Source organism: Pseudorca crassidens, chromosome 18, assembly GCF_039906515.1.
Source record: "Pseudorca crassidens isolate mPseCra1 chromosome 18, mPseCra1.hap1, whole genome shotgun sequence".
Lineage (NCBI taxonomy): Eukaryota > Metazoa > Chordata > Mammalia > Artiodactyla > Delphinidae > Pseudorca > Pseudorca crassidens.
Window position 1 is genome coordinate 72,884,002 of NC_090313.1, and position 144,179 is coordinate 73,028,180.

Below are 144,179 nucleotides of genomic sequence, written 5' to 3' on the forward strand. Positions count from 1 at the left end.
CCCAGTTGTTTAGTGACTATGTCCTGTTTCCCATAAAAAGATAAGACCAACGTTTACTAGTTTGAAAAGCCTATGAAAATTATCCCCGGAGCTTTCTGACTACTTCACCCTTCTGCCCACAGAAATGCTCCACAACACCCTCCTCTTTGCAAATGATGAGAATATCGTGCTCTCCTTCCAGCAGACATAAGAACAAGGGGATTTCCATAGCCACAAGGTGAATGGAAGGGAAACGAACTTTTGGCAACGTGGCCCATTCACCTCCGTACACTGGCTCACATATTGCAGCACACAACAATTCAATAAAACCTCCATGCCCACATTTCTTCTTTAACGTGTTCCCTTCCAATAATTGAGCACAAAGATTTATTTCAGGGAACTTGGTCCTCTCCGTTCCCCTCCTTGCAGAAATCACCTTCATGGAAAAAGTCAACTTCAGTTCCTGGAAGAGTCAACAGCATCCTCAGAATTAATGTCCAGGCCACACTGCAGCGTGGCAATGGGTTGTGAGAGAAGAGACTCCCCCCCAGGGTCACTGGAGCAGCCCCAGGCAGCGGACCGGGGAGAGAGCTTGCCACTGAGCCCCCGTCCAGTCTTCACGACAATGATTGGGAGGGAGAGTTGCAACATCTTGAGAACTCAGCGTCCAGCGGGAAGCCTTTGCCCAGGAAAGTGATGTCCTCCCTGTTACCAGGAGGCGGGACCCAGACTGGGTCTCGGTCACGAGCTGCACCCTTCTGGACATGCAGAAGCCACCGACTGTCCCCAGGGAGGAGGAGCCCAGCACAAGAGGTAAGCTCTCCTCTGAAACAGGGTGCTGGAGAACAGGAATGGCCGGCCAGACAACCGGGGGGGGCGGGGGGGGGGCGGGTGGGGGCCTGAAAAAGGGGGTGGCGTGGCCCTGAGGCTTCCTGCCAGCATCCAGGGGGTCGCGAAGAACTGTGTGTCTAGGCAGCTGGGTCATCTTTAGGAGAACTCAACTCACCTGCACATCCGATGGGGAAGGAGAGAGCAGCTACCTGGGCCACTGAGGGTGGCCACACACTTTCTGTGGGTTCCTGAGAAGATGAGCTTATGGACTGGTTTCACTTTCAAAGAAACTTCCTTGGGACACATTTTGACAAATGAGGATCAGTGACTTTATAAAACGTCAAAGGAAATCTTTAGGTTTCTTGATGGCGCTCAAGCCGAGGGAAGAGCAAGTGGTGGCAGTTCACGCCCCAGGCACCTCTGGCCCAGAGGTTACGGCAATGGTCTCCCAGTAAGCCAGCCCAGGGCCCTATCACAGAGCCAAGAGCAGTTCATTTCTACCAAAAACTGGGAAACCAGATCCAGGCTGTGGTTGTCAAACAGCAGCAAATTTAAAGTATGTGAAGCAGAAACACAGGGCAGGAGAAGATGTAATGATGAAAAAACAAAAAAGAAAACTCATCACCCACACGCCTGGCTAGGCAGCGAGACACGTACAGACATATGCATGTGGTTATTTTGCATCAAATTACAAACCTTACCCCTAAGAGGCAAGAACGACGTTAGAGCCAGAACGATCATGGGAGTTTGTAATACTACAAAAAACTTTCAAGAAATAAAAATTGTTTATATTGAGGTATTTATTTTCCTCTTAGTAGGATGGCATGGCGTGCCATGGCCATGACCTCTTATTGCCAAATGTCCAAAATCAGAGTATTGGTGGAAATTAAGCCAAAGATCTTTTTCAATGACCCAGCATTAGAATGAGAGACAAAGAAAGGGCAGGAAGGTCTGAGGCTGAGGTTTTGGGCGTCTACAGCAAGCAAGCTCTGGCGGGCAGGGCTGAGCCTGGAGCCTGCACTGCCCTGTGGGCTGTGTCTCCGCTTCCTTCCTACTTCTCTGCTCACTCACTCTCCGCCCCTTCTCTTCCACTTCCACTTTCTTTCCTCCCACTCACTCTCCACTCCACCAGCTATATTCGTCTTTCCTGCCACACCCGTTCTTAGAATAACCTTCCATTTCCGGCACCCAAATCCCTCTTCTTTCCACCCTTCAGAACTCTTGGAGAGCTCATGGCAAATGTTCCAGCTTGGACAGCTGGTTTCAAACTCCAAAGCATCCCATATTTGTGCACTGACAGAGGTGGGCGATGCACAGGTATGAACGAGACGGGGACCTCCTGGCCTTGGAGAATGTCCAATCCAGAGAAGGAAGCAGACAGAGGTCCACATAACTGAGATCCAGGCTGAGCCGGCTCAGGTACTAGAAAGGTACTATAAAAATACTAGAAAGGTAGAGTTAAAAATACCAGTGAGCAGGAACAATGGGAAGCCAAGATGAACTCCGCAGACAGGAAGAGTGTCCCCGGAGGAGGTGGAAACAGAGCAGAAGGCAGGGGCCTGCATCTCTTATCTCCGAGGTCTCTCTGTGAGGATGCTAAATATTAGATTGGTCAAACGTTTTGTACGGGTTTTTCCATAAGATCTTACTGAAATAGAAAAGATGCGCGTATCTTCAAAGAGTGCTGACGGAGACTTTCAGCACCTGCGTTCACAGCTGCGGGGGTCCCCAGCTCTGCACACAACCCCAGCTCACAGCCAGCTTTACATCCTCCGGGACCCCAGCTACAGTTCTGAAGGGTGTTGCCAGCAGGGGGGCAGAGATCTCAAAGATCTCCCTTTCCTGACCTGGAATCAAGACTCAAACCTCACCCAGGAGCCTCCTGTGCTTTACGGCTGCCCCACGCCTGTCCGTGTAGGGCTTCCAAGCAGCCTGTCTGCCAGTACTGCCTCACCACAGAAGGGGAGGTGAGCAAGGGAAGAGAGCGAGAGAGCAGATGATTCCTTCCAGGCCCTGCCCTTGTGCAAACCACTTCCCCTCTCCGGGCCTCAGTTTCCTCGTCTGTAGAATGAGAAAGGTGGTCCTTGCCAATGCCCACCCGACAGGCTGATTTCTGTTTCCTGCTCGCTCTCCTTCAGTACATCCTTCTCTTCCAGTAAGACGGGCTCTTTCCCAGCTTCTGGAGCCACTTCTCGCCCCCGCTTGTCCCCCCCCCTTCCCTCCCCGGGGGCCCTGCTCATGCACTTTTCAATGTTTCCCCTCCTTTGCTCATTCCGTCTCAAAACGCTGGCTTTTCTCCCCCTGCCTGGGTTTTACTGGGGAAGCAGCCAGACAGGACGGTCCACGCGGCTCCTACTTTGGGGCCGACCCTTCTGAGGTTTCCCTCCTCCCTCCCGTGGCCTCCAGTGGCCACTCACACACGCAGGAGACAGGAAGTGAGCCTTCAAAGTGTCTGCTCAGCACTGGCAGGAGAGCCCTCAGATTTCTCAGTGGCGGCAAGAAAGAGCCGTTAACCCCGGCCTGACGTGCAAAAGGGAATTTAGAATCTCTGAAAGGCCAGCGGACCCAGGTTGAGGCAATTGCCTCCTTTTTTAAAATAAAATCATGGTTGAGACTTCAGGGAAGAGTTAGGCACGCTTGTTGAGAGACAGAAGCCAGGTGGCACCTAGAACAGGGTCTGACACTCAGTGGATGAGGAATGAGAGATGCATGCGTCTGTTGCGAAGGACGGTTCCTCCTTTTAGAGCCGTTGTCAGAGAAATGGGCTTTTTTAGGAGACACTCCATCTGGAAAGACAGCAAAACAATGCTCTGCATATAAAGCACATTTCCCTTTGGATCTTTTTGCTGGAAGCTTCCTTCCTGCCTTCTTTCTCCTGGAGTGGCTCCTAAAAGGACGCTGACTGAACAGACCTGTCGTAAGGGCTTGTAAAGGAGAGGAAGCAGCCTAAGGTGGCCATTTCCCCCCTTCACTGCCCACGACCTCATCTTCCTCCGCCTCCCTGGGAACGAGCCTGAGAAGCCGCTGCCAGTGCCCCACCCCCAAAGTCATACCCCACCACACAAGGGTGGATTCTAAATGCATGCGATCGATTTATCTATTCTTACCACCTGTGTTAGTCGCGCTCTCTCCCTGCATGCAACTCCTTCGGCATTTGTGTCCTGTGGCCCTCACCCAGCACTTAATAAACACTTTTATTACTTTAATCCTTTTAACGTGCATGCCCAGTCTCCCAACCAAACTGCAAGTTGCTCAAGTACAGGGACCGCATCTCATTCACCTCTGTCATCCTGGTACCTATCAGTAAGTCTAATTCATAGTCAGCGCATTCTTTATTTTCTATTTTGGTTTATTACACAAATAAAACATGCTCACGGGAGGACTGCACGTTTACTGGCAGAGTAAATCACCACACAACACAATGCACAGCCTCCAAAGCAATGAAGGAAACGCAAATATTTCAAAAGGGAAGATATTCTCATACGTGTATTATATTAAGACTAATCAAGAAAGGTGATAAAATGCTCTGTGGGAATGATTACAGGAAAAGAGTGTGCTTAGACAGCACTGGAGGGGTGCTGTCATCCGGTTCAGGACTTTGGGTCACCACCCGGTGACATCTAACAGGAAGTATAAAGATTCTCGTGGCCTTTAATCTGGGGTGTGAAAGTTGAACCTGGCATGGGGGCGTCCTGACGCGGCTCCTCTGTTCTATATTCTGGAATGACTGTCATTCCAGCCCTTCTCCTGCTGCCCTCTCTGTAACCTCCCTCTCTCCTGCCACCTCCCTGTGCCATGTGTTTCCTTCTGCTCCTGTGTCTGGCCTCAACTGCATTGCCAAGAGCCAGTCCTCATTCTGCTCCAAAGGAGACTCTTCCCTGAGCTAGACTTTGACCGTCTGTCCTCTCAGCATCCTCTCCAATGTCAGATAAGTCCTGATCTCATTTACATTCCTCCTACCAGGGTCTTTTTTTTTTTTAATTTCTGGCCGCGAGGCATGCAGGATCTTAGTTCCCTGACCAGTGATCGAACCCGCACCCACTGCAGTGGAAGCGCAGAGTCTTAACCACTGGACCACCAGGGAAGTCCCGTACCAGGTTTTTCATCGAGCCCTCCAGGGTGAAAGCAGCCACGCTCTGTGAGTCATCACCCATGTCCAAGGCAAGGCGGCCGTCCTTTCCTCCTGGAAGTGACGTTTGCCCCAAAACCCAAGAGCAGAGAGTCAGGGGCTGCCCAGGGAGGCCCCACAGGCCGAGGTCAGCATCCGGGCTGTGGACTACACCCCCTGCACAGTGGGATGGTTCCAGGGAAAGCAGCCAGGGACAGCCCGAAGGGTGTGGCTTTGGGAAGCAAGACTTGGGCTCAGTTTTTTCAATCAAAACTAATGTTTGGGGTTTCCCTGGTGGCGCAGTGGTTGGGAGTCTGCCTGCCGATGCAGGGGACGCAGGTTCGTGCCCCGGTCCGGGAAGATCCCCCATGCCGCGGAGCGGCTGGGCCCGTGAGCCATGGCCGCTGAGCCTGTGTGCCCGGAGCCTGTGCTCTGCGACGGGAGAGGCCACAGCAGTGAGAGGCCCGCGTACCGCAAAAAAAAACAAAACTAATGTTTGCAGTTTATCTTTCTGATAATGAAATTGTACATGTTTATTATAGTAAAATTGGAAAATAGATGTAATCAATAAATAAACAAACGGACAAACACCTATCATCACCCCTTGATTACCTCTATTATCACCTCAGCACGGAGCCTTCCAGGATTTCTTCTATGTATATAAATGTCGGGCGTGCGTGTCATACAATTCTACTAATCTGTACGTTTAAAAATGGTTAAGGGCTTCCCTGGTGGAAGAGTGGTTAAGAATCTGCCCGCCAGTGCAGGGGACCTGGGATGGAGCCCTGGGCTGGGAAGGTCCCACATGCCGTGGAGCAACTAAGCCCGTGCGCCACAACTACTGAGCCTGTACTCTAGAGCCCGCGAGCCACAACTACTGAGCCTGCGAGCCACAACTACTGAAGCCCGCGCACCTAGAGCCTGTGCTCCACAACAGGAGAAGCCACCGCAATGAGAAGCCCGCGCACCACAACGAAGAGTAGCCCCTGCTCACCGCAACTAGAGAAAGCCCCCACACAGCCACAAAGACCCAACACAGCCAAAAATAAATAAATAAATAAATTTATTATTATTTTTTTTTTAAAAAAAGGTTAAGATGGTGAAGTTTATGGTATGTGGGTTTTGGGGGTTCTTTTTGGTTTGTGTGTGTGTGTGTGTGTGTGTGTGTGTGTGTTTTAACCACAACTTAACAAATAAGAAAGAGATGCACAGCGTTTTCCCCAATAGGCGCAGTGGAAGGCAGCTGCTGTGAGCCTGAAAGGGTCCCTGCCCAGAGGACTGCCTGAAGTCGAGAAACCCAAGCAGACAGAGGCAGGAGCTATCCTGCTTCCAGAAACAGGACCGACTGGAGTTGTAGGAGGTCATCTGGAGAGGGACCACCCACTCGAAGGGACAGACACACAAACTCCCCAGCAGAGGGGTCACTTCCGAGCCGTATCAGGGGGACAGGGCCTGGCCATTTCTGCCCCATGTGCTGCTCCTCTAATGCGCCATCTCTGGTCCAGGGCTCCCCACTGGGCTGGCCAGTGCTCTGTCAGATCTCCATCATAGTCTGAGGTTCCCCGTCCACTCCTGCAACCTCCATCATCTTTTATAGCCATCGCCCCACGATAAACCTCTTGTACTCATAACTCAATGTCTGTTCCCCAGAGGATCCAAACTGTAGCGGTAATGGAGAATTTCAGAACTAGTTTCCCTAAATCAAGTAAATGCGGCAGGTTGAGCCAGCATCTCTCTTTAGAATGTGTGAGCACATTTGACCCTTTTCCCTCAGCTTTGAAACACCAACACTTAACATCCTGTTCCACATATTTATTTATCCTATTACATATTGTATAAGTCAACTTTCACTAGACAATACTGTGGTAACCTAAAATCTCTGTAGCTTACAGCAACAAAGGTTTATTTCTAACTCACTTTGTATGTTACTGGTCTCCTCTAGATGTCTTCTCATCACAGAATCCAGGCTGAAATAACAGCCTCTATCCTGGACATGCCTTCCTAATAGCAAAGGGAAGAGAACAAAAACGCTGGTAGAAACATGCTGGTAGAAACATTCAAGTTTCTCCCACTCACATTTTATAGGCCAAAGCAAGTCACGTGGCCAAACCCTACAATGAGGCAGGGAAGCATACTCCTCCTACAGTCCCAAAGCAACAGGCAAAAATATCTAACACTCCTATAGGGGAGCAAATATTTGGAAATATACAGAAATGCCAGGGCTAAGGTTTCTGAGAGTTTCTTGTCCTTTCCCACATTGTGCCAAGATGACTGCTGTAGCTCCAGGCATCACAGCCCTATTCCACACAGGAAGGAGAAGGAAGGGGCAAAGATAAACAGAAAGACCAGCTAGCTGAGTCTGTCTCTTCTAAGAATTTTCTTGGCAGTCTCTCCCATGACTTCCATTGACATGGGATGTATTATTAAGCTGCCACTCTCAACAATACAGGGGTTCTGTTAGTAAGGAAGCACAATAATATGAATATTAGGTGGTCAACTAGTAGTTTCTGCCACTCCCACATAAGAGAGATTATCTATACATTTTTGGAAGATGCAAGATCAATAAAGCAAGTTGACCGACAAAGCCTGAAGAGAAAACACAGTCTAGAATTTTCTGTAGTTGTTGCAGAGATGCTGGCAGCTGATCTATCTAACAGAACCCTGGCATGTTTCTGGGCTTGGAGTCAGCAGCTGGGTTAGAGGGCAGAAGCAGGACGTGGGCTGGAAGAGAGAGATTATGTGAATGCCTCATATGGACAACTAGCTTTTAGACACCGTCTTCCCCACCGCTGCCCAGAGAGCCAGCATTTACTGGCAGACAGAACAGAACAAAACCCAAAGATACTGAACAAAATATTCAAGGAGAGCTCACCCCAAAATTCAGCCTCTTTGGGCCCTTATTTGGAGGTCCCTGCAGCCCGACATTCCTCTTTTTGCCCACCTCACCCAGAGCTCTGAGTCTGAAATCCTAATTGGTGGAGACACTTTGCCTGAAAATAGACAACGGCCGAGGAAGCTCACATCAGGCACTCACTTTTCCTTTCATATGCAGGCAGACCACTGGGGCTCTCCAGGCAAATGAGGGGCTCCACTTCAGGGCCAGGCACAGCTGCAGCTGGTGATACCATACTGAGAGCCAGGCATTAAGTGAAAAGTCCTGCAGGCAGACCCATGAGACCTCCCAGCCTGCCTGTACCCATGCAACAATAACAGGTTGCTATAAAAATGGAACATTCAGAGAACCACAAAAGAGTGCTTATAAATTTTAAAAGTCTGCCTACCACAAATATGAATATTAATACTGGGAAGGGGGTGGTGGACTGGGACATTGCAAAGGAAATCTTCATATTGAAATGTTAAAAGTTAATGTCAAAGCCTTCTAACTAGGTCAGTACAGGTGACAACACATATATAGTCTTGAGTTATCAGCGTAACCAGAAGCAGAGGTGAATAAAGAAACATTTTCTAAAAAAAAAAGAAAGAAAGGGAGGGAGGGAGAAAGGGAGAAAGAACCTTGTCTCTGAGTTGTGAATCCATGGCGGGGAAGGAAAGGTGGGAGACCATGACTTTCCACTATAACCTGCCCTGTATTATTTGCTCTGTCATCACACACATGCGCTACTGTAACAAAAATAAATGGATGTGACCACCAAGAGGGGTGGGATAGGGAGGGTGGGAGGGAGATGCAAGAGGGAGGGGATATGGGGATATATGTATATGTATAGCTGATTCACTTCGTTATACAGCAGAAACCAACACAACGTTGCAAAGCAATTATATTCCAATAAAGATGTTAAAAAAAATAAATGGAAAAAATCAAATAGGAGAATTGTGTCTCGAGTAATGAGGTTTGGTAATTCAGTCACAACGTAGGCATCAAACACCTGCTTATTAAGACTCAGCAGCGTTTGTCAGTTACTAGGAGACAGGAGCTACCTGGTCAGAAAGTGTCCAGAAGATGCTATAAGACGGGACCACTTCAAGTAATTGTAACAATAAGAGCAAATACTTATTGATGCTTACTGGATGCCAGGACTCTGCTGAGAGTTTTACTTGCCTATTTCTTTTAATTCTCATAACAATTCTAAGGTCTAGGTGTTTTTTTTTATCATCATCCCCATTTTACAGATGAGAAAACTAAGGCAGAGAAGTAAAGAAACATGCCCTGGTGCCCAGGGTAGTAAGTGGTGATAGAATTTGAATAGCCTGCTAGCAAGGGCACAACCTTAACCACTGCTCTGTTGCCTGTAAGCTAGTGCCCCAAATACTGTCTGAAAAAATACTGGGCCATTACAATACTGGCAGACGAGCCCTACATTCTATCATTACAGTTAAATTCACATAATGGGCACTGACTTTTTTTTTTTGCCTCATTGCTTTCGCATGGCTGTTATAAGAAATGTATGTTAAAAGGCCTTGGAGACTGTAAACCATTCACTGCAAAATGAAAGATGTTAAAATGCTATTTTCTTTAGCTCACTGTCAGGGTTGGGACTCTTCGTTGGACCCCTTGTAAGTCCCACATAAAGCCCCAGCCCACCGAGCACACCGGTCCTCCCCACTCACGCTGTTGTATCTCCCACTCAGTCTCCTTCTCGTCCCCAGAACTCCTCTTCATTCCTCCCTCCTCCCCACCCAACGTAAGCTCTCAACCCTCAGCATTTTCTGCCATGTTCCTCGTATGTATCACTTAAACCATCACCTCAATTTTATCATTGAACTCGAGAGGCCCCAACCAAGAGAGGCAAATGTCTTGGAACCTGCGCTTCCCGCAAATGGGAGAGACTTGTAGCAGATTATGTTTCCCAAAGAATGTAAACCCGGGCTAGAGCAACAGGCCCCAGTGAGACCATCCAGCATCAGGCCAGTTTCACCCACTCGCCTGAGGAACTCTCTTCCATTACCAGAGAGCAATGCCCAGTACAAATCATGGCCCTTCCTGGACTCTTGGCAACGGTCGAAACCCTGATGCATCCCCACTCCCCAAAGGTAGCTATTAAGTGGTTTAGTGTGTCTCTTTCAAGATCTTCTTGTACAAATACACGTATATGTACGTGTATATATATTATACTACACCTAGAGACTTCCCCTAATAGCACTGAATGTATGGATTAATTTTAAGAAAATTTACATCTTGTAGTATTTTAAATCTTCCCATTTACATACAAACTCATACAAACTCTCAACTTGTACGATCAAGTCAAACATGAAACTCCCAAGAAAGAAAGACAGAATTAGAATAAGGCATTATATCTGCAACAACCGTGTCTTTGATGGTTTTGATAAGGAATTCTCGCCTGCCGTTTAAAATATTGTTATGAAATATTTCAGACACAAAAATCAGTTACGATAATAACAAGCTACAGAACGGGAGAAAATATTTGCAAGTCATATATCTGATAAAGGGTTAACGTCCAGAATTTTTAAGGAACTCGTACAACTCAACCACAACAACAACAAAAGTAACACATTTAAAAAGGGGGCAAAGGACTTGAAGAGACAGTTCTCCCAAGAAGATATACAAATGGCCAAAACGCATCTGAAAAGATGCTCAACATCATTAATTATCAGAGAAATGCAAATAAAAATCACAGTGAGGTATCACCTCACACTCATTAGGATGGTCACTATCAAAAGAACAAAAGATAACAAGCGTTTGCCGAGATGTAAAGAAATTGGAACCCCTGCACATTGTTGGTGGGAATGGAAAACGGCCATTATAGAAAGCAGTAAGGAGCTTCCACAAAAAATTAAAAATAAAATTACTGTACACCCAGCAATCCCACTCCTGGGTATATATCCAAAAGAATTCAAAGCAGGATCTCAAAGAGATATTTACACACGCATTGCAAATTATTCATTGCAGCGTTATTCACAACGACCAAGAGGTGGAAGTAACCCAAATACCCACTGACAGATGAATGGATAGAGAAAATGTGGTCTAGACAGATATATAGTCACATGTACATACATATATACATATTATATACATATAATGCAGCCTTAAAAAAGAAGGAAATTCTGACATATGCTACAACATGGATGAATCTTGAGGACATTATGCTAAGTGAAAGAAGACAGTCACAGAAGGACAAATACTGTTATGATTCCACTCATATGAAGAGTCGGAAGCAAATTCATATAAACAGAAAGCAGAGTGGTGGTTGCCAGGGGCTGGGAGGACGGGGAATAAAGAGTTGTTGTTTGATGTCTATAGAGTTTCTGTTTTGCAAGATGAAAAAGTTCTGGAGCTCTTCACACAACAATGAGAATATACTTAACACTACTGAACTGTATACTTAGAAATGGTTCAGATGGTAAATTTTTTATGTGGTTTTTTCCCACAGTAAAAAAAAAAAAAAAAAAAAAAATCTGTGTACCCACCCTGGAACACTATCAAATCCTAAGATTTCACTATACCTCCTTCAGTTTTTTTCCAGGAACAAAAGGTGGCAGACAATGGGAGAGCCTTCTGTCTCCATGACCCTACTCTCCTGTTTCCCTCTTCAGAGGTATCTGCCTCCCTGAATTTGGTTTTTATCATTCCTATGCATGTTTCACATTATGACCGCATGTACATGTATCCATAAATAATACATAGCATTGCTTTGTCTATTGACTACTTTTATAGAAATGGTAACGTACTGTACCTATCCTTTGTGCAACATCACATTAGAAAATTTATACACACTGGTAAGTAAAGACCCAATTCATTATTAGAACCGCTATATAGTATTGCAATGTTTAAATATACCATGTTTATTTATCCACCATCCTTTTGATGAAGTTGAGTCATTTCAAATGCTTCACTATTATGACAACTCAACAACAACAAAAAACAAACAACCCAATTGAAAAATGGACACAGGGTCTTCTGAATAGACATTTTTCCAAAGCAGGCATATAGATGGCCAACAGGCACATGAAAAGATGTCCAACAACGCTAATTATCAGGGAAATGTAAATCAAAACCACAGTGAGGTATCACCTCACACCTGTTAGAATGACTGTTATCAAAAAGACAAGGAATAACAAATGCTGGAGAGGGTGTGGAGAAAAGGGAATCCTCGTGCACTGTTGGTGGGAATGTAAATTGGTGCAGCCACTGTGGAAAACACTATGGAGATTTCTCAAAAAATTAAAAATAGAACTACCATGTGATCCAGATATTCCACTTCTGAGTATTTATTCAAAGAACATGAAAACACTGATTTGAAAAGATACATGCACCCCTATGTTCATTACTGCATTATTCACAATAGTCAAGTTATAGAAACAACCTAAGTGTCCACTGATGGACGAATGGATAAAGACGATTTGAGATATATATATATATACGTGTGTACACACATACACATACACACACATATACAATACAGTGGAATACTACTCGGCCAAAAAAAAGAAATACTGCCATTTGTGATAATACAGATGGACCTTGACGGCACAATACTAAGTGAAATAAGTCAGATGGAGAAGATAAATACCTTATAAACTCTCATATGTGGATTCCACTCATATGTAGAATCTAAAAGAAAATGAACAAATGAAATAAAATAAAAATAAACCCCATAGATTTGGGGTTACCGGGGGGAAAGGAGTTATGGGGTGGGAAAATGGTTGAAGGGGACCGAGTGCATGGTGGTGGATGGTAACTAGACTTGTCTTGTTATCACTCTGAAGTGTATATAGATGTTGAACTGTAATGCTGTACACCTAGGACTTATAAAAATATTTAAATAAAAAATAAAGAAAATATTTCACTACTGTGAACAATACTGGATCGAACCATCTCGTACATATCCTTGTCTATGTATATCTCAAGGCGAAACCCGTGCATTGGAGGGAATGAGTCTCTCCAATGTCACCAGGATACTGACAAATCGTTCTCCAGGGCATGTGTCCTGATTTCCATCCACAGCAGATGAAAGTGAGGGCCAAATGCTCCAAACAGCACCAACTGAGTTTGTCAGGCTTCCTCAATTCTGCCAATCTGCTGGGTGTGAAATAACATCTCATTATGATTCTATGTTTCCCAGATTATTAGACGAGTGTAGTGTCTTCTCATGAGTGTATTGACAATATGGATTTCCTCTCCATTAATGTTTTGCCTTTTTTTCTGTTTTGTTGTTTGTCTTCCGCTAATTGGTAGGCATTCTTTATAAATTCTGCATGCTAAGGCTTTGCTGGTTACGTGCATTACAAATTCCTCACTCAGTCTATGGTTTTGTCTTTTAAATTTATTTTTTGCTTATTCGTTTAACAAAAGTTTTACTACATTTTAAATATAATCAAATACATCAACCCTTTATTTCACGTTTACACTTATTATGGTGTGTTTATGAAATCATTTCTTACCCCGGGGACATTGTTCTGTCTTCTTTGGGGAACAGAGTAATGATTCAGTAAATATGTGCTGAATAAATGAATTATTTCTAGTTTGTTGGTCTCCAGAAAATTGCACAAATTCAATTTTTATTTTGTATAAGCCCCATGCTCATATAAGCAATTTTTTATTGCAAAATTGGACTTAAATATAAAAGGGGGTGCTATCATTTATCCTAATTAGGCCAAGGTGAAGCATGCCTTTGGTGACACACCAGCGAGAATAACTATTATTCTTCACAAAAGATTCAGTTGAGAAACAGGCTTTTTAAATATAGCAATATTTAGATTAGAAAGCAGAAAGTAAGCCTTGTTAGTGAGGGCTACAGCAGTAGAACAGAGCACCTAGAACAGCCTACAGCATCAAAAATTCTATTGAGCATCTGTTATGTAAGGAGAGTTGTAGAACTTCTTTCTTCAAAAACTCAATCATGGGGCTTCCCTGGTGGCACAGTGGTTAAGAATCCGCCTGCCAATGCAGGGGACACGGGTTCAAGCCCTGGCCCAGGAAGATCCCACGTGCCGCGGAGCAACTAAGCCTGTGCACCACAACTACTGAGCCTGTGCTCTAGAGCCCGCGAGCCACAGCTACTGAGCCTGCATGCTGCAACTCCTGAAGCCCGTGCGCCTAGAGCCCTTGCTCCGCAACGAGAAAAGCCACCGCAATGAGAAGCCCGCGCATCGCAACGAAGAGTAGCCCCCGCTCGCCGCAACTAGAGAGAGCCCGCGCGCAGCAACGAAGACCCAACGCAGCCAAAAATAAAAAATATAAATAAATAAATTTAAAAAAAATTTTAAAAAGTCACCTAAAATCTCAGATACCAGTTCTTTTTTTAAAAAAATTATTTATTTAATTAATTTATTTTTGGCTGTGTTGGGTCCCCGCTGCTGTGCGCGGGCTCTCTCAAGTTGAGGTGAGCGGGGGCTACTCTTCATTGTGGCGTGCGGGCCTCTCATTGCAGTGGCCTCTCGTTGCGGAGCACAGGATCCAGGCACGTGGGCTTCAGCAGTTGTGGCTCATGGGCCCAGCAGCTGTGGCTCGCGGACTCTAGAGCGCAGGCTCAGTAGTTGTGGCACATGGGCTTAGTTTCTCCGCAGCATATGGGATCTTCCCGAACCAGGGCTTGAACCCGTGTCCCCTGCACTGGCAGGCGGACTCTTAACCACTGTGCCACCAGGGAAGCCCAGATACCAGTTCTTAAATGAAAGCACATTTATTACTGAAGAGTAGCACATCATAAAATTCCCCTTAGGAGTGGTCTCCATGTCCCTCAGACACCTTTTCTCAGGCGGGTAAAAGAGTTGGAGAAGGGAAAGCAGCATGACGGGTACACCATGCTTGACAGGGACCCACGTGTGCAGGCACGGGACTGCCCTGAGTTACCACCTCACAAACTGGCACTCCTCTGCCCCCAGACAGAGAAGATCGGCGGAGCCTAACCACCTACCACCCTCTACCTGCAATTTAGGGAAACTGCTTCTGCTGCCTTTCATTGCTGGCCCCTTACAAGGACAGCATGCTGCAGATGCTTGAGAAACTAGTGGAAAGGGGGAAGGAAGAAAATTATAATCACCACTCAGAGGTAACCATACGCATTACTCATGTGTAGACACACACACAATTTGTGCTCATATGCAATGTGAGAGGCTGTGTGGGTCAAGGTTACAAGCGTAGCTGCTGGAGCCTGACTCTAGGTGTGGAGCCCGGCCGCACACTCACAGGCTCTGCAACCTGAACAGATGCTCTGTCTCTGCTCCCATTCCCCCACCCGCCAAATTAGAATAAGAGTAATATGGATGGTATCTGCCCCACAGGCTTGTTATGGGCTTAAATGAGACGTTATGTATAAAGTGTGTAATAACATGGGATACACGGAAAGAAGATGCAGCTATGAGCTATCATGATGGCACAGTTCTCCATCTGACCTTTTAACTTAACATTTCATCATAACCCTGTTGTCAAATATTCTTTGAAAATACTATTTTTAGAATTATAGTGTTCTGCAGCCTACCTTTTTTTACTTAACACTTTATCCTGACTATATGTTTTAAACTATTATTCTTGATGTCTATATTTTAATACTCTATTTTCTAAATATACCACAATTTATCATTTTCCCCTGTTGCTGGATATTTAAGTTGTTTCCTATTTATCACTATTATAAATAATACTGTGATGATATACTTAAAACTTGGGCCACATCCCTGGTCCCTCTCTTAGGAGAGATTTCTAACATCGAATTTCTAGAATGAACATCATTTAATGTTCGTGTTACCAAACTGCTATCCAGAAATAATAGGCCAGGTTTACCCTCATCAGTCCTGTGTGACAATGACCTGTAACTATGCCACTGATAGAATTTTAGTAGTATCTCTTTTTCTTCTTTGCTATTTGAGAAGAGGAAGCTTTTTACTTCATTTCATTTTGATTTCGATAACTCGTGAGGTTAAACTTTTATGATTATATTGGTCGTGGGTATTTCTTCTTTTGGGAATCTTCTGTTCATGTCCCCATTTTTGTTTGTCTGATTTTTTTTAGTTGAGTTGTAAAGAGGTACTTTTCCATATTAATTGATAGATGCACTTTATATATTAGGAATTTAATTTTTCCACCACACTTTATTTTTTCCCAGTTTCCTTTACGGTTTATGTTTTACTCTACTCAACTATTCAGCATGGAGTTCCTGAGTGCCTTCTATGTGCTGAGCACTGTGGTAGGTGCTGGGGATTCAGCAGGGAACAAAGCTGACTAAAATCTCTGTCCCTGGAGGGCCTACATTTTAGCGCGAGCTTCTAGTTGAGGGTGTCATTTCAGTGGACACAATCATCTGGTTCCTGGAATGACCTATAATTGAGAAGGACCTACAATTACTTAAACATAATTGGTCCATTAATGCCATGTTCCTTTCAGAAAAGCACTGTACCCCATGAATACGGAGCAAGAGAGACCCCAGAGCTCAGCCTAACAGAGAAAATTTGATAATATTTTCAAACAAGTATGACTAAAAAGACACCCTTAGACTTTCAGCTGGGACTCAAGCACACTCAGTGTTTATTTCTTTTTCTCCCTTCCACACAGGTGCCTCTTAAAATTTTACAGCCTGACTTTCCCAGTGGCGCAGTGATTAAGAATCCGCCTGCCAATGCAGGGGACAGAGGTTCAAGCCCTGGTCCGGGAAGATCCCACATGCCACGGAGCAACTGAGCCCGCGTGCCACAACTACTGAAGCCCGCCTGCTTAGAGCCCGTGCTCCGCAACCAGAGAAACCACCACAATGAGAAGCCCACGCACTGCAAAGAAGAGTAGCCCCCACTCGCTGTAACTAGAGAAAGCCCGTGAGCAGTAACGAAGACCCAATGCAGCCAAAAATAAATAAATAAGTTTATAAAAAAAATTTGTTTTTGCAACCACTTGTATACCTCACCATCTGGGGCTCGAGAAATGGGGGTGTCCAGGTGGGGTTGATGAGAAGAGGAAAGTTTGGGGTCTTAGCTCAGGCTACTATACCAAAGTACCATAAACTGGATGACTCATAGATAACAGAAATTTATTTCTCACAGTTCTGGAGGCTGGAAGTCCTACATCAGGGTGCCAGCTGGGTCAGGCTTCGGCGAGAGCCTCTTCCGTGTTGCAGACTGCTGACCTCGTGTTCTGTCCTAATGTGGAGGAAAAAGATGGAGCTAGCTCTCCAGCCTCTTCTTAAAAGGGCACTAATCCCATGCCCAAATACCTCCCAAAGGCCCCATCTCCAAACACCATCACATTGGCGAACAGATTTCAACATGTGAATTTTGAGGGGATACGAACATTCAGTCCATAACAGGTCCCATAAGTAGAGAAGACTGCGCCAGGAATGACTTTATGGAATGACGGATGCAACAGCCAATTTCACAAGAGATTCCTTTCCCTCAGTGGGGAAAGGAATGGGACCTGCAATAGGAGCAAAACTACCTCTTCAGCAAACTGTGTGCACATGTGACTCAAGGACCAGATGAGTGGCCACCCTCCAAAGCTTCAGCACTTGGAAACAACTCCAGGGAAGGGGACAGAGGGAATCCTGAATTGACAGAGATTGCGTTTGGGGCAGCAGCAGAACAGGAAATCAAAACAGAAGTTGAATGGAGTGATAGAAAGATAAGGTTCTATTTCTTATACATCTGAAAGATATCACTGTGTTTTTAAGAGGAATCACAAGAAGAAAGAGAAAGAGGGAGAGAGAGAGGTCATCATTTAAACACTTAAATTAGAATTTCCCACAATCCTGGGAATTCCCTGGCAGTCTAGCGGTTAGGACTCTGCCCTTCCACTGCAGGGGGGATGGGTTCGATCCCTGATGGGGGAACTAAGATCCTGTAGTCCACATGGCCAAAAAAAAAAAAAAAGAATTTCCCACAGTCCTTAAGAAGAAACTGAAAATGCAATTGAAAAATTCCATTAAATTAGTATAAATTTAAGCTAACTTTTTTTTTTTTTTTTTTTTTTGCGGTACGCGGGCGTCTCACTGCTGTGGCCTCTCCCGTTGCGGAGCACAGGCTCCGGACGCGCAGGCTCAGTGGCCATGGCTCACGGGCCCAGCCGCTTCGCGGCATGTGGGATCTTCCCGCACCGGGGGGGACACCCTTGCCTCGGCAGGCGTACTCTCAACCACTGCGCCACCAGGGAAGCCCTAAGCTAACTTTTAAAGGTGCAGTTTGGAAAACCTTATCTGTTCCAGGAATTCCAAGGTGGAATTCCTCCAAGGAATTCCAAGGAGGTCATCAATTCCTTCTTCACCTGTTCGCCACTCATAAGCACCACGTGCATAAATAACTCCACAAAACCAGATTAAACATAACTGACTCCAAAAGTTGCCCAGCACAGACGGGCAAGAACCTCCTGACAACAGGATCTCTAGATAGTCCTACTCAGAAGATTCCTCCTTCATCCCCTCTCCTTGAACGGCACAGGCTCAACTCTGCAGCTCCACTTAGCTCTTTCCCTTCCCCCCTTTATCAGAAGCTGGCCTCCATCACTCAGCTTTCTCCTCAGTGAAGCAGAGCTGGCTCTTGCTAGGAGGAAGCAAGTAGAAGGGTCGGAGAACCCAGATCCAAAAGAAATTGAAAAAAATATGTTCAACAGCAGTAATCACTAGGGAAATGCAAACCATAGGGAAATGTTAACCATAATGAGGTTAACACTTCACACGCATCAGGATGGCTATTACAGACAAGAAGGAAGGAAGGAAGGAAGGAAGGAAGGAAGGAAGGAAGGAAGGAAGGAAGGAAGGAAGGGAGGGAGGGAGGGAGGGGGGAGGGAGGGAGGGAGGGGGAAGGAGGGAGGGAGGGGGAAGGAAAGAAAGAAGAGAGAAAGAGAAGGGAGGGAGGGAGGGCAGAAGTAAAGAAGGAAGAAGGGAAGAGGGAAAGAAAATAGCAAGTGTTGGCAGGATGTGGAGAAATAGAAACCTTTGCGCACTGTTGGTGGGAATGTGAAACGGTGCAGCTGCTGTGGAAAGTGGTATGAAAAATTAAAAACAGAATTACCATATGATTCATCAGTTGTATTTCTGGAAATGTACCCAAAAGAACTGAGAGTAAGGTCTCAAAGAGATATTTACACATCCATATTCACTGCAGCATTATTCACAATAACCAAAATGTGGAAGCCACCCAAGTGTCCATCAACTGATAAAGGGGTAAAGAAAATGTGGTGCATACACACAATGGAATATGATTCAGCCTTAAAAAGGGATGCAATTCTGACACATGCAACAATGTGGACGAACTTTGAAGACATGCTAAGTGAAACAAGATAGGACAACTACTGTACAATTCCACTACATGAGGTCCCGAGAGTCATCAAGCTCATAGAGAAAGAAAGTAGAACGGTGGTTGCCAGGTCGGGGCGATGGGGTGGATGTGGAAAGGAGGAAGTAATGTTTAACGGATGCAGAGTTTCAGGTTGGGAGGATGAAAACGTTTTGGAGATGGATGGTGGTGATGGCTGCAGAGCAGTGTGGATGTACTTAATGCCCCTGAACCGTGCGCTTAAAAAAAAAAAAAAAAAAAAAAAAGGTTAAAATGATGAGAAAAGAACCAGGAGGAAGGGGACAGGAAGGGGTGCGGGAAGGAGAAGAAGGTGGAGGAGGGTCCCTCACAGGTAAATTGAACGGAAACAGGGAACACACAGGACTGGATTTAGCACGTGGAGAGCTGGGGTGAATTTCCTATTCTGTGGGCGGAGAAGACAAGGGGAGCGATCCCAAAGGAGCTCAAGAGATCTGGCTTCGCAAAAGTAAACTGAAAGCCAGGAAGTTCTAAGGGTGTGGCACTAATGCTAAGGCCCCCACTCCCCACCTTTGGGGAGACGGGTCATTCCAGATCTCAAAGGCCTCAGTGCAGAAGTCAGGGAACGCGGAGGGGGGGACCCTGCAGAGGCCATTTCAAACTTAAAGGCATATCTTAACTGCCATAGGGCTCTTCTGATGTTCCAAACCAGGCATTCTCAACGCTGGCCCTATCCTCGCCAAGGGGGCAAAAATTGTCTCTCTGAGGTGAAAAAATCTTATTCTTTCTATGCACCTAGCACAGAAGTGCACAGGGCAAATTCACACATACGCGGTGTGTCTATGGTACCAAAATTTTATGGTGGTTGGTGATTAGGGGGGAAATATCCAAAGGAGAGGGAGAGGGGCAATAACACAACCACGCAAAGGCTGAGACCACTGCCCTAAAGCTGGGGGGGCTCCGGGATGTGGCTCCATCCTCCAGGCCCGCACAGCCCTCTGGGCTTCTCGCACAGCTCGAGCGCGTGTGGTCCGGCAGGAGAGCACGCGCGACCTCACCCCTTCCAGCTTCCGCGGCCAGGCACCCAGTCGGCCGGGTCGTCGTCACGCTCACTGTCACTGCGCGCGGCCGCCCGGGACAACCGTTCCAGCGCGCACAAGGAAGGGGAGGGTCCCCTACGGGCCCCCGGAGCCGGGGGCGGGGCCGGCTCTCACGTCGGGGGCGGGGCCCGCGCGACGCGCACCGGCGCCGAGGAGCCCCGCGGCTCCGCCCGAGCTTCCGCCCGCAGCCCGGCTCCTCCCGCCGCCTCCTCGGCGTGCTCCTCCGAGGTGCCAGCGCAGCTACGCCCAGGTCGGCGAGAGAGCCGCCGCGGCCGCGGAAATCTGTACACACCGCAGCGCAGTCCCAGCAGCCGGGTCTCTGTGGCGCAATCGGTTAGCGCGTTCGGCTGTTAACCGAAAGGTTGGTGGTTCGAGCCCACCCAGGGACGAGGAAGCTTGTTTTCCTGTACGGGGATTCATTTTAAAACTACAACTCCGAGATTTTTAATCAAATAGGAGTACGACACTGATACGTTTCTAGGATAGAGGAAGACAACGTCCTCCTAATAGTATTCGGTGCCCAACGCAGTGAATCCACGAGCGACACTGCTGCAGAACTGGGAGCCGGTGGATTGCTATAGAGTCCTACCGAATATCCGGGGGAAGTGTGCATATATGCTTCAGGAGACCTGCCCAACATTGTGCATCAACAGCAGACATTGTAATGGCAAAAACAAACAAACAAACAAAAAACACTGAATTGCCCATTGACAGGTGAATGAATAAATACCATTGGTTTCTCTCAGAAAATCTGATACCACCAAAAAGCAAATGTAGTTATTCAATTTTGCCATATCTGCGGCCAAAAGCATTTGAGAAGCAAATGCAGGTGCAAACATGCAAGAGGAGACATCTCAGAGTCAAAAGTATGTGGAGGCACCGTTATACCAAGAAACTATTTGCTGAATTAAGCTGTGTTACAGCTTTGGGATCAAGGACTTGAATCTACACAAAGCCTTAACGTTTTCTTTAGATTGCTGGCAGATTTTTTTCTGAAATTAAACTCAAGCAGAAATTGTTTGTATGGGTTCCTGTTCAAACGTCTCAAGTGACGTATTTTCAACTCGTCTCACAGAAGACACAAATATTTTTCAAGCAGATGATTTGCATATGACTTTCTTTTTTTCTGATTTTATTGAGAAATAATTGACATGTATATCGCTGTATACATACGAGTTTCTATAAAGATAGAGAACCACATGATAATGTGATAGCATGAAGATGTAATTCATTTCTGCCAAGATTGAGGTCATGTGGTAGGTGCTTTTTCTCTGGATTGTTCTTACCAGGGATAGAATTTTGAGACCTAGAAGAAGGAATAGTTGACTGTCTCACTAGGGTGTCTCCTAGGGAATGGCTTGGCAAATGCTGGCTGACAATTATTTATCAAATTATGGTTGATAATAAAATATCCTCTACTGTCTCGTTAGGACCCCTCAGGAAGGAGACACAATATTGCACTTATGGTGGAATTCCAGGCAGAATGACAGGTAGCTACCCCCAAAAAATGTTCTTAGGTAGGGGCCTTTCTGATGCTTCTCAAAATTCCAAACTTGCCACCTACACTTAAGGGTAGCTTACAGTGACACAGAGAACTATATTCAATATCCTATGATAAACCATGATGGAAAAGAATATTTTAAAAAAAGTATAAAAAGAAGAATGTATAACTGAATCACTTTGCTGTACAGCAGTAATTAAGACAATATTGTAAATCAACTATACTTCAATTTAAAAAAAGGATAGCTTACAGTGGAAGTAAGAAACGGGGAGGGGGTGGCAGTGGAATTATGTCATAAGATCATTTATACACTGTTGAAATTGAGTCTCACATTTCAAGATGAAGAAGGCGTAATATTTGCTATTACTGAAGTGATGGGGACTTAGCATGTCCTTCCACCTTGAAGCTGAGTATATTTACACTAGGTTATAAGCTCCTTGAGGGAAGAGACCATTTTCTGTTATTAATGATCAATTTAGGGTCCAAAGGATTTCCTTCAGGACACAGTTCAAATTCTTGAACTTAGCGCACAAGGGCTTTCATGATCCGCAGCTGTGTCTCCTGCCGTTTCCGCATGAGACCTTTTAGAGGTTATAAGCACTTACCAGGAGTTCCTTGAATGGCCCAGGCTGACTTACACCCCCTTCCCGGCCAGACACCTGTCCCTACACCCCGATGTGCCCCTCCCCCCCATTCTGCTTACCTGGGTAACATCTGCTGAGGAGTTACCCCCTCAGGAAGCCTCCCCTGACACTGCCTCCATCTGATTTAGAGGTCCATCCTCCACGCATGCATCACAGTACCCTGAAACCAGGGAGTTACTTGTCTCCTGCACAGGAATATGACCTCTTCAGAGTAGAAACCATGTCTCCGTTCATCTAGCACAGGCCTGTCCCATGGCACACGCTCAGGACCAGAGCAATCCCTGCCTTCTCGGGGTATGTGGTTAACAGAGACCGACAGTCAGATAAAAATGCATATGATGAAGGGTCAGCATGAGAAACACAGAAAAATGTTCCCAGGCCTTGAAAGAGGAAGTCAGCTTAGATGGGCTGGATGGTGTCTTCATGAGGATCTGAAATGACCCTGAAAGATCTGGACAGGCCAGAGGCAGAGGAGGGGTATCTAAGGCTGGGGAAATTTCAGGACAAGATGAGGGCATGATGGGGGTGATGGACAAAGTGAACTTAAATAGGGAGCAGTGAAAACGAACTTAGCTTGTGGAAGGGCCCTGAAGACCAAGAGAAGAGGCTGTCTGAGAACAGTATGGAGGTTCCTTAGAAAACTAAACACAGGGCTTCCCCGGTGGTGCAGTGGTTGAGAATCTGCCTGCCAATGCAGGGGACACGGGTTCGAGCCCTGGCCTGGGAGGATCCCACATGCCGCGTAGCAGCTGGGGCCGTGAGCCACAACTACTGAGCCTGCCCATCTGGAACCTGTGCTCTGCAACAAGAGAGGCCGCAATAGTGAGAAGCCTGTGCACCGCGCTGAAGAGTGGCCCCCGCTTGCCGCAACTAGAGAAAGCCCTCGCACAGAAACAAAGACCCGACACGGCCATAAATAAATTAATTAGTTAATTAAAAAAAAAAGAGTTATCGTTTCAAAAAAAACTGAAAACAGAACTACCATATGACCCTGCAATCCCACTCCTGGGCGTGTACCCAGAAAAAAACATAGTCCAAAAGGATACATGCACCCCAATGTTCATTGCAGCATGGTTTGCAATAGCCAAGACATGGAAGCAACCTAAGTGTCCATCGACAGAGGAATGAGTAAGGAAGATGTGGCCCATATATACAGTGGAATATTAGTCATAAAGAAGAATGAAATAATGCCATTTGCAGTAACATGGATGGACCTAGAGATTGTCATACTGAGTGAAGTAAGAGGAAGAGAAATATCGTATAATATAGCTTATTTGCAGAATCTAAAAGAAATGATACAAATGAATGTATTTACAAAACAGAAATGAACTCACAGACTTCGAGAATGAACTTATGGTTACCGGGGGGGAAGGTGGAGGGAAGGGATAGTTACGGAGTTTGGGATTGACATGTACACACTGCTGTATTTAAAAAGGATAACCAACAAGGACCTACGGTATAGCACAGGGAGCTCTGCTCGATGTTATGTGGCAGCCTGGATGGGAGGGGAGTCTGGGGGAGAATGGATACATGTATGTGTATAGCTGAGTCGCTTTGCTGTGCACCTGAAACTATCACAACATTGTTAATCGGCTATACTCCAGTATAAAATAAAAAGTTAAAAAAAAAGAGAGAGAGAGAAGAGGCTGCACTTTACCCTGTAGAGTAAGAGAGTCACTATTAAAGGTTTCTGTTTCAGGACAGAATGAAATCTATTTTAGGTGGTTGGGTTGGCAACAACGTCAATAAGAAATAAGAGATCAGAGGACAGTTTAGACGCAATTATATTTCAAAGGAGAGGCAGTGACACTCTGGGCTAAGGTAGGTAGAGGAAAGAAGGCATGGATTGATTCAAGGGAAGCCTGGTCAAGATTTAGGGACTGAAACAGGAGGGAAGTTTGAGGGTGAAGCCCACATTTAGAGCCTGGGAGACCCAGAAAATGGTGACACTATTGCTTGATGTGGGACTTTGGAGGGGTCTTAAAGAAACCTTGAAATCAGAAAACTTATACATTGTCCATACTCTTAGCTTTCCTAACTTGTGGCCTGTTCTCCACCGTGGAGTTTATCTAGAACCTAGTCTCAGAAACAATCTTCATTTTAAGTTAAACTTCATTTATTTAAGATAAACTTCCCAAGAGACTACTTAGGGGTCCACAGAGCCCTATGAAAATCTGAATGGGAAGCTAAGGACCCTCTCCCCAGAATGTACACATTCACAGAGAAAATCTTATTGACAATGTCTAAGAGTCACAGAGGCTCTGGAACAGAGTTCTTGGCCCCCAGATTTTGAAGGCCAGGCTTTGTATTTTATTTATTGGATTTGTATTCTAATTACTGATAAAGGTCATAAAGCATGTCAAATCCAAAGTGTTTAGGTATGGAAAAATTACTAAACTGAAGATTTTAAGGTAACACAAAGAACTAGAAGAGTCTAATAGTATTGACAAGTCACAAAGAGAAGCCAGTAGCCAGTTTCTTTTCTTTCTTTCTTTTTTTTCTGATCAATTAATTACATATGTAAAATTAGTAATAAAGGACTTGAGACAAAAAAAAACTGCCTTGAGGTTTTAACATTTAATGCTTTATTGTTACAGTCTGGAGCGACTGGAGGTACTGGCTGTGAAGGGCCTTAATATAGTGATCCTTCCAGGGTCCCTTCTATAGGGATTTACACCATCACCAGATACCAATTTGTATTTCTTTCCTTGGGAGTTACTTTAATGACATCCAGCAAACTATCATATTTTAGTCACCCCCTCATAGGAATTGAGCCTTTTTTTTTTCTTTTTAGTAAAAACAAACCAAAAATTATTGTCTGTCAAAGATGACTCAAACTAGTTATTCCTAAACAAGTAAATCAAATACACACTTTAAAATAAGGAGATCTTCAACCACCTTAGTAATAAACTGCAAAGTTGATCATAGATTATTATATGCATGTGTGGGCATAATGATAGTTTATTTATATGTAATTATCCAATATATTCACTGGTATAAGAACATAGGCTGGCTTGATAATTGGAATTCTAGTGAGGTGGATGGACCTAGAGTCTGTCATACAGAGTGAAGTAAGTCAGAAAGAGAAAAACAAATACCGTATGCTAACACATATATATGGCATCTAAGAAAACAAAAAAAAGGTCATGAAGAACCTAGGGGTTAGACGGGAATAAAGACACAGACCTACTAGAGAATGGACTTGAGGATATGGGGAGGGGGAAGGGTAAGCTGGGACAAAGTGAGAAGGTGGCATGGACATATATACACTACCAAGCGTAAGATAGATAGCTAGTGGGAAGCAGCCGCGTAGCACAGGGAGATCAGCTCGGTGCTTTGTGACCACCTAGAGGGGTGGGATAGGGAGGGTGGGTGGGAGGGAGACGCAAGACGGAAGAGATATGGGAACATATGTATATGTATAACTGATTCACTTTGTTATAAAGCAGAAACTAACACACTATTGTAAAGCAATTATACTCCAATAAAGATGTTAAAAAAAAAAAGGAATTCACTATAATACTACTACAGAGGTGAAAATCTGCAATGGATAAGAACCAAATATAGAACTGAAGTTTTAAATATAGAATTTCCCTATTAGTTACCAAGCACAGCGATGCTTTACAGTAACCACAAGGTCCATATCACTGGGACTCCAGTTTACAACTCAAACATCTCGACATGCTGCTGAACAGGCCCCGTTTACGTTGCCTTGGGGCTGGGGGAGTTTTAAGTATCAGGTGAGTTGTAGACACACTTGAACTTCTCAGCATACTTAGATCATCTCTGCCTCCAAAGGCGGTGGGAAGGTTATAATAACGAGAAAGCTGGCAAGAAGGGTGCTTGATCAAGCTATTAAGTGCCTGCAATAACTAAACAGAAAATGAATTTTCATTTTGAGATTTGAAGTATTTCATAGGAGCTCCTTTTCTCCTGATGACCTCTCGCTTCTGTGATTACATTTAATCTCCTGATTAAACTTCTCCGGTACCAGATTTATTGTCGCTTTGGCACTTTGCTGTCTTGCAGAAGTTAATAAGCGCCTTTTGTGGGTCTGCTTCACTCAGAAGCATCCTGTAGTGCCTGTCAGCCGCCTTTGCCTCTTCTGTGGCTTCCTGAGGGAGCACGGGTGCGGAGAAAGGGGTGAGGATCTCCTGGAGGTGAAAAGCAAAGGAGGGCCAGAAAGACAGTCACAGATAAGCTCACTGAACAGGCCTGTTTCAGAGCCACCAACTGTATGGGGCTCTTTACCTGCGGCAGGAGCGCCCACAGGAGGAGATGCCTCTGGAAACGGCTCAGAAGAAGTCATTAGTTTAAGGTCACTCCTTTGGGATGCTCCCTCTAACCTGCCAGCTCGATTCCACCCTTCCTCCCCTGCCATTACACATATGGACACGGATCACCGTCTTTGGCCCCAGATTCTGAGTTTGGAAGAACTAGTCCATTTTGTGTTGTTTGCATTTGCGGTACCCAGGAAAACACTAAGATAACTAAACTTACTGCAGTAATCATTTCACAATATATGTAACTCAAACCATTATGCTGTACACCTTAAATTTCTACAGTGCTGTAGGTCAATTATATCTCAGTAAAACTGGAAGAAACAAAACTCTAATAAACTGTATCTTCTGCTTTTCATATACTTTTTCTGACTTTCAGAGTGGATTACTGCAATAATGTTAACTGGAAGAAAAATTGGCTAAAATTCGATAGACTTTCCTCCTAGCCTTTTTTCCTTCCTAGGAAATTGATATTTACACTGTTTAATTGCCTTCTATAATTGATCACTAAGTTTCTTCCCACATAACTTCAATACACTATAGGAACTCAATATTTGTTAACATAATATGAAAGATATAATATGAATGGTGTATTTTGAATGGTTAAAGAACAGTGAGGTGATTCAATAAATGGTATTCGAACAAATATACTGTTGGGGGAAAAGAAACCTCATGGTACCACATCAAGATACACTGCAAAAGAATGAAAGATTCATGGAAGGAAGGAAGGGAGGGAGGGAGGAAGCAAAGGAAGGAAGGAAGGAAGAAAGGGAGGGAGGAAAGAAAAGAAAGTGGGAGAGAGAGAGGGATGGAGGGAGGGAGGAAAGAAAAGAAAGAAAAAGGAAGGAAGGAAGGAAGAAAGAAAGGAGACAGAGAGAGAGAGAGGGAGTGAGGGAGGGAAAGGAAGGAAGGAAGAAAAGGAAGAAAAGAAACCTAGTTCCATTAGAAGAAATATGTCAATATTTATATATTTGGGGGGTAGAAGTAATCTTGACAAAACTTAATACCAAAGGGAAAAGACTATAAAATAATGTAAAACTTTTGTCAAACCATTAAAAATGATAATCAACTAGAAATCAAAACTGCCACGTGCCGGGGAAAAGTTTAATACCTTAAACGTAAAGAGCAGGTATAAAGCATTAAGACCCCAATTCAGTCACCGCAGGACCGAAGCTCCCACAGAGCTCCTTGTTCAGGCACCTTGCTCCCTGTGGCCCCCTTCAAAAAACTCCCTTCTTTTCTTACCTTTCAAACTGCCCAAGAGGCCAATCCCAAGAGGAAGGCTGTAATTGGAACTCAGGATCCTCCCAAACTCCTCTCCCCAAGAGATCCCATCACAATCTGCACTCTTGTTTAGCTCTGTCAGCCTATGAACTCCGATCCTCCCAGGACTTTAAATTCTAGATCTAATCTCTCCCAATCTCTCACTCCATCCAACACCTTAGCCATCCCCCCCAGCGTCTTCTGGAGTGCATCGTCTGTCACTGACAGGACTCTCCTGTCCCCAACTTCTGTAAACAGTCTCTCCCTTCCTTTGTGCTGGGTGAAACCTGAATAGCCCTGTCAAGTGGTGGCTGTTTTATCTTCCTGGTTCCCTGCTGTTATTTCAGCCACGGTTCCCCCATCTTCCTTATAACCCTCCAGTGCCTTTAAAGCACAAACCATTGGACTGAACCCCCTGTGCTGTTCCTTTTGCTGTCATCCGCCCTTTTCATGGTCTCCTGCCTTTCCCTGAGGGTTTTAGCTCCTGGCTTACTGTATATTTCTTTCCGCCAGGACTCCTGCTGCCACTTAGATGTCTTTGCCGCCCACAGAGACTATCCACACACCATCCTGGCTTCTTGGCTCCTGTATCTCCTCACTTTTCATGGACTTCTCACCCAACCTTGGCCTTGCACTTCCCTTGTCATTCTTCAGACCCTGTCATCACCAACAACTGTACTGTGTCTGAAAGCTCAGTTTCAAGCACACCACTGTCTAGCCAGCTTACTTCCTCCATGAGTCCCATTCTAGCATTCTTTGAACCCACCTCCAATCCATTGAGATCTGCTACCACTTTTTAGTTTTTATTTTTTAAATTTAATTTTGATTTTATATTGCAGTATAGTTGATTTACAATGTTGTGTTTCAGGTATAGAGCAAAGTGGTTCAGTTACACATATACATATATCCATTCTTTTCCAGATTCTTTTCCCATATAGTGCCACCACTTTTTGTTTTTGTTTTTGTTTTTGTTTTGCGGTACGCGGGCCTCTCACTGTTGTGGTCTCTCCCGTTGCGGAGCACAGGCTCCGGACGCGCAGGCTCAGCGGCCATGGCTCACGGGCCCAGCCGCTCCGTGGCATGTGGGATCCTCCCGGACCGAGGCATGAACCCGTGTCCCCTGCATCGGCCGGCGGACTCCCAACCACTGCGCCACCAGGGAAGCCCGAGTGCCACCACTTTTTAAATGACCATCACCTGTCCCATGTCCCTCCCTCCCTCCTTATCCACCACTATCATCATGTTCCTTTCCTAAAACCTGACCTTTTCTCTTCTCTGTCCACTTTGTCTGACAATACCTCCAACTTTAGCTGACTCCAACTGCCCACCTACTCTCTGTCCCGCACCTGAGCAGCACACGTGATTGCAGAGAAATAAACAACCATCTTAGCTGGTCTCAGTAGAGTTTATGACCTTAAACCTCTGGAGGGCTCTCAGCACTGCCTAGCAAGCCCACCGCATGTCCCTATTCAATTAGCTCTGGAGACTCGAGCCTCTCTTCCTTGATCTTCAACCCCTCCTCCTCTCACGCCCTCAGCTGACTTTACTATATCCCCCGAGAAAAGAATCACGGGACCTTTCTTATCCTCTAATCATCAAATCTCCTAACGACTGTACCTATATACTTTTGTTTTTCCTAGTATTAAAATGGATAAACTCTTAGCTCTTAAGGTCACACCCTCCTCCTATTTTGGATCTCATCCCAGAGAAATGTGCTCCTGCAACTGTCCCTTTTCTCATGTACAACATCCGTTGTCTCCCTCCCTGGAACACTCAGCCTCATATAGAAACATATTATGACATCTCCCATCTTAAAAACATTAACAAAAACCTTGACCTCACATTCCGCCACCAGGTGTCAAGTGAATGTTTCAAAAGAATGTAGACACACTTGAACCTCTCAGCATAGTTTAGATCATCTCAAAAGAATGTACCTGTATCTGCCCTTTCTCACCATCCCTTTTCGCTTGAACCCATTCACACTTATTCTCACAGCTCCACTGAACTGTCCTGGCTAAGTTACCAAGGATGTACGTCCCTGTTACCAAAGCCAATGTCAAGTCTCAGTCCTATGTCTCTACTTCCCAGCAGCACCTGACAAACCAGCAGCAGATCTGATAGATCTTCCCCTGATTTTCAGGACACCACTCATCTGGTTTTCCTCCTAACTGCCCCTTTTGCTCCCCGGAGCTGTTTTAACTCCTTAAACGGCCCCATCCTATATCATGGCATTACATAGGATCCATGCATTTATAATTCTTAAAAGAGTGTCTCCAGCGGCGCCCTCTCCTGAGGCCCAACACTGCAGATGCACTTTCCTATTAAATTCTCTCTACTTGGAAGTCTAATAGAGATCTTATGCCTAACGCATCCAAAACTGGATAGGTTCTTTCCTTTAAATGTTCTCCCTCCCAAGTCTGTCCCATCTCAGTAAATAGCGCAACCCATTTGTTCAGGCAACAAAATCTGAGGTTTCTCTTTGCCTCCTCTTTCTAGCCCACCTTCAACCATCAACACGACCTGTTGGCTCTGCCTTGGAAAGGCAAGTGACCCAGCTGTTTACCACCTCCACAGCGGGTCACCCTGTCTTAACTGAGACTGTTACAGACTAGCACTTCTATTTCTGACCAACTGCATTCTCCACACTTCAGTGATCCTTTAAAAACTAGACCGTGGGCTTCCCTGATGGCGCAGTGGTTGAGAGTCCGCCTGCCGATGCAGGGGACACGGGTTCGTGCCCCGGTCCGGGAGGATCCCACATGCCGCGGAGCGGCTGGGCCCGTGAGCCGTGGCCGCTGGGCCTGCGCGTCCCGAACCTGTGCTCCGCAACGGGAGAGGCCACGACGGTGAGAGGCCCGCGTACCGCAAAAAAAAAAAAAAAAAAAACTAGACCGTGTTATTCCCTTGCCTGAAACCTTCCAGTGGCTTCCCGTTTTTCTCAAGCACAGACAAGGTCTTTACTATGCTCCACAAAGCCATACGTGATCTGGCTTCTGCCAACCTCTCTGATCTCGTTATAATTCTCCTTCCCTTGCCTCACTCTACTCAAGCGCACTGGCCTCTTCCCTGTTCTCGATCCTGCCAAGCACCCTCGCTCCTCAGGACTTCTGCTCTTCCTGGAATGCCCTTCGTCCAGTCACGTGGCTAAGTCCCTAACTTCACTGAAGTACCTGCTCAAATGTCATGTCACTCCAAGCAACCTTCCAAGTCCACTCAGTCTAAATTAGTCCTCCCATCACTCACCCACTTTTCTCCATAGCATTTAGTGCCACCTGACATTAGTCAATTGTCATTATTTGAGGAGTCTATATTTGTGAATTTGCCTACTTGTCAAAATTTATTTGTAACCCTAAAAATCAATACTTGCAGTGCTCTTGTGGTCATTTATGGACATGCACACAGCAATGACAAATCTGAAGCCCTTGCAGTACATTTGGTCCACGCCAAACGTCAAGGCTCTTGACATTGGTACAGATCATTTGGCGTGGACCAAAGATGCTCATGGACATTTTGGATTGGACCAAATTTCCAGGACCACTGGCGTGGACCAAATGTCTTATGGACGTTTTTTGTCCTTTTCGTCGGTTACTTCACTTGTTTAAAATGGCCCCAAAGTGCTGTCTAGTATTCCAAAGTGCAAGGAAGGTGTGACATGCCTCATGGAAAAAAACATGTGTGGGATGAGCTCCATTCAGGCAGGAGTTACAGCGCTGGTGACCTTGTGTTCAATATTAATAAATCAACAATATATACTACATAAGGTATCTTTAAACAGAAACACACAAAAAACAACATTTGTTGATCAGGTGACAAAAATGTTGTGACCAGAGGCTCACAGGAACCTAACTGTATTCCCCCAGGAGCAGTGGCCCAGTATTTGCTAATTCAGTGTTTGTGGTGACTTGATACAACAGAAGTACCGCACATAACAGGAGTCAACCGTATGTATCCCCTATTACCACCCAGCATTATATATTTACCTCCTTGTTTAGAAGGCAAATTACTAAAAGGCAAGAATTTCCTTTTATTTATTTATTTATTTTTATTGCCTTATATCTGAGGTTTACAACAGTGCTTGGCACTCAGCAGAAATCTAGAAATGGTTGAATGAATAATAACAAGTAAAGGATGGATGAGCAATTCCTCAAAGGAACTCAACTGGCCAATAAAGTTACACAAAATATTCAACCTCACTAATAATCATGGAAATGTAACCAAAACCAGTCAAGGTTTTTTCCCCCTTCAACGCTACTACCTGGTGTTGGTGAGGGTTCGGCAAAGCCATGCAAACAAAAAAGTACATATTCTTTGACCCAGAAATTCCACTCCCAGAAAATAAAACTTGGATCTGTGAAAATTTTTATCAATAAGGATAATTAACAATAACAAAACAATACAAATCACCTCAAAATATAAATTGGTGAAACAATGGTAATACACAAATGTAACATTATATAGCTATCCAAAAGTTGTCAAAAACTAAGATGGAAAGATGCTCATTAAACATTAACACACATCATTAACAAACAGGTACAGAATCTCATATTTATTTCTTAAAGTCTAAATGCATAAAAATAATGTTTGCAGTAGTTATTACCACTAAGTGTTAAGATGAATGCTCTGAAATTTTCTTGGTGTTTTCCTGTATTTTCCCAGTTTTTCCTTACAATAAACATGACTTTTTACTTCTGCAATCAGAAAAAAAGGGAGGGGTAGGTTTGGGAGTAATTTTGACAAATCATTTTTGCAGTACTGAGTCCCTAACAAAGTATTCTCCCCCAAGACTGCCACCTTCAAACCTTAGTTAACTCTGCTACTAACTCAAATCACTACAGCAGTGGTACTGTTTGGGCACCCAAACTTTAAATGAAGCTAGAGGTAAAACAGATATTAAGTTCAAGCACTGTAGTAACCGCTCTATACTCAATCCCAGCTCTACAACTTACTAGTTCTGTGCTGTTTCCTTATCTGTTAAAAGTGATAAGAGTACCTTGCTCATAGGAATGTTGAGGTTTAAATGAATTAATGTTTCATTCATAGTAGAATCCAACATAGGCAAGCCTTACATGCACTGGCTATTTCTCCCAAAATATAACTGCTAGATGGTGTCCCACTTTGGTTACAGAAATAAATGTCTTGGGGGAGAAAGATGATACTTATAATGTAAACTCTTAGCACATCAACACAAAAATAGGTTACTTTTTCCTGTTACAGATCAGTTTTTTGATCACCTAACATTATATGAAGTTCTAGTAGCAAGTTTCCTGCCATCTTTTGTAAAGAGAGAAAGAGGAGACAAGTTGTATGAGGGGAGCTTATATTCTACACCACTCTGCTGGTAGAAGAGACAGGCTGAGACTCTTACGTAAGACCACAGAACCACTAGCAAAACAGTCATGTGTTCATGTACCATATACAATGACTTAAGTTTGTATCAACTGGTGTTTTGCCTGAACCAACATAACTAAAATTTAAAATGTAGAAATTTAATGTACCCAACTGTACAGACTGCCAGAAACTACAAACTACTACTTTTCATTTTTAACATTTTGAAATCCTCATTCTCCTACAAACACAAAATGAAGCCAACAAGGAGAACAAATTCTTCATCATTTAAACTTGTGAAACAGATCGTATGCTTTGTGGGCATAACCAAAGGTAAAACCTTCAGTAGCTTACATTTTGTTCATGACAAGGCCAGTGTGTAAACACTATCTAAAAACATAGTAAATTTTCCCAAGAGTAATAATAAATATTAAACTAAAAACAGTTACCAAGCATTCAACAATTCTCAAACAGATAGTCATCAAAATGAGGGAAGTCTAACGTGTCACTTGCTAAAGAATTTAACGCTGAAGTAGAAAAAAATTCATCAAAAATATCAGTCTTCATGGAATTTTCCGAGTTCAATGTTGTAACATAGGCATTATTTGTGAGTGAGTCTGGCTGAACTTTGCATTGATTTTTCTTAGTGGGGCTGCAGTAATTATGGTCCTGTCTCAGATGAATGTTTTGGGGAATACTGTTTAATTCATTAGGTACTGGTGCTGGGATATGATTATCTCCCATTTCTAAGTACCTAAAGTCAGCCTCCTCATTTTCTGAGAGCTCTGTTGAAACAACCGTTGTAGGGGACAGTAATTCTGCTAAAATTTCTTCATGAGTTTGACTACTGTATGAGGAAACGCCAGCAACTGCAGGGCATCCAGATTTACCATCGGCAATATCAATTTGATGTTGTAGTTCTTTTAGCAAGTCTTCAATTGATTCACAGTCATTTGGAGATCCACAATGGGACATAGGTTCTAAATTTTCACTTGGAAGTGTTCCATTTTGGGGGGAAGACATAAGAGCAGCTAATTTCTTCTTTTTTGCCTTAAGTTTTTTAAGAAGTTTTAGACGAAGTTTATGAATCTGACCCTCAACTGAGTCTCCACGGTTTGCTGAAGAAACACCATTTTCATTTCCATGAGAATTGTGGTTGAGGTGAGCTCCACATGAGGCATTTTCACATTTCTTCAAAACTTCCAAATCACCATTACCATCAGCAGGGAGAGTAGAAGCTGTGCTAACTGGTGATGGATGGCTTGGTGCAGGGTTGCTAACTGGAGGAGGCTTACCTGCACAGCTGTGAGCTTCCCTGGATGCCCAGTTACCCTTTTGTTTTGTACCTTTAGTTTTAAAGCCACCAAAATTACTTGCCCCCTTAACTGAAGGCTGCAAATCAGTCACAGTGTTTCTACTATGAGCTGAAACATAAAACGGCATAAAAGAAACACCCTTGCTTAATAAGCCTTTAACCCAACTTCCCACAAATGGTTTTTTCTGATTTTCCTTCAGAAATGGATTCTGTGACAGCTTAGCTGTTACGGTTTGAGAAGACGCTGCAGTTTCTTTTTCCTTCAAATCAGACACCTGAGATGTAACATGTTGTTCTGGTTGTAATTTCTCAGGTTTTGGTAAAAGAGATTGTTTCGATGGAGCATCCTTCTCTAGGGCAACTGGACCCTCAGTTTCTACTGAGTTTACTCTCTGTGTAAGGTCAGTAGCACGAATATCATTCACAGGCTGAGTAACGACAGTATCTTCTGTATTCAGCTGTACTGATGGCACATTTGTATTTACAAGCTGAGATGAAAAGCTTAAATCCACAAACTGGTCTTGGGTAAGCTTGTCCTTGCCTGGAGCCGATACTAAAGAAGCCATTAGTGACGCCTGCGATTGCAAAGTATGTGTTTTGACAACCCCTGCGTTCTCTGCCACAGGTTTATTTTCTAATAAAAAACCTTCAGAGTTAACCTGTATTTCTTCACATGTCAAAGGTGAAATATTCTTGTCGACCAAACCTTTCAGACCTGAAAATAAATGATGTTCAAAAGTTACGGCTTCATCCTGTGAAAGAGTATTAGGAGCAACTGACACTTTTGTGGGGTGAGTTCCTGAGGACATTTCAGCTGAGGCAGCATCACCTACAGAACACAGTGCTGGCGAGACTTGATTCTCATCTCCGAAAGCGTGCTGATCATAAGTCTTTTTAAGTGGGCAGCAGGCAGGTGCTTTATCTGTCATTTGGGATGTTTTTCTTTCCCAGATAACAATATGTACCTCTGAAGCAGGAACTTGAAATTTCTCGTGCCTTTCAGAACATGGGCCTTTTAAGTCATCACATTCCAGCCAACTTCCTGGGGGATGGGGAAGGAAAGTGAAAGATGTTAGACATTCAAAAAAACCACCATCCTGGGTTAACTTTCTTCTGGCCTTTTTAACCACTGTATCACTGGATATCCACCAAAGGAGAATGCTTGAAAACATGGCCTTATCCTTATGTCACCATTTTTCTCTGCCATGTTAAAAGTCCTTACTCGGATAACAAAAGTTATACACTAACATCCAGAAATGTGAAAAACTCAGGTAGTGTTTACTCTTTTCTAAAATGCCCACAAAAATCAAGACAGAAGTATCTTTAACTTCTGGAACTTAGAATACAGTACAGTATCACCTAATATATCTAACAATATTAGAAAATAGATTAAGTTTTTCATAATATAATGAATTTTCAAGATAAATGAAGCTTGTTAACTCAAATGCCAACACTTAATTCAATTCTTATTTCATTTCTTTTTGGGGTTAGAAAAAGAAGCTTTAGGTCTTTAGGTGTCTGCTCTTATTTTATTTCTGAGCTCCTGTTTTCTCATTTGTCAAGTAGGAATGAGATGACGGTGAAGGGAAAGAGGTTAATGTCCCTCTACACACCAAAAAAACCCCAAACAAAGCCATCTGTTAAGTTTATGTGCATACACCCTTATAAACTATCTGAACCCACCACTTTTTATCCTATACCCATTAAACTTTGAGAATATTTTCTTTGCCTAGGTCAGTGGTTCTCCACCACACATACACATTAGAATCATCTGACTAATATTTGGGCTGAATTCTCAGAGACTGATTCACTGGTCTAGGAGAGAGCCAGGATGTTTTTTATAAGCTAACCATACAATTTTTATATGCTGTCAAAGTTGGAAACCATCTAACCTCTTCTACCTGAAGCAGACTTTTCATTCTCTAGAATGCAATAAAAAAGTAAAATAAATTTTTTCTAAGTTTTTTTATGTTATTGAGAACCACTTCCCCCTGCCAATTCTGAAGAAGGGTAAAACTTTAAGGTAATAACTATATTTCTAACATGAGTTTCAATTTGCAAAGTGCAAATTGATGACACGTTATTGTGTCATCTAACCAAACCATCCCCAGGAAGAATATATCAAATATGAAAAATTTCCTAACAATTGTAAATGGAAAAATAGAACAAAATCAAAGTGACCCCTTCTCAATGAACTGATATAACACTTTAAGGAGACTGAGTTATCTTGTCTAAGACAAAGTGAACATCGTGAGGGGAAACAAACTCAATAATAAACCACATTAAATATACAGAAGGGAAAAAGCAAAATTCATGAGCTGTACTAGTTAACCTTGTATTGAAAAGTTTAATTATTTAAATAAAGGTTTTACCTTGACTGTAGCTGTTAGCAAACTATGGATTTCAGATATTCTATTTCACAGTGAGAGAAGGTTACATAGTCTGCAATGTCTAATAGTCTTAGAAATAGATGTTTACTTTTATTTATATTACTAACAATTGCAAACTCAGCAAAACTTATTTTATTTTTGTTCTCAACTAAAAAACCTCCAGAACAACGTACTTTCTTTTTAAAAGAAATACAAGGTTATAGATCTGAAAACTCAAAATTGCCACCATTTTTTATACTGAACATATATTCCTCATGTAATAAAAAATGAAAGCAAAGGCATTAAGTGAAAAATAGCAAACTGTAAACCAACAGTAGTATATCACCTCAATCTCTGTCTAAAAAAAAAATACGCATATGCATGTGTATACCCATAAATATGCTAATATAAACAAGCAAAGTTAAAAGTTAGGAGTGATTCTAAAGCAGAGTGACAGAATAGAGGAGGGGGCAGAACTGTAACAGGCAAGGACAGGAAGAGAGAAAAAAGAACCAAGGCAAAGCTTGTCTTAAAAGAACAAACTACAGTTTAGTGTCCATGCCTATTATCATGAAAGGAAAACGTTTAAACACTTACCATCAGCATCTAAAATCCATGTTATAAAATGATTATTTGCTTGGTACTGAATTACAGAAGTTATTTGATAAAGACAGCCTTCAGAATGAAATGAATAGTGCTGCAAGTCATTATGCGGTAAGCCTTCCACAAAGTGCAACATGAATATGAGAGATACTCTGTGGGAGAGAAAGGTAAGAGAAGTCAAACAAATGTAATACCATGTGTCTGGTTATACAAAAGATGGTCTAAAGCGAGTAAGTCACACATAACATTTTCAAGGCCAACTGCACTGATTTTTCTTGAGAACCTCCAGATGTGTGCCTTAATTAGAAATGGAGAACTCACTCTAAGAAGAATGTAACAGTAAACCCTTCTCAGAATGGTATCACTGACAGTTGGAAGGCATCATGCAATAAGGCTCTAACACAGACCATTAAACAAAAATTGCTCTGTGAGCCGTGATGCTGCTTTGGCTTAAAGAAGATCTCTCGGAAGCTACTTCACAGAATCAAAAGAAAAAAATCCAGACCTTTGAGAATTCTCTTCGGCATCAAGTGCCCAAATTAATTGCCTTTGTTAGATGGGACAGGTGATATGTGAAACAAAATAACAAACGTAAGATATTCAAACAAACATTTTAAAAACCGCAACATGCTAATACTTTGGCCTATTTCTCTCAGTTTTCTCAGGAAGTAGAGAGACCCATCAAACTAAAATTTCTACTTACAAAAAGTTTATTTGTGAGGAAGTAGAGAAGAAAATACAACATGATGGTTGATTTACTATAAACTTCAAGACATCCATAATTTCAAAGATACATTTTATTATTACAGTAACATAACAAACCAGAAAATAGAACCCAAAATAGGCCTCAAATAATTAAATTTAACAAAGCTCTCAGGATTTACAAAAAATGTTGAATACCTCTTCCCAATATTTAAACAGCTGTCAAAACTTACTTAGCTTACCAAAATTTATTCAGCTGAAATAAACTTGAATCAATGTCCAAAATGCAGATTATTCAAACTGATGAGAGATAATTTGTAAATTATCCCTTGTCAATCTTTCTGTTAGAGAATGATCAAATCTTTAAAACTTAAGTACCGATAAATAAAAAGTCCTGCAAAACCATCCATAACACTAAACTCTCATTGTTTTTTGCCACACATTGGTCTGAGATGCCACTGATTATATAAAATGTACCATTATGAAAGAAGACTGCCAATTAAACTATACCATGCCATCGACTTTTAGATGTATTCCCATTTCAAACATGTTAAGAGGTGCAACTGTGTCTGTGCATCAGTGATCCACAGAAAAACCAGAGACTTACTCTCACAGCTGGATACGCAGGCTTTGGGTCTCTTCAAGTACTAATATTTAGTTCTTTTGGCCTCAGATGTTACCTTTTCGATATATTTGCTGAGGCTAGTTACTAAAACATTCTCTTGTTGATCCCTAGACTACCCAATCTTACTAGTTTATGTGAGTTTACACGTGGAAAATGTTAAATAAGCAGCATTTATTTCTTAATGGCATAATTTTAAAACAGTACAACTTAGAAACGTTGGCTTCTTGGAGTCAACAAAATAAAGCAGATGCCTCCTCCTTTTCTAGTTTATTCTCCTTTCTACGTCTCCTAAACCCTAGAAGTCACGGTATTTTCCTACCCATAATTCCAGCTTGTCTCATTTCCAGCCTCTCAGGTGAGGGTTGAAGTTTACCTCTAGCTTGGCAATAACAGATTTTGTTCTCACACTTCTTCCTACCCACAGTACCTTGAGTGTCAAAGACAGTGCTCAGAGCTGAAGAGAGCAAGTCAGGTTCTGACTCAACCATAAAAAACTGGATGGGACAGGTTAACAGAACTGGAACCAAGAGTCACAAGAGATTTCAAGCTACGATCCATTTGTACTCACCTCCCTAACATGAGATTCACCTCCTCCTGTTATAAGGATCTACCCTCAGGAAGAGAAGAAAAAATAGGAAAGAGAGAAAGCAAGCACAAGAGAACTGTGCTAACTGCCCTGCTATACAAGTCAGCAGGGCACACTGAGTCAGCTCCACAAAAAGTAGCCAGTCTTGTGCTAACGGTCTGGAGTACAAGTTTTTGATTTTCAGCCCAACTAATGTAATATAATCATTCATATTTTAGAAAAAGCATATTTAACAATGTGCACATATGTACTTCTGAACTGTAATAATGTAGGCTTTAGGCAGAAAAAAATCTGCAAATGTAATTTTTAAACCTCATTACATTTTAGCTCTATTATACCACTGTTTGAATTTGCAATATGACAAAAAATGAAAAATATGAGTAAAATTAGGTGTAATTCAAAGAATTAGAATTCGTTCATGTTAATTGTAAAAAAGAAAATACATCTTTAGAAAAAATTCAACTGTTCGGGAATTCCCTGGCTGTCCACTGGTTAAGACTCCATGCTTCCACTGCAGGGGGTGTGGGTTCAATCCCTAGTTGGGGAACAAGGATCTCACATGCTGCGTGGCCAAAAAAAAAAACCTCAACTGTTCAACAAAGGTTTACAAACTGTGTTTTCTGAAGGTGGTTCAAGGATCTCACAAATAATGAAACATTTCCTGCCAAACAATGAAGACTTAAATTAAGAAACATAATTTTAACTATTTTTTATATCAGTATTCCATCCAAAATTTGTAGGGGAGAGTGTACTTTATCTGTTTTAAAAAAGTCTGAAAATCATTGTATTAGACAGTTTAACAAAGCTCTCTCTATAAGCACAGAGCAGAAATGTCTTATTTCAGTTCTCCCTACTCCCCTATCCTTTAGAAATAGTTATTTAAAAAACTGATCATTGTTAAAACTTTAAGTAAGCTTTTCAAATGACAATCCAGGATAGTGTATGACCAGATTCCTAAAGGAGATCGTGGCAGTAATGAGAGGTTCATTTCAAGAGTCTGTGAAGTAAAATTAAATCACATTCTAAGTCTATGTCACCATGCTCTGGATATAATTCCTAAATAATTTACTCAAATTTACTTAAAGAAAAGTAGCAGATTTGGACCCACCAGATTTATCAATGGACTCTTTTTCCAATGGGAACATATAGAGATGGGGATTACCTGAGACAAGGTGCTCAGGGAACACTATTAATTTTTAGAATGCTATAAGATTGAGTTATGCACGATATCATGATGGACCTAATTACTTTTAAGTTATCCCTAAAAGCTATATTAAATTTGCTTCTAAATTCCATTAGATACCAACAATCAAGTTACACAAATTTCAAAGTAAAAAAATTACCAGGGACTTTATAAAGACATTGTCATTTAAAATTTAAGTGAAATTTTACATACTAGTTCAATTTACTTTTGAATACAGTAAATGTCCAAACTATAAATTCTGCTTACAAATTGGCCCATTCACTAGAACTCTAAACACATTTCCCATTGAAACACTGGCTGGATACATTTCCACATCAGAGTATGAATCTTTAATGTAAGTAAAGCAACATATTTGTATAATTAAAAATTATATGTTGCAATACAACAAATTAATAGATCAAACAAAAAATAGTAGTGAGTTTATCTTCAATGTTAGGGCTTGAGAAAAAGCACTATAAACTGTTATAATTATACACCAAGAAGCCTCAAGTGATCCAGTGATCCAGGGCAGGATGACAGACTTCCAATCCGGCTGCCCTTCTACCTCATCACTAAGGAAAGCACTTCAAAAAAAAAGGATTCCCTGGGAATTCCCTGGCGGTCCAGTGGTTAGGACTCTGTGCTTTCACTGCCGAGGGTGCGGATTCAATCCCTAGCTGGGGAACTAAGATCTCACAAGCCATGCAGCACAGTCAAAAAAATAAAAGGTGGGGGGGGGGGGGATTCCCTGAAGACTTAAATCTCAAAGCTTGGACCCCAGACAGCCTATGGACTTTTGGTTAAAGATATCTCCACTGTCTCCCCAATCAAATGCCATCAAATGATAGTAAAGGACAAAAAAAGGTAATAAACCAAAAGGACAAAAAAGGGAAAGGAGACATGAGCAAACGAGAAGACAATAAATACTTAGAAGACAAAAAGCAAACAGAAAAATGGTAACTTAGCAGAATGAATGAAGTGATGAATGTAGTGACTGCTACAGAGTGGGGATACTGATGAGAAGAGCTTATATGCCCCAAAGAACCCCTAAAGACTCAATATTGATAGGCAACAGATGTTGAAGAAGGTAGGGGTAAGGCCCTGGGCTGAATACTGAGATAGTGACCACAAGTGTGTATAAAGAAGACTCCGGGGACTTCCCTGGTGGCATAGTGGTTAAGAATACGCCTGCCAATGCAGGGGAACCGGGTTCGAGCCCTCGTCCGGGAAGATCCCACATGCCGCGGAGCAACTAAGCCCATGCGCCACAACTACTGAGCCTGCACTCTAAAGCCCAAGAGCCACAACTACTGAAGCCCACGCGCCACAACTACTGAAGCCCGCCCGCCTAGAGCCCGTGCTCCGCAACAAGAGAAGCCACCGCAACGAGAAGCCCATGCACCGCAAAGGAGAGTAGCCCCTGCTTGCCGCAACTAGAGAAAGCCCACGCACAGCAACAAAGACCCAACGCAGCCAAATATAAATAAATAAAATAAATAAATTTATTTAAAAAGAAAAGAAGACTCCCATGCAGCAGACCCAGGGAGGAACCAGTATAGATTAGAACCCTGGAGCAGAAGGATAAAAGGTAGCCAGAAGAGAGGTTTCCAGAAAAAAAGGGGGAGGAGAACTTAAAAAACTGTGAAGTATTTGAGTGTTTAGAAAATTTGTTAACGGGCATTTTAAGAATTTGGAAAAAAAAATCACAATGTATATATAACAAAGCAAGTGAAAACACAGGCAATTAATAATTCCAGGAAAACTAAAGAGTTATAAAAGAAATGAAACATAACCACGTATCCTGCTTGGCTGGAGAGGGAATATATGCATATTCATAATAAACAATAAGTACTGAAGCACTGATTTAACCAAAAATGTAATCATATTGGAAGGACAGGGAGAGGTTAAATAGAGACGGGGCCCAGGTGTTGGTGTAAGAGCCCTTAGTCCTCAACTACTATAAAAGAAGACTATATAAAGGTGGAATGAGTACACTGTTTTGAAATCTCAAAGTAAATACTACCTTAAAGGTTTAAAAAGCAGATGCCTGGGTCTTCCCTGTGGCGCAGTGGTTAAGAATCCGCCTGCCAATGCAGGGGACATGGGTTCGAGCCCTGGTCCGGGAAGATCCCACATGCCGTGGAGCAACTAAGCCTGTGTGCCACAACTACTGAGCCTGCACTCTAGAGTCCGCAAGCCACAACTACTGAGCCTACGAGCCACAACTACTGAAGCCCAGGTGCCTAGAGCCCGTGCTCTGCAACAAGAGAAGCCAACGTAATGAGGAGCCCACGCGCTGCCACAAAGAGTAGCCCCCGCTCGCAACAACTAGAGAAAACCCGTGTGCAGCAGCAAAGACCCAATGCAGCTAAAAAATTAAACAAATGAATAAATAAAATTAAAAAAAAAAAAAAAGCAGATGCCTGGAGATGGGGTAGGAGTGGCACTGCTCTTTTTTCCTTTTAAGTCTTGGCACTATTAGATTAACTGAGAATTTATTACTTGGATGATAATAAACCTTTAGGAAAGATTCTGAGAGGTTTCTTGGCACATCCAAGGGCATCAGAAAAAGGTTAAGAAAAGGTTAATGTCACTGGTTCTTTATTACATCAAATTAAACCTCAAAACATTTTCTTTATGTAGAGATAAGGGCAACTGAAAGCAAAGGTTAAAGAGAAGGTATGTGTGTGAGTGTATTAACAAAAGAGAGACAAACTGCCTGAAATGGAATTTACCTGTGAGTTTTTAAAGATATGGGGCTTCTGATAACATTGGAAAAGATAATTCTGATCAGTCCTCCCACTGAGGAAAACATAGAAGAGCTGGCAAAATATAAAAATGATCCATCTGCTCGAGGGCAGCAGAGAGCTTACAACAGGACGAGGAATTAGCAGGCCGAGGACTGAAGAAGAGGGAAATTCAGACAGATGAGCCTATGGCTCATCTTTGAATCATCTTAGTTCTTGAAATTAGATTAAGGACATTCCAGAATTCTAATGACTCCAGGCACTTGGCAGAGGTGAGAAAAATGGAAGTTTAATATCCTTAAAGAGAGAAAAAAGGCAAAAGAAGGTAAGACAGTAGGACAGTGGGGTCAGACAATCACCCTAAGTCAGCTCTGCAGTGGTATGTCGCCTGAACAGCTTGCTTATTGGCCAGAGTTCCTGATAGAGAGAAGCATTTTGGCAATTCACAAACATACATTAACTCAAACTTCTGAAAGTAGGTTGTAGTCATCACTTTCAATTCTACACATTAAAAAAAAAAAAAGTAAATCCACCTTCATTTTGTTCTAAAAATAGTAGTGCAATTTAAACTCACTTTTCTAATACCATTTTTCTTATCTGTGACTTATTGTTGCAATTGTTACATGGACCAAAATGGGCAGCATTAACTGGGTGCCACTCAGGGATGACGTTTGTAAAGGTGACCAGATTCTTCATACACCTATAAAAAAAGAAGACAAAACTTTGATTAAGTTAAATTCATTTATGTTAACTCAATCAACATTTAAAATAAAAAGGTACTTTCCTTTATTTGTTTATTCATACTTTCCTATTCCCTCAAATCAATATATCAATGTTCCTCCCGAACCCTGCTCTAGTAAAGCTCTTGTAAGGACTCTCCACGTTAATTACCTATAGTTTTTCAGCTATGAGATGAAGAAAGCGTTAAGGCAGAGTTTCTCGAGAGCAATACCACTGCTATTTTGCACTGGGTTGTTCTTTGCTGTGCGGAACACTACTGTGCATTGCTGGATACGTGGCCCATCCCTGGCCTCTACCCACTAGATGCCACTAACAGCCTCCAGCTGTAGCAACTAGTTATCTCCAGACATTGCCAAATGTCCCATGGGACAAAAATAGCCCCCCCCCCCAGAAAAATATTTTTCTCAAAAAATAGTTGAGAACCACTGTTCTAAGGCTTTCAAATTTATTAAGAGATCATCTCTTACTCAAAAAATTCACCATCTGGCTCTCCATTATTGACAACCTAGAACAAAAAGGGGCACTTACAAATATATACAATCAGGAATAGAGACAACTTAATTATCTTGATCCTTAAAATGTAAGAATATCAGCTGCGAAAGAATACTGTTTTCACAGTTTACACAAGTTCTAAATTTGCACTTTAGCCTGAATACTTAATAGCAATAGGCATCTAAAAAGATGATCTTTACAGATGCACACTGTACCTCAACTAGATCCGCTTCAGTAATATCTTTAAAAGAGCAATTATTTATTATCTAGGAGACACCACCTTCTTCTCTAAACAGTAACAAATACTGGTAAGTCATAAGTGAGATAAGCACAGGCCGTTAAAAATAGATCAGGGAAGCTAACATTTTAAAAGCAAAGCCACATAGAGGTATCAACAAATACACTGACTATATTTCTGCTAAATTCTTAGTTCTCAAAGATAAACGTGAAGTAAAGGTTCCTATTTTTTAGTTAATAAGAGGGAGTTTGTCTCAGCAAGTAAGTGTTAATGCTCCACAGGACACTTAACATTTCTGAGCACTTACTATGTACAAGTCACCGTGCTAAGCACTCACGTACCAAACAAATCCAAGTGGCAGGTACTATTCTTATCCCCATTTTACAGATGAGGAAAGTGAAATACATCAGATGATAAATGACAGACTTGAGACAGGAATTCAGGGAGTCCGACTCCAAAGACCATGTTTTTAACTGCCTCCAGAACATATCTTCTAAATTAAGTAAGAGCTGTTCAACTGGCACTAAAAGCAGCAGCACAAAAATGAATGAGTTTGCTGGGTATTCTTCCACCAGATTAAGTGAAAATACTTTTAGTAAAATGCCACTTCATTTTAGCTTTTCCTCTGTAACTCCTTTTACTTTTAAAACAAAGAACTTAAAAAAAAAAAAAAAAAAGGCAAACCCGAAGCGGTTGGTGGCTTCCGTGCCTTGAGCTGTCAGAGTTTTTTCTGTACAGCTCCAAAATGCACTTACCCACCTTGTATGCAAAGCCAACAGATCAAAATAACGGCTAAGCCACCGGCCCCCTATTATGTTCATGTTATTTCCCTAACTAACTGGTCTGAATTTGGCCAGAATAAAGATTACTTCTGTTGAGTTCATGGCACACAGGATATGCTCAATGAAAAGCTGTCAAACAACTGAGGTGGGGATTTTGGAAAAGCTATAATGAAGCTGATTTGAATCATCAGACTTGTATACTTTATTTATGTTATTTAAAATCCAGGTGGTGATTAGGCAGTACACCACAGTGAGCAGGAAAGTCTTAGAGAACAGAAAACCTGAGACTGAATTTTGCCACTTACTAGCGTGTCACCTTGGGCATCAATTTAACCCCTTTAAAGCTTCAGTTTTCACATTGTCAAATGAGGAGAAAGTCAGGTAATTTATAGAAATTAATGACAGAAGACCTAGAAGCAGGTATCTGTTCTCATACTCACTTACACAAAATTATTTAAGTCTTAGGTATGAGTGAAATGCTAACTCTTACTCTGTTCTAGTACTTTCAAGCTAACTGGTGAAAATACAAATGTTTCCTGGTTCTGTAGCTTGGATTCCCTAGAGTGTTCTCTCAGTCCCAACTCTCCTCAACTGATCCCTAAATACCTAAAAATAATCTTGATTAAGATAATGGATATCTAAAGCAATACTTTCCTCTTATAGTTTTATTTAATAACTTTGAGAGACTCCAAATTTTCCAGTTTACTAATAGTTGACTTTCAGAAAAGAGGAAAGGCCAGCCAGCCAGAGACTTTCTCATATGTGGACAAAGTGAGGGTATCATGCCTGATGAACTTTCTCTCCGACTCCTCTTCTAAAACCTAATTTCTCTCCTTATTTATGTGGCAGGTGTATGGAGGCAAGATAAATTTGCAGCTTCTTTCTTCTCCATGCTTCCTCCCAAGTACCAATCTCAGGGTCATGTACAACAGCCATGATCCCTCTAATCCTCACCTAGAGGCATCAGGCAAGTAGAAAGTACGGCTGAGACAGCTCACGTGTGGAAGGATTCTGGTGATGGCTGGTCTTTCATGGGACTAAGGAAAGGAATGGGAAAGCATAAGTTACCTCTGAGGACTGCTATCAGACTCTGGGAGCCTAAAATCAAGTTGCCATGATGTTAAAAACAAGCAGACAAAAGCCCTAGTCCCTAATATTGGCGTAAACAAAACACACATAGTTTTTCAAAGAATTCTAAGAGGTATTCTTACTCAGTGGGGAATCCAGAGGGGAGGGGAGTCCAGGGGAACACGCTACGTTCCCATTTGTCCCCACTTCCCACTAAAGAACTTCTTAAGAAAATGCCTTCTAGTAATCTATCAAACCATTTTTTTTTTTGTACTCTTCTAGTATGAAGAAGCAAGCAAATTGCAATTTCTGAGGCTCAAAATTTTCCTTTAAACCTTAATGGTGGAGAAACTTCAATATATGGTGGGAAATTTTATCAAGGGTAGAGAGAGCAGTGCTACAAGTGGAAGCAAGTTTTCTTCCAATTTTATTACTTGGAGCCATTTTCAATAGAATGAATCCATTTTAAAAACTAGAAAAACCAACCTGTTTTGATATTTGTGTCCACATTGTGAACATTCAAAATTCCAAGAAAAAGAATATGTGAAGAGCTTCTCAACGTGGGGTTCTGTTTTTAAGAGCAGGGGAAGTGCAAACACAGGACTTTCCATATCACCTTGAAGAAGAAAAAAAAAAATTATTGCTCATAATTAACTGAAAAAAGATAAACCAAAATTACAAATTGTTGTCTTTTCTCACTACATTCACAGTGTGAATATATGTGAATATGTATGTATGACAGAGTAAGTTATTCACAGTTGGGCAAGGGAAGTTTTCAAAGCATTTTCTAAAAATGTCCATCATAAAGATTTAATTAACACTCAGTATCTTTCATTTGTCTTGGTGGACACTTATGAAAACTTCTTAAGACAAAAGATAGAAAAGGCTCATACTGTCTCCTCAGATCTTTTTAGGTTTTCTCAGGGAAAACATATCCTCAGAACTATAACAGCCCTAGAGTATTATAAAAACAAAGCAAAAACATGTACAGGTTTGTTTGGTACAGATACTAGAAGTAATATGACTGGTGAAACACTGTACGATAGTAATTTCAGAGCTGGACAAAACCATTAAAAAGCCATCTCCATTCTGACTCTCCTGTTCTACATGTGGTGAGGGTATGACAAACCAGGCTTAGAGGACCAGATTCAAATCTCCAGACACCTTACCTACTACTCTTCTTAATCTTTTAACAATTAAAATTAAACTTCAACAACTTTAAGGCTAAAGAAGATCTGAATTTTGTTGTCATTAAAACAAAAACCCAACTGTGGATTCTGTTTTCCAATTTAGAGACCAGCAAGCAAGTTAGTAGGAGGATTTATATTCTCCTCTTACATCCATCCTCCAATTGGTTTCTCTCCTTCCTATCCTCCGGGGAGCTTAGATGCTGCCTTACTGATTTGGCCTGAGAAAGAACCTGAGTTCTTCTATCCTCTCCCTCCCCTGGGACAGTCTCACTTCCGTGGTTCAGTTCTCCCCCTGGGCTGGAACTACAGTTGCCTGGAACACAGCCAGGAGGAGTCACCTTGGCATGACCAAAAGGCAGAACAGTGGGTTTTATTGCCTAAGCACACGCTATAAATATCGGTGGTCACAAAGGCTATTTTAATAGTCACCTTTGTGGTGCAGTCCTACAGCTATTTTTGTACAAAAAACATAAAATATTTTTTATAAACAGAAATAAATACAAATCAATCTCCTAAAAATGAACAGATGCAACATCATATGCATAAACAGTGCAGAGTACAGCATGAGTTTGTAATCAGTTATCAGCCTTTAAATGCTTACTCTATTGTAACTAAATATTAAGTGAAAAAGTAATTTGTATTTCATGAGGACATAGAATCTTTAGGTCTAAAAATACATGAAGTTTTCAATGAATCAAAGTATCATGAAAGAGCTCAAAACACAGTTAAATAAGTTACATGATTACAGATCATTTTAGATAATTTACATAGCTCCTAAATTGATCTTAATTATTTTTCCTTTGATTATAAGTTTTATGGGTATAAAGCATCCTATTAGAGAACATATAATGCCAATACCTAATTCTAATTTTTAGAACCTCCAGCCTAAATTAGTTAAGTGGTTTATTGATTGATTGATTGATTGATTGATGGCTGCGTTGGGTCTCCGTTGCTGCACTCGGGCTTTCTCTAGGTGCGGTGAGCGGGGGCTACTCATCATTGCGGTGCGTGGGCCTCTCATTGTGGTGGCTTCTCTTGTTGCGAAGCACAGGCTCTAGGCTTGAGGGCTTCAGTAGTTGTTGCACGCGGGCTCAGTAGTTGTGGCCCGCGGGCTCTAGAGCACAGGCTCAGCGGTTGTGGCGCACGGCCTTAGTTGCTCCGCGGCATGTGGGATCTTCCCGGACCAGGGCTCGAACCCATGTTCCCTGCATTGGCAGGCGGCTTCTTAACCACTGCGCCACCAGGGAAGCCCTAGTTAAGTGGTTTCTTTGCCTCTAGTACCTAATCCCCAACTCCTACCCAACTACAGATCTTCCTCATCTTATGATAGGGTTAGGTCCCAATAAACCTTTATACTGTAAGCTGAAAATATCATTAAGTCGAAAATGCATTTAATACACCTAACCTACTGAATATCACAGCTTAACCCAGCCTAACTTCAACGTGCTCAGAAAACTTAACATTAGAATACAGTTGCGCAAAATCATTGCATACAAAGCCTATTTTAAAATAAAGTATTGAATATCTCATATAATTTATTGAATACTATAATGAAAGTGAAAAACAGAACGGTGGTCTGGGTCCAGCATGGTTGTAAGTGTATCAGTTGTTTATCCCATGATTGCATGGCTGGCTGGGAGCTACAGCCACTGCCCAGCATCACGAGTGAGTATCACACCACTTACCACTAGCCCAGGAAAAGATCAAAATTCAAAGTGCAGTTTCTACTGAATGCATTGATCTCTTTAACACCATTGTAAACTCAAAAACTCAAAAGTCAGACCATTGAAAGATGGGGACCTAGTACCTAGTTTGCATATTGCCCTAAAGTACCCTCGTTTATTACCAGGATGCAAACCTTTCAGTGACTCCTTGCTGTCTAGCTATTCAAGTTTCCTCTTCTGATAATTTCTCATTAATGTTTTCTGGCCATTTTTCTATCAGTTTTTGTCTCTTTTTTTTTTTAACTGATGTACAGGAGTTCTTTGTAAGATATCCTGGGTATTATTTCTTTGTTCTATCTTTGCCCAGAGGTTTTAAACTTTAATGTAATCACAGTCACCAATCTCTTCTTTTATGTATCTTATTTAGGAAATTCTTCCCCACTGAGCGGTAAAATATTCACCTGTATTTTCTTCCAGAGTTTTACAACTCTGCTTTTCATGTTCAGGCTTTTAGATATGCTGAAGTTTCTTTCTAATTACGGTGTGAAGTAGGGATCTAATTTTCCCCCTGTATCAGGAAACTACTGTCCCAAGCACCGTTTCCTGGATGGCCTTTTCTTTCCCCACCTACCTGCATCAGTACCTCCATCATGGTTATGAAGTAACCAAACAGGGAGAGTTTTGATCTGGACTTTCTATTCTGTTCTAGTGGTCTGTCTATCCTTACACTGGTACACTACACTCAAAGGCTAAATTACTCTTTACACTTACATAAATAAGTAGAAACCATAACAATGACAGCTTTTTCCTTTTTTAAAAAAAGAAAGAAATATACACATTAGAGGGAAAGAAAACACCTAATTGAAGATAGTAGTTACCTTTGTGGGGAGGTAAGGAAGAATTGGGGAAGAGTACAAAAAGGGCTTCAGTTGTATTTGTAATGTTATATTTCTTAAACTGTGGGGAGGGAGAGCAGAGAGGACAGTTTACAATGCGTTTTTTAAAAACAATAATCAAAATGAGGAAGTGGCTGGCTGATCTTAAAAATTTAACAAACATTCCGGGTCAATACAGATTCTACTTCTCTTTCTTTAGTACTTTAAAATACACGTTAATATTCAGAATGAGGACACATACATCGTAAGACTCTAAAGTGCTCCCTGCAACAAAGATTTCATTAGTAAGATCTTAGCCTCTAATGTAGCACCTCTCACTGCTGACTGAGTAGTACAAACACAAATGAGAGGATTCTACTGTATTGGAAGAGCTGTATGCTTGCCCAATTGCTATGAGTGCACAAAATTTACAAATCCCAGACCCAAGGTAGCAATAGAGCAAGACGCCACCTTGTAAATACAATTAGCAGGGATAAGAAGAGTGATGATTCAGACTGGGGAAGAAACCACTCTTTAATTCAATTGGGAACTGGAGTAGGGAACCTGAATAAAACATCTCAGGTCACTCTAGGAGGGAAATGATACCTGCAAAATGCAACACGGGAGCCCCTCAGTCTACACTCTGGCAATCTTATGAAAAAGGCTCCTTTGAAATGAGTATCCACCCAACAGATCAGTGATTGGGGGTAAGGAAAGGGGCTGACCATAAAGGAGCCAGGGGAACATTTTCATGGTGATAGAACTGTTCTATATTTTGATTGTGGAAATGGTAACACAACTGTATACATTTGAAAAGGATTTTACTATATGTAAATCATACTTTGATAAAAAGAATATTCGTCCCATCTGAGATCCCACCTGATGATGAATTAGAATAGCCCTTTAGTCCTAGAGGAGGCAATGCCAAAGATCTGGCATATGGAAAATCAGTTTATAAGAACAGAGTAAACTTAAATATGTAGGAGTTCATGAAAAACAAAATAGTAAAACTAGGGGACAGAACTGTGGGACAAAGAAATAAGGGGACACAACCATGCAAAAAAGACACTGCTTCCAGATACACTATCTGGGTCTGATGAAATAAAGGCCACTTGTTGAGAGAAAAACTTGAAGGCATTGATATTGTACATAATTTAACAGGAGTATTATACTAATAGGAGTATCATATATTCAGCTACTACAACACAATATTAATCGAAGAGTTAATACAAGGATAAAGAGAGGGACTTCCCTGGTGGCGCACTGGTTGGGAATACGCCTACCAATGCAGGGTTTGAGCCCTCGTCCAGGAAGATCCCACATGCCACGGAGCAACTAAGCCTGTGCGCCACAACTACTGAGCTCGCAAGCCACAACTACTGAAGCCCGCGCGCCTAGAGCCCGTGCTCTGCAACAAGAGAAGCCCCCGCAATGAGAAGCCCACGCACCACAACTACTGAGCCCACGTGCCACAACTACTGAAGCCCGCGCACCTAGAGCCCATGCTCTGCAACAAGTGAAGCCACTCAATGAGAAGCCCGCGCAAGGCAATGAAGAGTAGCCCCCACTCGCTGCAACTAGAGAAAGCCCATGTGCAGCAACAAAGACCCAACACAGTCAAAAATAAAATAAATAAATAAAATTTTTAAAAAATAGACTTAAAAAAAAAAAGGATAAAGAGAAATATGGTAATTCCCTGGCGGTCCAGTGGTTAGGACTCAGCTCTTTCATTGCTGGGGCCCTGGGTTCTCTCCCTGGTCAGGGAACTAAGATCCCACGAGCCGTGTGGCAGGGAAAAAAAAAAAAAAAAAAAAGATAAAGAGAAATAAAACATAAAGAGAAATAAAACAAAAGGCACCCCCTCAAAAAAAAAAAATCACTACCAGCTCCTTTTTGCAATACAAAAAAAAATTTATAAAGACCTGGAGACTCTAGCGCCCCTGTTCCACTCTGCTCCCAGAGGCCAAAAGACAATTCATAGAGGACAAAGCAGGTCTCATTCTTATGCCCTTTTTAAAAGTAAGAAAACTTTCCCAAAAGGTCATCAGGATATATCTCCTCATATTCCATTGGCTAAAATTGTACCATATGTCCATTCCTAAACCAATCACTAGCAGGGGAAATAGAATTATTATGGTTGGTGTAGACCAGAGATTCTCAACCCCATCCGTCCATAAGAATCACATGGAGGCTTCTAAAAATTACTGATACTTGAACTCCATCCTGAGATTCTTATGTAATGGGCTCCCAGCACTAGTTATTCACTTATAAATTTCCTAGGTGCTTTTTTAATACACAGTCAGTCAAGGCTGAAAACACTGGAGTAGTCTACTGGGGGACAGTATTGGGAAAGCAACGGATGGTGTATCCCGTGAGTATTCAGCTGGTTCTGAGAACTGCATCCACGCTGAAGGGGTGGAACACATGCCTGCATATTTATATAGAACACCTCCATCCACGAATGATTTAACCAGTGATTAAATGATCAGATTCCAAGAATCTGATCATCCCAAGTAATAAAACAGTATTATGTTTCCTTTTGATGTAAGTATGTCTTTATGGTAGATGAGTAATACAATTCAATTCCATAAATTACTTACCTAATGTACACCTAAGCTGAGGCTGCAGCCTAATAAAAATATCGTCTCTGACTTCATTCAGACAGGTCTCTATCTTTGCAAATATTTCAGAAGGAAGTTTTTTACAATCTCCATCTGATAATAAAATACAGAACATTATCAATTTCTCATCAACCTATTTCTTTCTACAGACAATTAAGACATTACCAAAATGAAAGTTTACCAGAGTCAACAAATTTTGCAGAGACAAAAATGGAAAATACAAAATTCCTTAATTCTTCTTCCTCTCTCTGTGGTATACCATATATTCCCTCAATAGGTGTTAACAGCACAGTATCATTAGTACTGATTGCCTGGCTCAACGTCATTCTGCCTGAGTAAAATCTCAGTGCAAGTCTTTGAGGCCTGGCTAAAGAGCCACACTTCCAGATATTCTGCCCATCTCTGAAACAGCTGAAGCTCTCTTTTCATGAAATTATTACTTATGCTAGAGACAAAATCTAGCCATTTAATCCTCTCTGTTTAACTTTTACTGGACTTAACTAGATCACAGGAGCAGACAAATTTATAAGGAGTCTTAATACAGTCATGATTATTTCCCAAACTAACATTTGGTATGTTTTCCTCCTCCTATGTCTTTTGAAGGGCCTTCAATGACATCATCACATTTCATACAATTCTACATTCTGCTTTTTTTTTTACACAAATCTGCTTCATTAAAAACTTTGCAGGCTAGTAATTACACTCTGACACAACCATAGTTTTATTAGCCATTCCCTATTGTTGGACATTAAGTTGTTTCTTTTTTTACTATTATAAATACTATCATGTTAAACATCTTTGGGCACACACCTGTCCATGTTTTTCATCATTTCTTTAGGGTAAAAGTCCTCAAGATGCAATTACTCTGGCAGAAAACTACCTAAGATTAATAAGAAAATTATTTTGAATAAAAACCGCCATATGCATCTGACTCTAGTTACTTTTAAGCTACAAATAGATCTTTTCACTCAAATCTCTTACGAATAAATAATTCATACAGCCTGATCACACTCTGCTTATATGTTTCACTATGAAAACATCCGGAGTCTTCTGTAATATGAAGTAAGCATTAACCAGAATTTTTGTTATTTGACCACACTGAAGAAAAGAGAAAACTTATAATCCAAAGTAATGTAGCTTGAACAAATGTTAATTACAACTATATTGTAAAAACTACAATTATCTTGTAAAAAATTAATATAATATTAAAATTAAAAGTTAATATTAATTTAATATTCAAGTCAAAATTTGAATGAGGTATGTTCTTTTACAACAAACAACTGTCACCAACTCAGTACTGGGTTTTCTATAATTATACAAAACAGGAATAAAGAGAAAAGGCAGAAGCAAATATGTTTCTGAGAAACTGAATTTTAAAAATTGCAAAAAACTTCAATCTCAAAGAAACTCAAATTGAAACAAAATATTTTTTATCTAAAAAATTTACAACTTTTTAAACGTTTCTAAGCAAAGGTGATTACAGTGTTCTGGGATGTTTATTTCTACATATGAAAATGGAATTATTATGTTGGTATAACCCTTCCGGAAAGCCATTTAGAAAGACTCTTTTTTTTTAAAGGATCCCCAAGGGGATCCCCTTCTTTTTTTTAATATAAATTTATTTATTTTATTTATTTACTTTTGGCTGTGTTGGGTCTTTGTTGCTGCCCGTGGGCTTTCTCTAGTTGCAGCGAGTGGGGGCTACCCTTTATATAAATATTTTAACATCCCTTCTAGGGTATAATCAGCAATGGATTCAAAGGATACAGGGATATCTGCCATGGTATTTACACATAATAGCAAAAAAAAATGATAAGTAGCCTGAATGGTTAACAATGGGGAAACAATGTATAAGAGTATACTAATAAAGTAATATGTTGCACAACCGAAGTCAAACTGCATAAAGGTTAGGATTCTCCACCTACCAGATACCAAAACCCCAAAAGCCATAATAATTAAAGAGTATGGCATTGGTACAGAGACAGAAAAATAGTCAACAATGGGGAAACAATGTATAAGATCTATATAAAAGATTGCATGATCAAAGTCAAGTTGAATAAAGATGAGGACAGCAAGACCTAAAATGCCCTAATAATTAAAAGTGTGGTATTGGTGCAGGGACAGATAAAGTGACCAAGAAAACAAAGCAGAGTTAAGGAACAGCTGCACACATACAGAGAATGTTATATGACAAAGGGGGCATGGCAGATCAATTGAGGAAAAAGGTGGAGCTAGAAAAACTGGCTATGCAATGGAAAAAAATGAAACGTTACCACATACCAGACACAATTACCTCCAGTTGAACTAAGAATTTCAATGTAAAAAGCAAAGCTCTGTGACTTCTCAGTGAAAACAGAGGTAAATGACTTTCTGATCTTGGAGAAAGGAAACATTTCTTTTTAAAAACCACAGACATTACTAGCTATAAAAGGAAAGATTAACAATTTCTGTCATCAAAAGATATCTTTAAAAAAGTAGAAACATGAGATACAAAGTGAGAGATTCAGTAACCTGTCTGAATAAATACAGCAACAAGGACATATAAAAACTCACACAAATCAATAAAAACATGAAAATACAACAAACAGGGATAAGACACAAACAGGCTTCACAGAGGGAACAGAGGGTCAATCTACATACAAAGAGCTGTTCAACCTCTTTAAAATCTGGGAAAGGCAAATCAAGACCACAAACCATTTTATATCATTCAAATTGCAAAAATCACCACGTGTGAAAAAAACCAAGGGAGGAAATATGGATTAGGAAAATCTCTTCTACATTGCTAATGGGAGTAGACTGGTACAACCACTTTGGAAAACCATTAGCCATTATCTAGTAAATCTGAACTCAGAGTCTATCCTATGGTATATCCAAGAAAAACTCTTGTGCCCCAGGAGACTTGCCTAAGAATAGTCACAGCAGCAGTATTTACAATTGCAAAAAACAACCGAATGACAGATGAATAAACACACATATGTACTTACAGACTGATATACTTACAAACTGGAAATATCATATAACAACAAAAATCAATGAAACACAAATACAACCAGTACAACCAGCATAGATAAACCTTTATAAAAAAAATAAAAGTCCCAGAAGAAATACTGTACAGTATGTCTTTTTTTATAAAGTTCAAAACATTAAATTAGGCAATATATTGCTTAGCCATATATATGTAGGAAAAGCTATTAAAAAACAAGAAACGATATAACACATATTGATATAACACATTTCAGGATAATGATTAACTTTGGGGGAGGTAGATGATGGGATGTGGAGGAACACATAGGTAGATGCAAGTCACTGGAAATATTTTAATTTATCTTGGGTTCATGGGTATCCTATTTTATAGAAAATAAAAATACAGCCCTCACTGTGAAAAGAGCTTTTGGGGGAGTTGTGGGATTATGGATGGTTTGTATTTACTTCTTTATTCTGCTTTACGGCAACTCAAAAACTTAAAGTTGTACTTTGATGTACTCTATGTTGACCACCATTACCCTGACAGCTAAGATACAGCCATAGCCTCTTTATTCTTTACTCTTAGTTTTTGAAAAAGACTGCCTTTTGGGCAGTCATGATAACACTACTGGTGTTCACTCAAGCTTCATGACAGACTCGGTCCCTATGCTCCTTGCTCCGAGGTTCTACGTAAAACAAAAGCTACTGATGGCATCTTTTCGCGTGCTACAACGTTCAACATTAACCTCTTTAAAAATTAAAGAGAAATAAAATGTTATTACTAACCTTTAACTCCATCCAACTGACTGGTGTGCAGAAACTCATTGGCTTGATTATACCTGGTAAACAACTGACCGAACACAGACTCCTCTTTAGAGCATAGGTCAGTCACAGTGTTTTTCAGCCCTTCCAAGTGCACCAATGCTGACAGGATACAGTCTAACCAACAGAGAGCATATGCGTTTTTCCACTGGACACATGACGTCTGGCAAAATGAGGTATGCTTGCTCTCCAACGGCATTTCCAGTTCAGATGCGCATCCTTCATTTTGAGGGGCAGTCCCTCCAGTTCCAGAAACATCAACCACAGTAGAATCTTCTTCAGCAGCCATGTCAACAGTATCAGCTTCCAAAATCTCATTCTGCTCCAAGGAATCAGTTGTCTTAATTGGATTCTGTTGACCACCGTGTAGTAAACCAGGTAAGTCTGATGAGGTTTCATCATACTCTTCTTCATCATGTTTACTGTTCAAAACTTGTTCACCATCAACACCATTATGATGTTTAGTCTTTTTGGCATTTGCTAAAAGAGGTGACTCTTTATAGTTGGTTTCCACGATCTTTCTTTTTTGAGGCTTATCTGGAGTGTGACAATCTTCCAAATCAGGAGTAATTAAGTTATTAAGTGATTTAGAGCCCAAGGGATAGATGCACTAGAAAGAAAAAATAACAAAAACTAAAAATTCAAATAAGCTCAAGCTTTAACTTCACAGATTCTACATCATGAAAAATATGTACAAAATTTTAGCATTACTTTGACCTGAGAGGGTATACAATATTATCAATCTAAATTTGAAGGAACCAGGGATAAACAGCTATTTAATCAAAAATTTCGTCCCCAAAGAGTAATTTTTCCTAGTTAATCTGAACAATCAAGGGTTTAATCTGAGTTACTCTAGAGTAAGCTAGCAAGGAAAACGTACATAATTTTGCTTTAATAAAGAATCTAATGTTGAGTGAATTAAAAATTCCAACATTTTATGAGTGTACTATTCTTTTTAAGACAGGCACACTGCATGGCATTAAAAACTAGAAAAGTATTTTCAAACCAAAAAAGTTGCAGAGTAATCTGTATTGCTTCTCAGTTTTGAAACTGAGTATTAATCTGAGAGCACATCAGCATATCAATTTTACACCCATATTGGGTCTAAGAATCACACTGGCTGAATTTTGATAACTTCACCATGCACGAACACAATTTCAGGCAAATATCAAGAGTAAACAAACCACTAAAATAATCAATGAATGTTCCCTAAGTGTGAAAACTAGTAAAATAATTTATAAGATAAATGCAAGAAGTCTACATACCGTGTGCCCTCGTTTAAAATATGCTTTCTTCTACACAAGTATGGGAGATTGCTCCCTTGGTGGCCTCTAGCGAACTAAAGAACTATACACCTCCAGATACTCATGCCCTTGTACAGCCAGCCCCCTGCCACACAGCCTCAGGCTTGGCCACGTGACTAGCTTTAACGGGACATTAGCAACCAGGATGCCCATGCTTCAATAAGCACTGGCTTGTTGGGCTTGCCCTCTTGGAGCCCTCTTTCTGCACAATCTTTCTTAGTCCCAGCCATCACACTGTAAGGGTCCCAATTAACCTCACCGAGAGACCCTCATGGAAAAGAAGTGAGATCCTGGCTGACTACCTGAGTTGAGTTCCCAGCTGGCAGCTAGCATCCACAGTCTGCCATGTGTACATTTTAGTTGTCCCAGCCAACAGTATGTGAAGTGTAAGAACTGCCTTGTCAACCCACAGAATCATAAGTGAAGCCATTAAGTTACTTTAGTGACTAAGTTTTGAGATGGTTCACTTCACAGCAACAACTAACTGAAATGCTCTCATTTAAAGTATAGCATTTTCTATACAAGCGAACACTATATGCATAACATTGTACTTACTTCGAAATTCTTTAGTTTAATAGGACAAGTTCTTGATTTTTCTGTTACCAACTAGCTGTGCGATCAGCATCAATTAACAACTTGACCCTCAACTTTATACCCTGAGATTTCCTTAGTCCTACCACATGTCAGAAGACAGAGCACACTTTAAAAATCAATAGCAGTAATTTTGTATTCAGAGTCATCCAAAAAAATTGAAAACAAAACCTCAAAGAGATATTTGCACACCCATATTCACTGCAGCATTATTCACAATAGCCAAGAGGTAGAAGCAAACCAAATGTCCATGGACAAACAAATGGATAAAGAAAACGTGGTATATACATACAATAGAATATTATTCAGCCTTAAAAAGGGAAATCCTGTCATATGCGACAGTACGGATAAACCTTGAGGACGTTATGCTAAGTAAAATCACAAAAGACAAAAACTGTATGATTCCACTTATATGAGGTGCCTAGAGTAGTCAAATTCATAGAGACAAAGTAGAACGGTAGTTGCCTGGGCTACAAAGAGAAGTTGTTATTCAACGGGTACAGAATTTCAGTTTCGCAAGATGAAAAGGTTCTAGAGATATGTTGTATAACGATGTGAATATAGCAAACACTCCTGAACTGTATACTTAAAAATGGTTAAGATGGCTTCCCTGGTGGCGCAGTGGTTGAGAGTCCGCCTGCCGATGCAGGGGACACGGGTTCGTGCCCCGGTCTGGGAAGATCCCACAAGCCGTGGAGCGGCTGGGCCCGTGAGCCATGGCCGCTGAGCCTGCGCATCCGGAGCCTGTGCTCCACAACAGGAGAGGCCACAACAGTGAGAGGCCCGCGTACCGCAAAAAAAAAAAAAAAAAAGGTTAAGATGGTAAATTTTATGTTTTTTTAACAATTAAAAAAATTTTTACTTTTTAAAGGCAAAAAATTAAAAAAAAACCTTTACCATTCTCAAGCAGAGTCAAAATCATGGTGTGCACATCCCACCAGCACCCCTACTTAATTAAAAACAACAACAACAAAAATCACTCTTAGCCAGTGGGTAATATACAAAGAGTTTGCTGACTCCTGGTGTAAACCAATGTACTTCATAAAATACACTGGGCTCTTACTGATGATTAGAACATTTTCTAAAAACTAGATCAATAATTACTCTAAAGTTCTTTTTTTACATTTGCAAAGTATATACTTGAAAGTCTTGGTTATTTTTTTTTCCTCATTGCTTAAAAAAGAATGCTTCAAAAACTAAAAATGCAAAAAACACATCTAACCATAATAGTTAAAACCACTGTTCTGAGAACAGACTTCGCTATTCTGGTAGTCCTTGGTTAAAGAACTCTACTGAAATATCACGTATTGTTCAGAAGAGGGAAAAAAGTAATTTTCTTCTAGAATCTGTAAGTTTTATTTTTCTCTCTTTCCAGTGCTCACAATTCTACAACTTTATTCTGAGCTGGTTAACTAGTAAACTCTGTAGAGTCTGGTGTTACAGATGAGCTGAGCTGTCAAGTCTCCTAAAGTCAAGCCCTCCCCTTGTGCAACAGAGCCTGTCATTTGCTCCAGGGATATCCCCCCAGCAATTCTGTGACACTTACTGTTTTTCCCTCTCTACTGGATATAACCAGCGTACAAACATGCTGCTATTTTTCCCAACTTAAAAACAAACAGAAGTAAAACTTTTCCCTCCAGGTACTACCCCACGTCTATATTTCTCAATTCTTCCTCTCCCATTTTCCATCACTCACTCCAATCAGGCTTTTACCACTACTACTTTACCAAAACCACTTAATCAAGGCCTGCAAGGACCCCCATGACACTCCAGTCAATGGTGAGTTGAGTCCTCAGCCACCTTGAGTTCTCACTGGAATTGACAGTAAATCATTCCTTCCTTCATTAAACATTTTTCACTTGACATCCAGGACAATATACTTTCCTTCCTGAGATTACGCCTACCTCACTCTCCATGTCTCTCACTTCTTTGCTGCTTCCACTTCACCTTCCAAACTTTTTAATGCTGGAGTGTTCCAGGGCTCAGTTTTGCAACTCTTTATCCACACTCTTGGTAAACTCACCCAGCCTCATGGTTCAATTACTTACTGAACCATGTAAGTTCATGTAAGTTTGCTGATGACTCCCAAATGTATATATCCAATCTTAGACTCTCCACCTAACACCAGACACATAGATCCAACTGTTTACTCCATATACCCAGGTATTAGATAGATGCCTCAAGCTTGATTGCTCCTGATCTCCTCATCTTTCCCCCAGATCTTCCTCTTCCCAAAGTCTTTCTCAGTTCAGCAACCGGCAGCTCCATTCTTCCAATTATTCAAGCCAAGTATCTGGGGATCATCCTTGATTCCTCCCTTTCCTACCATGTACCCCACTCTTTCAGCATATCCTTTTAACTATCAAAATACATATAGAATCCAACCATACCTCATCAACCTGGCCACTACTTGTTCTCCCTGGAATACTACAACTGCCTTCCAACCATTTCCCTGCTTCAGATCTTGCCCATCACATTTTTTTCAACATGAAAATCAGATCATGTCACTCCTCTGTCAAAATCCCTACGATGGTTCTTTATTTCATAGTAAAAGCCAGCAAATGGCCTACAAGGCTTTACTGGATCCATCCCATCTTCCCTTATTCTGCTTCACTCACTCCGATCCAGCTCTGCTGGTTTCTCTGCAGTAGCACAAACATGGACAGGCAGCCTCCGCTCTCTCAGGACCTTGTATCTGCTAGTCTCCCCACCTGGAAGGCTCACTCCTCAGGTATCCACAGGACTTGTTCCTTTTCATCTCTTTCAGATCTTTGCTCAAATGTCACTTTCTCAATTAAGTTTCCTCCTATACTTTATTTAAAATTGCAAATTACCCACTCTCTGATACTCCAGTCCCCGTGGCTTTATTTTTCTCTACATCACTTTTCATTACCTCACACAAAAAAGTATGCTTTCCTTTTTTATTTTCTTTCCCAATCTAGAATATAGCCTTGTTGAGAGCAAGAGATTTTTGTTTTATTCACTGTATCCTACCATCTGGAACAGTGCCAACATGGTGACACACAAATAAATATTTATTGCATAAATGCAAAAAAATAATTTATTTCTATTTGTAAGAATACCTGAAATTTTCTTTAAGTGTTACCCAACAAAAGTATCTACCACCAACAGTATAATATAGTCTAGTATTTTCCAAAACTGGCTGATCATCAGACAGTTTATAAAAGTTATAAAACTACAGAATTCTGGGCCAACTCTATTGAATAAGCATCTAGGTGAGACCCAGAAATTTTTTAAAAGCTTTCCAAGTGATTCTGATGAACTGCTAGTTTACCTGGAATAATACATATCTGACATGAGAAGACTGTATTCCAATCACTGCTCTGCTGCTTTATGAAGATGTTGTGTTCCTAAACCCCCTGCATCTGTTTTCTTATTCATAACATGGGAATACCTACCTTGCAAAGTTTTGAGAATTAAGTATGTATATGACAGTTTCATAAGTTGTCAAGTACAGTAAAATATAGAGTATTATGGAATTTAACGAGCTCCTGTGTAAAAAGTTGTGCCAGTGGGTACAAATTACTATAATTCTAAGATATTTAGAGCCTTAAGTACATAATATTTAGAGATTAATAACCTTTTCAATAAGTCCCAAAGTTAATAAATAACACATGAGAATAACAACAGCTAAAAGGACCTCCACAAGGTTTAAAAAAAAAAATCTTGAAACATATTCTCTCTTCTCACAAGTCTAATGACAATAAAAACAAACATCTTCATGTAATAACTCAGGAAATCAAGTGGCAAAATAAAATATTTAAAATTATATACCAGACAGATCTAGAGACTAACTACATGTTAAAAACATACAATCTAAAAACTACAAAATGAGTACAAATTTAAACACTGAAGAGAAAAGCAAAAGGTGAAAACTTCAATACCATCTAAGATTAATACTTTACCTGCAGGTCCTCACATAAAAAGACAGATTCTTGAAAACTAATTCGGTAAGTCTTTAAGGCTTTTAACTTTCCCTTCGTCCTACAAGCAGGGCAATACCCATCTGACGGTACTTTAGATGAATCATAATTCTAAAAGAGAAAAAAAGTAAATTAAAATATAGACATTCCTAGATTGTATAAAATTACAAAAAGTTAAATGGAAAAGTAACCAGAAAAAAAATGTACACTTTTTACCTAGAAGTGTCCTGGCAAGATATCTTAAAGACAGCAAATAAAAGAAATGCATATAGGCTTTAATACAGCTATTGTTCCAAAAAGAATATATTCTAGTTTTAAATATTAAATTAAGTGTTAAAAATAGCATCAGTTTTATCTGCAAGAAAAAAAGTAATGTCAACTGTCACTGAAAATATGTTCAACATTTTCAAATAGTAAACTATACGGTCTATGTTTTATTTCTACTTTTACATATCAATAAAACATAGAGAGGTAAACAGAGAACAATCTTTCGCCATTACTGTAAGATTTCCGTGGAAGATACAATTTTTTTTAAATTAACTGGTAAAATTAAAACCAAATTTAAGTCTTAAAAATAGGAGAGAAAAAAACCAACTTTGCACTGAGGCAAAAAATAAGTTCACTAACTTTTCCCAAATACCCCACCATATGGAGTGAAGATATCCCTATATCAGTCCCTGGTCCAATCACTGGCAAACCATTTCCAATCTTCGGGGAATCCATCATTCCGAGTCATTGGCTAATTTATGTCACTTGAAACATGTCAATATCACTAAGGATTTTTCAATGAACCCTGGAAAAAAAAAAGTTAATAGACAATTTTTATAAGATGTATGCATATTAAGTATATTTTGAGAACTATATATCTTATGTTAAACATATTCTGAAATTGTAATCTTGAAGTGAAAACAAAATACCTAAATTTATTTAAAGATCTAGCAAATTTGTGGAGAGAGGGCAAAAACTGGCAATAGGACCAGTCTTCACAGTAGACTCATTTGTAAGCAAATTTATCAAAACTTGTAATAGAGATAGCTATTACTTAAATATATTGACAAGAGCTTGAAAACCTAAGTTTTTAGTCTACGCACAACTTGAAACAAATATGTAAGCATTATACCAAGAAAACGTTTAAATAAAACACAGATCCATTGTGCCATTACTTAACAAGGACAAAAGAACCCCATACATTCCTATTGCTTTCAACTGCCAAGAATACATCACCAACTGAGAACAGTGCCACTTTTTAAATAAAAGCTGCGAACAAAATACTATTTTACATTAAAGTAAATAATCTGTAACGGAACAAAAATATAAACACTGTCAATCGTACAATGTTTTGAGTGTAGACCCATGGAGTAGAATCACATTTAGTAAAGTTGAAATTATGAAACTGGAGCTCAGTGTAAGGGAAAAGCAATTGTTAACAGTGGTTCAGATACGGATTTAAAATACAAGGAAAACAAGATAAAGGAGAAATTTAAGCAGAGTGAATCACCACTTCACAGGGATGTTGTAAAACACTTTCAAGCAAAAGTCTTTCCCAAATCTAAGAATCCATGATTCTATGACAACCACTTTCTAGGAAACTGGGGCTCACAGATTCACTTTAAAAACTAGTTAGGCTATTGTTTCCTGCTGTATAAACTTTACACACCTTTCAAGCCAAGGAATAATTTCAAAAATAAAAATGCTTTTTAGAAAAGTATCAGTGGAAGATAGCCTCATCCACCAGAGGGCAGACAGCAGAAGCAAGAAGAACTACAATTCTGCAGACTGTGGAAGGAAAGCCACAGAAAGACAGACAAAACGAAAAGGGAGAGGACTTTGTACCAGATGAGGGAACAAGACAAACCCCCAGAAAAACAACTAAATGAAGTGGAGAGAGGCAACCTTCCAGAAAAAGAATTCGAATAATGATAGCAAAGATGATCCAGGACCTTGGAAAAAGAATGGTGGCAAAGATTGAGAAGGTGCAAGAAATGTTTAGCAAAGACCTAGAAGAATTAAAGAACAAACACCTAGAAGAAAAAAGAACCAACAAACAGAGATGAACAATACAATAACTGAAATGAAAAATACACTAGGAAGGAATCAATAACAGAATAACTGAGGCAGAAGAATGGATAAGTGACCTGGGAGACAGAATGGTGAAATTCACTGCTGCAGAACAGAATAAAGAAAAAACAATGAAAAGAAATGAAGACAGCCTAAGAGACCTCTGGGACAACATTAAACACAACAACATTTGCATTATAAGGGTCCCAGAAGGAGATGAGAGAGAGAGAAAAAGGACCCAAGAAGAGATTATACTCAAAAACTTCCCTAACATGGTAAAGGAAATAGCCACCCAAGTCCAGGAAGCGCAGAGAGTCCCAGGGAGGTTAAACCCAAGGAGAAACACGCCGAGACACATCATAATCAAATGCGCAAAAATTAAAGACACAAAAAAATTATCGAAACCAACAAGGGAAAAAACGACAAATAACATACAAGGGAACTCCCATAAGGTTAACAGCTGATTTCTCAGCAGAAATTCTACAAGCCAGAAGGAAGTGGCACGATATATTTAAAGTGATGAAAGGGAACAAACTACAACCAAGATTACTCTACCCAGCAAGGATCTCATTCAGATTCGACAGAGAAATCAAAAGCTTTACAGACAAGCAAAAGCTAAGAGAATTCAGCACCACCAAACCAACTCTACAACAAATGCTAAAGGAACTTCTCTAAGTAGGAAAGGCAAGAGAAGAAAAGCACCTACAAAAACAAACACATAAAAATTAAGAAAATGGTAATAGGAACATATATATTGATAATTACCTTAAACGTGAATGGATTAAATGCTCCAACCAAATGACACAGGCTTGCTGAATGGATACAAAAACAAGACCCATCTATATGCTGTCTACAAGAGACCCACTTCAGACCGAGGGACACATATAGACTGAATGTGAGGGCATGGAAAAAGTTATTCCATGCAAATGGAAATCGAAAGAAAGCTGGAGTAGCAATACTCGTATCAGATAAAATAGACTTTGAAATAAAGAATGTTACAAGAGACAAGGAAGGACACTACATAATGATCAAGGGATCAATCCAAAAAGAAGATATAACAATTACAAATGTTTATGCACCCAACATAGGAGCACCTCAACACATAAGGCAACTGCTAACAGCTATAAAAGAGGAAATCGACAGTAACACAATAATAGTGGGGGCCTTTAACACCTCACACTAATGGACAGATCATCCAGACAGAAAATTAATAAGAAAACACAAGCTTTAAATGACACAGTAGACCAGGTAGATTTAATTGATATTTATAGGATATTCCATCCAAAAGCAGCAGATTACACTTTCTTCTCAATTGCACATGGAACATTCTCCAGGACAGATCACATCTTGGGTCACAAATCAAGCCTCAGTAAATTTAACAAAACTGAAATCGTATCAAGCATCTTTTCCGACCACAACGCTATGAGATTAGAAGTCAATTACAGGGAAAAAAATCGTAAAAAACACAAACACATAGAGGCTAAAAAATACATTACTAAATAACCAAGGGATCACTGAAGAAATCAAAGAGGAGATCAAAAAATACCTAGAGACAAATTACAATGAAACACGATGATCCAAAACCTATGGGATGCAGCAAAAGCAGTTCTAAGAGGGAAGTTTATAGCAATACAAGCCTAACTCAAGAAACAGAAAAATCTCCAATAAACAATCTAACCTTACACTTAAAGGAACTAGAGAAAGAAGAACAAACAAAACCCAAAGTTAGTAGAAGGAAAGAAATCATAAAGATCAGAGCAGAAATAAACAAAATAGAAACAAAGAAAACAACAGGAAAAATCAATAAAACTAAAAGCTGGTTCTTTGAGAGGATAAACAGAATTGATAAACATTTAGCCAGACTCATCAAGAAAAAGAGGGAATGGACTCAAATCAATAAAATCAGAAATGAAAAAGGAGAAGTTACAACAGACACCCCAGAAATACAAAGCATCATAAGAGACTACTACAAGCAACTGTATGCCAATAAAATGGACAACCTGGAAGAAATGGACGATATCTTAGAAAGGTATAACCTTCCAAGACTGAACCAGGAAGAAACAGAAAATATGAACAGACCAATCACAAGTAACGAAATTGAAACTGTGATTAACAATCTTGGAACAAACAAAAGTCCAGGACCAGATGGCTTCACAGGTGAATTCTATCAAACATTTAGAGAAGAGCTAACACCCATCCTTCTCAAACTCTTCCAAAAAACTGCAGAGGAAGGAACACTCCAAACTCATTCTATGAGGCCACCACCACCCTGATACCAAAACCAGACAAAGATTCTACAAAAAAAGAAAATTACACACCAACATCACTGATGAATATAGATGCAAAAACCCTCAACAAAATACTAGCAAACAGAATCCAACAACACATTAAAAGGATCATACTCCACGATCAACTGGGATTTATCCCAGGGATGCAAGGATTCTTCAATATATGCAAATCAATCAATGTGATACACCATATTAACAAATTGAAGAATAAAAACCATATGTTTATCTCAATAGATGCAGCAAATCTTTTGACGAAATTCAACACCCATTTATGATAAAAACTCTCCAGAAAGTTGGCAGAGAGGGAACCTACCTCAACATAGTAAAAGCCATATATGACAAACCCACAGCAAACATCATTCTCAATGGTGAAAAACTGAAAGCACTTCCTCTAAAATCAGGAACAAGACAAGGATGTCCACTCTTGCCACTATTATTCAACATTGTTTTGAAAGTCCTAGCCATGGCAATCACAGAAGAAAAAGAAATAAAAGGAGTACAAATTGGAAAAGAAGAAGTAAAACTGTCGCTGCTTGCAGATGACATGATACTATACGTAGAGAACCCTAAAGATGCCACCAGAAAACTACTAGAGCTAATCAATGAATTTGGTAAAGTTGCAGGATACAAAAATTAATGCACAGAAACCTCTTGCATTCCTATACACTAACAACAAAAGATCAGAAAGAGAAATTAAGGAAACAATCTCATTCACCACTGCAACAAAAAGAATATAGCATCTAGGAATAAACCTATCTAAGGAGATAAAAAGACCTGTACTCAGAAAACTATAAGACACTCATGAAAGAAATCAAAGATGACACAAACAGATGGAGAGACATATCATGTTCTTGGATTGGAAGAATCAACATTGTAAAAATGACTATACTACCCAAAGCAATCTACAGATTCAATGCAATCCCTATCAAATTACCAGTGGCATTTTTTACAGAACTAGAACAAAAAAATCTTAAAGTCTGTATGGAAACACAATAGACCCCGAATAGCCAAAGCAGTCTTGAGGGAAAAAAACGGAGCTGGAGGAATCAGACTCCCTGACTTCAGACTATACTATAAAGCTACAGTAATCAAGACAGTATGGTACTGGCACAAAAACAGAAATATAGATCAATGGAACAGGATAGAAAGCCCAGAGATAAACCCACGCACCTATGGTCAACTAATCTATAACAAAGGAGGCAAGGATTTACAATGGAGAAAAGACAGCCTCTTCAATAAGTGGTGCTGGGAAAACTGGACAGCTACATGTCAAAGAATGAAATTAGAACACTCCCTAACACCATACACAAAAATAAACTCAAAATGGATTACAGACCTAAATGTAAGACCAAACAGTATAAAACTCTTAGAGGAAAACATAGGCAGAACACTATGACATAAATCACAGCAAGATCCTTTTTGTCCCACCTCCTAGAGAAATGGAAATAAAAACAAAAATAAACAAATGGGACCTAATGAAACTTAAAAGCTTTTGCACAGCAAAGGAAACCATAAACAAGATGAAAAGACAACCCTCAGAATGGGAGAAAATATTTGCATATATTTTGAAGCAACTGACATAGGATTAATCTCCAAAATTTACAAGCAGCTCGTGCAGCTCAATATCAAAAAAACAAACAACCCAATCCAAATATGGGCAGAAGACCTAAATAGACATTTCTCCAAAGAAGATATACAGATTGCCAACAAACACATGAAAGAATACTCAACATCAGTAATCATTAGAGAAGTATAAATCAAAACTACAATGAGGCATCACCTCACACTGGTCAGAATGGCCATCATCAAAAAATCTACAAACAGTAAATGCTGGAGAGGGTGTGGAGAAAACGGAACACTCTTGCACTGCTGGTGGGAATGTGAATTGGTACAGCCACTATGGAGAACAGTATGGAGGTTCCTTAAAAAACTACAAATAGAATTACCATGTGACCCAGCCATCCCACTACTGGGCATATACCCAGAGAAAACCATAATTCAAAAAGACACATGCACCCCAATGTTCACTGCAGCACTATTTACAATAGCCAGGTCATGGAAGCAACCTAAATGCCCATTGACAGATGAATGAATAAAGAAGATGTGGTACATATATACAATGGAATATTACTCAGCCATCAAAAGAAACGAAATTGGGTCATTTGTAGAGACATGGATGGACCTAGAGACTGTCATACATGGTGAAGTCAGAAAGAGAAAAACAAATATAGTATATTAACGCATATATGTCGAACCTAGAAAAATGGTACAGATGAACGGGTTTGCAGGGTATAAATAGAGACACAGATGTAGAGAACAAACGTACGGACACCAAGGCGGGAAAGTGGTGGGGGGTGGAGGTGGTGGGTGAACTGGGAGATTGGGATTGACATGTATATACTAAAACGTATAAAATAGATAACAAGAACCTGCTGTATATAAAATAAATAAAATAAAATTCAAATATTCAAAAAAAAAGTATCAGTGGATGTCAATATGCTATTCCTAAAGAAATATCCAAAAGCAGGTTTCTCAACCACAGGATTATCGACATTTTGGACCAGATAATTCTTTTGTTGTGAGGGCTGCCCTGTGTGTTAAGAGGATGTTTAGCAGCACCAATGACCGCTATGTGCTAGATGCCAACAGCACGCACCCCTCAGCTGTGACCATGTCTCTAGACATTGCCAAATGTCCCTCCCTCCTCTCTCCTCCCAGGGGGAGGGGGGGAAATCACCCCATTGAGAACCACTGCCAAAAGGGTAAAAACAAGTGTGGTGATAACTTTTTCTTTTTAAGCTCCTCACAGACAATACTAATTTGTTAACTTTCGCTGGTTCTATTTATAATCTACTTACTAAAGGGAACTATATAGTAAAGTATCAAACTTCTGGTTCCAGAGTGGATAAAAGCATGAGCTTTAGGTACAGAAATTTATTTGTGAAGTTAGTTTCTTCTAAGAATTAAATGTGATAATACATGTAAAATGCTTAGCACTTGACACATAGTAAATTGCAACCACTATTTGGTGCTATTTTATACTTTATGCAGAAAATATGCAGCATAGCTTGGATCATTATGCAGTATTCTCAAAAGAGAAGTTGGTAAGCTATGTATCTTGAACAAGTTTTTTTTGATGAAAATTTCCATCCACCTGAGGGATTAAGAAAACTTCTCCAGCTGGTTCTCTCTCTCTCTCTCTCTCTCCCCCGCTACCCCTCTCTCTCTCTCTCTCTCTCTCTCTCTCTCCCTCTCTCCCTCTCTCTCCCTCTCTCTCATAAGTAAAACATGAGGAGCCTTCAAATCTGCTCTCCTGATCCTATCACCCAACATTTCAATGGGAAAAACAGGCAGGTTGGTGGTTGAAATCCTTAACATGCAGAACATCCAAAAGAAAATTCACTTAAAAAAATATCAAAGGTAGGCTACTCAGGTCTTCCAAATACAATTTACTTGGTCCTATGTACAAAACCCTGGGCTGATTCCTACAACTTAACTTGTTTCTAAATGACCGCCTTCATTGTCCTCCCTTCAAAATTACCTGTTTCTGCTCCTCTTGTTTGTATCTCACCTAGATTTTGGCATCTCCATCCGTACAAACACACAAACTAGAAAATCTGAGTGGTTCTCGGGACTTCCCTGGTGGTCCAATGGTTAAGACTCCGTCCTCCCAATGCAGGGGGCACGGGTTCCATCCATGTTCGGGGAACTGGGGAACTAAGATACCGCATGTCACACGACGCACACAAAAAAGAAAATGAAAAATTTGAGTGGTTCTCTACTCTTTCACTTCCCTCTTCTTTACTTAGTGAAAGTCATCAAATCCTACGGACAGTTCTTTGGAAGCATCTCAAATCCCCACCTCTCTTTCTGTCCCATTCCCACTCTATCATGCCAAAGTGATGCTTCTATAACACAAGTCTGAGTCTGACACTACTCAACTTAAAATCCTCTACTGACTCCAGTGTGATTATAGGAAAGTCCAAACAGCTCAGTATGACCTAAAGCTCACTGCACTATGAGACCACTGGTTTTCCAGCCTTACCCTCCTCTACTTCACTTCAACTTCTGCATCTTTTTCATGATGCCCTCCCTTTTCATTACTTCTGTGATCTACTGGTGCTCCAAAAGCCCGAATGTCAATTACTAAGCCAGTAGGGACCCAGGTACAGCACTACCAAAGTGTGAAGTTGGCTCTGGGGATAGCGAAAGAAGCAATTAAGCTTAATTCACAGCCCCATGTGCAAAATGGGGAAACCCAGAGAACCAGCTGTTCGAAGAAGGCCTTATACCCGTTTGAGCTTTCCCTCCAAGACCAAGTGGGCTCAGCACGCGAACTGTCAAAGGTAAGGCCACAACAGACTTGAAACCGAGGAATGGGGTCGGCTTTCGGTGCCCAGCCCTGTCTGGTACCCAACCCAGCCGTCCGGAACCACAGACTAAGACACGTCACTTGCAAAACCCAACCTTGGAAACCTAGGATGAGCAGGGTTTCGTTAATTCTCCCCATCTCCACGCTCCTTGGGAAAGCGGGGGCGGGGGAGACTCTGGTTTCTCTTCTGCATTTACCTCTCTGAGTTCAAACGAATGAATCTGTGACTCCATTCCAATACCTTAACCACCAAGCCTTCCCACCTGAACCTACTCCCATCCTTTCCCCCTCCCAGCCTAGCCCCTCCTTTCAGCGAGCAACTATCCCATAGATCACCCCAGCTCTGTCCCCCTTCCCTATTTCAGGAGCTGAAGGAAAACTACTCCGTCTTCTCCCTTACCTGCCGCGGGTTCTCCCCTTCTTCGCGCCGGATCGCTCCAAACTCCTGTTCCAGCTTGAGCGCCACACCAGAGTGCAACGTTTAGCCCACGTTCCCCTCAACCTGCTCCTCCCCCACCGGCCCCTCCGCTAGAAAAGCAGCTTCCGGTTTGAGTCCGCGGCCAAAGAGTTCCCCTTCCTGCCCCGCGCGGGGCCTGAAAGGACGTAAGCGCGGTGGGGAAGGCGAGGACGGGAGCACTTCCGTCAGGCCTCCGCAGAGAGGCGTGGCTGTTCTCCCGGCTGCCGCAGTCGCAGTTTCAGCTGCGGCGACGACTAGGGGCGGGGCCGGTGGCTACAGAGCCCGCCATATGTGAGTGGCGGGTTTGGGGTGGCGACATTTCTGGAAGCTGCTGGAAAGCGCTCGAGTGGCGGAGGTGACGCCGGCGGCCAGGGGGTGGGGCGTGATTAAAACTAGTGCGCGGTCGGCAGCGGAGGGATTACGCTGAGGAAAGAAACCGGGACGCGTCTCGTTGCGCTCTGGCCGCGCGAGCCCGGGTCGGAAGGCGACGCGCCCCTGAGTGACTTGGGTGGGTGGGCGGGCGGCGGAGGAGGGAAGGGCACCCCAGCCGGCGGAGGGTGCGATGGAGGCTCTTGGCCGGCGCCTCCTTGCAGCGCCGAGGTAACCGCGACGGCGGGCCGCGCGAGGCCCCCATAGTCCGCTCTCCTAAAGCTTCGGTGAGAGCCGAGCTGCCACAGAGCGTGTTCACAAAGGGTCACCATACACGGAGCTGCCCCTCCCTGTCTCCCTAAACCCCATCTGCGAGGCCAGGGGCTTTTCCACCAGGATTCTGGGTGTATCTCCTCCTTTCCTCCCTCCCAGATCTTCTAACGGTAAGGGGAGTAGCCGAAGCACAGGGACCCATTCTTACTAGGCAGTGGCCGACGTGTCCCTGCTGCGCTCATTTCAGCTGCCCTGCCTTGTTTTAACTTCAGAGGAGGGGGGAGTTCTCATGGAGTTTCTAAGTTTAAGGCTCTGCTTTCGTAGGAAGGTCATGTGGTTTAAGGGACATCGTGACCGCGCGTGCTATTTCTGAGTCTGCGTTCTGAATCTTGGGGGCAGCATATTCCAGATGTCCTTCGCTCGATTGAGTTGTTTCCTGGATTAACAATGTGTAGTTTTTGACCATTTCTTTACAGAATAATCACCATGGGCATTTTGGACTGTGGCTTTTTTTTAAGTGGTCTCAAACAAATTATATTCTGGAATAATGCTGATAATTTTGATAGGGTGATATAGAGGAAGGAAGTCCCGTGTACCAAGAAACTCTTCAGTGAGAAGGAATTTTAGTTTTCGGTTCTTCTGAATGCAAATGGCCAAGAATCCAACAGAGAGTTTGTTGTTTTGTTTTTCTCCAGAAAACTGAAAAATAGGCTGGTTGGTTTTTGTTTACCTTTTTTGTGGTTGTACTAGATGCCTAACGTGCCGGTGTATTGGTTGTCAGATCTAGCTAATTAGATTTTCTTTTATTTTAATGAATTATGATGAAAATGCGAGGATGTAGTAAGTGTTTCTTCCTGAAATAGTAGCGGTAATTCAGAAGGTTTTTCTTTTTCACCCTTGGTATTTCCATTTTTAGAATGGAATACACTTTTTTGTAATGAACACTTGCTGAATGTTAACGTCATACATTGAACAAATAATTGATTCAGTTAAAATGTCGCTAAAATTTTAAGATTGAAAGTCAACATGCCCAATCATATCAGTCATTGTTGTCTGCAAAGTTGATTTATAGTCTTTTAGTGCAAATTTGATTTTTTGCCAGGAGAAATTCTGTAATAGTAACAGAAACAAAATGGAGGTGGGGCTTGAGTTGTGGAAAGAAAAGAATGGATTTTAGTGTGTGCTGTGTTTTGATTCCAGACTTTTTCCTCTTGTAAAAAGTAGAAAAAGGCATAAAAGAGTTAATACGATTAAGGGGAGGTTGACTAGAAAACTCCCCTTTCGTTTACATTAGAGTAATGGTCCGAAGGTGAGAAAATTTGTGTACATCTCTGCTTATTTCTCACCAATATATTTGGAATGCCTCTTTCTATGAACATTGGTCCCCAAGAGTGCAGTTACCATCCAGTAGGATTCAAGCTCATTGCCTCCATACCGTTGTTAGCAATGTATAAAACTCCTGTCAGGAGGAGTTTTATTTACCTATTTTCATTTAAATAACATGATTTAATCAAATGGAGTTTTTTATTAAATTAATAATTAATAAGCAACCCCAATAAGAATACAGTGTTGTACAATTAGGATTTTTTTTTTTCCTTTTCTCACATTGTCAGCTTTTGCCCCCCTCTGCTAGATTGGATTCCTTAATAACAAAACAAGTCTGCCCAAACATGGGATATAAGAGCTGCGTGCTATAACTGCTTGTTCCGGGCTCATCAAAAAGATGAGCGTCGAAGTGACTAACCATATTTTCTAGCAGCACCGTTGTGAGTAGTCTGTAGTCTCATATCTAATTCAAACATTCAGAAGGCTTTGAGAACCAGAAACGTTTTAAGCTTGGAGACAAAATTCATTTGGTAGCAAAATACAGCCTGAACTAATGAAAAGTTATACATATTATGTACTTATCCCATATGTTTTGCTGAAGAAATATTATGTTTGATTACGGGATGCTATTCTTGGCCACTGGTATATGAGGTGTTACATAATGGGTTGTGTGCCTTGTGACATTTTTTAATTCCCGAAATTTCTTATTTCTAAAACACATTCAGCCCCTGGGTTTTGGTTAAGGAATGTGAACCTATATTAATAATTTTTTTTTTTTTTTTTTTTTTTTGCGGTACGCGGGCCTCTCACTGCTGTGGCCTCTCCCGTTGTGGAGCACAGGCTCCAGACGCGCAGGCTCAGCGGCCATGGCCCACGGGCCCAGCCGCTCCGCGGCATGCGGGATCCTCCCAGACCGGGGCACGAACCCATGTCCCCTGCATCGGCAGGCGGACTCTCAACCACTGCGCCACCAGGGAAGCCCTATATTAATAATTTTGGCAGTACACTTGTGCGAGGCATTCGCATATTTATTTATTTATTTTTCATTTTTGGTGTTTTTTTTGCCATGTTTCTGAGTTTATTTTTTTTAACATCTTTTTTGGAGTATAATTGCTTTACATTGTTGTGTTAGTTTGTGCTGTATAACAAAGTGAATCAGCTATATGTATACATATATCCCCATATTCCCTCCCTCTTGCGTCTCCCTCCCACCCTCCCTATCCCACCCCTCTAGGTGGTCACAAAGCACCGAGCTGATCTTCCTGTGCTATGCGGCTGCTTCCCACTAGCTATCTATTTTACATTTGGTAGTGTATATATAAGTCCATGCCACTCTCTCACTTCATCCTAGCTTACCCTTCCCCCTCCCCATGTCCTCAAGTCCATTCTCTACATCTGCGTCTTCATTCCTGCTCCTAGGTTCTTCAGAACCCTTTCGTTTTTTTTTTTAGATTCCATATATATGTGTTAGCATACGGTATTTGTTTTTCTCTTTCTGACTTACTTCACTCTGTATGACAGACTCTAGGTCTATCCACCTCGCTACAAAGAACTCAATTTCATTTCTTTTTAATGGGTGAGTAATATTCCATTGTATATACGTGCCACATCTTCTTTATCCATTCATCTGTTGATGGACACTTCGGTTGCTTCCATGTCCTGGCTATCATAAATAATGCTGCAATGAACATTGTGGTACATGACTCTTTTTGAATTACGGTCTTCTCAGGTTATATGCCCAGTAGTGGGATTGCTGGGTCATACAGTAATTCTATTTCTAGTTTTTTAAGGAACCTCCATACTCTTCTCCATAGTGGCTGTATTAATTTACAGTCCCACCAACAGTGCAAGAGGGTTCCCTTTTCTCCACACCCTCTCCAGCATTTACTGTTTGTAGATTTTTTGATGATGGCCATTCTGACCAGTGTGAGGTGATGCCTCATTGTAGTTTTGATTTGCATTTCTTTAATGGTTAGTGATGTTGAGCATTCTTTCATGTGTTTGTTGGCAGTCTGTATATCTTCTTTGGAGAAGTGTCTATTTAGGTCTTCTGCCCATATTTGGATTGGGTTGTTTGATTTTTTGATATTGAGCTGCATGAGCTGCTTGTAAATTTTGGAGATTAATCCTATGTCAGTTGCTTCAAAATATATGCAAATATTTTCTCCCATTCTGAGGGTTGTCTTTTCATCTTGTTTATGGTTTCCTTTGCTGTGCAAAAGCTTAAGTTTCATTAGGTCCCATTTATTTATTTTTGTTTTTATTTCCATTTTTCTAGGAGGTGGGTCAAAAAGGATCTTGCTGTGATTTATGTCATAGTGTTCTGCCTATGTTTTCCTCTAAGAGTTTTATACTGTCTGGTCTTACATTTAGGTCTGTAATCCATTTTGAGTTTATTTTTGTGTATGGTGTTAGGGAGTGTTCTAATTTCATTCTTTGACATGTAGCTGTCCAGTTTTCCCAGCACCACTTATTGAAGAGGCTGTCTTTTCTCCATTGTAAATCCTTGCCTCCTTTGTTATAGATTAGTTGACCATAGGTGCGTGGGTTTATCTCTGGGCTTTCTATCCTGTTCCATTGATCTATATTTCTGTTTTTGTGCCAGTACCATACTGTCTTGATTACTGTAGCTTTGTAGTATAGTCTGAAGTCCAGGAGCCTGATTCCTCCAGCTCCGTTTTTCTTTCTCAAAATTGCTTTGGCTGTTCGGGCTCTTTTGTGTTTCCATACAAATTGTGAAATTTTTTGTTCTAGTTCTGTGAAAAATGCCATTGGTAGTTTGATAGGGATTGCACTGAATCTGTATATTGCTTTGGGTGGTATAGTCATTTTCACAATGTTGATTCTTCTAATCCAAGAACATGGTATATCTCTCCATCTGTTTGTATCATCTTTAATTTCTTTCATCAGTGTCTTGTAGTTTTCTGCATACAGGTCTTTTGTCTCCTTAAGTAGCTTTATTCCTAGGTATTTTATTATTTTTGTTGCAGTGGTAAATGGGAGTGTTTCCTTAATTTCTTGTTCAGATTTTTTATCATCAGTGTACAGGAATGCAAGAGATTTCTGTGCATTAATTTTGTATTCTGCTACTTTACTAAATTCATTGATTAGCTCTAGTAGTTTTCTGGTAGCATCTTTAGGATTCTCTATGTATGCTATCATGTCATCTGCAAACAGTGACTGTTTTACTTCTTGTTTTCTGATTTGGATTCCTTTTATTTCTTTTTTGTCCCTGATTGCTGTGGCTAAAATTTCGTAAACTATGGCATATTTAAAAAGAAAAAAAGTTAAGACATTTTAGTTCTTGCCCTCAGTGATTTCAGTTGAGTTAGAAGGATAGATCTTTCATACTGTGGTATGTGCAGTGATAGAGATATGCACAACCTATTTGTAAGTATAGCCATATAGTGACCATACAAGAAATTAGTAGTCTAAGGGTTTGATGTTATTTTGTACTTCAAGACTCTAAAATTTAGACAGATGACAGCCCATTATATAGCCTAAACTTAACTTGGCCCTGGTTTACCCACACAAAATGAGAAGACAGAAAGATAAAGAAGAGTCTTAGAGCAGGTGCTGAAATTTCTGATTTCTAATGCTGACTCTTCTTTGTGACCTTACACAAGTCACTTAATTTGCAAGGCCTTGGTTTAGATATTTATACAGTGAGAAGTTTGGGATAGATGGATCTTTTAAGGAAGGTCCCGTACAGTTAAAACAGTCTACCTGCAGGTATTTACCCTTAGAACTATGTCTACTTTTTATAAATGTTTTTCACTAAGAACGTGATCCTGTTTCATCACAAACTACTTTCTTGCTGATCTAAATTTTGTGTTTTCTTTTTGGTTAGTTAATACATTCACAAGATTCAAAATTCGAAACGAAAAAAAAAGAATATGCAGTGAAAAGTCTTTCTTGCACACATGTCCCTCAGCCACCTGTTTCCTTGCCTAGGAAACAACCAGTGCTAACAGTTTCTTGTGCATTTCCCCACCCCCACCCCAAGTGTATGCTTATACAAGCAAATAAGTACTATATATATTTTCTCTTCTATCTTTTTACATAAATGGTACATACTACATATAGTTTATGTACCTTTTTTTCCACTTATCTTAGAAGTTGTGTATATCATTGTATACAGTGTTTCCTCATTCTTTTTTATGGCTGCATAATATTCCATCGTATGATGTATCATTTCATCAGTCCCCTCTTTTTGGACGTTTAGGGTTTTGTCTGATCTTATTAAAAGCGTTATGCAGTGTTTCCCTGGTGGCACAGTTGTTGAGAGTCCGCCTGTCAATGCAGGGGACACAGGTTCGTACCCCGGTCCAGGAAGATCCCACATGCCGCGGAGTGGCTAGATCCGTGAGCCATGGCCACTGAGCCTGCGCGTCTGGAGCCTGTGCTCCGCAACGGGAGAGGCCTGTGTACTGCAAAAAAAAAAAAAAAAAAAAAAAACGTTATGCAGTGAATAACTTTGTACATCATTTCCTACATATGTGAATATATCTGTGCCCTAGACAGTGACACAGCTCTATTGGAATAGTGACATAGTTCATGAAATATGTTATTTAGTAACCAGTATCATAAATAAATTGATAAATCAGGGTTTCAAAAGTGTACTTCTAGAGTTCCATCAACTTTGACTTATGTGCTCCCTATGGCAGTATAATATGATGGTATAGTAGACTCAGCATTCTATTTGCTTCTGAAGTAAACGTGAGAGAAATCACATCACCTGCATGGCTGTTTCTTCGTTTGAGCTTCTTGAGCCCTAGATAAAGGATTATGTGTAGGGACCTTGTCCTAAACAAACAAAAAAATATGTAAAATTTTAAACACTAAAATCATGCGTTAGAGTAAAATTTTCAGTGAGAGGCATATAAGAGCTGAGACCAATTGGTGTAACAGCAGATTTGTGCTTTCCAGCTCATGCTCACTCCAGGGCATATGCTCCTTGAGTGCTATTTAAGTTGATATTTTTCTTTTAAGTTTTTTGCCAAGCACATATAGTCAAATTTGTATAATATGCAACATCTATGTATTCCCTCTTTACCAATAAGAAAATCCTAAAAGTAGTAAACAATTTACCCATATTTGCATAACAAAGTGGCAGACCTAGGACTAGAACCTACATTCTCTAATTTCTAATCCAGAACTTTTTCCAGTATGTCACATTCTATTCTAATTTAACATGTAGCACCAGCAGATCTGAGCATGCCCAGTGATTAGGGAGCACTTTAGGGAACTTTACTCTGCCTAGGCTCCAGAGCAACGTAGAGTTCCGAAAGCAGCAGTACATTTTTATGATGACAAAATAATATTCTATACGTAATTGTTGAAGTAATCATACAACACGTTGATTAGCAATCAGGAGGGCTCCAAATCAAAAAATGAAAGCCGATATAGAGGAAACACTCTTTCCTAATTGGGAAAGAGTTGTCACTTTGAGATGAATTTATCTGTCATAAGGACTGAAAGGGAATCAGTATTATTTGGAAGGAATCTTACGTTCCCCAGAGTTAATGCTGTCATTTAATTTAGCCAGGAAAATCTGAACCATCAGAAAAGAAGTGGTGATAGAAACAATAGCAAAAGAATTGAAAAAATAGAAGATTGGGGAATGTGCTATAATAACTATCCCCCTGAAACTGGCATTGCGGCACATGACCCACACACACCTTTAGTCCCTTAACTGCTGACTATTCTCCTCTTTGCACAACTGACTCTTACCCTTCAAGTTTCAGCTTAAATTTCGCTTGTTAAGCTGTCCACCTATCTAAGCAGCCTTTTACCCTCCACCTCTACTCTAATTCCTTATTATCACTTGCTGTTTGTTTTCTTCATAGTATGCATATGTGTGTGTGTGTGTGTATATATGCTTGCTATCGTCTCTCTTTGTACTAGGTGTGAATTTTTTGAGGGCAAGAGCTAATCTGTTTTGATCACTGTTATATATACATTGCCTGGTACATAGTACATATTTGTTGATGCATGAATGATCTTGGTGGTCCACAATTCCCAATTCACATGGCTGACCAAACCCACTCTTAAAGTGGAATGTTTTCAATAGTATATTTCCCCTTGTTCTTGTATTTGTTCCTTCAGGGTTGATTTAGGAAATGTATATGTAATTTATGTGCTCATCTTCTTAATGAGAAAAATGTTAGCTTACTCATCAACAAGCTTTTTTTAAATGTGCAAGGCACTGTGCTAAATGCTGGGTGAATACCAAGGTGAATAATGCATAGTCCTTATCCCTAAAGAGAAGCAGAAACATTTTTAAACCAATAGCTTTCATACAAGGCAAAATGAAATAAATGCTAAATGGAGTTGTACAAGCAATGTTGTATAGCAGCAATGAAGAAAAAATGATGAATTTTAATTACAGGAAGGGCCTCACAGAGTTGAATTTTGATTTTGGTCTTGTAGATAGAAAAGTAGAACTGAAGTCCCTATACGTGGAGAATAGAGACAATAAATGTTTAGTTTCACTTTTTTAAAAGTTCTTAAAATAGTAATATTGACCACAGAATCTTATAAAACGTTGTCATAAAGCAATCTTTAAAAATTTCAGTTATAAATAAAATTACTCTGGCCTTAACATTACAATTCTAAAATTGAGGCCAATCATAAAATTAATTTGACTGTTTTGACTAGGTTGGTGCTTTCCAACTAGTTGCTCCATCATCCCTTCAATGTAACAGTTGGATCCTGACTGACTGCTGATGGCAGTTAGTAATTATTTAGTAAACTAAATAATTGACACGAAACCATAACGATTAAACAATTATTTTTTGAGTGCTTTTTAAGCCATTGGTGGCCTTTAATGTATGGTCTCTGGCTGCATCACAAGTTAAAATGTATCTGTTTTGTAATGGTCTAATATTTCTTTTGTTAAGTTTGCTTTTGCTTTCCTTCTTTTGTGTGTTTTCCTAAGCAATATAGATCTACTCCTTCCCCCCTTATTAAAAAAAAAAAAAAAGGAAGCATAGCCTTTAGATTCACAGACCTGATTTTAGCTTGGCCACTTACAAATCACAGTTCTGCCACTTTTCAGTTTTGTTACTTCTGACAAAATATTTTATCTCCCTGAGGCTCAATTTCATCTTTAAAATGAAAATATCTACTAATCCCATTCTGTCATTTAACTAGTTTTGTGCCCTCAGGCAAATTATTTAATCTGTCTGAGCCTCAGTTTTTCCATATATGAAATGAAATTGTCTTAAATGAGGTGATATGTAGAAAAGTGTCTGCTGTTAATAAGCCCTCAGCAAGTGTTGTTTTCCCCTCATACTCTTCCACCTCGTCTAAATCCTGCATATCATTTAAAGTTTGCTTCAAGTTTTGTTTGCTATAATCTTTCCTTTGCTAGGTTATAGCATGCTCCTTTTTTCCAGAGTTATTGCACTTGCTTTGTATATCTTGGGTTCTTATTGATAGATTAGTATGGGTCAGCATTGTATTGAGAACTTATTAAAAATGCAATTGCTTGGGTCCCATGCCTGATTTCATGGGTTTGGCATGGGGGGAGGTCAGGGCATCTGTGTTTTTACCTTTCTCCTTCAGATTTTCTGATTCTCAAAGGTGATCATAATTTCTCACGTATTTGGTAGTAATTATGTGCTTCTTATAGTTTATATTTGTTAGGTAATTCTTATATTATTATGTAACCCTTCAGGTGTTCTAGTTTATACCCAAATAGGCCGGAAACTCCACAAGGGCACAAAATACCCATAATAGTACTTTGTACTTAGTTTAAAGGTTGATAGTTGCCCCCCCCTTTTTTTTTCTTTTCCCTACTGAAGTTTGGATCCAGTTTAGAAATAGGACACAGAAGTCAGATAGATGAAGATTCCAATGTAGGTTTATTTTATTTATTTACTTACAACAGTTTTACTCATCCTGTGTTAATTTAAGACCCAATGTTTCCACTCGCAGGTTTTTTTGTTTTGTTTTGTTTTTTGTTTGCGGTACGCGGGCCTCTCACTGTTGTGGCCTCTCCTGTTGCGGAGCGCAGGCTCAGCAGCCATGGCTCACGGGCCCAGCCGCTCCGCGGCATGGGGGATATTCCCGGACCGGGGCACGAACCCGTATCCCCTGCATCGGCAGGCAGACTCTGAACCACTGCGCCACCAGGGAAGACCACTCGCAGTTTTTTTAAAGTTGCAAATGCAACCCTGATTTTTCTTTTAAAAGATTACAATGTACATTACATTTTATTAAGGGAAACAAAGAGTTAATTGCAAGATGCAAAAAGATAAGAAAGAGACAAACTACAGCGTGAGTATTGTTCAGAGGTAGTAAGTAAGCACTCTAAGCTACAGAACATGTTGAAATTCTATTGGTTTGTATGAGTTCGCATGAGGTAATAAAGCTGTGTTTTGATTGGTGAGATGTATACATACTCTTTTGCTACACTATATACAACACTTCAGAGAGCAGGGCCTTTGTGAATGCCCAGAGGACGCAGCAAACCTTGACAAGTCTGTGCAGCACCCAGTGCACACCGTAAAACCCCAGACGGATCTCGTGGTCACCTCTATCAGCAGCAAGTATCTTCAGCTCTCAAAACAGTCTGGATCCATAATTTAATTTCCGAGCAGACTCTGGGCACTGGTGCTTTCAGAGAGAGAAAAGATGCTACCAGTCTCTGATCTAATTATAACATAAGAGATCGAAACCCAAGTGTGACGAGGAAGATTCTTAAACACAACCATCATTAACAGGTAGCCAAACAGCTCCTTTATTCCAACTCCATTAGTGATATGAAAGAAGGACAATCAAAGTCTGCAGTGGAAATATGCAAGAAGTTCAATTTAGGTGAGGTGAGTCTTTGTATCTGCTTTAGCGACTGAGGTTTAGCATATATTGTACTTTTTACCCTTAAGGCCAAGTAATTGGCAAGTGAGAAACCGTTAATGTAAAATATTGGTAATAAATTATAATAAAATAGCTATAGGACTGTCAACAGTGTTAAATCTTGGCCTAATTGGATAAAGTGCTTTTTTAACATTGTGTGTTTTTAAGTATAAATTCAAATGGCTATGATTCCTTAAAAAACAGATTTACCAAGTTCTCTAATAAGACAAGGTTTTACAGTAAAGCTGTAGATGGTGGGCTACAAAAACGCTTTCCTTTTCCTCCTGTTAGTCTGAATGCACTTATCAAGGCGTGTCAGCTCAGGGAAAGGTGTTGCCAGAGATTAGTTAGAGGTATCAGAGTGCACACTTCCTGGGCCTTCTGTAGGAGAAGTCACAGAAGATGGAGTTGTTGCGTCCTGCCAGCCTCCATTAGCGTTTAAAGTATGTGGACTGTACAGTGAATTTCCTCCAAGGCCATCAGCGTATCCCCCCATCTGATTGGTCACATGACGGAGGGTACCCACCAGAATTTGGCGTGGTGGGCGAGTTGGTCTGGTGGTTCTGCACGGCTGCGGCCACTGCATGTGCAGCTGTCACAGCTGTCTTTGCAGCGTGGAGATGGGCTTCTTCCTGAAACTTGCTGATATTCTTCTTGTACCTGATTCGTTTGTTGCCAAACCAGTTGGATACCTGTGACACTGTGATGCTGCATTTCTTGACCAGCTCCTCTTCGGCTTCTTCACTGCAGTAGGGGTTGCTGAGGTGTGAGTAAAAGTATTCATTCAAGATTTCTGTGGCCTGTTTACTGAAGTTACGCCTTTTTCGTCTGGCATCAAGGAACCTTGATCTTAAAATCATAACTGCTTCACAAGTGCTTTGAGCTGCATCTGAATGGAACTAAATTTTCAATGGATGATGCCTACCATTCTTTCCATCTCTTTTGGGGAAATGGGACGTGTTCTACTCTGCTCTCGGAGAAGGTTCATCACGTGTGTAGTGAATTCATTACATGCCTTTCTCAGGACCTGAAACCCCTTCTGCCAAAAGCATATTGTCCAGTCTCATTAGCTGGGGATCAGGAGGATCCCCCTCCTGGGCTCCTCTGATGCTGAGACCTACTAGTGTTGGAGGGTCTCCTGCAGAGGCGGGGGGTGGCTGTGGTTCACCGTGGGGACAAGGACACGGGCAGCAGAAGTTGTGGGAAATACTCCTTGGCGTGAGCCCCCCCAGAGTCTGCCCAAATGTAAGTTTAATTACCGAAAAAGTTGTTTGCAAAATGCGGCTGAGGTTTGCAGCAACAGTGAGCTTCCTAGTGTTGCACTCCAGAATCACTCAGACTTAAACCTCAGGTTTCAGTGTCCTCAAGAGTAAAGCTTGTCCCACTACCTTTACTGTGTGCCAGCAGACCAGAACAAATGGCTCTCTTCAGTCAGACAGATGTGAAATGGAAAGGAGAGAAGTAGCTGAGCCTCAGAATTCCTCCTCTCAAATTTGTCATCAGACCAGTTACTCCCTCCTACCTAGGGAGGAGTCAATGAGAAGTTAGAGGTCAGCCGTGACTGTTACCCTGAGGAAGTTTCATGTGGAGTGTGAGAGAGCTTTTTTGCCCTCAGTGGTACTCAGTAGGTATTTGTTAGTGGATTTTTTTACTACCTTACATTGCATCAGCATGCTGTGATTTTTAATACCTAAATGAGAAGTTATAGAGTTATAACTTCAACCAGTCAAATTAGTATATATTATTATATTATCCTTTGCTTTGTAAGAAATTTCCCCAAAACAGCTTAAAAGACAAACATTTATTATTTCACATAGTTTTTGATGGTCAGGAAACTGGGAGTGGTTTAGCTGAGTGGTTCCAATTCAGGTTCTCATGTGGTTGCATTCATCTGAAGGCTGCTTGAGTGTCCTCACAACATGACAGCTGGCTTTCCCCCGGAGCAAGTGTCTGAGAGAGCGGCAGAAACCTCAGTGTCTTTTATAATATAGCCTTAGAAGTGACACACCATTGCTCTGTTGTACAGATCCACCTTGATATAATGTGGGAGGGATGTACACAGGCTGTAAGTACCAGGAGGCAGGGCCCACTGGAGCCCATCTTGTAGGCAGCTACCACAAATATAATGTTAGTTTGATTTTGTTACCTCATGTTGCTTCATATGAGAGCAAGTAATTCAGTAATGTTGAATATCCCATTAAATTATTAAAGTATTAAGGTAGTTCTGTGAAATAACTGTATTTTTGTATGTATTACTGTATAATTTCCTAGCTGGAGAATAAATTGAGAGGATGATTTTCCGCTGCTGGTTGGTCCCTCCCTCCCGTCTAGCTCTGCGTCTAAATCTAAAGTTTACATGGTATGATTATGGTCTTCCAGATAGTCTGTGAAAGTTCACGTGATCTACAGGCTGACTTATTATAAGGTAATAATAGCTACAGTTTTGATTTTTATATGAATTAATAATTCTGGTCTTAGGGAAGGTGTTTCTTAAAGTCTGATCAGCTTCTGATTTATTCAAGGGAGGGTTTGTAATCAGGTTGAGGTGGACTAGACGGCTGGTGAAGGGCATTTACCGCCCTGAGATGGTCCGTAGGCCCAAAGGAGTCTCCATCTCTCTAAGTAAGCGCCAGTGGTTTGATTCAGATTCCAATGCCAAGGCACTAAAAATCATTAACCATTTTATTTTACTCATTTATTTCATCATATGAGATGAACTCACTTATTTCGTCATAATTTAGATCTCATATAAATGCTAAATAATTTCAGGTTTTGTAAGATAAAAAAATAGCAATGCAAGTTAGAGGGAACTTGAAATGTTCATTGAATTAGAGTATAAAATTCATTTGTATAAAACATTCTATTTTTAATGTTTTCCAACACTGTGGAAAAGACAGTAATTTGAAGATTATGGCAGAAAATGTTTTAAGATAAATTGACAACACCTAAATGTTCCTTGGAATTATAGCTGTAAAAATTGTTGGGTCGATTTGCATTTTAAGTTGCTTAAAGAATGTTCATTAAGTTGTTTAAAGAATTTATACATGAATGACCAGTTATAGAAGCCCAAATATGAGTATAATCAAATTTTTCATCTGTATTTAAGCTGTTTACTACATAGACAGAAGGGCATATGGAACATACCAGCACCAGCCCGGTGAACTCATCTGGCTGTTATAATTTCCAGTCATGTAGGCATATTTAACAGCAGCTTTCACCCTCAAGTATTAGGAGGCACTATTTTGCTAATCAGGAAAGAAATTCCAGATAATTCATTTTACTTTCTAAATGTAATTTGTTGTGGTTAATCAATAAAATGTTGTATGGTTTGGGTACTGATTAGCTTTAAGATGAGATCTCCCTTGAATTCTTATAGTAAATGAAAGATGGTAGTATGTTTTTTCTGAATATAGAGTGTATAAGCCCTGAAAGTTGCTCAGTTGAGTCTTCAGAACTAATAGGTGGCAGTTAAATTTTTTTTTAAATCTTGGGGTAAATTGAGAATTTTCTGAAACTGAAGGGCATTGCAGAGAGATAACAGAAAATTGGGAAATGTTAATTTTAGGGTATTGTGCCAGGAATAATAAATGTATTTACTACCCTCAAAAACTTCCCTTCCAAGATAGAAGAACAAGTTAAATGTCATAACAAAGAATCAGTCCAATCCATTTTATAAAACAGGTCTTTTAAAAAAGTCATTGAGAGAGACCAAAGAAACCTGATAACCAAATGCAATGCATGGACTTGGATTAGATTCTGGTTTGAAAAACAGAAAAACAAAACTGCTGTAAAACACATTGGGAGAATTTGAGTATGCCTGGCTATAGAATATATTTGGGAATATATTTTTTATTTTCCTGGGTGTGTTAATGGTTATCATGGTTATGAAGGAGAAAGGCCTTTTTTTTTTTTTTTTGCGGTACGCGGGCCTTTCACTGTTGTGCCCTCTCCCGTCGCCGAGCACAGGCTCCGGACGCGCAGGCTCAGCGGCCATGGCTCACGGGCCCAGCCGCTCCGCGGCATGTGGGATCTTCCCGGACCGGGGCACGAACTCGTGTCCCCTGCATCTGCAGGCAGACTCTCAACCACTGCGCCACCGGGGAAGCCCGAGAAAGGCCTTTTTTAAATGAGGTATATCTGAAGTATATGTAGAGGTGAAGTTATCTTCAATATTCAGAAGTGTGTGTGTGTGTGTGTGTGTGTGTGTGTGTACAGGAAAACTAATATGATAGTGTTAAAATTTGAATCTCTGGGGTGGATGTAAGGGGAGTTGTCATATTGTAAAGTTTTCTGTATGTGCATATGGAAAACAAGAAGTTGGAAGAAAAAAAAATCCCCTCCAGATATTATTGTTTCTTTAATCAGCTTTACAAAGGCCTGGAGAGAGTGGATCACTATTTACAGCTACTATCTCTACCTTCCTCTACTATTAACTCTTTTGACTCAGATTTTCATTCCTATGTACCCACCAAAACTGTTCATTTCCACATCAGTGTTGGCATCCGTGTTGCCAGATTTGGTGGGCATTTCTTAGTCCTCATTTTCCTTTTGACATCTGAGCAGCATTTGACACAGTTGATCATTCTCTTCTCTCCTCCTCCTACCTCAAGTTGTCTTCTTCATCTTCTTAGTGTCTTTTACTGGCTCCTCCTCTTTAAACATTGGAATGCCTCAGAGCTCAGAGCTCTTCTCAGTTTGCATTTGCTCTCTAAATAATATTAGCCTGTTCTGTAGCTTTAAATACTATACAGATGCTAAAGAGTCCCAAGTTTTCTCTAGCCCCAACCTTGCCCCTGAACTTCAGACTCATATCCATTTGCCTACCTGATATATTTATTCACTTGGCGCCAAGTAGATAGATATTTCAAATTTAGTATGTCCAAAATCGAATGCTTGAATTCCATCGGTTACTTCTCACTCCCAAATAAAAACAAAGCACTTGTTCCCTACCTGCTACTCCCACATCCTTTCTCATCTCAGTACGAAGCACTTCATTCTTCTAATTGCTCAGATGAGAAACCTTGGTGTCATCTTTGATAGGAATCCTTTTCCCTTGTACTATACATTTAATCCCTCAGCAAATACAGTCAGCTTTACTTTTAAAATATTTAAAAATATATCCAGAATCTAAGCACTTCGCCACCTCTCCCCACTACTGTCTTAATCCTTGCCACCATTCTATGACACATTATAACAGAGTTTCTCAACCTCAGCATTATTGACATTTGGGACCATAATTCTTTTGGGGGGGAGTGGGCTGTCCTGTGCATTGTAGTATGCTTAGAAGTATCCCTAGCATCTACTGTACTCTGTGACTTTAAAAATGATTTATAATTTCTGCTAATTCTATAGGTGACTCTAAAGTTCTGTTGGTCTCACCTGGGTCCACTCATGCAGCTGCTGTGAGTTGGCAGCTGGCCTGGGGCTGAAGGGTCTGAGGCCAGGATGCTGCATCTCAGCTGGGCCTGTCTCTCTGTCTCCAAGCCATCTCTCCTCATTCATGGTCTCCCTTGGACTTTTTAACAAGGCAGCAGGAGTGTTCCAAGAGGGCAAGAGCAAAAGGCGACAAGGTTTTTAGGCCTAGTCTCAGAAGCTGCACATCACTTCTGCTGCTTTCCACCACACTATTATGTATGCATATTACTCACTTAAACTTCATAATAGTGCTATGAAAAGTAGGGTACCATTATTACCTTCATTTCTTAAAATGAGGAAACTGGAGCTCAGTACTAGTAGTTTGGCCACAGGTACCCAACAGGCAAGCCACAGAACCAGACGTGGGTTTTAATCTCTCCTTACCTATCAGCAAACTCTGTGACATTAATTTATCTGAGCCCGTTTCCTCATCTGTAAATGGGGTTAATACTACTATATAGAATTATTTTTAAGATTGAATTATTTGCTTTCTAAAGTACATAGCAGAGTACATGATACAGAGCAGGTACTCAAAAATGTTCATTCATCACCTTCCTCTTAATCTTCTTAGTTTCTTTATTAGTTGAAGAAATGTTTTTATACGTCATATTTGTCTCTGTCTTAAAAAAAAACTTGAATGACCTATACTAGAATTATTATTAAAGAAGACTGTCATTAACATTCCAATAGCAGGGCAATAATAAAGAAAATTCCATTATGATGGAATTAGTTATTTTAAGACTGCGAACTTAGTTGTTCTACCCTAAGGTGTTAGTGGCTAATGATCACTTAATATATTACATTTTCAGAGGAAACAAAATGCCAGTGAAGGAATAGAATAGAAGAATTTTAGGTTTTATGGCAAGCCAGTGAGGAAGCGGTGATTTGGAAAGGGAACTTTGGTGCTCCTTGTGGTCCGCCTACTACCGTGGGCCAGCCCTGGCAAATTATCAAGTAGATCACCACACTTTGTGTGCAATTTATAGATTTGGGTTTCTATAGGAAGAAGAGATGCTTTTTAATAAATTGAGGTCATCATGCTGTATTACTTCATTTGCTTATGTGACATGTAGATAAATAGAGATGCAGTCATTGTACTATAAATGCAAACTACAGTGTTGACAAATTAAAGTTTGGGCCTGTTATGGGCTGATTTGTGCCCCCCCCACCAAAATTCATATGTTGAAGCTTTAACCTCCAGTACCTGAGAATATGACTGTATGTGGAGATAAGTTCTTTGAAGGTGTGATTAAGTTAAAATGAAATCTTTAGGGTGGGTCCTAACCCATTATGACTGGTGTTCTTATAAGAGGAGATCAGGACACAGATGTACCATGTAGAGAGGGAAGACCACATGAGGACCCAGTGAGAAAACAACCATCTGTAAACCAAGGAGAAAAGCCTCAGAAGAAACCAACCTGGTAACACCTTAGTCTTGGACTTCCAACTTCCAACTGTGAGGAAATAAATCACTGATGTGTAAACAACTTAGTCTTTGGTATTCTGTTATGGCAGCCCAAGCAAACTAATACAGGGCCTATTTTCCACCCTTATAGATGCTGTTTAATATTTATTGTTTTTCCAAAACTGAAAATTTTGTTATAGGAGAACAAATCAGGAATGGGTTATAGGAATCTTTTCTTAATAAGTAATCAATTAAGTTATATGATGTGGTATTTGAAATAAATTAGGTTAGAAGTGTCTTCCTTTATTTTACCACTATGACCATGGTAACCCCTTTTCCTTCCACTTCTCAATCCTTTTCACCTGACCCTACATCACCCTGAGCCATTCCAACACGCATGCATACCAGAAAGCTGGCTTCTTTCACCTTGCATTTTCAGGTATATTCTCTAAACAAGCTTTAGTTATTTTTCCTAAGCAACAGGAAAATCGTCCATCTTGTTTTTCTATCTTCACTTTGTAAAACACATGAGTAGCCCAGTTAAAGAAGGAGAGATGGCTTTAACATTTATGGAGCACCTATTTTATGCTAGGTACTACGTTATTCACTTTACAGAAACCAGCTCCTTTAGTGAGAAAACAGCAGTGGCCCAATTTAGAAAAAGAGAAGGAAAAGCAACAGTAATAGCCTGTGGCATCACCTTGAAACTTTAAGTCTCTGGCCCTTGTCTAGCTTTCTATATACTTAGCCCTGCTATCAGATCCACAGTACCTGGTGATTATGAAAAGTACCTTAACTGTTTAAACGTCTAGATGTTAATCATTTTGTGAGATGTGAAAGCAGCATATCCTTGGGGTATTCTTGGGAATGTCCCTGGAAATAGCATGGGGGTACTAGTGCTTCTGAGAGTGTGTAGTTGACAGTCACAAGTAATTTGCATGTGCATGCCTCCTTCTTAATGGAGAGTAACTGAAGGAGAAATGGGGAAAGCTGCTAGTTCTGGACTATTACAGTGTAATAGTTATAATAGTCAAGAAGGGACAGCTAGCTCTAAGAACTTTGGAAGCATGCCTTATCTAGTGTAAAATATCTTCCATCTAGTTGTGAAAAGAATGTGAAATAGTTTCTCTGGGCTTGGAACTATGAGGAAGAGGAACCTAAGGAAAAAGAGGCTTGTTAGCCCTACACATCGTGGGTGAGCAGACTTGCCCCATGGGTCAAATGTGGAATGAGGCCTGTTTTTGTATGTCCCTTGGACTAAGTGATTTTTACATTTTTAAAGAGTTTTTAAAAAATAATATGTGACAGAGATCTTATATGTCCTACAAAGCCTAAAATATTTACTATCTGACTCTGTAGAAGAAGTTTGCCATCCCTTGAATATAGTTACAGAGGATCTTTTCTGTTTTCTGTTGAAAGACTGGTGGTATACTGTAAACAACTGAATATGAGAAATCTTCCTGAACATTTGTAGTATTTCATAGAATTACTCAATTTTAGACCTTCTGGAATGTTAAGAGATCGTCTCTTCTGTATTAGTTTGCTGTAACGAAGTACCAAAAACCAGATGGCTTAAACAACAGAAATTTATTGTGTCACATTTCTGGTGGCTAGAAGTCCAGGATCAAGGTGTCACATGTTGGCTCACTGTGAGGACTGTCAGGAAGAATCTGTTCCATCCTAGCTTTCGGTTGTTCACCCGCAGATTCCGGTGTTCCTTGGCTTATACACGTTATCACCCCAAATTCTGTTTTCATGTTCACGTGGCATTTTCCCTGTGTGCATTTCTGTCTGTCCAAATTTCCCCCTTTCATATGGACACAGTCACACCCTAAATGACTTCATCTTAATTTATCAACTGCTGAGATTCAATTTCCAAATAAGATTGTGTTCACAGGTACTGTGAATCTTTTTAGAGGACACAATTCAACCCAAGTCTTTGTTTTACAAATAACACAGAGGCCAAGAAAGTATAAAGAAGTCATTCACCTCCTACAGCTATCTAGGAGCGGAACTGATATTAAAATGAAGGTCCTCTGACTGGTCCAGTAGTTGTTCACCTACATGCTTTATGCCATAATACACAATTGATTATAGAGTAATGAGGTTCATATCAAGTACAGTACTTGTTCATGCTGGCTGCATTATTCCACTCATCTTTTATGTGCCTTCCACTAATCACAGGAGAACAATAAATTATAAGTGGATCAGAATGTAATCCATCATTTCCATTAGAAACACAAGTACATCATGCATTATTTTGGGTTGAAACCATTTTAGTACATTTAGTTGAGAAAGAATTTGCTGAAGGTCTGTTGTTGCTAGAGAGAATTTAAGCATACGTGTTGAGTATACACTAGGTAGTGGTTGTTGGAACATTGTGGGCATGTGCATTGGTCTGGATCTGTGTTGCCTAAAGTTTTCATTCCTGCTTCTTTAAAAGAAGGGATGAGGTTTTCTAAAATCCCTTGTAATTCAAGGATTCTGTAATTCTGTGAATGTGAATGTGATAAGACTCTCTTGTGTTTGAGGTATTTACTGGTTAGGGGCAATTCTACACTTCATATTAAGGAGTGTACGGCACACCTCTGTACGGACTGAGACTTATGTGCCCACCTGAAGTAGTACATATGAGTGTAAGTCGTGGGGCCCCAGTATCTGATTATAAAAAACTGTAAAGCTCTCTTTGGATACATTCTAGTGTATGCGTGGTTAAAAGAGGGAGGAACATTGCCAGGCTGTTGTATTCTCTGTTACAATTACTGGCTTACTTTCTGAGTGAAGAACTAAATTTAAAAGGTTATACCACAGAGATAACCTAATTTTTTTTTTTATCACTGGCAGCCCAAGGAATGGAGTTATTTGCACCTTCTTGGTACTCCCTTGGTATTTTCTATCTTTTGTGGTAGTCAGCTCCCAAGATGGCCCCTGGTGATTCCTGCCCCTTGTTATTCATACCCTTGTGAAGTCCCATCCTGCACTAAGTAGGATTGACCTGTGTAACCAGTAGGATATTGTGGAAATGACAGCGTGTGACTTCTGAGGCTAGGTCATAGAAGATGTTGTGGCTTCCATCGTGCTCTCTGGCCTCCCTGAGAGTGAGTGAATCACTCACTCTCAGGGAGGCCAGCTGCCATGTCACGCGTGCACTAGAGCAGCCCTGTGGAGAAGCCCATGTGATGCGGAGCTCAGGCCTCCTCCCAACAGCCAGCACGAACTTGCCTGGCATGCGAGGGAGCCACCTGGGAAGTTGATCTTGCAGCCCTAGTCAAGCCCTAGAAGGACTGGAGGCCCAGCCCACATCTTGTCTGCAGCTCAACCAGCTAAGCCCTCCTGGATTCTTGGCCACAGAGACGTTATGAAATAATAAATGTTTATTGTTTTAGGCTACCAAGTTTGGGGGAAATACGTTATACAACAATAGAAATACCACCTTTGTTGATTCTGCCCCTTTTTTCAGATCATAGTTTATATCTTTATCTCCCGCTAGATTTTTATCTACTGAAGGGCAGAGTTTGGGTCTTAAACTCACTTTTGTAGGCCTTACAGAGGTTATTACAGTGCTCTGAAAATATTTTTAACTGTATGTGATTAACTTATATAAAGCCTAGAACAACTGGGTTGCACCTATTGCTTCTGTTTGGAAAGGTTGTAAATTACCTCTGCTATTTTATTTGAAAGTAAATGCAGAAGGAGTTAGAATGTTTGAACAATGTAAATAAAACAAAAACAATTATTTATATGAGAATTAACATTTTAACAAGTGTCTAAACAAATGGGGGGAAAGACTCACAGCAGAACCAGGATGAACTGTTGGAGTTGGCCACCCCTAAAAAATTTACTGAGAAAAAAGAATGTCCTTTTTTGATTACCTGTTTTTATTCATTTGAAAGTAATTTCAAAACTTACAAGTTGGTAAGTTGAAAGAAACAACAAGAAGAATACCTATATACCTTTTACCTAGATTTGTCTGTTAAGATTTTTTGTCTCATTTGCTTTATCATTTATACTCCTGTGTGCTCGCTCTCTCTCAGAGCATGTGTTTGTAGATACACACATGCATGTATCTACACACACTGTATCTTTTCTAAATCATTCAGGGGTAACTTACGTACATCATAGCCCTACATTCCTAAATTCTTAAGTGTGTTAATTCCTGAGAAGTACAGTTAACTAACTTCAGTAAGTTTAACATTGATACTTTACTGTTGGTATTCCTGTTCTGTCAGTTGATTCAGTAATGTCCTTTATGCCATTTTGCCCCTTCCCAGTACAGGATTGAGTATGGGGTTATGCATTTAGTTGTGTACCTTTAGTCTCTTTTAACCTGTAACATTTCCATAGACTTTGTCTTTTATGGCATTGACATTCTGGAAGAACATTCTGTTCTTCCTCCCCTTTTTTAGAAGAATGCTCCTCATTTTGGGTTTTCTGGTGTTTCCTTGTGAATTAAATTCAGTATCCTTTTAAATTTTCTAAAGTGAGAAAACAATATTCCATTCAAAGGATCAATTTAAAGCAACATTTAGGTCAAACTTAGTTCAAAGGAATTATTAGAAACTGAAATGGAAAACCAAAACATGTTGTAGAATCTTAGAAAATGTTTAGAATAAGAGAGTTTTCTATTTTTCATGTTACTGTAAATAGTATTGATTGACTCAACAACTGGATTTTTAAAAGTCAATCAGTGTCTTGGCATTGGGGTGACCTTAGGTGGTTTCATCTAGCTTCATCATGAACTTGCCTCCCCAGAAAGCCAGTGGTATCTTTCTGTGGAAACAAAGGATTTTCTTCCAACTATTGCTAAATTTATTTAACAGACATTATTAAATTCTTATTACCTGCCAGACACTGGCGTGGATCCTGGGAATACAAAGGAGAACATAACAGACTTCGTGTGCCCTGCTGTGTATTAAAAGACAATCACAGAGCCCGACATGCCACAGAGGTCAGGAGGAGCCTCTGCCTGGGAATAGTTGTAACCACACTGGAGTGGGAAAGCCTAAATGCTCTTTTCTGCCCAAAAGGAAATTCCTGTTGTTCCTGTAAGAGTCGCATCCACCTGCTAGAAAAACTTATCTTGCTGTTGTTTGGCATTTTTACCTATTGTGTATTAAAAATGACAAGATCAAGTTGAATAATTTAGTGCAGGTAATCCCTTTAAGAGACTGGGCGATAAGAGTTTATTTCTTTTAATGCTTAAATCTTGGATTGTTGCAGTTGTTTTGTACTATATAAAATGCCTAGGAATTCATTTTTTTAAAAAAATAATAGCACTAAAGGCTATTATTTTTGTATGCATCATTCCCAACAGTATCACAGGTAAAGGCTTAAAACTTTTAAGGTGAAAAATGTTCTTAAAAGCTGAAGATAAAACAACTTTGAATCTTCTGATGCTGTGAATCTTCTGATGCTGTGATCATAGTTATGGCTTTGTTCCTGACTCTTTCCATGTGGCCGTGTCCTAGTCTTCATCTGAAGACTAATATATTCTCAGCCACTCAACTTTGTGATTCTGGTGTAGGGAAATGTCATTATACATGGCTGCCTAAAATACTGTAATTTAAACTTGGAAATAAAATGCTAATATGCTGAAACTGGGATAATTTCTAATAAGAGTGCCATTAAAGATCATTTCTTTTTTTCCCAAATATAACATAGGGGAATGGATATGGTTGTACTATTGTAGAAGATGTTCTTTATCTTTAACTAAAATTATATCACATGAAAGATTGATATTTTCATGTAATTCTCAATATAAAAATAAAATGTAATATCTTCTAAATTCTAGATTATATTTTGTTAATACAGTAACCAAATACCAGGCTAAAGCAAAGGAACTATGATTTTATATTGTCAGAAATGAGATTTTAAAAGGCACCTAGAGAACAGAAAGGAATTCAAGAAGATCGGAAAATCTAATATAAGATTGGGAAAGATTTTTTTTTCAAGTCACTGTATATATGTCCTTGCTCCTATGTTGGTAAATACTGACCAAAGAGAAATATTTTATTGATAAGTATGTATTTTAATCAAAATAATTCTCTGATATGACATTCAAATAAGCTAATTTTGACAATTTATCTTCTCTTAAAATTGAGAGGAAAAGAATACAGATGCTTTTCACCTGTGCAGTTTAAATGCAGTTAACTTTAGTGTATAAATATAATTGATCTTTCAAACTACCTTAGTTGTTCGGCTGCCTACAGTAGGACAGTATCGTGAAACATAAGGTAAGCTCTGAATCTGATGATAAATGGAATGTAGATTATGTAGAGGTTATTTCTTATTTATACTGTTAATAATGATTTAGAATCGACTGGGTTGTCTTAAATCTTAAAATCCCTGTTGCTTTGCACAGAGCTTAGCAGAATACAAAATGTTTTAAATTTCATAGCACAGTATAGTATATAAAATTGCCAGGTGTTTCTTTTTAAAATCAAAACTGGTTGAATATTGGAAATTTTATATTATTCAACCTTAAAATGGGTTTCTTTGTAATATGGCTTCTGCCCCAGTCCACCTTGCATCTTCTAACAACATTTAACAGTCTGTCATTTCCTTGCTCACATCTAACTTTCACAGTTAGAGTTGCATTGTGTGGTCTGATAGCCAGTACTTGCATGTAGTCATTTAAATTTAACTTTGAAGTCACTAAAATGAAATTAAAAATCTAGTTCTTGCTGCAGTGGCCACATATAAAATACTCAGTAGCCACATGTGACAAGTAGTTACCTTACTGGACAGTGCACATATCAGATGTTTCCATCATTGCAAACTTGGTATTAATGTAAGCATTTTTGAGGCTATCCAGTTGCTAAAACACTTTCCAATATAATGCCTCTGGTTGACCAAAATAGTAAATATTTTATTTAAATAATTGGAAAATACCTGCAAAATAACGTTTGATTAATTACATTTCAAAGCATATGTGTTTTGCTGAGAAAATGAGATGATCTAAGTAGAATGTTTTGTAGCTAGTCAGTAAACAAAATTTTATTAAGCACTGCTATGTTCCAGGCACTGTCCTAGGTATCAGTGATACAGGAGTGAAATGGTGTCTGCCCTCAAGGAATGCTTACATTTTAGGAGGTGGGGGGAAGACAACAAGCACATACTATTTAGTATAGTAGTAAGTGCTAAGTACCTAGTATAGTACTACTTAGTACTTAGCTTAGTGTTAGCAAGTACTGTGAGGAAAATGTAGTAGAGTGACTGCGATAACTACTTTTGCTGGGTGGTCAAGAAAAGCCTCTTTGAGGTAACCTTGAATTAAGACTGAATAAAGGGGGATGTCCCTGGTGGCCCAGTGGGTAGGACTCTGTGCTCCCAATGCAGGGGGCCCAGGTTCAATCCCTGGTCAGGGAGCTAGATCCCGCATGCATGCTGCAACTAAGAGTTCGAATGCCGCAACTAAGAAGTCTGCGTGCTGCAACTAAAAAAAAGATCCCAGGCTTCCCTGGTGGCGCAGTGGTTGAGAGTCTGCCTGCCGATGCAGGGGACACAGGTTTGTGCCCCGGTCCAGGAGGATCCCACATGCCGCGCAGCGGCTGGGCCCGTGAGCCATGGCCGCTGAGCCTGCGCGTCCGGAGCCTGTGCTCTGCAACGGGAGAGGTCACAGCAGTGAAAGGCCCACGCGTACCGCAATCAATCAATCAATCAATAAAAAATAAAAAAATACATACATACCGCAACGAAGACCCGGCGCAGCCAAAATAAATAAATAATAAATATATTTTTTAAAAAGACTGAATAATGGGTGCAGGAGGTTATAGTCAGAGAAAAGAGCAAGTGTAAACATCTTGAGGCAAGATTATATTTGGCTAGCAGCGGGAGGGGAAGGCTAGTGTGACTGGAATCTGGAGTCATCTAGGAATAGAATGGTAGGAAATGTTCAGAGAGTTAGTTGGGATTATTAGTTTTATTGACTAGGAGGGTAAGGAACTTGGATTTGGGTTTTTTCCTTAATGGGAGTCCATTGAAAGGTTTTAATCAGGGAAGGGGCATGATTAGATTTGTGCTTAGGAAGATCAGTCTGAATGCTGTGTGGAACATGAGGCATCTGCAGTCCAGGTGAGACATTGCAACAGTTCAGACTATGTTTTAACAGTGGAGATGGTGGGGAATGGGTAGATTCAGGGTGGATTGGACATGGGGTGTAAGGAAAAGAGAATCATATTCAGCAGAAACATTTGTAAGTACCTATCCTGATATGGTGCCATGTTAGATAACAGATATACAGATTGATTTAAGCAGTTATTTCCCTTCCTTCTTGCATAGTAATTCTTCATCACTTCTTCCCATTTTGGTTTGTGTGTTTTTTTCCACCACCTAAATGGTACCATAAAATTAATTTTCTTTCTACTTAAAAAATAATGTATTTTTCAAACAATTTTTTTGAAGCATACCACATCAAACTCCATAATTCTAAACTACCCTACTTCTCTTACGCATGTCTTGTTATACTCTACCTTCTTGTTGTTGGCTCCAGCTTTGATGCCCATTTGTTCTGGCATGATATGGTAACTCTGTTGAAAATCATAAAACGCTCCCTTCAGAAAGTCCTGAGACACTATTTCTCCCATCTCTCCTACCTTCCCAGAAGGTCTTGGGGCTTATTGAAAAAAGCAGTCTTTGCCAGGGAGAACCACCTATAGAAGCATGGTTAACAGGTTAAATACATAACTGAGCACTTGTTCACATGTTAAAATGAACTCAGAACTTCTTCCTGCAGAAAATTCTGACTTTGTCTACAGGTGTCTCCCTCCTCGTTGAGTTAAGGTGGCCTTATATCAAAGCAGGAGTCCTGATTAGGAACCTCAATTTCCATTAGAGATTATTAACCTTATCACCTGCTTGTCTGGTTTCTAATACATGTAGTTATGCTCTTAATCAGCGACATAGAGTACTTGTACTCTCTAAGCATCAGCAAACTATCTGTAAAGGATCTGTTATGGACTGAATGTTTGTATCCCCCAAATACATATGTTGAAACCCTACCCGCACATGATGTAATTAGGAGGTAGGGCCTTTGGAAAGTAATTAGGATTAGATGAGGTTATGAGGGTCGAGCTCTCATGAATGGGATTAGTGTCCTTGTAAGGGTCAAAGAGAGCTTGCTCCCTCTCTCTGCTGTCCACGGTGTGAGGATACAGCAAGAAGTCAGCAGTCTGCAGCAGGGAAGAGGGCTCTCACCAGAGCCCAGCTGGGCTGGCACCCTGATCTTAGACTTCCAGCCTCCAGAAGTGTGAGAAGTAAATTTTCTGTTGTTTATAAGCCATCCAGTTTATGGTAGTATTTTGTTATAGCGGCCCAAGCTGACTAATACAGGGTTAGGTTATAAATATTTTAGTCTTTGTGGGCCATAACTACCCAGCTCTGCTCTTGTAATGTGAAAATAGTCATTGGCAATACAAAAATGAGTGGGAATGGCTGTGTTCTAATAAAACTTTACAAAAATAGCAGGCAAGATTTGGCCCATGAGCCATTGTTTGCTAAACCCTTCTCTAGGCCTTTGAAGGACAAACTTGTTACACTGTTCAGCTCTCATCAAAGCTGGGCTGTGCTATTTATGGAATATGATTAGAAGGAGCCACCATATATCTACTTCTTTAAGTAAATTATAAGATTCAGTTTTTGGATTTGATTCTCTCGCATTTGTTTAAAAAAAATTTTTTTTTGTAAAAGGCAGGTAGACACACAGCTATAAGTCTGCATTATCTACAGTAGAAATGCTGAAGAGGAAGAATGTCTTTATGTAGCCAGTGGCTTCTAGGGAAAGGGTGTCTCAATGATGATGACCAGTGGTAATGGAAAAAATGGGAAATAGATAAAAACCTATTGTCTCTCCAGCTTTACCCTCTTTCTTGCCTCTGGATGTCATTCTAGCCTCTAATTTTATTCAGCTAATAGTTGTTAATGTCCGTCAGGTGCAAGGTGTGGTGCTAAGCAGCGTCTCCTGAGAGTGCCCTTCTACTAGGAAAAGACGCCCAATGTAAACAACTGGCATCTGCTTTCCTGCACGTAGAGCTCACTCCCTGGCGTGGAGAAGATACTCAATAAATCTTTGTGGCTGAATTAGTATTTCCTATTATAAATCAATAAATTGATATTGTTTGTAAATTACTCTCTTACAGATTCAGTTAACTTGAATCAGTGGATGAATTGATAAATAAAACAAGCCAAAGCTAATGTCCAAACATGAACCCAAGCTGATTCCAAATATCCTGTGATATCTAAGGATTTTAACAAGATTACTGAAATATCTCTTCTTATACTGCCACATATAACATTGAAGTATGTAAAAGGTCGTAATTGAATTAAATAGATACAGTAGATTTGTTTAGGGAAAGTTTTATAAGGTATCACTGTGAGCTATGCTATGAACCCAGTCTGCCTAACATATTTTCACATCTCACTGAATGTTCCCCAAACTCTGTCATGGGCATTATATTATAGTTGAGGTCATTAAAAAAATAATAAGTTATACTAAACTAAGAAATGATCACATGCAGTGTTTTCCAAGCTGATTTTTAAAACCACACTCTGCAGTGGCAAAAGCATTTTACATTTCAACTAGTACACAAACACACATACATACAAGCAAGTGAAACAAAATTGTGTGAACTAGTACCCACCCCTACTGTATGTGATGCCCTCTGAGGTTTTCAATTATTTGAATTCTTTTCATAACGGATCATGACCTACAGTTTGTAAAATAGTGATCTAATATGATTTTACTCAGTATGTATTTTCAGTATGACAGTATGATATTCAATAAGTCATTTAAGAGGTTCATCTCATTTTTTCTAGCCATTCTGTTCATTAATTTATTTTTAAATGTTTGTACATATTGAGTGCTTACTGTACGTCAGATGCAGTTCTAGGTCCCAAGATATACAAAGATGAGTATGATTCAGTCCTTGCCCTTGAACTCAAATGGGTAAGGCAGAAAAAGTTATAATAACTTTTAGTAAGTATTATAATATCAGAATAAAAAATGTACTATGGGAACAGAGAGGAGCAAGCAACTAATTCTCCCAGCAGAAATCCAAGAAAGGCTTAGTACAGGAGGTGACTTATGAAAATTAGGTTATATAGAATGAATGCAAATTTTCCAGGTGTAAGAGAGAAGGGCATTCCTGGCAAAGGGACCTGTATGCACAGGCGGGAAGTATGAAAGGGTGGAACTTGTTCCAGCAGCAGTAAGAAGTTCAGTGTAGCAAGAGTTCAGGAGCGTAAAGATAAATAAGGCAGAGACGTAGACTGAAAGACCTGTGTTCCTTGTTAAAGAGATTAGATTTTGTTCTTATGTAGTGAGAAGCCCAGAGGTTTTGAATCTAGGATATGTAAGGTAAGATATTTGTGTTTCAGGAAGACAGGTCGGCTCTTTAAGGGGTGGTAAGGATAAAAGAGATATTAGAGACAAGAAATTCTTTGCATTGCTTCAAATGAGAAATAAAAGGTTGAACTAAGATAGCAGTGCTAAGTATGGAAAACATGGTCCGAATTCCACAGTTCAGTTTGTCAGACATTTATTGAATGTTAACTGCATGTCAGGTTATCAAACACTGTGATACAAAAAAAAGAATAAGAACTGATCTCTGATCTTGAGTTTTCTGTCTAATGGGAAACAAAGACAACAAATAGATCCGTTTTGTATTATAATGGTCAAGTGTTATGACAGAGACTTGCATAAAGTATGAAAAGAGCAAAGATGAGACAAGGGGCATTACAGGCAGAGGGCAGAGGAAAGCAGTCCTGAGAATTACAGAACCTGCGGGGAGCTCCCTGGAGTTCAGTACTGCTGGAGCACAGTGTGGATGAGGAATGATACGAAGGAGCCCAGAGCAGGAGTGAAAGGTTCACACGAGTTCTTGTAGTGGGACTTGCAGGTTTGTATGGAGCCTAGACTTCATCCTGTCACCGGTGGGGAGCCTGTGGACTGACGTGGGCAGCTTTGTGGTTGAGGTGGCTTATTTTGATAATGTGGAGGATAATGACAGCTGACTTTCATTGAATGCATGTAATATGCCAAGCACACTCTTAAGCATTTTACATGTATCACCTTGTTGAAGCAACCCTGTTGTTAATAGTCTCATTTTACAGAGAAATTACTGACACACAGATTAAGTAACTTGCTCAAGTTTACACAGTCAGGGGCAGAGCAAGGACTCAATCCCAGTGATCTGACTCTAACCCATAGTGATAATGGTGCTGGGTAGATGAGCGAGTGGCCAGACTATAGGGAAGAGATTGTGATGACCTGCCCTGGGGTAATGGTAGCAGATGGAGAGAAGTCTGCTCGGGCCGCCATAACACAATAGCGTAGACTGAGTGGCCTAACAACACAAATTTATCTTCTCACAGCTCTGGAGCCTAGAAGTACAGGCTCTCGATGCTGTCAGTTTTGGGTTCTGAGAGGGCTCTCATTCCAGCTTGTAGATGGCTGCCTTTTTGCTGTGCCTTCACTTAGCCTTTCCTCTGTGTGTGCATGTGGAGAGAACAAGCGCTCTGATGTCTCTTTTAAGGACGCTAACCCTGTCGAGTCAGGCCCCACCCTTATTACCTCATTTAACCTTATTACTTCCTTAGAGGCATCCCTTGGCCAAATACATTCACACTGGGAGTTAGGGTTTCAACATATGAATGGGGTGCGGGGGGAGGCACAAATACTCAAGCCATAACAACAACAATTGCAGAAAATATTTAGGAGATAAAATCAGCACAAGTTGGTGACTGATCTGGTGTGGGAAGCAAGGGGGGAAGGGAGAGTTTAGGATGACTCTCAGGTTTCTCACAAAGGATACAGAAAAAGCAAATTTGTTGGGGGAAATGACAGTTCCGTTGGGATTATAGTAAATCAGAAGCACTTGGAAAGCATCCAGGAGGTGGCTGGCAATACTGGTTGAGGAGAGGGATCAGCATCTGATGGTGGTTGAAGCCACAGTTTGGGTAAAATCACCTAGGGAAATAATGTAGAGTGAACAGAGGTAGTACTGCCAAAAATGGAAGAGTACTTATGAGGTAAGCAAACGAACAGCAAAGGGAGATACAAGAAGCAGGAGATTTCCATCCCTGAATCCAAAGGAAGAGAGTACTTCAAGCAATAGGGAATCCTTAACACTCAAATTCTTTAGCCTCTTGTGTGTCAGATTCGTATTCTTAGGTGAGAAAAGGAAACAGTCGCAGAATCATCACATTTTATTGCCTAATAGGCCCAAAGAGATGATTTTCCAATCCCCTTATTCTGTAAACAAGGAAGCTGAAGCCTTGCAAAGCCTAGGGATTTGTCTTTTTCATGGTACAGGAGGAACTAGAATTTAGGTCTCCCAAGCCTCTTGACTTCAATCCAGCGCTTTTTACAGTATATCAGACTGAATCTATTTGTGGGGTTTGAAAATTGGGTCTAAGTTGTAAAAACACTACACTAAATAAAATGGAAAAAGAAGCATCAGAATTTTATTATTGTATGATTTGGGTAAAGGAAGAAGTAGTATATAAAATGTCTAAAACTCGAAAGGAGAGACTAATCATGTTGATCTTGAATGATGATAAGAAAATTGACTAGGGCTTAGAGACAGGGATTCTGTTTTTTCTCTATTTAGAAGGGAAATGGCACATTGTCAAGGTCACGTGTTAGGCCCTGGGCACACATTTATACATGTGATTCCTTTTTATGTTTTTCCTATAAATGACCCCATATTAGGAATTTAGCAATACCATATTATTAGAAAATTAGTGTTAAGTCAGTATCTTATTATAGGCTTCAAACTGTCAGACTTCATTACTTTTGGAGAGGAGCAGCTCGCTCTTTTACAGGATTTCAAAGTTGCCTTCAGCTCATGGACTCCCCTAAGTGAAAATTTCTGTTGGTATAAGAGAGATCGTTTGTCTTATAATTCAGTTAATGAAGTATATATTGAGTCTTAACTATATAAAGCACTATGCTAAGCACTTCAGGTTTGTAGGTTGTATCAATGTTAATGAATTGGATACAGTCCCTCTGTAAGACATTTAGAATCTGTTTCAGGTACCAATAATGTCATGTAAACCTTTAGACTCACAAGTATTTTAATGGTGTCAGTGGGGTCAGTAGTGCCGGTATGTCCTCATCGGTACTTACCATTGAAAATATGAGCTGCCTTTGGTTTGTATTTATCCCTTTCAATATTTTAAAAGCAAACAAAACTGAAGCAGGTTTAGCCACCATCTTGGCTTGTATATTAATTGCTTTCTTATTTTTTACCAGCTAAGCAAGCCTGAATTTGACTTAGTAACACAATAAAAAAACTATTTTTCCCACTTTATAACTCTGTAAGCTAACGTTTAAAATAATAAGTATATACATACCATAAAGATACTCTTGCTCTGTATTTATATTTTTGGTAGATTTTAACATATCAAATAAGGTAGAATTGTACAGAAAATAACTGATTCACCAACAGACACAGCTTTGGTACTAGGCCATTAACAGAATTTTTATATGGTATATGCATATTACAAAGAGCACATTATGTGGAAAATAAACCAAGCTGGGAATATGTAAGCATCATATAAAAGGACTAGATAGCCTGCAGTTTGCATCATAAAAAGAATATTTGTGTTTGATACAGTAGGGTAAGTTTCTGCATCAGGAGAACCCTCAGCAAAATTGTGAAATAGGCAAAGCATAGCTTCAGAGGGATCAGAATCTTGGCATGGCCCATGGTATGTGTTATTCCAAATACGAAATTTTTTTAAATTAATTAATTAATTTATTTTTGTCTGTGTTGGGTCTTCGTTGCTGCGCGCGGGCTTTCTCTAGTTGTGGAGAGCGGGGGTTACTCTTTGTTGTGGTGCGTAGGCCTTTCATTGCGGTGGCTTCTCTTGTTGCTGAGCACGGGCTCTAGGGCACACGGGCTTCAGTAGTTCTGGCACGCAGGCTCAGTAGTTGTGGCTCGCCGGCTCTAGAGCGCAGGCTCAGTAGTTGTGGTGCATGGACTTAGCTGCTCCGCGGCAGGTGGGATCTTCCCGGACCAAGACTCAAACCCGTGTCTCCTGCATTGGCAGGTGGATTCTTAACCACTGCGCCACCAGGGAAGCCCCCCAAATATGAAATCTTACCACTGAAGGCATTTAATGAAAAGTTTGATCCATAATGCTGCACTAGACAAGACTTTCAAGAGAATGGGGAGCTTATCATATTCATATTAATATTTCCATGCTAGCATGGTTCATGGAAATTAATATTCAGTAAATGTTTATTAAATGAGTGTATTCTGTTAAGTAAAACATTAAGAAGAAATTTTGACTGGGAATTATATTAACATTGTGCTATTATCATAAGAAGATTCATTTAGCAATTGTTTACTGAGCATCATCTATGTGTAGATGCTCACTGTGTTGGCATTAGGAATACAAAAATGAGTAAGATGGACCTTCAAGTGGTGAGTTTGGGGAAGAACTTGTAAACAGCTCTGATAAGATAATTGGTGCCACAGGAGAAATATGAAGACAAATAACTATTAAATAGTCAATCATACTAGTACCTACGAACAAAATATAGTTATATTATCAAAATACGAAGTGCTGTGTGATCCCAGAATAGAAACTGATTCCATTTGGAGGTGGGAGTGTCTGGCAAGGTTTCATAGGGGAAGTGACTTATGAGTTGAACTTTGAAGAATATCCCACTGGCATCTTGGGCATCTCAAATCCACGGTGTCCATTGGTATATTCATTATTTTCCTCTTCCACCCATCTGTCCCAGACCCACATGTCTGATAGTCTTGAACATGGTTAGTGATTTTACCATTCACCCTTGGATCCTTCCTTATGGAAAATGCTAGAATCACTTGTCTCCCTTTCTTTCCCCTCCAGTATTAATTTGGTCACTATAGTTGCATGAAGTTTTGAATAGTTGAGTTTTTTTATAATCGACATACTTTGTTCATAATCAAAGCTTATCAAACATATTTGTATTTGAGCATATCCACCTACTAATGACATATTTTAATTTTGTTGAATAATACACAAAAATGTCATATTTTGAAACCACTTATTTTTTGCACATTGAAAAAATACAATTCTAATATGTAAATAATGTACTGAAAATCCAAAGAACGTAGTATTCTAGAGAAGCTATCCTGGTAAGCAGTCATGACAGCATTTTTATTTTAAATAATACTATTCTACTAAGAATATATTTCTTTTAATTTGTCCTTATCTCTACAGAACCATAAAATTTTAGCACCACTGCAGAATTTCTAGACAGTAATACATTTCTGCTGCCATTTGGAGGAGCCTGCATCACAGAGTAATGAGGAGTTCAGTCTGACTTGCAAAGATGCCTTCATTTGAAATTCAGAACCCCCCAGAAGAATTTAGTCAAATTCCATAGTGAATTGTGTCTTCTAGATTTCTCTAGTACTGAATTTAATGGAAGGTACAATTATAACTAATTATTTTGTAGAGATTCTAATGATGTTCTTACACCACTGAAACAGTAGATATTCTGAAAACTGAAAGTGAAACTGTCAGACCTTGACATCTGTAGTTAACAACTACTTAGAGTTTTGTTGATAGATATCTAGATAATTGTGAAATTAAACCACGAGTGTGGGAGGCCTCTGGGCTTTTCTAATGAAACTGTTTACGTTTTGATAAAATCCATGACATATAATCCTGGTCTCTTTCAATCCAAATTTTTAAATAATATCTATGAATACTTATTCTCCAGAGTGGTCTTAGGAGTTAAGGAAAGCAGAAGTTTATGAAAATTTCATTCTGTTTCTCCTTAAACCTTATGCCAGAGTTACTAAGAATTAGCAAAGTTCTTTGATACAAGATTTACTCTTCTGATATTATGCTCTGGTGAAATACTAGAAAAATGTTTTGAGAAATAAAAGACATGTGTGAGTTAAAGGAAATTTTAGTTAGTTAACAGAGTTGCATTACAATAATCTTAACCATGATTGTGAAGTCCTGAATTCTAAATTTGCCTGTGCTAGTATAATGCTAATTGTATATTTTACTTAATTTTTACGCTTTTATAATAGTCCAATTTCTATCAATAAGGTGGAGAATTCGCATTTAGAATTGCCTTCAAAATTAAATTCTTATGCCGTTACAAAATGTAACTGAAGAGTCTGGTCTCCAAAGACCAAGATGCACACTCTGCATATCTCTGATATGTCCTTGCAGTCTGTTGCTGATGTGTATGAGGAAAGACAGGTACTTCCTAATTGGAGTATTAACACCACTTACCCCTAATACTCATGAAAAGTCCTGGAATCATTTCATACCTGGTGACATCACATTTATCCTTTAAGTTTTAACTCAAAGTCAGTTCTTTGAATGAAATCATGCTTACTCGCAACATCATAAGCCCGCAGAGCTAGGCCTGAAGCTATTTTCTTTCCTCCAAAGTAATACCCGCTATCCAGGTACATATCAATACAGAAGCAGTCTCAAGTGTAGTCTCACGGTCTACACAGCTAGACTTATGGTACACTAAATTTACTGAGAGCCAATATATCTGTTTTCCATTAATTTTTAAATATATATATATAACTCACTAAAATGGGTGGATGTAAATATTAACTACTAATACTATAATATAAAAATATATAAAGTAATACTTGTAAAATATAATACTCAAATTTATTAATTTTTCTTACTAATCTTAAACTGTTCTCAGTCTCTGCTTAGACAATCCCAGTTTTCTCCAGACTTGAATAGATTTAAATGCTTTTCATTAATCTGTTTGTGGCTTCAAAACCACAAGACTATGCCATCTATTAAAAGTGGAATTTCATTCTTGAGCTTAGTTATCTTTAAAATAACTTAGTCAATTTTGCTAATCCTGTAAAAGTGCTTCCCTACCATAATCAAAAGTAAAGCAATACAGAATGAAATGTCTATATATGTCAGAAATTTCCTTATGACTTGCATTTCTAGTCAGAATAAGATTTTTGTACCACCTTCCAGCTATTCTTGCTCTTTTACATTTGACTTTATGAAAACATTTATAATGAATACACACATTTGTGAAGCTGACTTTTGAACAAGACTTTTTAAAGGACCTCTGATACTATTTTTTGAGAATTAATTTATTTGAAAAATCTTATGAGGATATGAAGATGCAAATTGCCTTTATTTAAGAAGAGAGAATTGTATGAAATAGAACTCCTCCAGAAAATGTGAACTATCTCTATGGAGCATGGGGCTTACCTATTTGATGCATCTTGGTAGAGTACCTAGCACAGTTGCACAAAATGATGGGCATTTAACAGAAAGCTTTTAATAATCACGGAATGAACTTCCTTAGATATGAAGTAGCCAAAACTGCTTTTATTCTCATTGTCTCTACAAGTGTAGGAAGCAGAGCATTTTAACATAGTGCTTGAACGAGAAAGCGGCACGCAAAATCAGTATACCATGTAGAAAGATCAAGATTTATGGAGGCCTGATTACATGAAGGATATGTTAGTAGAGCCCCATGTGTCATTATGTGGATGTAAATTAAGTTAAGCACTTACTGAAATTGCTTTCTGAAAACTAACTGATGATAAAATAAAATGCAGAAGTTCAAAGTGAGAAAGTTACCTTAGATCAAGAGTGAAATGAGAACCCAATTATGCACTAAAGCAGTTTTGCAACACTTAGAAGTTTTCACTAACATCTAGAAATTCACGAGTGATTTTTTTCAAAGAATGAGAACTGAATCATTTGTTGCTTGCTTTATTAGTGTACTTGTTTAAGCAGAAGGGTAGTTTCTATGCAGTGCCTCAGATTTCATTTTCACTCCTACTCTCCCTGCTTGAGTCATTAAGACCAGAGTGCTTTCCTTCACACACAAAGAAAATGCTGCTGACCCATTGTCTTGGTCTGCTCAGGCTGCTATAATAAATTACCATTGGCTTAAACAACAAACATTTCTCACAGTTCTGGCGGCTGGAAGTCTGAGATCAGGGTGCCAGCATTGTCAGGTTATGGTGGAGGCCTTCTTCCTGGTTTATAGACTGCCGTTTTGCTGTATCCTCACATGGCAGGGAGAGAGAGATCGCCTCTCTTGTGGCTTTCTTATAAGGGCACTAATCCCATTCATGATGGCTCCACCCTCATGACCCAGTTACCTCCCAAAGGCCCCCACCTCCAGATCTCATGTTGGGGATTAGGGCTTCAACATATGAATGGGGTTGGAGAGGGTCGTGACAAACACCCATCATCAGGGAATGCACTGGATTTGTAATCATCAGTTCTGCTTTATTCATATTCCTTTTAATTAAGCCCATGCATTTATAAATTTTTGGCAGGTTGTTAGAGAACCATGGATGGCTACAGACTCCGCTTAGACAACCTAAGCTTTCTCTAGACTTGAGCAAGGATAAAACATGCAGAGGTGAAATGCATGACCTTTGGCCTCATTAACACAAGAACTGATTCAAGTTCTAAGTATATAGGTTTGGTTTTGGTGTCTTAAAAACTTATTTTTTATGTTTTTTATCTTCTTTTCCTCCTCCCTCCACATTCCTTTCCTATCTGTGACCTGTGCTTTCTGCTCTTTATCCGTCAAACCACACTCTGAAGGCAATATAGGAAAAGCATTATAGTAGTTAATAACAGAGGCTTTGGGAACCAGACTCAGAGTAGCTCATAGCCTGGCTCTGCCACTTAATAAATATATCATCTCAGACAAGTGAGACCCCTAATGGCATTGTTTTCTCCATTTCCTCATCTGTCAAATAGAAATAGTGCCTTCCTCACAGAACTCTGGAGAGGTTAAACAAGGTAGTGCATTTAAGGTGCTTAGTGTACTGCCAAGCATATAGAAGTACATACTATTGAATAAACAGCTAAAAATGAAAAAGGAACTAGACTGGTGGATTTAACTTACAAGATAATGTGTGACTTTTCTCAAAAAAATTCACTTTTTTAACAGGGGATAAAAAAATAATCTCTAAATATGATATATTTAAATAATCTCTAAATATGAAATTAGGAATACAGCGCAGCTGGTGGAAAAGGCTTTATTTTAAAAGAGCTAATCCCAGCACTCCTGTAACCATAGGCACATGCCTGTTTTGCTGAATACTGAACTACAGACCTTTATCAACCTCTTTGCTACTTAAAGCTTGGCTATGTCCTAGGATGAACCATTTTTACTTTTTTATACTGTGAATTAGTTTCCTAATGCTGGCAAAACAAATGACCCACAAACTTGGTGTCTTAAAACAACAGTTTATTCTTCAGTCCTGGAGGTCAAAAAAGTCCAAAACCAAGGTATCAGCAGGGTTGGTTCCTTCTGGTGGCTCTGAGGGAAAAACTGTCCCATGCATCTCTCCTGGCTTCCAGGGTTGCCAGCATTCCTTTTCTTGTAGCTGCATCACTCCAATCTCTTCCTGTCTTTCATATGGCCTTCCCTCTGTGTCTATCTCAAATCTCCCTCTGCCTCTCTCTTATAAAGATAACCTGTCATTGGATTTAGGGCCCACTCTAAATCCAGGATGATCTCATTCAAGGTTTCTAATTTAATTATATCTTCAAAGACCATTTTGCCAAATAAGGTCACATTCACAAGTTCCAGGATTAGGACGTGGACATACCTTTTTGGAGAACCACCATTCAACCACTATGTACTGTGTACGAGAACCAGACTCCGGAGAATGGGAAGATGAACTGGGAAAGGAAAACCATACTTCCTGAAGATCCCACAGAGTGGGAATACTAGAGCCTTGCTGCCAGTGTGGCCACGGGGACCATGGAAGATTAGTTTTCTAGGTACAGTTAAACCTCTGCCCAACTGGCAAGTCTTCATCTTCAGCTGCAGTGAACTGCTTTGGGATTTGTCCAGTTTTCCTTTCTTTTCCAAGTATGTCAATGCTGTCTAATTTCTGAAGCCTATTAACTCTCTTTGGGTAAAGAACAAGCAGTGGTGCTAGAAGTGCATGCCTGTGGTTTGGGCTTGAGAGCTATGGTGGAATGTTCTAAGAAGCACCAGCTGAGGAAGATAGCCATAGGTCATAGTACTTATTAGCCCCTTCAGTCACTTCACCACCATCACCCCTTTTCAGCAGGAATTTACCATGCCTCAGGGGCGTGTAATTGGAAATTTTGTTGACAAGTAAATAAGTGGAGGCGATTAATATTCTTGACATTTTTGGGTTTGGTCTGAATGGAGCACTGGAAATTGGCTGCAAGGGCTGAGTAAGGAAAGATAAAGGAAATCACCTAATTTTATTCACCACAGTCATGTGACTTGTGACTGGAAGAAGGACATTGTTAATACCAGGGCCCTTTACCTGAGACATAGAGTTTGATCCTAGTAGTTCTACCTAAAATGATGGTTAGTTCAAGAAGACCCAGGCTGGTAGAGGGTTGTAACTGCATGTGATAAAATTTCCTACCAACATGCATAGCAAGCTGCCCAGAAAAAGAGCATTGCACAAATTTTTAAAATCAACTCATTAGGTCATCAGATCTCTACCTAGACTAAGACATCCTCAAAGTTAATTACTACATTATTCCTTTTTGTGTCTGTGGTTCCTATTACAGTGCTTATTTAGGAGATGTTTAATCAGCCAACTACTTAGTGTATCACTGCTCACCTTTTAAGTTGCTTTTATTGATTTCCATAAAGATCAAAATATTGAGAAAGTAAACGATATCACCTAAATGCTGGATTGAATAGGTATGAACTTAATTTTTCAGGATAACTTACTGTTTTCTTGGTAAAAAATAAATGCACAGTTTCAAGGAGAAAAATTTGTTGATATAAATCGGATCAAGGTATTACTTCTTCTAAACAGTGAGCAGCAAACTATGGCCTGTGGGCAGAACCCAGCTCCCTGCCTGTTTTTGTATGGCCTGCAGGTTAAAAAATGGTGGTTATGGGACTTCCCTGGTAGTGCAGTGGTTAAGAGTCCTCCTGCCAATGCAAGGATCACAGGTTCGAGCCCTGGTCCGGGAAGATCCCACGTGCCGCGGAGCAACTAAGCCCGTGAGCCACAACTACCGAGCCTGAGCTCTAGAGCCCACAAGCCACAACTGCTGAGCCTGTGTGCTGCAACTCCTGAAGCCCACATGCCTAGAGCCTGTGCTCCGCAACAAGAGAAGCCACCGCAATGAGAGGCCCGTGCACCGCAACGAAGAGTAGCCCCCGCTCGCCACAACTAGAGAAAGCCCACGTGCAGCAACGAAGACCCAACACAGCCAAAAATAAATAAATAAAATATAAATAAATTTGTTTTAAAAAATAGATAAATAAAAACACAGGTTAAGGGCCAAGACAATTCAGTGGGGGAAATAATAGTTTAAAAAAAATGGTGATGGGCTTCTCTGGTGGTGCAGTGGTTGGGAGTCCGCCTGCCGATGCAGGGGACACGAGTTCGTAGCCCTGGTCCGGGAAGATCCCACATGCCGCGGAGCGGCTGGACCCGTGAGCCATGGCCGCTGAGCCTGCGCGTCCGGAGCCTGTGCTCCGCAACGGGAGAGGCCGCGACAGTGAGAGGCCCGCGCACCGCGATGAAGAGTGGCCGCCGCTTGCCGCAACTAGAGAAAGCCCTTGCACAGAAACGAAGACCCAACACAGCCAAAAATAAATAAATAAAAAATAAAAATAAAGGAATTCCCTTAAAAAAATTTAAAAAAAAATGGTGGTTACCTTTTTAAATGATTGGACAAAAATCAAAAGAAAAATAATATGACACATGAAAAGTATATGAAATTCAGGAATTTATTTTAAAACAAATAAAGTTTTATTGGCAAACAGCTCATTTGTTTATATATTGTCCATGGCTAATTATGCCCTCCAATGGCAGAATTGAGTAGTTGCAATAGAGACCATTTGTGGCTGAGAATCCCTAAAGCATTTACTCTCTGGCGCTTTACAGAAAAAGTCTGATGACTCCTGCTGTAGTGCAGTGTTTATCAAAATGCTGATTTTTGAATTTCAGAATATCAAGAACTTGAGCTTCTCCCCTCAATCTGCAGTTTGACCCGAGGAAAGTAGGGATGTGTTGTATCAGATAGCTGCCCAGCTTCCCTCCTATGGGCTGAAGGCAGTGTCCAGGCACTTGTAACTGGCAGGCTCTCCACAGTGTTCAGGAAATGACCAAACAGAGGCGGGCAAGCCAGGGAACAGTCTGAACAGGACACTGCCCCTGGCACCACTGACACTGAGCTCTCAATGCCACTCATGCTGGGAATTATTTCTAAACTGTCCTTGCATTTTTGCAACGTGGCCTCAAGAATCATGGCCCTGGAAAGAAGCTTCTGGTTGGCTAGAGCCAGGCCATATGCCCACACCTAATTGTCAGGATACAGGAGAGTGAGGTACTCGTTCTAATTTGCTGCTTTTCAACTCATCCCTCCCACTATGATGCACAGAGGAGATTTACCCCAAGTGAGAAGCCATGGTAGGCGGCCAGAGAATGTAAATCAAACATTTTCTACATCTTTGCTACTAGAACTGTGGTCTGAGGCCCAGCGTCAGCATCACCTGTGAGCATGTTCAAAGCGCAGCCTCCTTAGGCCCGTCTCCTGACCCCCCCCCCCGAATCAGATTCCGAATTTTAACAAGATCCCCAGGTGATTTGCGTGTGCATTAAAAACTGAGATGATGCCCAAATAAAGTCCTAATTTGGCAGAATTCCAGGCAGTATCATGAAGTGAAAGGAAATATTCAGGCGGCTTGGGGGTACGTAGTTTCGGCCCTGCAGGTTACCTATAAACATGAGAGCTGTCCCTGGGAGCCTCCTCCCCTAGGCTATCCCTGCTTTTCTGCTTTCGTTTCTTAAAACCCTCAGATTTAAAACCTCTTAAGCTTATAGCATTTCCCACGGCGGTGTACCAGGAGCCCCAACAGTGAAAGGCAGTGGGGGAGAGGGCATTTAGACGTGGGTTGTTTATAAACGACGGCTTGCCTGTGTAGGTCACAGGGCCAAATAATATTTTAAAGGGCCACAGGTGAGTTTATTGACCTAATATAAAATCAGAAAAGGAAGCTTAATTTGAACCCAGTCATACTTGGATTCAAGTCCCAGACTCTGTCACTTTGTGATTTTATGTAATTCACATAATCTTCCTGAGCCACAGTGTTCTCATCTCTGAAGTGGGGTTAACAAAATGAGTATGAAAGATAATCTATGTAGAGGAGATACCGCAGTGCTCAGCAAGAACTGTGTACTCCATTTATTACAGCTATCATCATTCGTTTTAATTTGCTCCATTCAGAGACCATGGTATTTTATGCCTTAGTTAACCAAAGTGTCAGAGTTTATTAACTCAGTTTGCAATAGAATTGTTACAACTACTGCTGCTGAGTGATCTATGCTGAGTTCTGGATTACAGATTTAGGCATTCAACTTCTATTTCTGCCTCCAGTTTCTGTCATCATGAGGCATCACAGAGTACAGTTGTTTATACCATCAGGACAATTTGATAAATTGTCCTCACGAATATTAAAAGTACATATTTGAAAAACTGCTGAGTGTACCTAAGGATATTCTTTATATATGACTTCTGGAATATTGCCACTGCTGACCACACTTGAAAACACTCAGAAGAACCTTTCTGTAGGGTAGAAATGATTACTCTTAGTTATCATAAACTTACTGAAATTTACTACCAACTGTCCTTGGAATTGAGGAAAAACAGATCTTTGCAGGCACAGGGCAGTGGTTGGTATCTTAAGCATGTGCTATCCCTGATCATTTGGATACATTTCCTTCGAGAATCTATCACTTCAATAAAATTGATTCGAAAAAAATGTGAATTTTTATTTCCACAGCTAAAAAGTTTTGGGCACAATGCCCCTGAAGTTATTAAAATAAACTCTTTATTGAAAAGCACAATAGGTTTTCCAGTTACTATTTTAATTTTTATTGCCCTGTAAATTAAGGAAGAACACAGTTATAGAGTCGAAAACCAGCTAATAAAGCTTAAACAAGTTGTTAATAAATGAACTGGATACATAGAGTCCTCAAGCTATATCTCAGTTAGCAGTGAAGCGTCTTTATCCTCAGTTGTTAATACATCTCTCCCACGTGCACTTGTTTTTTTAACTATTTATTTATTTGGTTGTATGGGGTCTTAGTTGCGGCAGCTGGCTCCTTAGTTGCAGCTTGCCAGCTTCTTAGTTGTGGCATGCGAACTCTTAGTTGCGGCATGCATGTGAGATCTAGTTCCCTGACCAGGGATGGAACCAGGGCCCCCTGCATTGAGAGCACATAGTCTTATCCACCGCCCCACCAGGGAAGTCCCTACACTTGTTTTAAAGACGCCTCTAACGTGAAGGTCTCGGGTTACTTTTGACTAGAATCAACCTAAATGTAGATTTGCAGAAAAATAGCTACTAGACTTTGAAGCACATGGCTGTAATGTACCAAATGAATGAAAATGCTGTATTATTAATAGCCAGGCAATGTTATTAATATTGGCCAGGCAGTGTAGGGGACACCCTGTCAGACATTAAGTTTGTGGGAATTTTCCCCTATTCTTTAAACAAGAGAACTGCTAGATGCTTCTGTAAATGCAGGAATCCATTTTGACATCTAAGCAAATCTTCCTTGTTGAAGTAAAATTTGCTTGAGTAGTTGCCCTCAGAATGCAAGGCTGGGAGACTTCCTGCTCTCACTGCTACGTGGAGCCTTATGCATTGTGCTCTGGAGGCTGACTCCAAACCAGAATGTCCACCCCAGGTCTAACTCTGACATGCAGTCATTAACGCTTAATCTGCTTCCTTTCCTTTTCTGGAGCTAATCTCATGATCTTATGCCTTCTATAAACCTTCTTAACCATAACCCTTTCGGAATCCTCTAGTTTACATACTAACAGAGGAAAGCAGAGACTTTCTCCTTGATTTGCTCCCTGTCATCAGGGTCAAGCCCCTGCCATCGTAGAAGCAGCACCTACTCCAGCCAACCCGGGGGCAGTTGTATCCCCTTTAAATGTGTTGGCCAAATCCTGACCCCACCGACTCCAAGAATGAGGTTTCTCTTCAGGTCTGTGAGTCCATCCCACCAACATTTAAACATGCTTAAGTCTCCTAATAAAAAAAAATCTTCTTCAGCCACAGGCTGCTTTCCAGCTACTCCCCTTTCTTTTCTTTTTTTTTATTCGTTTTTTTTAAATTAATTTTTATTTTTGGCTGCGTTGGGTCTTCGTTGCTGCACGCGGCTTCCTCTAGTTGCGGCGAGCGGGGGCTACTCTTCGTTGCGTCGCACGGGCTTCTCATCGCGGTGGCTTCTCTTGTTGCGGAGCACGGACTTTAGGCACACGGGCTTCAGTAGTTGTGGCTTATGGGCTCAGTAGTTGTGGCTCGCGGGCTCTAGAGCGCAGGCCCAGTAGTTGTGGCGCACGGGCTTAGTTGCTCCGCAGCGTGTGGGATCTTCGCGGACCAGGGCTCGAACCTGTGTCCCCTGTATTGGCAGGCGGATTCTTAATCACTGCACCACCAGGGAAGTCCCTCCCCCTTTCTTTCTTAACTGCAGTTAAAGGTCTTGGAAGAGTGGTCTGTGCTCTGTTTGCACATGCACACACTTCTCACTCTCTTCTCACTCTCCGACCCAGTAATAATCTGTCTTCTTTCCTGCAGCTTCACTGACTTCACTCTCAACAGGGTCCTCAGAGATTTCCTTGTCACCCATATTTGGCAGCCATCTCACTGTTACTGATTCATTCTTCCTTTTGGAAACGTCTTCCCTCAGCTTCCCTGAGTCCACTGTCCCACCTCTCTGGGGACAGTTGCCCAGTCTCCTTTGAAACCTTTCGTGTATTCCCACCACTGCCCCACTTAATATCTGGAACATTAAGAAACTTCTGGTCCTTCTCTTCTCATTTGACACATGCAGACTGGGTAATCTCAGCTACCTCCATGATATAATACCACTGGATAGAATTACCTCCTCGTTCTGAGCTCCAGACAAGTTGTTGGCCGTTCCCACCTTTGTGAAATACTCTCTTCTCTTGGCTTCCCTGGTTCCAGAATGCCTTGGTTTTCTTCCTTTTTTTTTCTTTTTTCTCAAATATTTCTTAGTCTTCTTAAATCTGTCACTTTCCTACTTAAGCACTTCAGTTATTTGAATTCAGGGTGAACTATAAATCCAGTCATTTTCTGGCTCCTACCCACTTCTCTAGATGCTTCCCACCTCACACTAGCTTTAGCTGTACTGATCTTTCATTTCTTCCAATACCTTGCTCTCTTGTCTCTTGCACCACGTATATAACTGTGACCTGAAGCCAGTTCTGATGTATGAACTCCAGCCTCTGCTGGTCTAAGTAGTTATTCCAAATTTTTATCACTTTCCAAATCCTTTCGTCTTGTTAACCACTACCCTCTCTCTTTGCAGTTGACTTTGCCACCTGCTTTACATTAAAAAAAAAAGGGGGGGCTGGGGAGCAGAGAATGAGGGCATGATGCTAGAATTTTCTGAGCCTCGTCCGTAACACTTAGAAATTTACTTCCGTGAGAACCCACCCAATCGTCCTCATTTTCTGTCTTAGGGGAAGAAATGCAATTCTACCTCTTTAAGCCTAATCCGATCCGTCCTAGCTTTTCAGGAATGTATTCTAACTTCCTTGTTGATATTGGCTTTTATCTCAAGTAGTTTCACCCAATGTTACACTCTTACACTCTGGAAAATCCGGTCCCTTGATTCCACATTTTCTTCTAGTCATGGACCTAGCTCTGCTTCCCTTCAGATTCAAGTTTCTTGAAAGAGTGGCCGGTGATTGGCTATCCCCACTTCCTGATGCCTGTTTGATTCCTCAACCCGCTACAATTAACTTCTCTTCCCAAAGCTGATAAAATAGCTCTTGCTAACTTGCCAACAACCTTCATGTTTGCCAGAACCAATAGACGGTGTGCTGTCTTTTATCTTTCGTTGCGCCTTTGTGATATTAGACACTGCGAATCGCCCTCCTTGGAACTTTTCTCTCCTTCGATTTACAGGATCCTACTTTGCCCTAGTACTTCTCCCATCTTTCTAGCTTTTTCCTTTGCAGCTTCTTTGGGAGCCCGTCTTTCTTCATTTACTCACTCAACAGACATTTCTTGAGCTACACGCTGGAGCTACAGTGATGAGTGGAATATAATCCCTGCCCTCGTGGAGTTTCCAGGGTATAAAGAAGGAGAGACAATCACATAATCGCACAAATAACTGTAAATCATTCCGAATTCTGGTACCGTGCTGTGAGAGCATGTGTTAGGGGCCTGATCTAGTCTTAGGGCACCTGAGGTCTTCAGCATAAGTAGGAGTCATCCATCAGACCGTACTGCCTTCCTTCTTCAACATGAGACTTTGGTGAATGAATACATATACATCTTAGTCATGCCCTTAATAACTGTCAGTCACATACGCTTTCACAATCTGCTGTTGCCAAATGGAGGTATTTTTAGCCTTTTTACGCACAGTCTCCTTCTCAGCCTCTTATTAGTCGTTATGTGGAATCTCGGGCTTGGGGACGTTTCTGTAAATTTCCTCAGCTCAGCTTTACCTTACTTGAGCAGGCAGCAGCAGGGCTTCACAGCATTCCAGGCGCCCATCTTTCTGAAACGGAATTCCATTCACTTTCTTCAAAGTCGGGTTCTCCACGTGTAGCAATCTAAATTTAGATCTCATGTGTTAGAGTAGGCAGCCTACCGCAAACACAGCTATGAGCACTCTCCTTTGATGTGCCATGTTGTTGAAGAGGTGCGGACGAAATACACAGCTGCTTTGAGTCTCACCTCCATCATTTCAGAATTTGGACCAATTATTTGGATTTGCTCCTGGAGGAAGCATTGAAAATCAGCATTGAAGCTCTGGCGATCTGACTGGGATTGGGGCTTTAACCTGTAAAATCGTCCATTGTTTTGTAAATGACAGTCATCACAGTGAGAAAGCAGTGTCGACCCCCCAGTCACCTCCCACCCCTCGGGCCATGGTGTGCTTCCCTAGCCATTCTAAAGGCACGGAAAGCGACCAGCCCTGGAATGAGGTAAGCGCCTCATCTCCGTTGGTAAGGAAAGATCTAAGTCAGTGGTTCTCAACAGGGAATGATTTTGTCCCCAACCCCTGGGTACATCTGACAATGTGTGGGGACATTTCTGATTCTCATGATTGGGTGGGCGCTACTGGCATCTAGTGAGCAGAGGCCAAGGATGGTGCTGAACATCACGCAGTGCAAGAGACAGACCCCCACAGACAAAGAATGATCTTGTCCAAAATGCCAGTAGTACCCAAAGTGAAAAATCCTAATCTAAGGAAGAATAGAAATGTAACAATTTAGTGACTGCACCTATGAGAGATGCCAGAAACAGATTCACCTATTTCTGGTGAAGTACTCAAAAGGTAATTTTAATTTTAAAAAATAATTCTATATAGATTCGGAGTTTTCTGGGGAAATTTGTAGGTTATTTATGTATTCAACAATGAACCATGTGCCACAGTTTCAACTTTCAACAAGTTTTGGTCCCTGCCCTCAAGGACATAATCCAGTCTGCAGTAGTGGTCTTTAACAGTGTGGCAGACTCACCTGGAGTCTTATTAAAATCCACTGCTGTGCCCCACTGCCAGTTTCTGATTCAGTAAGTAGGTCTGAGGTGGAGCCCAAGAATTTGCATTTCTAACAAATTCCCAAGTGGTACCAATGAAGCTGGTCCAGGATAACGCTTTGAGAACCATTGCTCTAGGGGATACAGAAAACACCTGTAGTTCTGCGATGGACTAAATGTTTGTGTCCCGCCCAAAATTCATATGTTGAAATCTTAACATTAAATCTTACTTGGGATTTCCCTGGTGGTCCAGTGATAAAGAATCCGCCTTCCAATGCAGGGGACGCAGGTTCGATCCCTGGTCGGGGAACTAACATCCCACATGCCATGGGGAAACTAAGCCTGGCACGCCACAACTATTGAGCTCGTGTGCCTCAATGAGAGAGCCTGCCTGCCGCAAACTACAGAGCCCACATGCTCTGGAACCTGTGCTTCACAACTAGAGAGAAGCCCACGTGCCGTAACGAAAGATCCCACGTTCCTCAACGAAGATCCTGTGTGCCACAACTAAGACCCAACGCAGCCAAAAAATAAGGAAAATAAATATTTTAAAAGGGGGCTTCCCTGGTGGTGCAGTGGTTGAGAGTCCACCTGCCGATGTAGGGGACGCGGGTTCGTGCCCCGGTCCAGGAGGATCCCACATGCCACGGAGTGGCTGGGCCCATGAGCCATGGCTGCTGGGCCTGCGCATCCGGAGCCTGTGCTCCGCAATGGGAGAGGCCACAGCAGTGAGAGGCCCACATACCGGAAGAAAAAAACAAAAACCCAGTTCTGAAGTCCCCTAAAGAATTGAATTATTTAAAAAAAATAATTAAATCTTACTTAATGTGATAGTATTAGGTGGTAGGGCCTCTGGGAGGTAATTAGGTCAGGGGGTGGAGCCCTCATTAATGGGCTTAGTGCCCTTTTGAGAAGAGAGAGCTTGCTTCCTCTTTCCCTGCTCTTCGCCTTATGAGGATACAAGATGGCCATCTGTAACCAGGGAGAGGGCTTCCACCAGAAATTTATCATGCTGACATCCTGATCTTGGACTTTCAGTCTCCAGAATCATGAAAAGTAAATGTTTGCTGTCTAAGCCACCCAGTCTATGGTAATTTGGGAGTGTATGTAGGACACTAAGTTTAACATTGGGAGTATATGTGGGACACTAAGACTTGATTGTATCTGTCAGAATGTCTTTGGAGGAAGGAAGATTTCATAGCCCATGGCCGCTAGAGATAGACTTAGTGTTTCACTGAGAACTAGTGTTATTGCTGAAAGCTCAGCTGTTTTCATTTATGTTTCTGTAAAGCTAGCAAGGTTGAATGTTTTTTCATCTTAAAAAAAAAGTTTATTTTTTTATGTGAATTATGTGTTCTTTTCAGTTATCTCTTTTGTATTTTCCTGCTGACATCTTGGTGAGCAAATGGTTTTAAACGCCACAATTTTGGCTAACAATGAGATGCAAGATATAGATACTAGTTCTTAAAATTCAGCACTGTTCACTTTTGCCAAGTGAACATAAACTGAATCGCATCATATTATAGATAACAGAGTATCTAGAATATTTTATCTTTTTTTACTTTTCCCATTGAAAAATATAGTCAGGCAATCAACGTAGCAAGGGTTAAGTTTCCAGATTGCCACAAGTCAGAATTGACAAGAAAAGCTTTCTGCTCCATATTTGCCTGGGAAGGCTCCAAGGGAAAGGCAAGAAGCAGTAGCTCAAATCCTTGTTCCCTCCATTATCCTTTTTTTTTTAATAGCTTTTGCATAGGCTCGATTTGGGGAGGTTGTATGATGCTAATTTAGGTATATATGTCATTACAATTTTAGTATGCATCCTTCTCAGGCATACACAGAATATGCCAGACGTGTGAAAAGAGGAGGGAGTCAGGCACAGGAACCTCTGGGGCACTGGTGTAACAGTATTCCAGGCTCAGTGACCTCTTCAACACATACCAAATTGATAGACCTGAGTTTCAAGTCCATCTCTCAGTACGGAGGATTAACTCTTTTTCTTGTCTAACTCATCCCAGTGTCCCCTGTTCTTTCCATAACTATATTCTACAAAATTCCCTAGGTTAGAACTAGAACCAATGGGTGAAAAACTAAAAAGAGGTGAAGTTTGACTCAGTTTAAGAAATAATTATGTAACAATTAGCCTTGTCAGGGTTAATGAAATTGTTTATCTTGGTTTAGAGGCATTCTTTTCTCTGGACATGTTTTTGCAAAGACTGGCTTTTCATGAAGTAGGATGGTAGAGAATTGGGCTAGATGACCTCCAAAGCCCTTGTAATTCCAAGGTGAATCTATAAATCTAGGATTCTTTGATCAACATTTATTGGAGGGTAGCTATAGACAAAGCTAGGCATTGGGCACATACAAGAGATATAAGCATGATCTTTGCCCTCCAGACACATGCACACATAAAAAATAACAGCACAAAATAATGCAGACTAGGCATTACCTTTTTAGCCCCAGACCTTGTGTTGAAGATCACTATGATTATGTTTAGAATTAAATTCTTAGAGATTACTTTATTTAGATTGATGTGCGGCAACCAAAGGACATTTTTTACTAGGATTGGGGGACTTATTTCCATTAGAACACTGCTTGTATAAAAATAAAGATGAAACCATGGGAAAAAGGTAACCCTGAAAAATGTGGAATTCAATGCAAATTTTATTAGTCTATAAAATCACATTATACAATTTTTACTCTTCCCTACTGTGCACATTTAAAATATTTACATAAAATCATAAAAAGCTATGTTAAAAAACATTAGCATAAGACATAATTTGTTTTTAATTTGTTGTGTAAATAAATTTCACTGTCTTAAGGATTCGATAAATTGTAACTAATTCTGTCTTTGATGACTTGCTGGTGTCTCCTGGTTTTTGGCGAGTGTGGCAGCTGTTTCCAAAAGCTGCTTTTTCTGAGGTCTTTGCAACTTTCTGACACTTCTCCTGTTGAGAAAGTAAAATTTTTCTTCTGAGTAATTCTCATTTCCCACTAAGTGTATAAACAACCTGGAGTATTTTGTGAGATACAGATTAATATTTCAATATCAGTATTACAAATTAATATTTCAAATTACAGATTAATATTTTAAATATTCAAATATTAATATACAATTAATATTTCATAATAATCCTTATACATTCTGGTTTGATAATGGAGATTATGGTAATGAATAGAGGTTTTGATCAAGACTGCTTCTGAGGTCCCAAGGCTTTGAAAATCTTAGGTAGAAATAAGACAACGTATTCCTATGAGATACTAATGCTATACTAGTTTTCTTAAATTTCTCATCTACCGATTGAGAATTTCTTCCAGAAATTTAGATTTACTATGTTACATTGTACTGTGAAATGTGGTTTGTCTTTTCCTACATTTAGGATGGTTATTTTTTAAAATAATTGTATACATTGTTTTTTCAGGGTATTAGTGTATTCAGTGCATTAGTTAGAACTTTGGTTGCTAATAAAAATGACTAACTAAAAGTAGCCAATGCGAAAAAAGGGATGTAGGTAGAAGAATGCAGCTGGGCCTCAAGAAGGGGATGGACGCTGGTGTTAGGAGCCATCAAGGCTCCAGGAAGTTCTTTCTCCGTCCTCTCCCTTGTCTCTGCTGCTTCATGAAATACCGTAATGAAGTGCTACGCTTCCTATTTGCTTCTTTCTGTAGACTAGGTTTTTGTGCGTCGTCATCCACGTGGCAGAGTATGACCAATCCACAGACCCTGGATTTATATTTTATAGCTAAAGCCATGTGAGAGGTTAACTTTTTTTTTTTCTAAAGTTCAGTTTCCTAAGATAAAGAATCTACTCACTGTCCAATTAGCTATGGCTAGAGGGGGAGGATCACGAAGTTTCCTAGTAGACATGTGAGCACATGAGCCCACTCCCAAGGAGCTGAGGGGGAGAGGTGGTAAGTTTTAAGGGAAATGGAAAGGAGGAAGATGGTTCCTAGGCTGTACAGACACCCAGCATGGTTTATTATGTTTAAGTATTACTCTAGGAATCTATGTACATATACACACACATTATATATGAGGAAGGGAAGGAATTTTTGGGTTTTTTTGGCCACGCCACACAGCATACAGGACCTTAGTTCCCTGACCAGGGGTCGAACCTGTGCCGCCTGCAGTGGAAGCACAGAGTCCTAACCACTGGACCACCAGGGAATTCCTGGGAAGGAATTTTTAATTTCTAATTATCATAATCCTGCAAAGTATTATTATCCTTATTATAAACTGAAGAAAGTAAGACTGAGAGAAGTTAAATTACCAGCTCAAGATCATAGCTAGTGAATGACCAAATTGGGATTCAGATTCAAGCCTGTCTGACTCCCAAGCCTGTGTTCTTGTCCCTTTGCCACACCGTGTCAGTCTGGGCGCTCCTGAAAGCAGAGACTGCCCCGAAGACTTGGATGCAGGCAGCTCGTTTGAGAATGTGACCGCAGGGAACAGGCTGTGAGAGACAGGGGAATGACCCCAGCAAGGAGAGAAAGCCCATCTGTGGATCCTCTTCAAACTGGCAACCACGTGAATACCTGCTACTTGTTCCTGTGGGAGCATTTGAGGAACCTTACAGAATGTATCTGAGAATCGGCCACCTTGGGGTCAGAAGTGGGAGAAGCATTTTTCCTTGAGCTCCTGTCTCTCAGTGGTCAGAGGTGGCCCTAGAGACCTTCACCGCCCTGCTTCCATATTGTGCGTGCCAGATTGAAGGCCAAGTGGTTCCCATTGGAGTCCTTTGTCCCCACACCAGTGTAACCCTGGGGCCAGAAAGGGGAGTTCACAGCACAGGCTCAAAGCAAGGTGCTGTCAGGTCGCATCTGCTTACAAGGCTGGTAGAAGCCTATACAGGACTGGGCACCAGTGGCAGCTTTTGAAATAAGAGGTGAAACTGAGGAGACATGAGTGGTGCCCAGAGGCTGTGAGACACATTGACCAGTTATAATGAGAGAGTGGAATGAACATCTCGAATGTCACCATTCATTTATCCATTCAGTCAACAACGAACTCCAGGTACTTATGAAGTGCAAGAGAAGTTGAAATGAGTCTAGTTGAGTTTCAGATACTACAAAAAAGGAAATGGACAATGTGATAGTGTGGGAAGTGCTTCCATAGAAGTATGAGAAGGGTAGTAAAAATAAGGAAGAGAGACACCTGACGCATTGTGTGTGTGTTAGAAAGGCATGTCCTTTTTCTAAAGCTTAATCTTTTTTTAAAAATTTTTATTGGCGTATAATTGATTCGAGCTTAGTCTTGAATGATAAATAATAGTCAGCCAGTTGGGGAATTGTGAGAAATTTGAATATTGACTGTGTATTCCGATTAAATTTTAGTATTTTAATGTTAAATTTCCTGAGTGTGATCATTGTGTTGTGGTTATGTAAGAGAATGCCCTATTTTTAGGAGATACATGCTGAACAATTTAAGAGTAAAGTGTCCTAATGTCTGCAACTTACTTTCAAATGATTTGGCAAAAGTAAACATGCATGGGAAACAAATGAACAAAGGAACACAAATGTGGCAAAATGTTAACAACTGATGAATGCAGGTGAAGGATATGTAAGTGTTTATTGTACTAAACTTTGTGAAATTTTCCAAAATAAAAAAATTGGAGGGAAAAGTTAATTGGGGGCCATGGGCAGGGGCTGGGAGAGTGTGGGGGGAGCTATCTAGGATGAGACTGTGACACAGACACCAAGGCAGGAGGAAGCTTGGGGCTTTTCAAAAATTGCTGGTGGTTAGGTGTGACTGGAATGCGGAATGCTTATGGGAGGGGAATGACGGAGGTGAGGCGAGAGAAGCCTTGAGCCGTGCAGGAGTGCCTGGGCTGTATCCCGAGGGCATCAGGGTGACTGAAGGATTCCACACACCTTCTGTGTTTTAGGTGATCACATTAGCAGCAGTTTAACAAGAATGGATTAGAAACGGGCAAAATTATGGTGGAAAGATTAGTTCATAAGAAATTATAGTAGTTCAGATGACAAATTCTGTAGGCCTGAAGGAAAATGGTGCCAAAGATAAAGGGGAGAAGCCAACTTTGCGACTGTATAGGGCAGAAGAATCACCAGGACTTAGCAGTCAGTTTCAGTACGTTCATAAGAAAGCTGACTTGGTTCAGTTCCATTCGATGAGTCTTTTAAACCCAAAGGAAAAAGCAAGACTTGAGACGGATGAAATCAGTTCTAGAACTTCTTCAGCCATGACTGATAAATTAAGGAGATTGATTTATACGTCAAGGGTTTATTTATCTTTTATCACCCTATCTGGTACTGCTTGGCATATAGTGAGTATTCAATAAATTTTTGAAATTGTTTTTAGAAATCATGAAAGTGGTTAGTAAAATGCTTTCTTCAGTTGCTGATATCAGGGGAAATAGGCTCTATATTTTGTTCATGTTTTCTCCCTGGGGGCTAAGCATTTGGCAAACATCTGTCTCCTAACACCTGTTGGACTGTTTTACATGCAGTCTACAATGAGCACATGTCAGGGTAGTGCCACTTAAAGTACCTGCACTTTTTTAAATCTATCAGATGTGTCTAGAATTACTTGTCTTCCACCAACTAGTTTATTTTCTCAGTTTTAAAAGTACAGGTATTTCTACTTCTTAGTAAACTTAATACATGAAATGTGCATTTACAGAACTTGCAAAGTTATAAACATATTTCATATAACATGAACTTGCAGTATAAAATTTCTTCTCAGGAGTAATGCCTGTGCTTGAGAAGCAGTGACAGAATAAGTATGGTACTGAAGCCAGGCACACCTAGACATTGCAGGTACTCTGGCAAAAGAAGAGGTGGCCTAGGTGTGTCATCAGAGGATCCCTAGGATGGGAGCAATTCCTTTGGTGGGTGGTGAGCTGAACAAAGAAGACAAGTAAGTGATAGGTAGTTACAGAAAGAGGCCAAGGAAACACAAAAGACGCCAGGATTCAATTTAGATTTTCTGGCCTTGACGTCCCTCCCCCATCCTATTAGGGAACCCGTGTGCTCTCACCACACTCAGCCACAGACGTATTACACTTGTTATAATAGCTTATAATTGTTTGCTCTCCTCCTTAGACTTTACATAAGCCCTGTGGAAGCCACCCCCCCGCTTTGTGTCCCTAGCAGTTTACACAGTGCTTAGCTCAAGGTCAGAGCTCTGTGGCTTTTTACATATATGAATGAACATACGGACAAATGAACATGCATGACTTCTTGAAAGGATCACAGGTCCCTATAGTCATAACAGGACTAGTATTAACCCTTTTCTCTGTAATCAGTTGCAGTTTAGTATTTTAAAGAAAACGTGAGATTTTTAAATAGTATACGCACATGTTCCATTTAGAGTCTTTCTAGTAGATATGAATATTAACTTGTAAAATCATCTAAGCTCACATGCTTTACAAATTAGTGCTTATTCCTGAAGTGGTGTTCTGGGATCCGCCAAATACAAGGGTACTGCCCCAGTCTGGCCAGAGCTTTCTCCAGTTCTTCTGATTTCAATAAAATGAAAATTTCGGGATACCAAAAGAGAAAGCAGCCAAAGGGGCTCACACTGTCCCCTTTATTTACTATTAGGGACACTTCACAGTGACCGCTTCCAGCTCTCTGCACAATGGCCTTTGCTGCCCGAGGTCAGCACTTCCAAAACAGTGGTTCATTTAGTCTTAGGGCCCATGAGGACCTAGTCCACAATTCACAGCACAGCTCTGTAGGCAGCTGCTTCCCTGGGAGAGATGTTCGGACTCTTTTATACGTCCCCCGGGGTTAACAACTCCAGGTCCTGTGAGTGACATCTTATCATAACCCAGTGCAAACACTGAACAGCAAGCTAGCATAATTCTGGGCAAAGAACGACTTCTCTCATAAGAATTTTGCAAACAGTACATATTCTCTGTTTTGTTACAATGCATATAATTTATCTTTTGGGAAAGAGGCACACAGGTCTTCATGTAATTTGCACACTAGTCACTGCTTATTAATAAAATATCCTTCTTAGTGGAAAGAAAAAAATATTCATGATGTCACAGTTTCCCATGACAGGTGTTATGTCACGATTTAGAACCCTGAAATATAATGGTGTTCCCGTCGCAAGTTCTGTTAGGAGAACGCCTTTAGATGAAATACAACAAATGATGAGAAAGGGCTTTCCATTGTAGAGTGAGAATTTTTACTTTCTCCTAAACATAGGTGGCTTTATTTATTTATTTTTCTAAATGCTAGAGTCCTGTTTGTAAAGACCCTTATCCCATGGTATTACACAGCTATTGCAATGATAATGTCTTGCAACAAATCACCCCAAACACAGTGGTTTATATCACCATGTAGTTATTCTCATACTCACAAGTCTTAAGATTGACCAAGGTCTAGCTTGTATAGGATGGGCTCAGCTGGATTGCTCTGCCTCAAGCTGTGGGTAAAAGACACTAATATTTAGTCAGATGAAAACAACCTTGCCCTGTGGGACTTCCCTGGTGGTCCAGTGGGTAAGACTGCGTGCCTCCAATGCAGAGGGCCTGGGTTGGATCCCTGGTCGGGGAACTAGATCCTGCATGCATGCCGCAACTAAAACATCCCGCGTGCCGCAACTAAGACCCGGCTCAGCCAAAATAAACAAAATATTTAAAAAAAAAAAAAAATATATATATATATATATATATAACCTTGCCCTATATTAGGTTCCCTAGGTTTTGCCACCATACATAATTATTAAACTTTCACTAAGAATGTTTAGCGGGGACTTCCCTGGTGGTCCAGTGGTAAAGAATCCACCTTCCAATGCAGGGGACGCGGGTTCGATCCTTGGTCGGGGAACTAAGATCCCACATGCCGTGGGGCAACTAAGCCCAGCGCGCCACAACTATTGAGCTTGCGCACCTCAACGAGAGAGCCCGCGTGCTGCAAACTACAGAGCCCATGCGTCTGAAGCCCGTGCGCCACAACTAGAGAGAGAAAACCCTCACACCACAACTAGAAAGAAGCCCGGCACTGCAACAAAGAGCCCACGCCTCAAAGAAGACCCCGCATGCTGCAACTAAGACACGACGCAGCCAAAAAAATAAAGAAGATAAGTAAATAAAATAAATATACATAAAAAAAGAAGGTTTAGCAACAATGTTTTTCATGAAATGAAAGGATAGAGAAAATAACTAGAGCAGTGTCTTACCTGCAGTAAGTTCTCAAATAATACTCGGAAAAAGAATAAAGCACAGAATGTTTAAAAAATCAGAGATGATAAAATTTTATGAAAACTGTAGCATTTCGGAGCAAACCTTGGGGAAATTCTGCTTGACAAAGCTGAACAACAGACTGCTTTGTACCCACTCACTGTGTGGTTAGTTATGTTAAGAACATTCTTAGGAGGACTTCAGGTTTAACATGGCAGGTTGAACATGTTTATTTCTGTTCCCTTCCTAAAACCCATTAGAGTGATAGTAGAGGAGTAGAATAGGTATAAACATGTTTTGGAAGATGGAAGACAGACGGATAAATGGTAATTAACAGTAGAGAGCTGAAACCTACTGCCTGCAAGTGTGTTTGCTGGAGTGGGGAGTGGTTAAGTCCAATTTCAAGAAATGGCCTTCGAGTACCTCTGAAGCTGGGTTTTTGGTGAGGTTGAAAATTAAAGAATTACTGTAAATCTAAAAATTATTTAAAAAGTAATCAATGGGCTTCCCTGGTGGCGCAGTGGTTGAGAGTCCGCCTGCCGATGCAGGGGACACGGATTTGTGCCCCGGTCCGGGAAGATCCCACATGCCGCGGAGCGGCTGGGCCCGTGAGCCATGGCCGCTGAGCCTGCGCGTCCGGAGCCTGTGCTCCGCAGCGGGAGAGGCCACAGCAGTTAGAGGCCCGCGTACCGAAAAAAAAAAAAAAAAGAATGAGTGAATTACCACTACATGCTGGCATAGATGAATCTCACAAACTTAATGGTGAATAAAAGAGACCAGTAGCAAAACAATACATATCGTATGATTTCATTTATACAAAAATTCAAACAGGCAAGCTGATCTATGGTGTTAGAAATTAGGATAGTGGATACCACTAGGGCAGGTAGTGGCTGGAAGCATGCTCTTGGTAGTGGTCCCTTTCTCTATCTAAGTGCTAGTTACACAGTATGTTTGTTCATTCTGTAGAAATTCATCAAGTTGATATTTACGACTTGTGCTCTCTTCTGTAAGTGTATTATTCTTCAGTAGAAAGCTTACATTTCTAAAAGTTCCATAACCAAACACATCATAATGAAATTTAGACCAGAAATAGAGGAGATTCTAAGAGCTTTGAGTGTGACTGGGAAGGGGTGAGGAGATAAAAGGATCAAGACAGAAAATAATTCCACTTCTTTAAAGTAGTGCTGGAAACCACAAGACAATGGAGAAATACCTGTAACATTCTGAGGGAAGATGATTTCCAACATGTCAATCAAATTCAAGTATTGATTAAAACACAGTCTCAAAAAATTTACCACCCATGCATCCTTCCACAGGAGGTTTCTAGAAAATATACTTCACAAACATAAGAGAACAGGGAACAGAGAGGATCCAGGAGGCAGAAAAGAGTGAAATGATGGTAAAAAGAAGCCCAAAACTACAGTCAAGCAGCATTTGTCAAGCAACACAAATGTTTGCATATTATTTTGGCCCACTAAAGAATTATCCTCACTGCTGATTTGCACTTTGATATTCTGCCCTTGGCTTTAATTAAAGGGCATTATAAGAAATAAATTATATATATAATTGCTGTAGGAAAGTGGTCTAGAACATTGTTTTTTCTGTCATTTTTGTGAAATCTACCCCTTCATGCAAGTAGGGCCCCAGACTTGGGCACCTTGCCTGGAGGTACAGGGAGAGGGAACCCAGGTTGAATACAGGGGTGAATGTCACCGGTCCCACTGCCAAGCCAAGAGGGAGGACGGATGAGGAAACCCAAAGAGGAGTGAAAAGGTTTCACAAAGGGTTGGAGACAAACGACAGCAAATTCCTCAGCTCAGGAGGTAACTGCAGCTGTTTTTACTATGGGTAATCGCAGCTATAGACCAGATGGGAAGGGACTTACGATTCTTTTAGAATTTGGTATTAGGAAAAACCTTATATCCCTGAGAAAGTGTATGATTCTATCTGATAAGAAAATTATGTAAGTGACCATGTCTCACGTTTTACCTTTCTTTTTTCAATTGTGGTAAAATATACATAACCGAATTTGCCATCTTAGCCACGTTTAAGTGTACAATTTAAGTAGTGTTAAGTATATTCACGTCGCTCTGCAGTGGATGTTCAGAACTTTAGCATCTTGCAGAACTGAAACTTTGTGATATCTGTGAAACAGCAACTGCCCATTTCCCCCTGCCCCAGCCCCTGGCAGCCACCATTCTACTTTCTGTTTCTATGATTTTGACTATTTTAGATACCTTATTATATTTTAGATAAGTGGAATTATACAGTATTTGTCTTTTTGTGACTGACTTATTTCATTCAGCATGATGTCCTCAAGGTTTATCCATGTTGTAGTATATGTCAGAATACCTCCCTTTTTAAGGCTGAATAATCTTCCATTGTATAGATATATCACATTTTGTTTATGGACATTTGGGTTGCTTCCACCTTTTGGCTATAGTGAATGATTCTGTTGTGAACATGGGTGTGAAGATATTTCCTGAGATACTGCTTTCAGTTCTTTTGGATGTATACCCAGAAGTGGGATTGCTGGGTCACACGTTTTCCACGGTGACCGCACCATTTTACACTCTCCCCAGCTGTGCGCAAGGGTTCCAGTTTCTCCACATCCTCGTCAACACTTGTTATTTTCCGGGGATTTTTTGTGGAGGACTGGGAGCGGTTCTTTTTTCTTTTGGTGGGGGAGAGGGGATTGTAATCATCCTAACAGGTGGGAGGTGATATCTCATTGTGGGGTTTTTGTTTGTTTGTTTTATCTTTTCTGCATATATGCCCAGGAGTAGGATTGCTAGATCATATGGAATTCTATTTTTAGTTTTTTAAGGAACCTCCATGCTGTTCTCCATAGTGGCTGCACCAATTTCATTTTATTATCTGTTACAGTATCTGTGTGAGTCAGGAATTCAGGATGGCTGATTCTTTTTTTTTTATTTATTTCAATTTATTTTATTTTTTGGCTGCACTGGGCCTTCGCTGCTGCATGCAGACTCTCTAGTTGCAGTGAGCGGGGGCTACTCTTCACTGCGGTATGTGGGCCTCTCACTGCGGTGGCTTCTCCTGGTGCAGAGCACGGGCACCAGGCTCACAGGCTTCAGTAGTTGTAGCATGCGGGCTCAGTAGTTTTGGCTGGCGGACGCTAGAGCGCAGGCTCAGTAGTCGTGGTGCACGGGCTTAGTTGCTCCGCAGTATGTGGGATCGTCCCAGACCAGGGCTTGAACCCGTGTCCCCTGCATTAGCAGGTGGACTCTTAACCACTGCGCCACCAGCGAAGCCCCTCATTGTGGTTTTGATTTGCATTTCTCTGATGATTAGTAATGTTGAGCATCTGAGCGTCTTTTCATATGCTTGTTGACCATTTGTGTATTATCTTCGGAGAAATGTCTATTTAAGTCTTTTGCCCATTTTTAAATCAGGTTATTTGAATTTTATTGTTGAGTTGTAGGACTTCCTTATTCTGAATATTGACCCCTTACTGCATATGTGATTTGCAGATGATTGGCTTTTCACTCTGTTGATTGTGTCCTTTGATGTACAGAAGTTATGAGTTTGATAATACATTTTTGCTTTTCTTGCCTGTGCTTTTTTTTTTGGTGGCATATCCAAGGAGTCCAATGTTATGAAGCTTTTTCCTGTGTTTTTCTCTAGGAATTTTATAGTTTTAGGTCTTACATTTAGGTCTTTAATCCATTTTGAGTTAATTTTTGTATATGGCATAAGGTAAGGGTCCAATTTCATTCTTTTGAAAGTGAATATTGTTTTCCTAACACCATTTGTTGAAGTGACTGTTCTTTCCCCGTTAAGTAGTCTTGGCTCTCTTGTTCAAGATAATTTGACCATTTATGCAAGGATTTATTTCTGGGCTCTGTCTTTTGTACCTTTGGTCTGTATGTATGTCTTTAATCCCCTTTTGCCTTTGATGGTCAGGAAGCTTTCAGGCTAAATCAGGGTTCAACTGTAACATTTATGTGGACCTTCATGATCCAGAAGTGTATGTTCTTTTTTTCCTTGCCTCGGCCTTGAACTCCTCTTCTTTAAGTTTTTCCTGGTCCAGATTCCTAATTCATATTTCTGTTATATTTTTATGCTGTGATAAGTTGTTATCATGAAGTACCCCATATCCTTTCTAGATAGAATGAGGCATCTCATCAATTACGTTAATCAATCTGTCAGTCAGACGCGGCCACCAGAATGCACACGATCTCATTGACAAGGCCTGGTCTCTCACGTGGGACAGTGCAGGACAGGATCTGTGTCACGACATATAGGCTCAGGTATTAAGATCTCAGAGATAGAAAAGAAAGAGATCCGTGTGGGGCAGAACGTCCAGGGCAGGTTGTACTTCAGCTGGACTTCTAAGGAATGTTACTCTTTGGATTGATAACCTAGAGATTAGAGAAAACAGAGCTTTCCCCTAAAAGGTGAGCCCTGTGAGGATAAAATGAGAGGCAGGACTGAACCTGGCCTAGACCGTAGGGTGTGATTTGACTGAAGACTTGTGAAGTGGCCGAGACTGAGTAGGTGAAAGGGGAGCAGGTCGTGAAGGAACTTGAATACAGAATGAGGAATTTGGATGGACTTTCTTTTTTTCTTCTGCCCACCCACCTGGGGAATAAAGATGATCTTGTCCAGGATATAGTGCAGAGTTTTCATACTGGGGGTTTTGACCAGCATTATTTTTTTAATGAAAGAGAAAATTTCACAATGCTTTGCATATAGCAAACGTTAAGTATTGTGTCATGACACTTCTGTTGCAGTTGCATATGCGTGCATGCATGCCCGGTCACAAGGTGGAATGTTTTTCTTACTGAGAATTATGTAATCAAAGACACTGGTACAGAAGAAACCCTGTGGTTCTGTCACGGATTTAAAATACTGGGAAGCCCTGACATAGAGACATGTCAGAGCACACCACAGTACTGTGAAATCTCCAGGCTGTGGGAGCACAGATGTCCCTCGTGCTCCAATCCCAGCCCCTCCTGGCTCGGGACATCCCAAGGTGTATCCCAAGGTGTATTGGACTCCCCACCTCTGTTCAATCCTTCACTCTCTCCTGAGTGTGAGTCCATGTAGTGTAGTAGAAGGAGTAGATGTTTTAGACTCAGCTGGACCTGTGTCTGAAGCCACTTACTGACAAAGGTGTTAAGCCATTCTGAGCCTCAGTTGCCTTTTCTGTAAAAATGGGAGGAAGTCATACCTATCTCACAGGTTATGATGAGGGTTTAAAAGAATATATGTCCCCTTCTATCAAGCTATATTCTACTTCTAGGAGCATATCTATGTGAATACTCATACGTGCAAAGATTCATATGCGTGGATGGTTGATTGCAATCTTATCAACCAAAAATTTAGAAACACTTAAATATCTAATAGGTGATTGATTTTTTTAAATTATGATGTATCGGTAGAATGGAATTGCTATGCAGCCATTAAGAAGAATGAGATAGACCTAGATCTACTGATATGGAAAGATACTTGCAGTACTATTATTTGGAAAGAAAAGTTGTAAAACTGTTATCCCATTTTTGAAAATATATAGTTTTTTGGACATGCATAAAAGATGCTGTAGTCACATATAGATGGCTATAGTAGTTATCTCTGGAAGTCAAAATTATGAGGGAGTTTAAATTTCTGTTTTGTAAATTTTTCTGTTTTTACAGTGGGCATGTGTGAATTTTATATTCAGAAACAAGTTTAGCTGAATATGCATACGTGTACAAGCATGTATTACCTAGCATAGTAATTCTGGGCACATAGCTAGACCCTCATGGTAGTTGTTATGAGAATTCAGTTTCAGCATGGGTGTTCTGCATCTTCAAATCAAACATTCCTGTATCGGTGGAACAACCATTGTGCCTAGGATTTCTGTGTGAAAATGTACCTTTTTTAATTTTAAAAAAAATTATTTTTAAAATTATTTATTTATTTATTTGGTTGTGCCGGGTCTTAGTTGTGGCAAGAGGGCTCCTTAGTTGCAGCTCAAGGGCCACTTAGTTGCGGCTCACTGACTTCTTAGTTGCAGCTTGCTGGCTCCTTAGTTGTGGCATGCGAACTCTTAGTGGGATCTAGTTCCCTGACCAGGGATGGAACCCGGGCCCCCTGCATTGGGAGCTCAGAGTCTTAACCACTGCGCCACCAGGGAAGTCCCTTTAATTTTTTTTAATGTGGACTATTTTTAAAGTACTTATTGAATTTGTTACAATATTGCTTCTCTTCTATGTTTTGGGTTTTTTTTGGCTGCGAGGCATGTGGGATCTTAGCTCCCCGACCAGGAATTGAACCCACACCCCCTGCACTGGCAGGCGAAGTCTTAACCACTGGACCGCCAGGGAAGTCCCACCTTTTTTTTTTTTTTTTTTTTTTTTTGCCTGGGTCGGGTCTTAGTTGCGGCATGCGGGGTCTTTGTCAAGGCATGCGGGATCTTTAATTGCAGTGTACAGGCTTCTCTCTAGTTGTGGCGTGCGGGTTTTCTCTCTCTAGTTGAGGTGCGCAGGCTCAGGAGTTGTGGCTCGCGGGCTTAGTTGCCCCGAGGCATGTAGGATTTTAACTCCCCGACCAGAGATCGAACCTGCGTCCCCTGCATTGGAAGGCGGATTCTTTACCACTGGACCACCAGGGAAGTTCCTTTTTATTTCTTGATAGACTCATTATTATAGTTGAGGCCTGTTCTCTTTTTTTCTTTATTATTAGCTTTAATCAGTGGGCCCAGGGCACCCCTCACAGGCTATGCCATAATAGCAATTTACGCTCATCTTAAATATTCAAACAATACTGAGTTTGTAAAATAAAAACTTAAAGTTCTCACCCTTGCCCGTAAGTTCCATTCTCCAAAGATAGAACTGGTTCCGTGTATGGTCTTCAAAACTTTTATACATATGCAAACGTGTATTTTTGTTTTACAAATAAGATCATGTGATAAATACCAATAAATATCATAGGCTTAGACCCTTTTTAAGAGCTGTGTAATATTCTGCCTCACAGGTGTATCATTTATTTCACTATTCCGCTACTGATATAATTTTTCTATGGCTAGCAGTGCTGCAAAAATATGTTTGTATATACCTTTTCCCACTTCAGTAAGGGGTTCTGTAGAATGAGTTGCTACAAGTGGAATTACTGTTGGTCAAAATATATCTACTTGGATAATAATTATTACCATGGGCATGAATTTACACTCCTACCAGCAGTGAATGTATGAATTCCTTTCCCTACACGCACACCTTCACCTATATTGAAACTATTATTATTATTATTGCTATTATCTTAAAACCTTTGTTAATCTAATATGTGAAAAAAAATACAGATCTCATTGTTCAATTTGAATTTCTTTCATTGGGTGAAGATGACGTGCCTTTGTTGCCACCACCTATTTGGAAATCTTGTGCAGGTTCTGCAGCTCTAACAGGAAGGCTGGCCTAGAATTTGCAGTCCTTGTAAATGCTGGTAGGGACATATTAATATGCTTCGGTATGTGGTCCAAGATAGAGCATTGAGGAAGAGTAGACAGAGAAGATGGTGCCGTTTAGTGTATTTATGGCTTCATTTCGGACAGCTATGGCAGGGGTGAGGGACGGTGTGGATGGTGGCGCATTTCCACGCATAGAACTCAGTAACCGTATGGCTGCTGATTCAGCATTCCCGAGACCCCGACCTGTCTGAAATGCGTCCTCCATTCCAGGCCAGCCTTTCTTGAAACTGTGGACATCTGGTCCATTATTCTCTGTGTACTTGTCCCCACAGAACTCTGGCATGATATTGGTTCAGCATCTGAAGGAGCCAGTACCAGTTGATCAAGTCCACATCCGTCACGTGACAGTGGCTCACGTGCCTAAGGGATTTCATGAAACTCCATCTCAGAGTCACTGCTTGAAACGGTCACGTCTCAAACCTCTGTCCACAAACTCTGTAAATGTGGGAAAACGTAGGCAAGACCTCCACTGCGAAAAGAGTGTTCAGATACCTTTGCAAGCAGTTTTTTGGTAATAGTTCAGTCACTTTCACCTCCTTAGTTGTCACTGGTTTATAGGGCATCTGTGACCCAGCATATGTGAACTATAAAGTTTGTTCCAATACACGTTATATCCCGCTTTCAGAATGAGTAGCCTTGGTAGAGGTGACGCCTCCCTGAGCAGGGGCTGTCACCAGGTGGGGCAAAGAGAGACGGGGCCCCCGGTGAGGAATGAACAGACACCGCTGTCTTGTTCACTGTTGAGAACATCTTCACTGGTTTCTCCATCTCACGATCCAGAGATACCTACTTGTGAAAGAACATGTGTCTTTCTGACCACTCAGCTCCTCCAAAAGTGATTCAGTCTCACACAATTTTCAGTCAAGGAGATTTCCCTGATCCTTCTGCTGCTTTCCAGGTAGGCCCAGTGGTTTTCATCTTTTTGCACATCTTGAGAGTTCACGTCTTCCGAACCCTCTGCATTCACAACTAGTCCGTTGTTTCTCTTCTTTTTTAAGTCGTATTCAGATATGTATATGACTGCGCATAGGGCTTCTGGTCAACCTTTGGCAACCACTGTTACCTCATGAGTTTATGTAAACTCAGTCACCAGCAAGGGAAGGTAATACGTTAGTACTTTTGTGGGTAAACATGATCTCACCCTCCCCCAACACAGTAGTTAATTTCTTTATATTCCTAAAAAGGGAAGGTCTCTGGGCTGGGAACCCCTTAAGTTACCCCTTCTAAATGGTTCAAATTTCCTTTACTCCAGCCCTCCGGCTTTCCTAATTAGCTTGTGGTTGGTCACGAAAGAGAGTGAGTGGCTCAAGATCACTCACCTCACTCTTACCTGAAAAAGGACATTTCACGTTCACATTTTGCGGGTGACAGGAGCCCTGAGTCCAAAGTTTTATGCAGAAAACAGCCTAGGAAACGAATTGCCCCATCACTGGTGCTATAGCACATCGAGTTCCCTGCCTGGGATCAGGAGGATGAGGTGCTATAAAAGTGTCTTCCTTTTCAATTTAGCTTTACCAGAGTCCATAAGTCCCCTGGCAGTTTCTGTAAACAGTTCTTCTCCACTTTAAATAAAATTTTTAAGAAATTAACACCTGGTTTGCATTTTTTATTTTTTAATAAATTTATTTATTGTTTTTTGGCTGTGTTGGGTCTTCGTTGCTGCACGCGGGCTTTCTCTAGTTGCGGCGAGCGGGGGCTACTCTTCGTTGCGGTGCGCGGGCTTCTCTTTTAGGTGGCTTCTCTTGTTGCAGAGCATGGGCTCTACAGCGCAGGCTCAGTAGTTGTGACGCACGGGCTTAGTTGCACTGCGGTATGTGGGATCTTCCCGGACCCGTGTCCACTGCATTAGCAGGTGGATTCTTAACCACTGCGCCACCAGGGAAGTCCTGGTTTGCTTTTTAAAAATTTTTGATGTGTGAGGTAGGACAGGGGGAGAGTGTAGATCTGGGGGCTGTGGAAGGCATTCCAGTATAAGGGGAAGGACACAAGGTTTTCATCATTAGACGTGTTTGACTTTGAACCCTGGCTTCACCAAGTATTTGGCTGTCGTGACCTTAGGAAAGTTCCTTTTAAGTCTTGACCCACATTCGGGTGAGTGGGATGCTACGACCTTGCAGGCTTGTTGTGCACGTTAAATCCTAACAGCAGACCCCTGGCACAGCGTCCCAGCTCAGTAAGGGGTACTTGCCTATCTCCTTTCCCGTCTCTTTTTCTGTCACGATGAATCGGAGCCTTCTAGTCCATCCGTATTTAAGGGAGCTCTGGATGCTACATGGTGATGCTGACCCTGAGGAAGGGACAGTCCATGGAGGAGAGAGAGCTAGAAGACAGACAATCGTATTTCACCCATAGAAGCACGTCCCTGCCTGAGCCATCGCAGACTCGCGGACCCCGGGAAAGGTGAGCAGGGGCTCAGTGGTGGGAGCTGTCACCTAATGTTCAGGCTTTATTCACCCAGCTACACTGCCTCTGGGGTCCCATTATCCCCTAGAGGGAAGGGAAAGCAGTTCCTTCCTGGATTAGCTGAAGGGCAAGGTGAGAGGAGGCCAAGGGCTTTGTCCATCCTCCTGCCTTGGACCAGCGTCCCCTCTTCCCAAAGTCTCTCTCAGAACTGAAGCTTAAGTTCCGGCAAACAGGAACCAGTGGGCCTAAGTCCTGGGCCCCAGCACTAGCCTCCCGAGTCAGGGTCCTGTTCCCTTTCTGAGGTAACTGCTCCTTCCTGCGTGCTCCCCTACCTCCCTGTGGGGAGAACACCGCCCCTGACCCATGGCCACCGTGGACCCTGCTCTCGTGCGGATTCTTGACCGCCAACCCTGACTACTCAGGCTGCTTGCTGGGAATGCAGACCCTCGGCCCCCTTGGTGATCTAGCCGGCCCAGGAGCCTGCATGGCTGTGATGCAAAGAAAGGGGCCGTCAGCAGGAGGTGTTGAAAACACTGAGATAAGAAACAAGTGGCTCATAGGAGCGAAGACTTCAGGCTGATCGTGATCAGAGAGGCTGAGACGGAACAGTGCCAGGTGTTTCTAAATTGTTAGAACACTTATGGAAATGGCAAGAGACTAAAGGTCTTCTTTGACCTCGCCCTCCCACAGGAAGGCAGTGTGGTATAGTGGGGGGAGAGCATGAGCTTTGGTGTCAAATAGGCCAGGCCCCTTCTGGTTATATGTCTTAGGACATGTGACTTAGTAGTGACAGTGGAAGGGGAACTGTGATAGTAGTTCTTGCTGTGCTGTTCATGAGTATTGAGGTCTTACTATGTACCGAGCACTTTCAGGGCTTTATAGCTGCTGTCTCCCAATAGCCCTATGAGGTGGTCACTATTATTTTCTCTATTTTATAGATAAGGAATGTGAGACACATAAGTTAAATGCCCACAGATGGAGCCAGTATCACTATTCTCTTATCCAACCTCTCTCCACCTTCATTTCTTGCCTGCCAAATGGGAATTTAAAAAACACGATGTCACAGAGTTGGAGAAACAATGAATAATTCACATCAAGTCTGTGGTGTACAAGAGGTGTTCAGTAACTGTAAATTGTCCTCCATGAGAATGACTCCTAATGAACTAATTTAAAAAAGGAGCAAAAGGCCTTAGGTACAAGGTACAGCCTAGAAGCCAGCTTCGTGTCCAACAGTAGGAAAAGGCTTAGCACTTGGTGACAGAATATTATACGGCCACTAAAATATTTATGAATACAAGATAAAGTAGAAAGTTTTATAGTATTATGTTAGATTAATAAATATACAAAATAGTATATGCATGTTGATTACAGCTCTATAAATTACAGTAGGCAAGGGTTTCAAAGCAAAGGATAATACTTAAACGTTGTTAGATATAGGTTGTTTAATGTTGTTATATATTGCCTTCCAATTGAAAGGCAGAATAAAAACAAAGCAGTACCAGGTGCTGTCAGCACGATCAGGGTAACCCCAGCACGTCTCAGACGTGCAAAGGACACCAATCCTTTTCAACACACCAGCATATTCGGAGCGTGGGCTCTATCAATAACATCATTTTGTTGTTGTTATACTAAGAACGTAACACATCTGAAAAATTCTGAAAAAAAGTTTTGGCTTCAGTAGACATACCACATGCTAAGCAACCTGCCGCACTCCTTAACTCCAATAATGTTTCACGGTCCAGAGATTGGAAGTAGACTTTATCAGTGAGGTAGGAAAGCTTCCTTTCAAATGCCTTCTGCCTTTAGTATCATGCAGATTTTCTTTAACTAGAAAAGAGTGGTGCTGAAGCACTTAACCTCCAAGGAGATTATTTCATAAAATATTGATTTTTTTTTACACATAAAGGAGATAGTTCATGAATAGAAAATGTAAGCATAAGCGAAAATTCTTGTGGTCTCTTGGTTTATGAACACCAAAAATAATGAGTCCAGCTTACCAACCAAGGCTGCTGTCTACTAATCCTGCTGTGAAACAGGCAGACCTGGAATATTACTCTTCCTTAGTGTTATAATTCCGAAAACAGATGTGGCAAAAAGAGACTAACGTGGATTGCACAGTCTTTTACTGTAGGCTGTGAAGGCAAAGCTGTAGACTTTGTTGCAAGTTGTAGACTTCTTTTGCCTCTATACTTCCCAAGCTGCAACTGGGCCTTTTCCCAAAATCAGACTCATCTTACCGAGCTGTTGCAGGTCATTATGGTCCGCTAGCTATTACTGCCTTGTGAAAACCAGTAACAATGTCACATCACCAAAAATGCTATGGCAGTACTACGTCCTGTACCAGCCTTCTCCCACCCTCCACATCTTACCTATAATCCGCCATCATTCTTGACCTTACTCTGTAGCAGGTAGCTATGCTGAGGTTAGACTAGCCTGGTGTGGTAGAAGAGCCATGGTTTCAGAATCTACAAGCATGTTAGTTCATATGCTGTCACAAACTGAACTATCTTGAGAAAGTCAGTGATTCAGTCAGTGTTCGCTTCCTTAATTGTGGATAAAGAATGTTGACACATGTTGTGAGGATCAAATGAGAAAGTGCAAGTGAAAGTACTTTAAAAATAAGTGCAACGCAGCAAAGGAAACCATAAACAAGACGAAAAGACAACCCTCAGAATGGGAGAAAATATTTGCAAATGAGCAACTGACAAAGGATTAATCTCCAAAATATACAAGCAGCTCATGCAGCTCAATATCAGAAAAACAAACAACCCAATCCAAAAATGGGCAGAAGACCTAAATAGACATTTCTCCAAAGAAGACATACAGACTGCCAACAAACACATGAAAAGATGCTCAACATCACTAATCATTAGAGAGATGCAAATCAAAACTACAATGAGGCATTACCTTACACTGGTCAGAATGGCCATCATCAAAAAATCTACAAGCAACAAATGCTGGAGAGGGTGTGGAGAAAAAGGAACCCTCTTGCACTGTTGGTGGGAATGTAAATTGGTACAGCCACTATGGAGAACAGTATGGAGGTTCCTTAAAAAACTAAAAATAGAACTACCATGTGACCCAGCAATCCGACCCCTGGGCATATACCCTGAGTAAAACCATAATTCAAAAAGACACATGGGGCTTCCCTGGCGGCGCAGTGGTTGAGAGTCCGCCTGCCGATGCAGGGGACGCGGGTTCGTGCCCCGGTCCGGGAAGATCCCACATGCCGTGGAGCAGGTGGGCCCGTGAGCCATGGCCGCTGAGCCTGCGCGTCCGGAGCCTGTGCTCCGCAACGGGAGAGGCCACAGCAGTGAGAGGCCTGCATACCACAAAAAAAAAAAAGACACATGTACCACAATGTTCATTGCAGCACTATTTACAATAGCCAGGACATGGAAGCAACCTAAATGTCCATCGACAGATGAATGCATAAAGATGTGGCACATACATACAATGGAATATTACTCAGCCATAAAAAAGGAACAAAATTGAGTTATCTGTAATGAGGTAGATGGACCTAGAGTCTGTCATACAGAGTGAGGTAAGTCAGAAAGAGAAAGACAAATACCGTATGCTAACACACATATATGGAATCTAAGAAAAACTACTGATGAACCTAGTGGCAGAGCAGGAATAAAGATGCAGACGTAGAGAATGGACTTGAGGACACAGTTGGGGAAGGGTAAGCTGGGACGAAGTGAGAGAGTGGCATGGACATATATACACTACCAAACGTAAAATAGATAGCTAGTGGGAAGCAGCCGCATAGCACAGGGAGATCAGCTTGGTGCTTTGTTGACGACCTAGAGGGGTAGGATAGGGAGGGTGGGAGGGAGGTTCAAGAGGGAGGGGATCTGGGGATATATGTATATGTATAGCTGATTCACTTTGTTGTACAGCAAAAACTAACACAACATTGTAAAGCAGTTATACTCCAATAAAGATATAAAAAAATAATAAGTGCAATGCCACACAATGAAGATATCATTCCATACCCACTATGTTTATATTGACGGCTATAATCAAAGACAGATAATGACAAATGATGTGAAGGATGCAGAGGGACTGGGAACCTTGTACATTGCTGGTAGGATTGTGAAATGGTGCAGCTGCTTTGGAAAACAGTCTGGTAGTTCTTCAAATGGTTTAACCTAGAGTTACCATGTGACCCAGGAGTTTCAGTCCTAGGTATATACCCAAAAGAAATGAAGACCGATGACATCTACACAAAAACCTATACATGAATGTTCATAGCAGTTTTATTCATAAGAGCCAAGAAAGTGGAAACAACCCAAGTGTCCATCACCTGATGAGTGGATAAACAAAATATGGTCTATCCATACAATTGAATATTATTCAACAATAAAAAGGAATGAAGTATTGATCCACGCTACAACATGGATGAGCCTTGAAAACATATGCTAAGTGAAAGAAGCCAATCACAAAGGACAGTATATTGTGATTTGATTTATTTGAAATATCCAGATTAGGCAAATCTGTAGAGTTGAAAAGTAGATTAATTGTTAGGAGGGCTGGGAGTTGAGGGGAGGAATGGTTACTGGCTGCTAATGAGACCAGGGCTTCTTTTAGGGGTGATGCAGTTGTTCTAAAATTGATTTATTGTTATACTCTGTGAATACACTAGAAATCATAGAATTTTGCACTTTAAATGAATAAATTATATGGTATGTGAATTTTATCTCAAGCTGTTATGGGGGAAAATATAGGTGCAATGCAAAGACTATTAATAATAATAATACTGGGCTTCCCTGGTGGCGCAGTGGTAAAGAATCCGCCTGTCAATGCAGGGGACAGGGGTTCGAGCCCTGGTCTGGGAAGATCCCACATGCTGCAGAGCAACTAAGCCCATGGGCCACAACTACTGAGCCTGCGCTCTAGAGCCCGCATGCCACAACTACCGAGCCCTCATGCCACAACTACTGAAGCCGCGTGCCTAGAGCCTGCGCTCCGCAACAACAGAAGCCACTGCAATGAGAATCCGGCGCACCGCAAAGAAGAGTAGCCCCGCTAGCCGCAACTAGAGAAAGCCCGCGCACAGCAACGAGGACCCAATGCAGCCAAAAATAAATAAATAAATAAATTTATTTAATGATAATAATAATAATAATACTGTGTTTTCTGTAAATGACCAAACAGAGCTGAACTCTAGCAAGGATCAGTTCAGGGCTTGATTGACTTACTTATTACCAACATCTGTGAAATCAAGACACTTCTTATAAATGAGGATTCTCACAATCTGTTGGCCAGGCTACAGTTGTCATTGCCTACATATCCATGAACATCAAAAACACCAGTGTCCGGACTTGGAAAAAAGGGTGTCAGTTGCTTGCAGTAAAATCCCAGAAGGAAGAGTGAAGCACTCTTTTAATCCCTGGGAACCAAATGTTTATGGGAAAGAGAGTGGGGGAAATGATAAATCATCATGTGCTTGGCAATATTCTTAAAACAGGGATCAAAAATAGGCAAGCAAAGAATCTAGCCCCAAGAGCTCTCAGTACTTTCGGATTCTCTTAAGAAACGCTGCATTGCCAGTGCCCTTGATGGTACAAAGGATGACATTGAGTGAATAGGCAGTGACAGGACTGCGAGTCAAGCAAGGCTTCAGAAGACTGGGACTCTGAATGTGGAGACAACTTAGGAATATTTGAAAGCAATTCGTTTTGCCTGTATTTTCCTTTTTGTGTATGGAAAAGAATGATAGGTATTTTTAAAAATCTAAGTCTAAAAGACAGCTTCATAAAGTGTAAAATAAAAATTGTAAATAAGAAAGCATTATCCCATAGTTAAGTTGGTAGCCTTTTTTCTTCCTAAGTGCTACGTAATATAATGCTGCGTCTTAGAATATAATGCTGCATCTTAGAATATAATGCTGCATCTTAGAATCAGAAGTCTTATACTTGATAATATTTGGTACTTACTAAAGGTAGTTCATGGGAATTCAAGGGCGATCCGGTGGTCAGTGGTTAGGGCTGTAACTGCCAAGGGGCCCGGGTTCAGTCCCTGATCGGGGAACTAAGATCCCACAAGCTGCACGGCCCAGCCAAAAAAATAACAATAATAAAGGTAGTCATGAGGGTGGCAGGAACTTCCACGTTGAAAGTGACATCTCTGGCTGTTTCCGTGAAAAATATTATAGTGAGTCCAGGCCTATCGGGCCAGGCCTCAGACCTGCCTACCTGGCCAT

At 40.7% G+C, this 144,179-nt stretch overlaps 1 protein-coding gene, 1 long non-coding RNA gene, 1 other non-coding gene and 1 pseudogene across 6 annotated transcripts; 1 reads left to right on the forward strand and 3 right to left on the reverse strand.

Moving 5' to 3' along the window:
• Nucleotides 1-15,222: 15,222 nt before the first annotated feature.
• LOC137211248 (uncharacterized) lies at nucleotides 15,223-20,336 on the reverse strand. Its single transcript, XR_010936976.1, has 3 exons — nucleotides 20,125-20,336; nucleotides 16,863-16,960; nucleotides 15,223-16,148 (listed from the first exon to the last, which is right to left on the reverse strand). It is a non-coding gene; the product is annotated as an uncharacterized lncRNA (long non-coding RNA).
• A 145-nt stretch (nucleotides 20,337-20,481) lies between these two features.
• Nucleotides 20,482-20,555, forward strand: TRNAN-GUU (transfer RNA asparagine (anticodon GUU)). Its single transcript has one exon. It is a non-coding gene; the product is annotated as a tRNA-Asn (tRNA).
• An 11,316-nt stretch (nucleotides 20,556-31,871) lies between these two features.
• Nucleotides 31,872-71,996, reverse strand: USPL1 (ubiquitin specific peptidase like 1). Of its 4 annotated transcripts, XM_067713525.1 has the most exons (10): nucleotides 71,724-71,995; nucleotides 70,493-70,668; nucleotides 63,233-63,398; nucleotides 62,588-62,716; nucleotides 56,731-57,376; nucleotides 52,960-53,073; nucleotides 47,117-47,246; nucleotides 43,884-44,009; nucleotides 37,461-37,618; nucleotides 31,872-35,536 (listed from the first exon to the last, which is right to left on the reverse strand). In XM_067713525.1, exons 3-10 carry the CDS (start codon nucleotides 63,329-63,331, stop codon nucleotides 33,636-33,638), a joined length of 3,303 nt encoding a protein of 1,100 aa, XP_067569626.1. In that variant the 5' UTR covers nucleotides 63,332-63,398; nucleotides 70,493-70,668; nucleotides 71,724-71,995; the 3' UTR covers nucleotides 31,872-33,635. The 4 variants fall into 4 exon arrangements, with proteins under 4 accessions (XP_067569626.1, XP_067569627.1, XP_067569625.1 ...); XM_067713526.1 differs by lacking the exon at nucleotides 70,493-70,668 and having other exon boundaries at nucleotides 63,251-63,398; XM_067713524.1 differs by lacking the exon at nucleotides 70,493-70,668.
• A 9,903-nt stretch (nucleotides 71,997-81,899) lies between these two features.
• On the reverse strand, nucleotides 81,900-83,611 carry LOC137211252 (pre-B-cell leukemia transcription factor 3 pseudogene; annotated as a pseudogene).
• Between the last annotated feature and the right edge of the window lie 60,568 nt (nucleotides 83,612-144,179).

What these genes read in the sequence shown, in the direction of transcription:
- USPL1 (XM_067713524.1), bottom strand. Translation starts at nt 63,331, where the DNA reads ATGATGGATTCCCCGAAGATTGGAAATGGTTTGCCAGTGATTGGACCA. An exon ending in TCAGCTTAGGTGTACATTAG is followed by an intron (nt 47,247 to 52,959) that starts GTAAGTAATTTA and finishes TTCTTCTTCAAG; the next exon opens with GTGATATGGAAAGTCCTGTG. An exon ending in GGACACAAATATCAAAACAG is followed by an intron (nt 44,010 to 47,116) that starts GTTGGTTTTTCT and finishes CTTTTTTTATAG; the next exon opens with GTGTATGAAGAATCTGGTCA.